This window comes from Micromys minutus (assembly GCF_963924665.1).
Source record: "Micromys minutus genome assembly, chromosome: 14".
NCBI lineage: Eukaryota > Metazoa > Chordata > Mammalia > Rodentia > Muridae > Micromys > Micromys minutus.
Genome location: NC_137983.1, coordinates 38,493,310 through 38,637,488, shown reverse-complemented (window position 1 = coordinate 38,637,488; position 144,179 = coordinate 38,493,310).

The following is a 144,179-nucleotide window of genomic DNA, read 5'->3' as shown; positions in this document are numbered from 1 at the left end:
CATATCAGAGCCAGAGGTGATGAATAACTACAAGATAGTTCTGAACACTGTAGGGAAGCTAAAGAAACAAACAACAGTTGTGACATCTCACTCAAAATCTATACAGGTTCTAGTCAGATTGTGTGTGTGTGTGTGTGTGTGTGTGTGTGTGAGAGAGTGTGTGTGTGTGTGTGAGTGCGTGTGTGTGTGTGTGTGTGTGTGTGTGTGTGTGTGTGTGTGAGTGTGTGTGTGTGTGTGTGTGTGTGTGTGTGTGTGCGCGCAACAGTAAAAAATGAGGCCATGAATTTTAAGGAGCTCAGGGAAGGGTACACTGGAGGTTTGAATGGGGGGAATAGAAGAAAAACTGCTGTAATTATGTAATTAAATTATAATTCAATGATTAAAAACTTAAAGATAATGAGCTTTTAAAAAATACACTGTTAAATTTTTGAACCTTAAATATTAGTGATAAAATATATAAAATAAAAATAATCATTTTTATGGGTTCAAGCAGAAAAATTCCACGCATATTTCCACTGTCTTACTTCTCTCTAATGAAGGATAACTTACTGGGAAAGGATGTCTATCAGCTGGGGACACGATGGATTTATTATTTTTCTTATTTGCTGTATACTGTATCAGACAGTCTGGCATCATAAAGAATATTAGATAAAATTGCACGTGGCAGCTGAAATTTTTAAGAGTCATTTGGCAACTTTTCTTACCTGCTTGTGGTTAGTGTAAACTTGGTTTGGTGAGTTGCAAAGTCATACCAAACAAATCCTATTCCTTGGAATTAGATGCCTTTAAATAAGCTAATGTAACCAATTATGTCTTTTGATTTTCCAGACAGCACTTACAGGGCTTAATTTTCTGCTCCTACACCTTCCAAATTATCTACAGGTGACATTTGGAATCTAATAGATCGCAAGTACATGAATCATATTCTACACAGAAAGTACATAATGAGAAAACAACTACTCAAGAAATAAAGAGGAGACAGGAGATGAAGCATTTTGAAAGACAGTCCCTAGATGACAGACAGACAGGCAGACAGGCATAGGAACATAGGATTTCAGTAGCATAAAGCAGGTATACCACCCGGTATGGTGGGCTTGAGTGATGCTTTCCCTTAAGAGCTAATAACAAGTGTCATAGTATTTAAACTGCTGCAGTTATCTGTCAGGTAATATGGGAAACAGGTAAAAAGCAACTGTCTGCATGCAAAAGAACCACCCAGACAAGGGACAAGGCCCACAAGTAATCTCCGTATATCTGGGAAATATGAACGTGTTGGTTAGTTTTCACTGCCAATTTAGCAGAAGCTAGAATTCCCTGGGAGAACCATTTTAATTAAAGAGTCATCTGGATTCAGTTTGGCATGTGACCGTGCCTGTGAAGGATTATCTTGACTTTTTATTCATGTAGGAGGGCTCAGAACAGTGCAGACAACCCCATTCCCTGGGGAGAGGGTCCTCAATTCTATGGAACAGGAGAGCTTGAGGAGAGCAGAAGCAGCGAGCTAGCAACGGAGGTGTCCTTGTCTCTCTCTGCTCTTGACTGTGAGCGAATATGATGTGACACACTGCTTAGGTTCCAGCCTTGAAGGTCCTGATAGCTAATCTTGGTTCTCAACCTTGGTTCCAAAGGCAGAACCTCAACTGAAGGATTGTTTCCATTAGATTGGCCTGTGAACATGTCTGTGGGGTATTTTCTTGATTACCAACTGATGTAGGGGGACCCAGCCCACTGTGAGTGATATGGTCCCTAGGTAGGTGGGTCTGGGCTGAAGAAGAAAGGTAGCAGACCATGCACTGAAAGCAAGCCAGCAAGTAGTGTTTCTCTGGGTTTCTGCTTCAGTCTGGTGCCTTGTTGTCCAGCAATGATAGGTTTCACCTGTAAGAGGAAATAAGCCCTTCCTTCTTCGAGGTGATTTTGGTTATATGTTAATCACAAGAACAGAAAGTGAACTAGAATAGCAGCCACCCATTTAGAAAATGGCCAACAAATCCTGTTACAATAACAACATCTTGAATGAGATGAAAATATTTTCAGTAAAGGCAAAGTATTCATCAGTAGTGTTCTAGGAACCACATACTTGGCCTTATATTTAGTTTGTATCCCCCCTTAACGTTTGCTAGAAAATGTACCTCTCTTAACAAAGTGCCCTTGACAGCCAACCAAGACCATCTCCAGAAGATCCCTCAAGTGCCAGTGCTTGAGTATCTTCTTAAATATAACTTAAGATGTCTTCTTAAATCTCCTAGCATCTTGTTCCCATCAAAAGGATGTCTCTGGCTCACAGTTAAATGTAATTTAGACGGCAATGGAAAATCAGGAGGTCCAGTCTTAGTTCTAGCATCATTTTGCCACTATTAGTCTTAGTCTTAACCATATGACTTTGAAAAGTGGCACTAACCATCTTGAAGATGTCATCACTAAGGGTCTTTCTAGCTCCCATTTTCAATTAATCAACAGGTTTAGAATTATTGGATGGCCATATTTCATTTCCCAAAATACTTAATGGTTTTGTATTCTTTCATATCGACTGTTAAGGGTTAGGTTAAGGAGAACCCACTCGATGTGTTAGGTTACCTTCTGAATACACAAGAGGAATGAAGTTTCTTAACTTGTGGAATACTGACAATCATAATAAAACAAGCCTGGGGCAAGTTATCAGAATTAGGAGGGAATTGTGGGTGCTGCTTAATATGATCTATTTTGCTTGCAAAGAGAAACAAACAGCCATTTCTAAAGATACTAGTAGTACATAAAACAAAAATTATGGTACTAAAAATGAGTTGTGCATGATAGCACACACCTGTAATACTAGCACTCAATGAGCCTGAAGAAGGAGGGTGTAAAGTTGAGACCATGCTGAGCTATACTTTGAGTTCTGGACCTGTCCTGGACTGCATATTGATACCTTGTCTCTTAAAACCAAAAGCTAAAAGAAAAACAGAAAGTTATCCTACAAAACATGATCATTGTTATGGTATATATCAATCATCTTTCTAAAGTAAATTAGGGCCTTGTCTTAGTTAGTGTTTCATTGCTGTAGGGAGACACCGTGACCAAAACAACTCTTATAAAGGAAAACATTTAATTAGGGGTGGCTAATAGATCAGAGGATTAGTCCATCATCATCATGAATGGAAGCATGGTGGCATGCTGGAGACAGAGCTGAGAGTTCTATGTTTGGATTCCTAGGCAGCAGGAAGAGAGTGAGACACTAGCCTAGTTTGAGCATCCAAGACCTCAAAGCCCACCCTCAGTGATACACTTCCTCCAAAGAGGCCACACCTATTCCACCAAGACCACAGCTCTTCATAGGGTTGCTCCCTATGGACCTATGGGACCATTCCTATTCAAACCACCACAAACCTATTCTATGGGTGTTCCTTTTTCACTTAATAACGTACTATCCAACAGCCTTGGAAAACTTCATGGAGAACATTATTCCTAACGACCACACAGAATTCTGAAGACAGATGCATCATAATTTATTTAACGGACTCCCTATGATCTGACATTTAGGGTGTTTTCATTGTTGATTTTTATAAGAATGCTGCGATAACAATCATCAAACATAAATCTTTAATCTCTGATTACTGCCTGAAGATAAATTCCCAGCCATGGGATTACTGAGTCAAAAAATATGACTGTATTTAAGGTTTTCCTAATATATTTGCCAATTTACTCTCCAAGAAGGTTCTGCAGTTTACAGGCCCATGATCCATAAAGAAAGATGACCAAGAATACTAAATGCTTGCTATAGCTATAAAATCTCCCAGGCCCTTACTAAAACAGAAATGCATTATTTTAAATAGCAGGCCACCCAGAAAGCTTATTGTTTTCTCCTGTAAGATTAATTCTACATGGTAGTGTAGAAGATAATATAGGACACTTGGATTCAGGTAAATTCTATTATTGTGTGTCATATTTTCAAACAATGATAATAGGAAGTAATCAAAACTATAGTTTTAGGCATGAAATTCTTAAAAGTTTATTCACTTAAGATTTAGGGTCCTGAGATTCTGCCACTGGAAATATATCTTGTTTGAATAAAAATATAAAAAATATTTATTATTTTAATTTGGTGAAAATTTCCATAGCTCAATTTATGGAACCAAATTTTGTTCAAGCAATGAGACACATCTGTCTTCATGTAAACAAGCAAAGCCAACCTCAAGGCAACACCATGAGATTCATTTCTTTTCTCAATTGCTGTAGATGACAGAGGCAAATGAAGGACCAATAATCACATTTTTCAAGTAGAGAAACTAAATCCCGAGAAGCAAACAAACTTAAGTAAATTCAGTGACTAGTATAACACTACAAAGCTACTGTTTGTTTAGTGTGTAAATATAAACAAAAATTTTAAATATACTTAGTGTATAAATGTGTAAAAATGTGTCATATATACAGGTAAATACATACATACATGGATAATAGAGAGCTGATAGATAGATAGATAGATAGATAGATAGATAGATAGATAGATAGATAGATAGATAGATGATAGATAGATAGATAGACAGATAGATAGAAGACAGACAGAAAGTCAGACAGACATAGATAGATATACACACATTATATGGCCTCAGTTGGCATCAATATTCTTAAGAAATAAAAAATTAATCTAGTACTTGTGTGACAGACATCTTCACAAGAAAAGTGTGTTTTCCAATGTAATAGGCATCTGGCAGGAGCAGGTGGCTGGGCAAATGTTCAGCTAGGAGCACAGCAGAACAGATGGGTTCCATGGTCTGAGTCACTTGTGTTCAGTCATCTACCAGCCTTGAGTCTTAAGAAGGCCATTTCCTTTGTCTAGCCCAGGACTGGAACTGCAGAGCCATGCAGACCCCATACACAGAAATCAGAGTTGTTCCTGGCCAGCATGGAATGTCTAATTGGAAATGGATTTGACTTTCAAGTAGGGTCCTAAAGAAGATAATTGAGTGCCAATGATGTTTTGTTGCACATCACTGTATATTAAAATCATGGCTATTTTTCAAAAGTTTACTTCAAATGTTGTTTTTCTCCCTCCCTCCCCCCTCCCTCTCTCTCCTTCCCCTTCCTACCCCTCCATTTTCTGTCCCTCCCTGTCCATTACTAAACTGTACCCCTCTGGTCTAGTATTCAGCACACACACACACACACACACACACACACACACACACACACACACACACACCATACTATGGCCTGTATGATATATATGGCAGTCACTGTTTCTTGCTCTCATGAATGCCCAGAGTATGTTGCACTATACATTTGAAACACATTCTGCTCAGTAAGTGTAACAGGATAACAGAAAATGAAGAGTTGTTATATGGATATTTGTTGTTGATCCTATTAAGTAACTCAGATTATAATCAACACCTCTCTTGATCTTTTAGAAATTGCTTCCATGAATTTGAGGTGAATGATTATCTTAGTGCAGATTTCTCTAAAACACAAAGCTTAATTAGTCCAGCTTTAAATATTTTGTTGCTATAAACTTAGAAAGGGGCACCAAAGGGAAAGATAAGAAATGATTGACAGCATATTGTGCTAACAAATTCACCTTCCTGGTAAGTCTATTCATCTGGTTTTAATACAGGCAGACTTTTAGTACTAAAATGTTCATTATTTTTAATATTAATTACCACATCCTTGTAGATGTTACAAGCACTAACCCTAAGGTACAGTCTTGATCCAAATGAAGATGCTTTTTTTGTGATGGCTAGTTGTCAACTTGGTGTGATTTCAAATCATCTTGAAACAAACAAAATACCTCTGTGAGGAAATTAAGAAAGAACCATCCTAAGTGGTTATAACAACACTAGGTCTCATCTTGAGGAGCAGCTCAGGAAGATGGAAAGTCAATGTATTTTACTCTCAGTAAATACAAGAACAGGAGTTTTAAGGCCGATCAGTGAGAGCCTCTGGCTGAAGATTCGTGTGAGCTCAGGGCCATTCTTGAATGCCACATGCTCTGTTGTGAATGTGGAGAATTGTCCTAGCCTATGGCAGAGGCTGTGTGCAAGAGTGTGCTTTCCACTTTGTAGTTGTGCTGTGTGCCTCATTCTAACTGCAAGAAGAAAGCCAGATCATACGCCTAGCACCTAGCAAAACAAGCCAGGGTCATTTTTCCTACTGTGCTAACACACTGGAATGACTCAAAGTTTAAAGGCCACTTCTTCACTATGACATCTGGAAAGTCATTGCTTGAACCTTCCTGAAGTGAGATCATCTCAGGAGACTCTTGGAGGAAAGTCTGACAAAGCCTTCATTTGAAGATGACAGTCGTGTCATAATGGAGGAGCAACCTCTTCTTCATCCAGTGCCCTTCCTATATTTCTGCTAAGATGACTTTCTAAAAAGTGCAGTTTGTTATGCTCTGGCCATTAAAGACTGAACTATAAATAAATTTCACAATCTAGCCTCCTTCCAAAAAAAAAAAAAAAAAAAAAAACTGGGTATCAGGCACCATGTGTGATCTCAAAGAATAAGAGTAACATCCAGGGAAAGTAAGCAGAAAGGGAACAGGTTGTCCAGCATGGCCAAAGACTGAATGGAGGCTCTCTGAGGGGAAAAGCTATACATGTATGTGGCCCCTCTATGTGTCAGTAATGAGCTGTGAACTAAGGAGACACCACCAACACATGAACGAATCAAATTCACCTTTCAGGGACAATAGTCAAGGATGAGTAGAAAAGATTTTGGAAAGATAGGGTGATGGTCATAAAACCAACTAAATATATTATCTCTTTTATGATCATTCAAAGAAAAAGCTGCCCTACGTCCACAGCTCCATGTGTGAAAGGAAAAGCAGTATCACTCAAAGACAGCAAAGAGTAACATTCAGGAGATATGGATCAACTCTCCATTAATAACTTACAGAAAAATGTCCTTATCTACGAATATGAGGCTCAGATAATAGGTGCATCATAGGAAAAACCCAGTTTCTTGCTTCAGTGCATGCCATCTGGTCCTCATATATACACTAGTAGTTATTAATAAATAATTAATATAATTAATACATATTAGATGTATATATATTTGAGAAATGACCTATAAATCCAGACAATATGAGTCTCAGATAACAGATGCATCATAGGAAAAGCATCCAGTATCTTGCTTAAGTACATACCATCTGGTCCTCATACACTATTATTTAATTACTTAATATTATTTAGTTAATTAATTGTATATAAATAATGCATATTAGATATATTTTTATATATAGGATATATATATATATATATATATATATATATATATATATATATATATATATATATGGGTAGATATCCTATAAATTCAGGTTTTCCCCAATTTCTTTACCAGAAAGTGGTAGAATTGTCTATAACTAACAGCTGCTCAGACACCTGTACCCAGAACAGTTTCCTTTCAACTAGTTTGATAACAAAAGGGCCCCTTTCATGCTTCCTCCCTAATAACAGAACTCTCGTTCCTGTTTTCAAACTCTGGCTCATGCAGCTCCATGGTTTGGGGAAAACGTGCCAAAACTTCAGACAGAATCTTCTATAAATTGCTGGAGGCTTTTTATAAAACAGACTAAGGTCAACTTTTAAACAGTTTCATAGAGTTGGAGGGGATAATGTTCACGTGAGATGGTATGTGATCACCCTTGTGATTTATCTTGTGAAGAAGCAGCATGAATTGGATCATTTTTATCCACGTCACTTGTCATGGGATATAAAGGGTACATGAGTGAAACCATCTGTGGCATCTGTCAATTTCTCATGTATTTACAATAATTTGAGCCACAAATATTGTGATGCTATAATAGTTGGTAGTAAAAAGGTTATGGTAATACGTCACTTTCAATGTAGTATCTGCCATTTGAGTAGCAAGCTTTTGTTTCAGGTGATGCTGTTTCATAACTCATTGTATGATAATATTTATAGTTAAGTCCCACAATCTGTAGCGCCGTCTTCTATCATTAATTATTCATCCACAAGTGTTAATATGATTGAAAAATATGTGCCTACTGACTTACATTAAATTTTTGGAGTAATTTTTCTTCAAATGTAACCCTATATGCTTTTTTTACTTTTGTTAAAGGAATTTGCTCTGTGTAGACCCCTACCCAGCTGTGACACCTGTGAGCCACAATGACAAGCATGGTGCAATACCAACATCTGTCTGCATCCCACCAACTAACCTCAGTCCCACCCAATATGAGAGAAAGCACTCCTGTATTAGAAACATAGCTATTACTAACAAGTAAGGTCATGGATCTCAGAAGAGGATCCACTATTGCCTCTTTGCTAGACCAACATACTTCCAACATAACATAGTCTCACTGTCATCCTTCCATCCACAGAGAAGCGTAGTCATCATTCCTCACTGAAGAAGCTTCTCTCTAAGGGAAATGGAGATCACCTCAGGAAAACACAACCACTGAGAGGGACAGTGGGGAGATCAATGGATTGTACGGAGCCCAGCCCCAGAAGATATATCCTTAACACAGCTCCAGTATCTATGGCTTAGGGAAAATCAAAGGAAGAAAGGAAGGGGAAACTGTAAGAGCCAGAAGGCCAGGAAATCTGCTATGAAACTACATTTCTTAGAAATTTCTGCACGAACAAGACTTAGACAATGACAGCATCAATAGGCAGACGGAAGGAAGGCTTTTGGAATCCTACCCCTTAACTTGGAATTACCCGAAACTAATGACAGCTGAGAGAAGGAGTATCAACCCCTCCCAGGAACAAGACCCCTGACTGGTTATCCAATACAAAACAGTCAACCTTGAAACCGTATACTCAAGAAACATAAACAGACTCAGTAGGTTGTTTATATTGTATTTCTATACAAATGCATATGTATCTGTGTTCTAACAATAATAATCAAAGAGGTTATCGATTTGAGAACATGAGTGAATAAATAGAACGGTTAAGGAACAGTGACATGGAAGGGACTGGAGAGAACAAAGAGAAAGGGAAAACGACATAATTATATTCTAATTATAGGTATTAAAAAATAAATTTTAAAAGTAGATTAAATTGTTTTATCTCATTTTACATTACTGCTTCTGTTTTTATATACATTAGTTGCTATCTTTTTTTGAGCTTTACATTTTATTTGGTGTTGATTTTATTTTGCAGTCTGACAACTTAGAGGAGTGACTGTCAGTCCTGAGTCTTTAAATTTCTATTCTTCTCCCTCTTTTTATAGTTGTTAACTTTGGGTGGTATCTTTCAACTTCCAGCCAATGAAAAACAGAAGTCACTCCTCTTGCCCAAGTTTCTGACCCAACCTTGACGTGCGCAGTAACCAGTTTTGAGCTTATATTTTACACTGCCAAACTTGTCAGGTATATATTCCCTGCAACTAACCCCCCCCCCCACTTTCCTTCACATACATATTTAAATAGATTCATTGCTTACTTTAGAACTTTTATATGGCTGCTTCCTGTCCCTGAATTCTCTGTTTCATTTCATTTAGCTGGTTGATAGATTTGATGATCAAAAAATTGCTTCAGAAGAATAAATAATGACTTCTCCCCTCTACGACATGGAAGATCACTAATGCCTTGTATGAGTTGGGGACATGACTCAGTGGACAAAGTGCTTGCTGCTACAGGTACATGGACCAGAGTGAGGATTCTTACTAACCAGGGGAAAGCCATGCAGGTGGGGTGGCCTGCCTGTAACCACAGCCTCAACAGACAGAGACATCTATTCATAGTTGATCCTCCTTTCATATTACCCGGCAACACCCGTGATGTCACAGAAACATAGTTGCCCCCGCAGCAGACTACCTGGCTATATGACTGGTGATCTCTGGAATCAGTGAAAAATCCTATGTCCATATGTAGGTTGGAAAACTGTCAAGGATGACAGCCAATGCTCCACACACATGCACACACATTTCTATGCACTCACAGAAACATATATGCCCAAGCATATGAAACTGTCCATACAGTTGTACAGGCACCACACACACATATGCACACGCATACTCACATGCACACTCGAGTGCACGCGTGCGCGTGCACACACACACACACACACACAGCATATCTATAGGAGACTGTTAATTGGTACAGGGGGTTTCAGCTCACATGGAAAGCACCACCACTAAGAATGTTGGTCTTGGCTGTATAAGATGGCGGAGCTGAGGGTGAGACTGAGACAAATCCAGAACAAAACGTTGCTCCATGGTTTCTGGATCCAAGTCCTGTGTTCTTCCTTTGACTTTCCTCAGTGATGGACTTGATCCAAAAGTGTCAGCCACGCAAATGTTTCCTTCCCATGGTGGCTTTTGGTCAGAATATTTTATCGCAGCCACAGAAAGCCAACTATGACACATACATTTCTTCTCTGATGAAAGATAAAACACGTATGGGATAAAAGATGTGTCCCTTTTCACTCCCGTGAAAGTCTCTAGACACTTTGCCACTTTATTTTAAAATCAAATAGTACAGTGAAATGAACCGAGTTCAGCCTCTCACTGTTCCTTCTCCATAGCATTGATTTCTCTTCCACTTGATATTTACTAAATTAATTAGACTTAATCTCAGGATTGATTTCTCTATATCACTTTTCCTTAATTAAAAGTTTAGGTATTAACACTAGAGAGATGGCCTAGGAGTTAAGAGTGTATATTTTATTGTAGAGGACTGGAATTTGGTTCTCAGCATCTCTATCAGAGTTGACAAGCACCTATAGCTCCATCTCCAGGGGATACCCTTATCCCTTAGATATTTCCTGTACTCATGTGTATACATCAACAGAGACACCTAAGTATACACAGAATTAAAATAAAATGTTTTAAAAATTGAGGTTTTTCAACAATAGATTTAATAAATATTTATTAGGGCATTTCTCCCCCTTAAAATTGTAATGAATAGATTTATCTCAACTTTATGTGTCTGTTTTTCTCTTCGAGTTCTTACTTTGGCTTCCTTTCCTCTTAGTTTGATGTGATTTCTCTCAAGCATCCTCTATCCTTCCTCAGCTCCATTATAGGAACATTACTCTATCTGCCAGTATCACAGCGTTTCATTCTGACAAAAACTCCATGGTTATCTTCAGGGTTGTCTGCACTTCAAACTCATGAATTATGTTTACTTGGTTCTACTTTATCTTTGAGCTTTTATTTCTTTTTACTGGAAGTTTTTTTATTTAGAGTATTCTTTTTATGTTTGCTCTACAATAGAGACATACTGCAGTATGGTATTAGAAAGCTACTGGGCTAAGAAAACTGCATTTTCTTGACTTTGTCACAGGAAGTAATAATCGTAACATCTGTGTATTTCTCCATCTAATTCACAAGTGCATAATAGATACCAGATGTGATAATTCTTATATTTAAAGCATTTTACCAAACTCCTTTATAAAGATAGCATTTTGTCCACAAATAGAACATTCTATATTTATTCATAACCATAATGAGAAGCATCAACACCAGCCACCATTGTGAATGTCACCATTACAGCTACAATCACTCCTGGCTATCATTTACAGACAACTCCTAATGTACCATGTTTCATGTTAATTGGATATGTTAGGTCATGTGATCTCACCGATAAAATGAAATTGTTATGAGAAAATACAGGATATAGATCACAAATGGGGTTACTGAGAAATGGGAAGTTCAAGTCATGTTCACAAATCACAGCATTTGCAAATAACGGAGCTGGGATTCAATGAGTACTTCTGATACAGAGCACACACTGTCTCTCTAAAGACGTGTAAGGTAAAGGAAAAATTATTTCAAATTGTTTGTTTATCTCAGATGTAGTCCCATCATCCACATATCCCAAGATTTCTAAAGTAGAACTTATTTTAAGGAACTTGTAGATTCACAACACAACTGAATGGAAGGTTCAGAGATGTCCTTTGCATTCTCTCCCCATAGCCACAAACACACATCCATATCCAATATCCAACATTCAAGTTTAATTTGTTAGCAATCATAGGTTTACATTGTAATGATATTAGCTCATTTCCTACATTGTCTACAATAGAGGTCACTTTTTTGGGGTTTTATATTCTAAGAATTTGAATGATATATAAGGACACAATTCTACTATTAATATTTTTTATAGAGCTGTTCCCTGTGCTCTAATTATTCAGCCCTCCTACCTAAAAAGCTCTGATCTTTGTATAGCTCCATAGTTTTACCTTTTACAGCATAAGATAACATTGTTCAGGTCATATATTGTAGCATTTTCTGATTAGCATCTTTCCCTTAGGAACATATATTTAAGGTCCTACTATGTATTTGGAAAGTTTAGTAATTCATTGTTTCAAAACTACATGTATCATCATTGTGCTAGTACCTCTTCTAAGGAGAGAGAATCATCCTTCCCCAGGTACAAACCCCATAGCTAAGTTATCCAACAGCAAGCCGTCAGCTTTAAACACATGTATATACAAACAACTCTAAAGCCCAGGATATATGTGTGTGTATTGTTTCCTCTTAAATTTATGACCTCATGTTTTTTAATTATTATCATATTTATTATAATAGTATGTTATATTATAACCATATTATATATGTTATATGTTATATGTTATGTTATATGATATATATGATATATGATATATGATATGTATTATATGATGTTATTCATTTTATATTTAATGTATGATATAGTATAATATATCATATATAGTATGATTATATAATATGGTACATTATAAATAATATATATGATATAATTAAAGATAAAAATATTAAAGATAATACTTAAAGAATATGAGGTCATAGATTTAAGAAGAAGTGGGAAGAGACAGAAAGAGTAGGAAGAGGGTAGAATAGAAATATGATATTCATAAATGACACTCTTCTTAAAAAATTAAATTAAAAACAAAGAAAATTCAATAAATACATAAACTATACTTTTTCCTTTTTTAAAGTAGGCTAGCACAATGACTGTGGGGGTAAAGGTATCTGCCGCCAATCCTAATAGCCAAAATTCAGTACCTGGGACAAACATGGTGAAAGGAAAAACCAAGTCTGTCCTCTGACCATCCACATGCTTACCTTGGCATATGTCCCACCCACCACCCCCATACACCCACACAAAGTAAATAAAATAAATAAATGTATTGTTTGTCTTTATGCATTCTCTTGCCTTTATTTAGCTTTAATGAACCAATTTATTGTTTTTTTTTTAGGAGACCACGTAATGTTTTTGTTATACCATAAAAGTTATTCACAAACACAAGATGATCTCTATTTTCTCTAATGTTTTCTTCTAGAAACTCTCATTTATTTTTATCTTTCTGTGGATAATTCCAACTATCTAACACAGATGTTTGGCCCTTACCCAGTATCAACCTTACATTTCATTAAACTTTTACTTTTAAAACCAAAAATATATATGTGCAATCAGTATAGGTGTGTATTTATGTATTGATATATACAAGACACATGTTGTCAGTGTTCCAAGATTTCAAAATGTTTTGAAATTTTCCTGTAAATAAATTGCATAAAATAGAAGCACTTTAGGAATAATCATGCGCTTGGATGCCATAGCAACACCAAATTACATAAAAAGTTTCGTAGACCATAATGTTTCCATAGGCATTCTCACTTTCCAACAGTTGCCACTTTGCAGATCAGCAATAAACATTCCACAGACCTTATCCAGTCTCTAAATAGTGGGTTGAATAACCCTACAAAGTGTATCAACAAAATCAAAGACTGTTCTCTTGGAGAAAATAAAAAAAACAGAACCCAGCTTCTTACAAAGATCAGAGAAAAGAGCGGAGGACGCAATGTAGTTTGTTGGGTGGAGTCTGTCCCATGAACTCTATGGACACAAAATGATAATAAATAGCTGTAGACCAATTGGATTTAAATGGACACAGTGCTAGAAAAGTGTAGCTCATCAAAACTGATGACAAATATGGAATATGATTGCACATTTTATTGTCCAGATTTTGATTCCACAATTTCAAAACACCCCTCTCTTTATCCAGAAAGAAAGGGGTAGAGGCTTTTTGCAGTGAGTGGTAGTAGCTGAAGAGACTCATTACTAGTCTAAGTGTGGATAATGTGCTAATGTGCACAGGCTTGGAGAATATGGGGTGGAAAGAATAGAATATTGGGGGATTGCATTGAAGGGATCCCTTATGGACGTGGCATGGCTGTTGTATGAATTCAGTACAGCACAAGCCCTGCCTAAGACAGTTCTATTCATAATTTATTATAGATGAGGGGGGTCATGTAGCCATATACCTCCCTCAGGAGCATTAGGTGGTAAGTGGTTACTTGAGTTGGTTCTTTTTCTGAGTGGGGAATCCATTAGTAAATTGTCTTGCTCCAGAAAACAATCTCTTACCACCCATTATTATGCAAACACACCTAATTAAATGGAATGAGTCACACACACACACACACACACACACACACACATGCACACACACACAAAGCATCAAAGTAGGATAGGATCTTTGGGGTAGGAGAAAGGGAAATAGGGGAGTATACTGGAGCAGAGACTGAAGGAAAACAACCAGAGACCTACCCAAGTTGTGATGGGTCCCATGCATAGGCACCAAACCACACACTATTACTGATGTCATGTTGTGCTTCCAGACAGGAGCCTAGCATGGCTGTCCTCTGAGAGGCTTCACCAACAGCTGACTGAGACAGAAACAGATACTTACAGCCAATCATTGGACTGAGATCACGGTCAACAGGAAGGACTGAAGGAGCTGAATGGGATTGCAACCCCAAAGAACAATAGTATTGACTAACCCAGGTAAGACACCAACCAAAAAACAAACATGGGTTGGTCCATGACTCCTGGCACATATGTAGCAGAGAATAGCCTGAGTGGAAAAAGATACACTTAACCCTGTGGAAATTTGATACCCCAGGAAAAGGGAATACTGGATGGGGAATGAGGTGGGAGGAGGTGGATGGGTGGGGGAGCACCCTCTCAAAAGCAAAGGAGAGGGGGGATGCGTGAAGAACTCATGGAGGGAGACTAGGAAAGGGGGAAACATTTGAAAATTTAAATAAATAAAATAATTAATAAAAATAGAGGGATATAACCAAAGTACATTATACATATGTATGAAATTATGAAGGAATACATTTTAAAACCTCCAAGTCAAACTTAGAGAAATTAATTCAAACAATTCTTAAACACAAGATAGATTTTTTGCTGATTGTGTATGACTAGCATACCTTAAGTTCTAAGAGAAAAATTGGTTCATAACCTCTGCTAGTTTCACTGCATTCTTGTTCAGTTTCTGTTTCCATGATCAGTCCGTTGATGAGAGTGGAGATTTGAGGTCTCCCACGATTATTGTGTGGTGTGCAATGTATTTTTTGAGCTTTAGTAGGGTTTCTTTTATGAATATGGGTGCTCTTGTGTTTGGAGCATATATGTTACGAATTGAGAGTTCCTCCTGACAAATTTTCCGGTAATGAATTAAAAGGGTGCTTCCTTATCTTTTTTGATAACTTCTGGTTAAAAATCTACTTTATTCGGTATTAGAATGGGCACTCCAGCTTGCTTCTTGGGGCCGTTTGCTTGGAAGGATTTTTCCCAACCTTTTACTCTAAGATAGTGTCTGTCTTTGTCTCTGTGATGAACTTCCTGTATGAAGCAAAATGCTGGATTCTGTTTGTGTATCCTGTCTGATAGCCTATGTCTTTTTATTGGGGAACTGAGTCCACTTATGTTAACAGATACTAAGGAATAGTGGTTGCTGTTTCCTGCTATTTTTGCTTTTAGAGGTAAAATGGTGCCTGTGTGTCTTTCTTCATTTTGTTTTCTTGCTTACGTATTTTCTTGTTTTTACCAGGATGTAGTTTCCCTCCTTGTATTGGGTTTTCCACCTGTAATTCGCTGTAGTGCTGGGTTTGTGGTCAGATATTGTGTAAATTTAGTTTTGTCCTGCAATATCTTGCTTTCTCCATCTATGGTGATTGAGAGTTTTGCTGGGTATAGCAGCTTGGGCTGACACTTGTGTTCTCTTAGGGTCTGCATGATGTCTGCCCAGGATCTTCTAGCTTTCATAGACTCTGTTGAGAAGTCGGGTGGGATTCTGATTGGTCTGCCTTTATATGTTACATGACCTTTTTTGCTTCCTGCTTTTAGTATTCTTTCACTTGGCATTTTGCCTATTATGTGTCGGGAAGAATTTCTTTTCTGGTCCACTCTATTTGGAGTTCTGAAGGCTTCTTTTATGCTCATAGTCATCTCATTCTTAAGGGTAGAGAAGTGTTCTTATACGATTTTGTGGACAATATTTACTGTGCCTCTTAGTTGATATTCTTCTCCCTCTTCTATTCCTATTATCCTTAGGTTGGTCTTCTCATTGTGTCCTAGATCTCCTGGATATTTTGGGTTAGGAGCTTTTTGGTTTTTGCATCCTCTCTGACTGTTTTGTCTATGTTTTCCATGCTGTCTTCGGCCCCTAAGATTCTCTCTTCCATCTCTTGTAGTCTGTTTGCATCTGTGACTCCTGATTTCTTTTTTATGTTTTCTACCTCCAGGGTTGTCTCTTTTAGTGCTTTCTTTATTGTTTCCATTTCCATTTTAAATTTCTTTTTCAATTCCTTCATCTCTTTGGTTCTGTTTTCCTCTAGTTCTTTGATTTCCTTGAGTGTTTTCCTTGTTTCCTCTTTAAGATCTTCTAATTCCTTATGCTTTTCCTCCCATTCTTGTTTAAGGATCTCTATCATCATCTTGAGGTAGGAATTCATGTCTGAGTCTTCTTTTTCTGGAGCGTTTGGCATTCTGCTCTTTGCAGTGATGGGAGAGCTGGGTTCTGGTGTTGCCAGGTTGTCTTGGTTTCCATTGGGTAAGTTCTTTTGTTTTCCTCTTGCCATCTTGTTGTCTGTGATTATACCTGGTCTTGTTGTCAGTGATTGGTTCCTGTCTCTCCCTTGTACCTTGCCTGTGTCCCTGGATCTCTGCTGTTCCAGGTGGCAGATGGCCTGAGCCTTTGGCCCACATGCACGTGCCCTCCAGGCAGAGTTCCTGCTCCCCTGAACAAATTGGGAGGGGGCGCGCTTTCTGCGTGCTCAGCCCAGACCTCTCTGTGCCCCGACTACTCGAAGCACAGTCTGCATTACTGGATCTCTGCTCTTCCCCTGTACCCTATTTTTTAATAGGATCATTTGATTCTCTGGAGGCTAACTTCTTGAGTTCTTTGTATATATTGGATATTAGAACTCTATCAGGTGTGGGATTGATAAAGATCCTTTACCAGTTTGTTTTCTTGAAAGTGTCCTTAGCCTTACAGAAACTTTGCAATCCCATGAAGTCCGATTTATCAATTCTTTATCTTAGAGCACAAGACATTGGTGTTCTTTTCAGGAATTTTTTCCCTGTGCCTATGTGTTCTAAGGTTTTCCCCACTTTTTCTTCTAATAGTTTCTATGTACCTGGTTTAATGTGGAGATCTTTGATCCACTTACACTTGAGCTTTGTACAAGGAGATAAGAAAGGGTCTATTTTCATTCTTCTGCATGCTGACTGCCAGTTGAACCAACATCATTTGCTGAAGAGGCTGTCCTTTTTCCATTGAATGTTTACAGCTCCTTTGTCAAAAATCAGGTGACCATATATGTGAGGGTTCATTTCTGGATCTCTATTTTGTTCCATTGACATACCTGCCTATCTCTACCAAAACCATGCAGTTTTTAACACAATTGCTTTGTAATATAGCTTGAGGTCAGGGATGGTGATTCTCGGAAAAGTTTTCTTGTTGTTGAGAATAGATTTCGCTATTCTAGGTTTTTTGTTTTTCTAGATGAATTTACAAATTTCTCTTTCTAACTCTATGAAGAATTGAGTTGGAATTTTGATGGGGATAGCATTGAATCTGTAGATTGCTTTTGGTAGGATGGCCATTTTTACAATGTTGATCCTGCCAATCCATGAGCATGGAAGATCTTTCCATCTTCTGAGATCTTCATTTTTTTCCTTTAGAGATTTGAAGTTCTTTTCATACAGAACTTTCACTTCCTTAGAGTCACACCAAGGTAATTCATATTGTTTGTGACTATTGTGAAGAATATCTTTACCCTAATTTCTTTCTCATTGTGTTTATTTTTTGAGTAGCGAAAGGCTACTGATTTATTTGAATTAATTTTATATTCAGCCACTTTGCTGAACTTGTTTATCAGCTGTAAAAGCTCTCTGGTAAAATTTTTGGGATTACATAAGTATACTATAATGCCATCAGCAGATAATGATATTATTACTTCTTCCTTTCTGATTTTTATCTCTTTTATGTCCTTTTGTTGTCTAATTACTCTGACCAAGAATTCCAATACCATATTGAATAGGTAGGAAGAGAGTTGGCAGCCTTGTCTAGACCCTGATTTTAGTGGGATTGCTTCAAATTTCTCACTATTTAGTTTTATGTTGGCTACTGGTTTGCTGTATATTGCTTTTACTATATTTAGGTATGACCCTTGGATTCCTGCTCTTTCACAGACTTTTAACATGAAGGGGTTTTGAATCTTGTCAAATGCTTTCTCAGCATGTAGTGAGATGATCATATGTTTTTTTTTCTTTCACATTGTTTATATTGTGGATTACATTGACAGATTCCATATATTGAACCATCCCTGCATCCTGAAGATAAAGCCTACTTGATCATAGTGAATGATCGTTTTGATGTGTTCTTGAATTCAGTTTGAAAAAATTTTATTGAGTATTTTTGCATCAATGATCATGAGGGAGATTGGTCTGAAGTTCTCTTTCTTTGTAGAGTCTTTGTTTGGTTTAGAAATGAGAGTTGTTGTGGCTTCAAAGAATGAGTTGGGTAGTCTTTCCTCTGTCTCTATTTTGTGGAATAGTTTGGAGAGTATTGGTTTTAGGTAGACTATGAATTTCTGATAAAATTCTGCACTGAACCCATCTGGTCCTGTTTTTTTTTTTCTTTTTTTTTTTTCTTTTTTTTTTTTGGGGGGGGGGGAGGCTTTAGATGACTGCTTCTATTTCTTTAGATGTTATGGGATTCTTTAGATGGTTTATCTAATCCTGATTTAACTTTGGTATCTGTCTAAAATTTGTCCATTTCCTCCAGATTTTCCAGTTTTGTTGAGTATAGGCTTTTGTAGTAGGATCTGATGATTTCTTCAATTTCCTCAGTTTCTGTTGTTATATCTCTCCTTTCCTTTCTGATTTTGTTGATTTAGATACTCTCTTTGTGCCCTCTAGTTAGTCTAAGGGTTTAACGATTTTGTTGATTTTCTCAAAGAACCAGCTCTTGGCTTTGTTGATTCTTTATATGGTTCTTTTAGTTTCTACTTGGTTGATTTCTGCTCTGAGTTTGATTATTTCTTGCCATCTACTCCTCTTGGGTGTATCTACTTCTTTTTGTTTTAGAGCTTTCAGCTGTGCTATCAAACTACTAGTGCATGCTTTCTCTACTTTTTTCCTCCCTGGGAGGCACTCAGAGCTATGTGTTTTCCTCTTAGTGCTCTTTTCATTGCATCCCATAGGCTTGGGTATGTTGTACTTTTATTTTCATTAAATTCTAAAATATCCTTAATATCTTTCTTCCTTGACCATGTGGGCCTATTGTTGTCTTTGTTATTATTAAAGGCCAGCTTTAGTCCATGGTGATCCGATAGGATGCATGGGAGTATTTCAGTCTTCTTATATCTGTTGAGGTTTGTTTTGTGACATACTATATGGTCAATTTTGGATAAGGTGCCATGAGGTGCTGAGAAGGTATATTATTTTGATTGAGGATGAAATGTTCTGTAGATGTCTGTTAATTCCAATCAGTTCATAACTTCTGCTAGTTTCACTGTGTCTCCATTCAGTTTCTGCTTCCATGATCTGTCCATTGATGAGAGTGGAATGTTAAAGTCTTCCACTATTATTGTATATGGTGTAATATATGTTTTGAGTTTTAGTAGGGTTTCTTTTATGAATGTGGGTGCTCTCGTATTTGGAGTATAGATGTTCAGAATTGAGAATTTATCTTGACAGATTTTTCCAGTAATGAGTAAAAAGTGTCCTTCCTTATCTTTTTTAATAACTTTTGGTTGAAAATCTATTTTATTCCATATTCAAATGGTTATTCCAGCTTGTTTCTTGGGACCATTTGCTTGGAAGGTTTTTTCCCAGCCTTTTACTCTGAGGTGGTGTTTGTCTTTGTCTCTGAGATGAGTTTTCTGTATGCAACAAAATGCTGGATCCTATTTACATATCCAGTCTGATAGTCTATGTCTCTTTATTAGGGAATTGAGTCAATTTATGTTAGCAGATATTAAGGAATAGTGATTGTAGTTTCCTGTTATTTTCGTTGTGAGAGGTAGAGTTATGTTTGTGTGCCTTTTTTGGTTTTCTTGCTTAGGTATTTTCTTGCTTGTTTCCCTCCTTGTATTGGGTTTTCCATCTATTATCCTTTGTAGTATTATTTGTGGTCAGATATTGTGTAAATTTGCTTTTGTCCTGGAATATCTTGGTCTCTCCATCTATGGTAATTGAGAGTTTTGCTGGATATAGTAACCTCGGCTGGCATTTGTGTTGTCTTAGAGTCTGTATGATATCTGTCCCGGATCTTCTAGCTTTCATATTCTCTGTTGAGAAGTCTGGTATAATTCTGATTGGTCTGCCTTTATATGTTATATGTCTTTTTTTTTTCCTTACTGCTTTTAGTACTCTTTCCTTGTCTTGAACATTTGGTGTTTTGACTATTATGTGTCGGGAAGAATTTCCTTCTGGTCCAATCTATTTGGAGATCTGTACACTTCTTTTATGTTTATGGTCATCTCGCTTTTTTTTTTTTTTTTTTTTTTTTTTTTTTTTTTTTTTTTAGGTTAGGAAAGTTTTCTTCTATAATTTTATTGGAGATATTTACTGTGCTTTTTAGTTGATATTCTTCACCCTCTTTTATACCTATTATCCTTAGGTTTGGTCTTCTCATTGTGTCCTAGATCTCCTGGATATTTTAGGTGAGGAGCCTTTTTAGGTGAGGAGCCTTTTGGTTTTTGCATCTTCTCTGACTCTTTTGTCTATGTTTTCTATGCTGTCTTCGGCCCCTGAGATCCTCTCTTCCATCTCTTGTAGTCTGTTGCTGATGTTTGCATATGTGATTTCTGATTTCTTTTTTAGATTTTCTATCTCCAGGGTTGTCTCTTTTTGTGTTTTTTTTTAATTGCTTCTATTTCTGTTTTCAATTCCATCATATGTTTGGCTGTGTTTTCCTGTAGTTCTTTGAGTGATTTCTCCTGGTTCTCCTATAATTGTTCACGCACTTCTTGAAGGTCTCCATCATCATCATGAAGTATGATTTCAAGTCTAAGACTTGATTTTTTTTTTTTTTTTTTTTTTTTTTTTTTTTTTTTGGTGTGTCTGGCAATCCACTACTTGCTGTGGTGTTGAGCTGGGTTTTAATGTTTCCAGGTTGTCTTGGTTTCCATTGCTTAAGTTCTTTCACTTTCCTCTTGACATCTTGTTATCTGTGATTATAGGTGATCTTGTTGTCACTTACTGGTGCCTGCCTCTCCTGTGGATCTCAGGGCCCGTGGGCTCAGTAAGAAAATTGCTTCTGGGTGTTTGGCTCTTTGTGGGCAAGCAGTGAGTTCAGATGGCAGTGACTCAGCTCTGTCTTTGTGGACTCAGGTGTGGGGGCTCTTGAAAGGCTGTTCTGGGAGTTCAGCCCTCTGCTCTCAGGTCCTGAGTACTACTGGCAGAGACCCTGCTCCTTCACTAGGCCAAAAGGGACTCTTTTCCAGAGAGCACCAAGTCCTACTGGCAGAGACCAGGCTCTAAATCTAGGCCAAAAAGGACCTTTTTCCAGAGAGCACCACGTTCTCTGCTCTCAGAGAACTGCTGGTGTGACCTCCCCAGGCTTGTGCCCCAGGCTCTCTGCTGGTCCTGGTGGAAAAGAGCCTGTGTAGCTGATCTGTGAGCACAGCCTTTCCCAGGCAGATCTATTTAAAAGCTCTTAACAAACTAAAAAATGGAAAGTTCTTTCTCCTCATCCTGACACAGACATTTGCAAAACTCTGGAAATTTTTAATTTGGTCATAAGTGCTAAAATCTTTCACATTTAGATATTGAGTAACACACAGATATCTGCCAAAATCCTTTACCTTCATTAATATGCTGGATGTTTTATTCAAGACAGCAAGGCAAGAAAATAATTAACATCCAAAAGTGTTAAAGAAATAGACTTATTATTGGCAGTCATGAGATTATACTATAGAAACATGCCCATACAGTCAGAATTCTTAAGAAAGTTGAACTGCCTTACTAGTCATACGCCAGTCATTAACCCAAACCAACTGTTTGCCCTGATACAAAACAAACTTTGAAACCAATAGCATTAAGCATTTATAATTTCATCCAAAATACTAACTGCCTTGAAATTTACATTTAATGAAAGATGCATAAATAGTCTACACTGAGAGGCAGAAAACAACTTTGGACAAATTAAAATATACTCAAAAAATCTTATAGCTTAAAATGTACAGGTACTACAGAGATGAGAATTTTCAAATCATTTATTGAAAGCAATCTCTAATTCTTAGGAGGAAATGACCTCCCACTCTGTGTGTGTGTGTGTGTGTGTGTGTGTCTTACTTACCATTCTGATGTTAAAATTAAATAGACATTCAGAGGACTGCAACCACCCAAGGCTATTTCAAAGGAGAAAGAAATGAACCGGAAAGCTTTTGAACTCTCTTTTGTATTGTTAGTGTAAGCATGAGACTTGGATGAATGGAGTGGGAGAGAGTTCAGACTCATACAAAGACAGGTCCATAGCTCATTCATAAAAGAGCGCTGATAAATGGGGGAAAGGAGTATCTCTTAAATCAATATGCTGAATATCCACATAAACAAGAGATTGATTTCTGCACCTCACGCAAAATGCACAGAAGCATGTCTGATGGGTTGTAACTGCATTGTGAGCCCAACAATACAATGACTGTATGAGAGACGATCCACATAAGCCATGATAATAAAGAACAGAAAATTGCATGCATAAAGGAAAACAGAAAGCTGGACTTCATTAAAATTGAAAACCTCCAAGTACTGTGAAATGCTTTCCTCTAGCCATGGCACGGATAGTGCACCTAAGAACTCAGATCAGCAGTGGCTATCTGTACAAGACTGGGCACTCAATACTTGCTTGTGTGTATAGGAAGATGTTCATAAGACTCCACCCCTTCTTAAGGACTTATTGACAGTTAATGGTTGCCAGAGCGTAGGAGAATCATAATTCATAATGGTATACCCACTGGTAAGTTGTTTATTTCCAAGGGAGGAGGGGAACATTCATGCTAAAGCAAGTCTTTATTAAATTCAGGAGAACACACAGACAAAGACATAAAAGTAGGAAGAGGGCTTGTGGGAAAGAAGAAGAGAGATTAGCAAGTATTCTGGGTAAATATGACCAAATTATATTGTGTGTGAATAGGGGCATATGAAACTGTGAAATAAAAAAAATGATAATTCTTTTAGAATTTCATATACTGTATTTTAATAATACTCACCCACTTCTTCCATCTCATCCCAGATCTATGTCCCATTTGCTACCAAAGCAGCTGGTTTCTCAGTTTTCAAGTCCAAGTGTAATTTGTGCTGTCCATCTATACTTAGCTGTGCAGTCCTCCCCTTCAGCATGTTAGACTACACCGTAAAGACCAGATCTCCCTTTCACAACAGCTATGAGTTACCAGTAACTACTCAGCTAGGGATAGAATTTTGTGCCTGTCCTCCTGTCTCGTGTTGGGATTTCCCCTGGCCTGAACCTACACTGGTCCTTAAGTATGCGGTAATAATCACTTTGAGTTAATTTGTACAACTGTCATGCTGTCTTCAGAAAATGCCATTTTTTACACTCATTTACCACTTCTGGAACTTACAATTTGTCTGCCCCTTCTTCCACAATGATCTCTGCCATTTGGAGGGTAGAGGTGTGTAGGAATCAGGATCCAGGAGTTGGAGAGAGAGGCAGAGTCATCAACCTGGGAAACAGACTCCAGAAAATAGCATTGAGGTGCAGACCTGCTTTACTGCACAACACAGAAGCATGAGATTTTTATGCAGCCTGTGGACCAATGGGAAATCAGCAGGAGCTCTGGAGTAGCCACTATGAGTATGGGGAGGTGCCAGGCCACCAACGCCAGAGGGGACTTCTGTAAAGAAGCATCCTCTGCCCTGTTTCTAATCTGAGTCTCCCTGGTTTGCTAGGATCCTTTATTGTGTCACGTAGTATGCCAGCAGACATGGGCACTCATACAGTTAGTGCAGTGTGGAAGTCTCTCTCTGTCACTATCTACCCGGCCCACCCAGACACCAAAGCACCCCATCAGGTGCAATGTGGATACATCATTCATGGCTGAGCACTCCGAAGTCCCCCTTTCTCTACAATCGGAATAGTTGTGGGTCTCTGTTAATCATCATCTATTGTAAAGACCTCTAAAGAGGTTTGAGAGATGCACCAATCTATGTACAGAAGGACAAATCATCAGGGGTTGGCTTAATACTATGACTTTTTTGCAGAGTAACTATAGTAACTTCTCCACTGGGAATTCTTACCTGTCTGACCATGGTTACAGGTTCATGGCCTTGATAAGAGTGCCAAATATGAGTTCCATCCTTCAGAGTGGGCATTAAATTAAATCAGAAAGTGACGGCTACTCCCATAACACTCTGGCGACCAGTGAGCACATCTTGCCAGTCTGGTCCTCATTGTCCTTTCTGTGGGTCGCAGATGTATCAGATTAAGCATTACTTTTTTCCTCCAATAGTGTGCTCTGCATCTTCCAACACTGTATGCGTATATTATATTTTAGGGGGCTTCTAGAGAAGCAGGTTTCCATATGACCTTCTCAGAAAGCCTTTAGTGTTGGTTATTTTTCCTCTATTCCTTCCTCCACCCTGCCCAACCATCCTCTACCCTATTTAGCCCTTCCTGACCCATTATTCCCCTTCTACCTTTACATGACTGTGCTCTCTCTCCCTCCCCCAGACCAAATAAATAAATAAATAAATAAATAAATAAATAAATAAATAAATAACTATTCTCTTTATTCATTTCCCTACCTCTGAAACACATACATCATCTAGAGATTGGTTTTATTTTATTTTTCATTGAATTGCAGCAATCATAATCCATTTGTGTGATCCACGTTCTTCCTTGCTTGGCCCCAGACTAAATCTTTCTCTTTCTCCCCAGTCACCATTATCTTGACATTTAATCCCTTAGACTAATTTTTTAAACTTCTTACAAATGTATAAATCAATTTTTAAAAACTGAAAACTCCCAATCATCAAAATACACGATTTGAAAATAATGTAAGAAAATACTGGTAACACAAACCAGTGAACAGGTCTGGATTCAGAAGAAAAAAGCAAAACCTTCAAATCAATTGGAGAACAATGGCCAGCCCGTTTTTTTTTTTTTTTTTTTTTTTTTTTTCTTTAAGTAGAACAAAAAATGTAGACAGTAGTTTGCAAAAGATCTGAAGATAGGAAGATAGTCACATGAATTGATATTTAATCTCATTAGTCACTGAAGATATTTAATTAAATCAGAAATGAGATAACATTATACTCTCACCCAAATGGCAACAATTTTAAAACACAATATCAAATGTTAACAAGGATGTGTAACATGAAGACTCTCAAACAAGACTTGTGGGAATGTAAAGAGACACAAATACCACCACTTCAGAAAGGTTTGAAAGGACTAAGGTAATACTATATAAATAAAGAACTATAAGTATTTTTTAAAAAACTCCATGGCCTAGTGTTTCCACTTGTAGGTGTTTCTTGGAAAGAGATGTGTGAATAAATTACACTATGATAACATTGTCAAGATCGTATTTTTCATGCTATGCTGGTTAGTTTTTACCAACTTGACCAAAACAGAATTTACTTGGGAAATGCATCAATTCCTCGGTTAACAAATTGCTTTCATCAGTCTGGTCTGTGGGCATGTTTGTGTGGTATTTTCTTGATTGATGATTGATTTGGAAGGACCCAGCTCACTGGGTACTACCATTCTAAAGCAGGTGGTCCTCAGTTATGTAAGAAAACAGGCTGAGCAAACCATGGGGAACAAACTAGTAAGCTACCTTCAGGTTCCTGCTTTGAATTCCATTTCCCTTATTGAAGGACCTAATTTTGAAGCCAGATAAAACCCTCCACACACAAATAACCTTTGGTCTTTGTTTGCCTCAGCAACAGAAAGTGAACCAGAACAGATGGTTATAAATTCAAATCAAAGTGGACTTGAATTAAAAGCATGATAGCTAAGTTATGTTTTGGATGAAATAATACATATACGTATACATTGTATACATTGTATACATCATATACATCATAGACGTAGATGTATACATATACACATACATCATGTACATATACATGTACATACACATACACATACATATACATATACATACACATACACATATACATACACATATGTGTGTATATGTGTATGTCTATGAAGATATGTATATACTATCACCATGCAGAACAATATAGCTGTTCATTGCCGACATTGATATTGACTGAAAACCAAAATAATAAATACATAATACATGCTTCATTTGTAAGAAGTTTTAAAAATGGAGAAAATTAATCTAAAGGATTAAATACCAAAATGGTTATTTGGTTATTTATGTTTTATGGTTATTTGAGGGTGAGGAGAAGAATCAGTCTTTACCTCACTGGCCTGCCAGGTGCATTTCTTCCTGCTTTGTTTGTTCTGCGTGTGCTGCTCCCACTCTTTCATAACACAATATCTCAGCAGACAGCCTCTGGAGCATCTGCATTTAAGGATACAGAAGCCAGGCCTCATGGCACAGGCGTAGGATCTCAGCTACTCAAGAGACTGAGGCAAAAACACATGTTCAAGGACACCATGGGCAACGTTGTGAGAACTTGTCTCCAGTGAAATAAAAAGGGAGCCTGCTTTATGGATGGAGGAACACTGCCATGTGCCAGTCCCTGCGTTCGATTCCCAATATCCATCACCAAATAGGAAAGTTTTAGTCTTCCCAAATGATGCATGGCACACGTGGCAGTAACTCCAATGATTAGTAAGCACACACCAGATGACATGTCTGGTTTTTCTAGGCACTAAGGAGACAGGAGTACAAGACACATGAGATTCCTGCTATCTCAAACTTACATTTTAGGAGATCCAGGCAATGAGTAACAACTAACATCCAAGCATCACACACAAACCAGCTTGCCTAGAGTGACACAGAAAGGAGCAGAGTACTGAGATACTGGAATAATAAGGAGAAAGTCAAGAAGATGGGAGAGAAATCCTTCGGCCAGACAGAATGCATTTATTGATCAGGAGAGTTTGGCCATACTCAGATCCAAAGAGACTATGCCAGCCAATTAAATGTAAAGCATTTGAAGGTGTTTCAGTCTAGCATTATACATGGTCTGGTTTTCATCTTTAAAAAGGGATTTCTAGTATCTCTGGAAAGAATAAATTGTAAGAGGAAGATGAGAAGCACACGGCAGATCCATTGTATGGATGGAAGAGACGGTGACCAAGGTGACATTGCCACCCATGATGCTTGATTAGAGTAAGGTATGTCTGCATTGTGGTGTGCCTTGAATCAACTGGGTCTTAGTTAGGGTTCTCTAGAGTCACAGACCTTAAGGCATGTTCATATATATATGAACAGAGAGAGAGAGAGAGAGAGAGAGAGAATTTATTATAATAACTTACAGTCTGCGGTTCAACTAACCCAACAGCAGGCAGCTGTAAGTGGGAAGTCCAAGAATCTAGTAGGTGTTCAGTTCCATGAGGCTAGTTATTTCAGCTGGTCTTCTGTGGAAGTAGGTTCCAACAGGCATGTTGGCAAGTAAGTGCAAGTGGTCTAAGAGGGAATTTCCTTTGTCCAAGGTCTGTATGTAGGCCTCCAGCAGAAGGTTTGGCCCAGATTAAAGGTGTGTGTACCACCAGGCCTGGATCAAAAACTTGCTTCATCTGCCCCCCGCCCCAGGCTGACCCATCTGCTTTCCTCAGTCTCCTGGAAATAAAGGTGTGTGCTAACTTGCCTGGGTTTTTCATGGCCACTATGCCTCAAGATCTCCCTGTCAAGATGTAGGTCAGAAACCTGTCTTCTAGCCTCAAGGTCTGAATCACACATGTGCCCTTCAATTTTGGATTGTAGTTCATTACACATATAATAAAGTTGACAATCAGAAATGGCCATCACAGTGGCCACGTAGATTTGTCTGTATGTGAGAAATGTATCAAATAAAGGAGAATGGAGAATTCTAGATTGAGTCCTGGTTCTCTGGCAGGATAACCAAGTAGGGCTGTCCTATAAGGTGGAGCTGGTGGGAAAAGAAACCCTTTGAGTAGAAAATTCTCTTAAACTGTTTTGTGCTCCTTATAGTTCCAATATGTATGGCCCAGTACAAGGTACAGACCCTTATGTTCAAGGTTCGTGAGAAAAATAGAATTTGAAAGTGTGAGCATATATATAATTATTCTTAAATCCCTGGGGTTTAATTCACTCAACTTCACGAGAAGTATAGATGACAAACGGAAGCTGAATAGTGACAAATTCCAACATTCACAAGCAAAGGGGAAAAAATCAACGACAAACACTAACAAGGAATCTTTCACAGTGAACAAACCAGACAACCAGTAGACAATTCGCAAAGACTGTTGAGACAAAAAAGACAGGTTTGGAACCTTCACCAAACTCTGAAACAAAAATGTTCTCGGTGATCTGGTATATCATGGGGTTAAATATCTAAAATAAGGTATCCTGTATGAAATGTTAACCAAAAGCCTGGGTGCCATTACTTTAAAAGACAGAAGCCAAAGTGTGCTATACAGTGATTCAGAAAGGCCACCAAAGTTTCTCAAAGCTAACTACCAAATAGAAAAGTGTGTGTGTGTGTGTGTGTGTGTGTGTAAAATGAATTAATTATCTAAGTTAGATGCTGCAATGGTTTAAATCTTAAATATGTCCCAAAGATCACATGCTAAAGACTTAGTCAACAGCTGCTAACCCTATTGGGAGATGATGGTGGAATCTTTAGGGAGTGGCTCTTGGGGAAAGGCATCTATACCACTGGAGGTATATGAAGGAGATGCTGACACTACACTCCTTTCTCTATAGTTGGTTTCCAGGCTGCATGTGTTAAGTAAATGTCCTTTGCCACACACCTCTGCTATGATGAGTATACCAGGAGCAGTCCAGAAACCAGGCACAGCAACCGTGAATAGAATCCTCTAAGACTGAAGAAAAAGAACCTTTCCATTTATGTAAGTTGATTGCCTCCACTAGGTTCTCACGACAATGAAACTCTGACTAACACAGATGTATGTTTAAAACATCTTTATCTCTAAAATTAACAGATCTGCTAACAAATGGATGTTTTCTGTGTAGTCTCTTGGCTTCTCTCAACATGCTCAAAGCATCCCATTGCTGACACTCAGTATGCTTTCCAAACATCCACAGGGGACACTTAGTCTGCCAACTGTATTGGGAATTCAACTGGAATCTTTCACTAAATTTCCTGTTGACAATATCAGAGTGAAGTTGAGGGCATGTAAACAGAAGTATTATGTTTATAAACAGCACCCTCCAGTATGAGAATTTCAAGAAAAATGTCATGTCATGTGAAGGCATTTAGAATATAAATATTCAGGCAATGTAAGCCAGAAAGGTATTTTCACAGATAAGCCTCCCAGCACTTCCTAGATGAGGGGACAGAATTGTCAGAAAAAGGCAGCTATTAATCTGGGGCTTTGGTAGCCACTGATTTAAAGTAAAGCCAGTGTTCTATTTTGTAATTCTTATAAAAAAATATTAAACTTCACTAACACACACGCACATACACACACACACACACACACACACATGTAAACAGAATGCAAAAAAAAATGGGTTTTAATAGTGCTCAGGAACAAAAGGCAAGAGATAAGTTGACCAAATGAAATCCATAACACAGTGGATGCCTGAAGAGAAATTCCACTAGTACTGGCCTGCAGGTGTTCATAAGATTTCTGGCATTTCTGGAACTCATAGTGACACCTGAGCCACAGCCATTCCACATATAGTGAAGACAGACCAGACTCGTTATCGAATCTGCCACCCACTTCTTGACCCCTGTCTCTACTATTCTTCCTAGCGACTGTCTTCTGTTCCTGCCACCTTCTTCCTGTCTCCTCTTCCTGACATCTTTTTCCATTCTCTTGATATCTTCTTCCTGCCTTTTGCCACCTTCTTCCTGTCTCCTAACATCTTCTTCCTAGCTCTTGTTCCTAATATCTTCTTCCTGTCTCCTGACATCATCTTCCTGACTCCTACCTGTCGCTCTTTGTTCTCAGATGTTCTCTTATTCCTGCTTTTCTGTCCCTTTTCCTCCCCCGCCCATACCCCTCCTTCCCTTCTTTCTGTTCTCCCCTATTTCTGTGAGCAAATTTATTCCCTCAAATACCTTTCCTATTCCAGTCCTTCCGTGTTCACCTCATCCTTCTGAACTGGGGCTTTGGGAGGATGATGAGAACAAGACCTTCATGTCGAACACTTTTATAAGTCTTACAGCCATCATTTTATAGCTTCTTGTTTATTTCTGAGCGATTTCTTGCCCATCTATCATGTGTTGGCCCTTTACAAAGGCCCTCAGACCTGTCCTATTGTGTGCACATCAAAACACCTCATCAGCAAGTTCAAAAGCACCTTTCATTATGATTTGTATTTATTTGGGAAGAATATCCATGTTAAATACCGCCCTCTATCTATCATCCACTTCTGTCCATACAGAGAATTGGCTATCTACCCTCAGCCTTAATTTAAACATTTCTAACCATTAGCCATTCAATTTCCAAAATGAGATTTGCATGATACACTTAATCCCTAAGTCTTAGATTCACTCCTGGGATTCAGAGAGACAAGCTCAGACACTACAGAACAATCATTAACTCCAATGCCAGAAGAAGGCTGACAGCTCCAGCCTTGAGCAGCACTTCACCGTTAGCAAAACACATCCACCCAGCGAGTGTCAATTCAGCCTTAGGAGCAACACCTCTGAGAGGGCTGTGGGTACTCTGCTGCTGTCTCACCTAGCAGGTAGCAGTATTTGGTTAACCCAGACTGGAGCCTCTGGTGTGGACTGTCCTTTAAGCATTGCTAATGATGCAATTGATCTCCCAAGTTAGCAGACACATCACTCCTGAGAGTCAAATTTTCCAAATGGAGATCTTAAAAGTAGTTGAAAAGCAAAGCAGAGCAGCGACTGAAAGCGACTTATACAAGGAGTTTTAATTCATTCCAGCGTCTGCCTGTTCTGTTGACAAATACACCACTTTATCTCTCCCTACCAGGCCTCTTATGCTGTGGTCAAGAGGCCACTTTATTAGACTTTCTTTTTTGCATCCATTGCTTGCAAGAAAGGTTATGGGTACAAATACCTCACAGCCCGTATTAAAAGGACATACTGCCAGGAAAAAAAAATTATATAGTCAGTCTTGCTAAATTAGTTTACCTAAAATTGTATGTGTGAGTGATTTTAATCAAAATCTAATTTCCCCTCTTTTTAGAGTAACTGAAATGAGATTTTTCTAATTTACTTTTCGCGGTTCAAGTCTCTCATAATTCTTCTATGGTCGTGACAGTACCGTGAACACGTCGGCTGCTACAAAGCATTAAAAAAAAATTAGATTTTCAAATTGATGTGCTAAATTAAAAATGTTTAATGTTTCTCATCAAAAGGCACGGGGTACGCAGGGGCCTCTGGTACAGTTAAAGGCGTCGTATTTTTCTCATCTGTTTCTTTAATTCACAACCCAGGGCAGCTGTACTGTGGAAATTAACAAGCTCTAAGTAAAGGAATCCTTGTAAGCAGCATCCTCTGAGAAGCTTCCTTTTAATTTCCTTCCATCCCTTGACACGGTGACCTTAAGGATGTCATAATAAAAATGGATGCCAGTGCCCCAGGGTTTGTGTTTTGTTTATCTACTTGCATTTGTGCATGATGTACAGTTTTCTTTCTCCTCTGCCCCAGTTGGAGCTCAGCAGATGTTATTAGGGCTTGTGAGCCTCTGAGTGATTGTAACACACGGGCTTGACTAGCTAATTCCAATGATTTAGAAAATCATATTACTTTTGTAAATTGGTTCCCGTTGTTCTATTAAAATCCAAGCCTCTCCCTTTACCAGGTGATTACTGCCTAGCTCCGGGCAGGGCTGGGCGTGTCCTAGGAGCCTCATACACAGACTTTACGTGGAAGATGACTCAGCGGGTGAAGGGCTTTGAGTAACAGCCCAGCATCAACTTCCTTGACTGTGCGGTTCCCTCTAAGGAGTATGTGAGAGTTCAGGTTGTGCTCTGTGAAATTCAACCTTATTTCTGAGATAATTATGGATGGAGAATCCAATTCTCAGACACTACATTTCTTTTCCTTTTATGAAATTTGAGCACAAAACCCAATAAGGGACAAGGCAGGTAATCACCCATGCCACGCCCATCTACGCTACTTCCTGTTAGAATTTTAAAGTGAAAGCAGGTTCACAGAAAGGAACTAAGATCGTGCCCTCCTGTCCTGTAAGCGTATTCTGGAGAGAGAACATCACAAATGTGAGTAGCCATGACCAGGCTTTGAAGTGGAATCACACCAGAGGCAGCCAGAGGTTGAAGGGTGGGAGAGCCGTTCAAATCCTAACTACTAGGAGAGTTAAGACTCTGCATTATAACCAGTGCAGCGGAGCCCTTAAAGGAAGAGACAGACTTTTCCGTTCCAGAAAACAGAGAGGGTTTCTGATTCTCACAGGTTCACAGATGCTGAGAGGAAAGCTCCATCCCACGTGATCTAAGCTGACGCAGCCTACCTGCTGAAAAAGAAAGCCCTGGTGAATATCGACTATAATCCACGGTTGTCCTTTGACTGGGGATCAGGGGTACTAGATTTTCTCACAGCTGCTGGTGGGAGGGCGAGGGCTGTGCAGCATTCTATCAACAGACTGAGAGAGCGTGGCTTGACATCTGAGAGAGAAGAGTGTCTGTAATCTAACAGTTCTCACTCATCATGGTTCTGATGGAGACAACCCAAGCAACACATACCCTGGCGTCTACCCATAAAACTCCATCTCTGTTCCACGGTACAGTCTCTCAGAGGCTAGTTTTATTCATCGAAAACTACCAGTGCCTCCAGCACAGGTGTCCATCCACGACTGAGTAACCTCTGCTGTCATTCTTGATTGAGAGAAACCAACGCAGAGAAACCATGAAAGCCATGGTCTCTTTAGACTTCAATGTATTTTTTTTTTCCTCCCTAAAGCTATAGATATTTTTAAACAGTCCATTGGTTTTCTTCCCTTTTTCTTCCCACTCCTACTTCTTTCCTTAAATGTTATCTATTTGATACTCTCTTTTTTTCCTGGCTTGCTCCTCTGTTCAATAAGGACTTATTGACTCCATGAAGAATTCAGAGGCTTTGATGGAAACCCTGGTTGTTGGTGCTACCAACTGTTCCCTAAACTGCAACTCTTTCCCCTGCAGGGACTGGCATTTCCTGAGAACAAAGGAGAAGCCTTGAGGTTGGAATGCCTGAGAGAATGCGACAGGAATGGCCTAGGGTCCTTCTAGACAACAGAAGTACAACCTGAAGGGTGATCAGCAGGGACAGGAGGGCTGCCCCATGACCCACTGTGTCCAAGAGATTCAGCTCCAAAGAATCCCTTTACCCTTCAACATGAGCTTGTGGGATAAAGAACTAAAACTTGTCTAAATGTGAACATGAAGCCTGTGGGGAGATTGGGATCTGGCTTAGTAATTGATATTTATTATAGGAAACTCAGGATTCAGCTCAGTAACAGAGGCTTAAGTAGGAAACAAGAACATTCATGGAAATCTTACACTACCCGTTCATTGTTGTTTAAAAATCTCATAAACCTTGTTTACCTTGGACTTTAACTCATAAGCAAATGGGTGAAACTTTACCTGGCCCTGACAAATTTCAAAGAGCAATTAGAGTGTCCCATAGAAACACAATAATAAATGGACGTAGAGAAGAGAATTCTCATAGGAATTGACTCACAGCAAGACCATGAATAAGATGGAGAGCCAAGAAAATGGGTGTTATAGTTCAATCTGGGCTCAAAGGGTTAAAAACCAAGATCATTGTATCAGAGGGCATTTGAAGCTCCACAGCCCTTTCAAACTCACTGAATGTGTCTTGCCAGCATCTCTCTGACCTGGGGAGGTCCTCTGTGAGTTAGATGATGCCAGCCCACATTACTGACGGCAGATCTGTCTTATTCTAGCAACTTACTCAAATACCCATTCCTTTTACAAACACCTTCCCCGCAGACATGTTTTATTAGATATCTAGACGTTCCGGGGCCCAGTCAAGTTGACATGCAAAATTAACCATCTTATAGGGCCTCATGGCAATGGAGGTATTCATGAAGCTATCTGAAGGAATAAATTATATTTAAGCACTTTAGAAACATACATTGATGTATGAACAATAAAAGTTAATCACATATCATTCTGATACATTCCCACAAAGATCTATATTTGGCAAAACATCCTGGTAACATTTTGTTAGCCTGGCATATTTACTATGCCCATTTGAAAGTAATAAAAAAAAAGGCATTTCTGAAAAAGTATACCATAATTCAATCTCTTCAGTACCCCCATTCTGTGAGCACAAACCAGGAAGATCTCACATAAATCCCAAGTAAATGTTCAACCTCATAAAGTGCTACTGACTGTTAGGTCACGTGGGTGGACAGAAAATTTGTTCTACCCAACGATACAATGAAAGCCACAAAGATCCATGAACCAGCATCAGTAGACTACTGGAAACACACACTCAAATTCTGACATCACAAAATCCAACTTCCCTTCTAAAAATGATGCAATAGCTTGAGGAGATTAACAGTGTGACCCAAAGCCAAACAGTAAGGCAGAGAGTAGAAACTTGGACCTGCATGCTTTCTACTGCCCAGGCTGACTATAGTCAGATCACTGCATTTTGTGGTACCTTTTAGATGTTATTTAAATTTTCTGTATACATTTGTATGTGTTTATAATGCACAGTAGTTTATTTTTGTATATGTATTTATTAGGTAGAGATCAAATCAGGGTAATAGACACCCATCATCTTAACCTTTATTATTTCTCTATGGTGAATATATCCTCTGTTTTTAGTTTTTAAGTACCTTCATCAGGCTTTCAGATAGAACACTAAAACTGTCCATCCATTGACCAATATTCCCTTATATCCTTCCCTGCTTCCTGACTCTTTCTAGACTCTGATTGCCATTATTCCATTCTCAACTACTGTGAGATTAATCTTTTTGGATTCCACATATAAGGGAAATTAGACAGTGTTTGCCTTTCCATCTCTGGCTTATTTTGCTTGGCATAACATCTTTGGATCTTTCCACATTGCCAATGACAGGATTCAATGCTTTTTCTTATTAAATCGTATTCTATTGTATACATGCACCCATTTTCTTTATCCATCTACCTGTTGATGGACATTTAGTTTGCTTTCATATCCTAACTGTCCTGAATCACACAGTAATAAGGATGAAGGTTCTGATGTCTGTTCAACATGTCAACTTTATTTCTTTGGGGAGATATTACTAGTATACGTTTTAGTGTACCAATGAATCACTGTGCTGTCTTCCATAATGGTTCTAATAGTCTACATTCCCACCACCAAGATATCCAAGCTGCCCTTTCTTTACATCTTCCCCCATGCTACTGCACTTCAATCTGTAACAAATAATTCTGGAATAACAGAGGAATCTGCTGTGTGGAGCAGAGCCTCCCATGGTCTTCAGTATTCTCGCCACACAATGATGTGGTCTACTCCCTTCGGTTCTTTCATAGAACAACTACACACACCATAATTTTCCCTTTCCAAAGTCTACCATGTGCATCTGTGCCCACTGTGGGCCTGTTTTGTACATAAGCCTAATCATACAGAGCAAACTTCCTTCCTTGCTTGATAGTAACACACAGAGAGAATGTATTTTCTTTCCCCAACTTAGCTCCAAAGCAATCAGTTGACAAGTCCAGTGCAGACCCCTGTGGTAAAGTGAAATACAAAGACTCTCTAGGTAGCAGGTGTTTCCCTTTTAATGACAGCTTAACTGGTGAAGTATTGAACAGGGCTCTGTCCTTTCTCCCCTGCTGTTTGCATTTGGGCTGGAAGCCAGCACAAATCTGCCTTGGTGACATTTCAGGTCACACTATTATATCAGGAGTTTCCCATACAACAAATGGATAGTGGGAAGGCTCCTGACTGCACTTACGTGACTGGATTCAAAAGGAAAGGGGGAGGACAATCCAGACGAATGAGGCCCCTCAGGGCTCTACAGTCTATGATGAAGCTTCAAGATGGTCAAAGAGAACAGCATCTGAACTTGTCTGAAGATATTGATCCATGTGTAGGTATGAAGTAAAAGGAAGAAAATCACAGAGTAAGGCCATGGCATGAATGGAGAACACAAAGAATTGTGGAATCATGTTTATGACTGCCAGAAACTTGTCTGTCATTTCTGCATTCCGTAGATCTGAGCCCTTCAGCTATTTAAGCAGCAATGAAGCAAGTCAGCTGTGACCGTACCTGAAGGTTAACACCCCTAGGTCCCACCTACAGTAAGTCTGATTGGGTAGGAATGATTTAAAAAAAACAAAACAAAAAAACCTTATGCACAATAAAGAGATAATTTTTCTAATTATGCTGCAGGAAAGACTCTCCTGATGTGGTTGGGGAGTGAGAAGAAATGAAACTGCTTCTCCCTATGATCAGCAGGGGGCAGGATTTCACACCTCCCTCCTTTCTCCATGCCTGGGCTTTGTGACATCACAGTAAGTCAGCCACACTCTGAGGCAGATCTCACACCAGGAAGGAGTTAGGAAACACAAACTAGACTCCATGGGGTCTAAAGCAAAGAAGAGTGAGGACATAAAGCTGGATAAGTCGAGAGGTGGGGTTCCTGGGGTGAATACGATCAGAATACACTGTACAAATTCTCAAAGGATTTCTTAAAAGAACATTTTGACTTTTCAAAGAAAACCAAAGCTAACGCAATAATGTTTTCAGTGTAGCAGCCTCCATGAGCCACAGATGAGGAACTAATCAATATCAGGGAGTACCGGGAGAAAAGAAAGGCCCTGCTAGAACTAGAACAAAGTTCTTTTCAGAGAAATCAGGAAAACCGGGCCATAAGGTCCAGCCTTGGCTAATTAAATAAACCATTCTAGACTTTGACAAGAAGTGTTTGCTTTTGCTGGAAGCTGAAAGGTAGGATCAGAAGTGTCATGGCATTGTGCTCAGAATAAGCAGAGAAACAGAAAGACAAGGATGAAATGGGAAGAAGAGAGCTGTGTGGGATGGTATAGGCTTGTAATTCTTCACTGGAGACTTGGGCAAAGGAATAGGAAGTTCAAGGCCAGCATGCATTGTACAGTGAGACCTTATCTCTCTGTGTGTGTGTGTGTCTGTGTGTCTGTGTGTGTATGGTGTAGATGTATACATATTAGATAGATAGATAGATAGATAGATAGATAGATAGATAGATAGATAGATAGATAGGGACTTAGGCAAAGGAATAGTATGTTCAAGGCCCAGACTGCATTGTACAGTGAGACCTTATCTCTTAATATATGTTTGTTTGTGTGTGTGTGTGTGTATGATGTAGATGTATATATATAATATAAATAGGTAGGTAGATAAATAGATAAGTAGATAGATAGATAGATGATAGATAGATAGATAGATAGATAGATAGATAGATAGATAGATAGGTAGGTAGATATATAGATATGTATAATTCTTTTCAATATAGGAGAGGATTTTAGGAATGAAAGAGGTAGAGATAATGTTGGGCTATTCTGTAATACAGGAAGAAGACTCTGAATGACAATATCTCTAAAATTTCCAGGCTTAACTATACAGCTACAAGTTAGGTGAGGTCCTAGCACTGATAGGATGAAGTGGGCAAGCTCCCTATCCTTAACTAAAATGTTATCTCTACTTGACAACCACTTACAAAAAAAAAAAAAAAGTTTTCTCCAGTGAAGTCCTACTGGATATATAAACCATGCTTAAGGGCAGGCCCCATGCCTAGCAGTGGATGGCCAACACAAATAAACTCAACAGTATCATTGTAGAGTTCTTTTTGTCTCATATTGCTTTGTTTGAACATTTTTATAAGACTGATCTTTTGTATATTATAATTGATGATTTTGTGGGGGGGTGGGTATTTTATTTATTTACATTTCAAATGTTATTCCCTTTCCTGGTTTCCCCTCTGGAAACCCCCTGCTTCTATGAGGGTGCTCCTCCACCCACATACCCACTCCTGCCTCTTCACCCTGGCATTCCCCTACACTCAGGTATCGAGCGTTCACAGGACCAAGGGCCTCTTCTCCCATTGATGCCAGACATATCTGTTACATATGCAGCGGGAGCCATGGATTCCTCCATGTGTGCTCTTTGATTAGTATTTTAGTCCCTGAGAGCTCTGGTTGATTTATATTGTTGTTCTTCCTATTGGGTTGCAAATCCTTCCAGCTCCTTCAGTCCTTTCTTTAATTCCTCCATTGGGGTCCCCTTGCTCAGTCCAATGGTTGAGTTTTGTACGTGTGTGTGTGTGTGTGTGTGTGTGTGTGTGTGTGTGCATATTCATGTGTATGTTCATGTGTGTGTATGCATTCCTTGTGCTTTTTGTTTTTTCTTATTCTGACTTGTTTGCTTTTTTCATTTGTCTGTTTTCTAAGAAAGGGAAAAAAAATGAAGACACAAAGTTGGATGGCTGGAGCCATAGGGAAGATCGGGGAGAGAAACTATAATCAAAATATATTGTATACATTTTCAATTAAAAAATGAAAATATTGCTGGAGAGATGGCTCAGCAGTTAAGAGCACTGAATGCTCTTCCAGAGGTCCTGAGTTCAAATCCCAGCAACCACATGGTGGCTCACAACCATCTGTAATAGGATACAATGCCCTCTTCTGGTGTGTCTGAAAACAGCTACAGATTATATATATATATATATATCTTTTAAAAAAGAAGAAAACTATAGATTATCCTAAAGCTGTTTGTATTTTAATGTTAATTCCACTTCCCCAAGAAGGACTGGCTAGTCACGTGACTCCAACTCAACCTTCCCATTTTAATAAGTAAAATAAAGGAAAGCCAGTGACTGGGCAGGACAAAGTAGGTGGAGAGAAGGGAAGTCTAAGAGGTTAGAGGAGGAGAGATCAGAGGATGGAGAGTAAAGGTCGTCGTGGCAACATGGAGTTTCCCAAGGACCAGCTAGACACAGGTGATATTAATTGGCATTAAATAGCTATGAACATTAAGGATTTTATAGGTCTAGCATCTTATATGAAGGGCAGTTTTTATCTTTGTCTATTTGATATAATCTTGTTGTATAGAGGGTTTGTGGATTGAGAGTTGAACATATAAACCTGTATGAAAAGCTATCAGGCTGTAGATTTGTGTTTGTGTGGGATTTGGGAGTACAGAAATACCCCGGGACATAGGCGGAAAACAGGTGGTAGTAAACCGCCACGGGAAAGGAGCTGCATGGACAAGTTTGGCCGTGGTGGCTCAGACCAGGATCCAGAGGCGCTCGAGGCTCCGTATCAGAGCTGGTAAAGAGATATACCAATTTTTATCTTTTAATATTTACTGCAACAGAAAACATTTTTGTTACAAAAAGTTAAACAACAAAAGGTTTAACAATTTCACTTCAAGCAAAATAGATGTGTACTTAGAAAAAATAAAATAATTTTATGAAAATAATCACAGGTGAGTATCTAATTCTCTAATTATTAGGACACTTATCTACATAATTTCTTACATTTAATTAGAAGTAGTAAAACAAATACAAAAGAATTACTAAACTAATAATTAAATTATAGAATATCTTAAATATCAGCCCTACCATTTTATTTTTTAAGAAGAAATTCAAATTTATGGTATTTTTTCGCATCATTGGAGTCATATAATATAACCATCAAACACTTAAGAAATGTTCCAATGGAGTAAGTGAAAAGGCATGTGCCAGACCCAGAGAAAAGATGCCAAAGAAAGCCAACACTCCACAGATATGTGTTAGTGTCTTTGGGCTATGACACCAAAATATACCAGAAGAGATGACTATAAAGAGCAGAAATGTATGACTCAGTTTCAAAGACTACCTCTAGAAATGAGGACTCCCTTCCTGCTTCATAGGTACCCATGCTCCTGCAACGTATCCACACAGCAAATAGGTGGAAGGTCTAGGAAAGATCTTTTCAAAAGGGAACCAGCAGCCTCCAAAGGCCCTACATCTTAACGGTATAGCTTTGGTAGCCAAAGACTTCAACTTGTGAGTTTGGGAATTCATAGTCAACCAATCCATTGCAACTGTCAATGTGTCAGGATGGTAGACTTGGGAGTTAAAATAGCAGAAGAGAGAAGAAGCAGGAGGAATAGAAAGATGTAAAAAAGGCTCACTGTACAAGAACTTGTTGCCTGACACAGTGGAATGGTCCTCTATAGCAAAGGAAGAAAGGACAGCAAATGTACTGAACTCTGTTATTGATCTCTTTAGCATCCAGCATGAAGAAAGAAAAGCTTTCTCCAGACAAACAATGGTGACAGGAAGTGAGCAGATATACAAAAGAGAGAGCAAGGCTTAAAAGATTCTCTTTCCAGTTTCTAGTTTGACTTGGTTTGGCTTGCAATAGGGTCTTGCTACATAACCATGGCTGGCCTGTCTTTTACTACTAGCCCAGGAAGTACTATGTAGATTACAGAGAGAAGAGAGAGAAATCAAGTCTTCCCAAGCTGTGACGCTTCAACACTATAATATGACTACCCCAGTAAGATGTTCTCAATGGGGTAATAATGGTATAGATGTTATGAGGGCTACCAACAGTTTTTCCTGTCAGATTTAAGATTCATTTCACAGAAAAAAACTCATAATATAAAACTGGTTAAGAGCTTGTGACAGGCAAGGTCATATGCCCTAGGAGATAGCCTCTGACTATTATTTTGCTAAATTAACATAATATGAAGCTGCCTAGTACAGCTCTCATTCCTTCTCTGAAAACTTCTAACTGCAGCTTGTTTACAGGACTTCAGTCAACACAGAGACTCGGACCAAGTCAAAGGGCAGAGAATACCTATCTGTGGAATGCTCAACCATAAACTGGACATCTGGATCATACACAGCCTCCCAAGGCTCGGGCAACATGTGAAAGAGGAGGTGCAAAGACAGTGAGATCCAGTGGTTTGGGGGGGCTGGGATGAAACACTGGCTTCTGGATATTTCAGGGCTGACACACTCATCAACACTCTGGAGTTGTAGCTGCCTATAGAAGACCTGAACAGAATCAGGCAGTACATAGTCTATCAAGAGCAAGGAAGGGGATCATGAGACCCCATCCTTGGCTGAGAAGACTGGGAAAGGGTTCCTTTCATCAGCTTCCCATGCTCCTCTTAGCATGTGGATGTCACCAGCTGGCCCTTAGCATGTAGATGTCACTAGCTGGCCCTTAGCATGTGGATATCACCAATTGGCCCTTAGCATGTGGATGTCACTAGCTGGCCCTTAGCATGTGGATATCACCAGCTGGCCCTTAGCATGTAGATGTCCCTAGCTGACCCTTAGCATGTGGATGTCACCAGCTGGCCCTTAGCATGTGGATGTCACCAGCTGGCCCTTAGCATGTGGATGTCCCTAGCTGGCCTGGGTTGATTATTAAGGGGGAAAACAGAAGACATGGAGCTGAGGAGGGTGCTAGGGAGATCTGAGAGAAGTCAGAGGGGGGGTGGGGTTGGTTTCGTCAAACCGCATGCTGTGCATGTATGAAATCCATAAAGACTAGAAAAATAAAGAGACGCACTTAGTTAGTGATCCCAGCAGAGAGAGTAGCTATGGTTCTCACAAATGGCTGGTAGAATTGTTCAATGATGCAACCACTTTGGAAAACATGCTGGTAGCTTTTGAAAAGTTAAACACACACTAACCAGCAATCTCATCCCTACATAATTGGCCCTTGAGAAATGAAAACATATGTCCACATTTTTTTAAAAAATGCTACTTTATTCATTATTACCCCAATCTGGAGGCAAGTCAAATGCCCTTCAGTTGGTAGATGAATAAACAAACTGTAGTAGATCCATATAATTGAAAACTGTTTGCTCAGCACTAAAAGGAAGCAAACTATTGACATACTCAGCAACACAAATGAATCTCAAATGCATTGTGCTGAGGAAAAGCAGCCAGACACTAACTGCTTTCTACTGCACAATTGCAGTGATGTGACTTCAGGGAAAGATACAACCATGAGAAAAGGCAATCAGCGTCGCCAATGCTAGGGCACAGCAGGTCCCCGTGTGCTGGCATGAAGAAACATGGGCCCTGTGAGCAACTGTTCTGTACCTTGATTATGGTGTTGGGATACTGTTGTGTGCATTTATGAAAATTTATAAGCCTATGCACCAAAAACTATTACAGTTTACCACAACTTAAAAATGTGTGACGCAGAAGAGGAGAGAAGGAATTCGCGGAAAGAAGAATTGAAAGGTAAGAAGTAAAGAAAAATACAGCAGGCAAAGAGGATAAGAGAAAACAGTGTCTGGTAAGACACTATACAAAAACAAAAACTTAGTATTTCTTATCTGAAAGTTCCACACAATCTCAAAACAAAATATCAGTAGCATTATTAATTTATAATCATAGATTTTACAGGGATTTTTAGGTTTAATGGTTGCTGGCATTTAGTCCAAGCTCCACCCCACAGTTACCTGGCAACAGCCAGGCATGCCTGACTCATTATAACAGGAGATGCTTGCCCCCTCCTCACTCTCCGGCCTTCTTCCTCTTGCTCCTTACCCTCTCTCTCCCTGTTCCCCTCCCCCTATCTCTCCATGTGCTCATGGCCAGCCTTTACTTCTCTATTCCTTCCCACCCCCCTCCATGCCCTGAATAAACTCTATTCTATACTATACTGTCCTGTGGCTGGTACCTAACAGGGTAGCAACGCCTCAGCATGGACACATAGAGGCACGCCATTCCACCACAGAATATGGAGCCTCCATCAAACATATAAAACACAACAATGGTTACTTACGTAATTCACGTTCTTTGTAGATGAAAAAGAAAAAGAAAAAAAAAAAAATAACAAGATCCGGATAAAAGGAAGACATACCCCAGTTCTACTGTCTGAACATAACCACAGGTGAGAGCTAATTAAAAGCTTGCCAAGTGTTTTGCACAGGGGGTGGGGTGGGGGATAAGCCACTTTAAACTTGAAAAAAAAAAAAATGGCATGGAAAATGGTTTCCTTCCTTACCTTTTGCTTCCCCCTTGGCAATCTGTCCTTTAAAACGATGGCTAGGCATCTTCACTCTTGACAGGTGCTAATTTATGCCACCAAGTCTCTGTTGCTGAACACTCAATTTGGTTCCAATTTTTTGGTAGGATGAGCCAGGCTGTGTTGAATGTCCTTGGTCCAGTTATCTTTGTGCATACAACATTATTTCTTGGGAGCAAAGGCCTAGGATGAGAATTACTGTATTGACAAAAAAAAAAAAATGTACATTAAAGGGTGTTTCACTCAGATTGCCAAATTGCTCTCCGGAAGATTACATAATTTACTTACAGCAGCTGTGAAGAGGGTTTCGGCTGTGTTGGGCTGGCCCTTCTCTTTCAAAAATCTAAGAAGCCATTCTCCTTAATAACGTTGTATATCATAGATTTTGTTTTTTTTAATTAAAAGATTAGTGCATCAACTTTAAACACTACAAAAAAAATGCGCTGAGTTTTTATTGGGGATGAAGAATTAAAAACCTAATTTGTATGAGAAGCTTTCTGAGCATTTAAAGTTACGTTTTCATTAACTGCCCTTGAGTTTCCCCTCCATTTTTGTCTGGCTACTTTTACCAGAGAGTTTGTGGAGAGGTAGCTTAATTTTGTATGGAAGGATATTCCCTAGAAAAACTGTAATGTTCAGGAAGAATGTCTCTGGAACATTCCATTGTGACACGTTGAGATCTTGGTTTGGAGCTCAGCATATTTAAAAGCACAGGCTGTCATTGCTAGTTCTTGTCAACTTGACATACACCTAATACTTGGGAGGCTCTCGGCGAGCAATCGCCTCCTTCCGATCGGCCTGTAGGCGAGTCTTTAGGGCACTGTCTCCTTCGCTAATTGATGTGAGAGGGCCCCAACCCACTGTGGGCCTTACCAACTCGGCTCAGGGAGGCGTAGGCAGTTTTAAAAGATCGCTGAGGATCTAGGGAAGCAAGCCAAGAAGCAGGGTTCCTCTACTGTCCCGCCTTATGATATAAATGGAAGATGGCATAAGCCCTTTCTTCCCCAAGTTGCTTTTGGTCACGGTGAACACAGCTCCAGCCAGACGGTGGCTCCAAGGGGAAGACGCATGAGCCTCATCCAAAGACTGAGCCCACAGACCCGAGTGAAATGACAGCTGTTCCCAGTAGCTTCAAAGTCGATGGCAGGTTTGGGATGATTCCTGAAGTCACAGAGAGGAAACCCCTCTTGTCACTGTCTCTCTGGGAGGTGGATGGGCACCATCTTGACAGAGCCTATTGTTTAAACTGAGCTACTACTGTAGGAGGCTGAGAACAGAGATGCCCGAGTCAGGAAGCCCGAAAGTGATTTGCTACAGCCCCCAGAATAAGAAACAACCCCGGCTGGTGGGAAAACGGAAGGGCTGAGGCTGAAAGCTGAAAAGTTCAGGGACAAGGGGCTCAACTCAGGTAGAAAATGGACATGAAAAAGTTGCTCCCTAGCAGATCTCAGCAACTGAGACGTTTGGTAGCCCTAATCCTCAGGTCAGAGACTAGAGCAATCCCAAAACCACCAATCAGCATTAAGCTACCGAAGGATTCTGGGAAGTTCCGAGGCTCCAGTGGCTCTGTAGGTAGATTCACAGCTGAATTGCCCTAGCAGGATAAATACCTAGCCCGGATAGGGGTCGGGAAGGAGGGAATTGCAAAGAGAGGCCCTTCTACACAGACCTCCTTGCCACGGTGCTTCCTCCCATGCGCAACACAGAGCAACTCTCCAGCTAGAACATTAGTCACCCCAGAGCATGCAATCAGAGGGTGGAGACCTCAGAAGGGTGGGAGAGAACGTCCGAGTCCTCAAGCTGCAGAGCAAGATGTGGCCAGCAGAGGGCGATACTACACAGAGAAGGAAGTCCCTGGCAGACATTGGAAAAGCCTCTTCTTCAGCTGCCCCTATCCCCACCCTGTGCTCTGACAAACATCTTCAAATGAAGAACCTTGGAAGAAGCTATCCAGCATTTAATCCTTTGCTCCTTTGCCTTTTTGTTTTTGTTTTACCCGCCGCCCCCCACTTTCTCTTGTGTTACTCTATAGTACATTTGTAATATTTCCACTTTACTATGTGAAATGTACTTACTACAAAAATATATTAAAAAAATACTAATTTAGGCTTTCATTTTTAGTTCCCTTTATATACTCATTTATTCTACATTTCCTAATTTCTGAGCAAACTTTCTGGTTTTGTTTATTGTCTTTTCTGATCCTTTATATTACACATTGGTAGAGTTTGATATTACTACGCTGGCTCTTTATGTTTGTTTTGGTGTTCTTGGGTTTGGGGGTTTTTGGGGGGGTTGCTTTGTTTTGTTTTGGTAAATTTACCTAGTTTTGGTTTGGATCTTTCTCACTATGAGGAAATCTTTCTGTCTCCCACTCTGTCTTATCCTATTTAATACTCTGTCTCTTTTCTTTTCCATGATATTCCACTACTCTTTCCATCTTCAGAGTAACCTCGCTTCTTTCCTACCACCCCCCCTTATGTGCCCTTTCCCTACTTGATTATTTACTAGTTCTCCATCCCCTCAATGGTTTTGCTTCACAACACACTCTACATCGTTAGCTTTGCCATTTTCTATTTGATGGTAATTAGGGACATATTAGTGAGTTTTAACTAATTGTACGTTATTTCTCTCTCTTGAGTGACTTGATGCATTTGCTGACACAGAAGTTTGTTTTCTCCCTCATGAGTGATCCAAGGGATTAAGGCCTCAAGATTTGTCTGCTCAAGAAGATTCTAGTATAAAACCAGAAGCGATGTGCCGACTATCAAATGCATACATTTCAATATAAAACATAAGAAACATGTAAGCAAAGCAAAATGGTTCCTCAAAACTATAAGTATACTGCAACGGCCACAATAAGTAACGCTGAAATAACATAAACACAGACTGGAGACTAAACTATTTCCTAGTCACTAGCAACGGTGGCTCACATGTCTCATGTCAGCATTAGGAAGATAGAGGAAAGATGGCAGCTCTTTTTTTCCGTTTTGCCCCCTGCGTCCTCTGCCTTCTCCAGGAATGGGTTTAAGATGTTTCCAGGAAAAGTCAAGCAGGTGCTTCTTCACCCAAACCTCTCCATGAGCACCGAGCACATGCCCACCAACTCCTGACCCCCCCCATCCCATGCTGTCCCTTTTCAGCAAGAAGTAGTCCAGCTTGGACCAGCCTCCATACACTCAAAGATGGCAGGATGTTCCCACCTTTCTGCATGGTCCATTCTTCCATCTCTCTCCAACCATGGAACTCAGAATGGGAGCAAGAAGCACAAAAGGCCCAGTTCTGCATTTCAGATGGCTGTCAAAACCACCTTCCTGGAAGCTGCCCATCTTCCAAACACCTGCCTAGGTAGCTATCCTCGGGCACAAGCCCATCTTGTAGGAGACACATCATTTTCCTTTGCCTACAATCTGGAAAATAAAACTTCCTTGCCCTAGCCTGGATGACTTCTTCTGTCTCATCCCCTGAGACTGTGTGCACATACATGCATATTTATGTTTGTCTCTGTACATATCATGAATTAAGAGCAAGGTCAATGAAATACTTCAAGCATCAAAAAAAAAAAAAAAAAAAAAAAAAAAAAAAAAAAAAAAAAAAAAAAAAACAGTTGTTGGAACAACATCCAAAAACTCTAAAATATGCTCACAAGACAAAAATTAAAAATAAAGAGAATAAAAAGAGGGAGAGAATATAAGAAGCTGAGACAAAAGCTAAAGTCACAGAGGATTGGATCAACAAAATTATAATTTATAATTTTACATAATATATTCATATATTATATGTTTATATTGTAGCGTATATAATTATAACAGAGGAGAGGACTGAACATGAAACACAAGGAGCTTTTAGACTCCTACGTAGATGTGACAGGAGAAGACCTTCTCTATAACGTATTTTCATCAAGGTGACAAGCACGCAAGACAATGTGAAACACTCTCACAACAGAGTACTGACTTGCCTCCGAGGACAAACACTCCATAGTAACATGAGGCCCCCTCAGCAAACCTAAAAGGAGAAACAGATTCCAAGCAACTGAAGTAGATCGCTATCAACCAAGATTGCTATGTCCAGCGTAGAGAGCTCTTAGAAGTGATGGAGAAATAAAGGCATTTCAAGACAAGCATGAAGCAGGGCAGTTCATGACAACTGGGCACTGCAGAAGATAAGGAAAGAATGCAGTGGACAGAAGAGGAATAAAGACAGTTTTGATCACAAGAGAACAAGAAAGAATGGATGTCATGAGAATGAATGAACAAAAAAAGAGGTGGGAAGGAACCCATCATATTTAGCAGGGAAAAAAAAGAGAGCAAATCCGTAACACTAATGGGAGATATTGAAATACACAAATAATCTAATAAACCATGAAATAGTCAACAGGATTACAGAAATTAGTAAGTAGCCCTCAATAATAACTTCAAAGGTGAATGACTCAATTCATGAACAAAGAGACACCAATGTTTAAATGTGGGGTGGCCTTTACTCTTCTCTCATACATTGCATCCTTTCCCTCTGCCAGTCTCTCCTCCCACCCCACCTCTCCTCCAGAAACACCGCCCCTCACCTAAATGTCAGCCAATTATATACCTTCAAAAGGATCATGCTTCATGAGCAGATACATCATCAACAGCCAATGGAGAATAGTTACTATTTAGCAAATGGAAGCCAAAAAGAGTTTGGTGTACCTAATTCTGATATCTGAAAAACTAGACTTCAAAAAAAATTAATTAGAAGAAAATAAAGAAGGCCCTTACATGTAAGTATAAGAAACAGTTCATTAAGAAGATGCAATGTCCGTCTGTACCCATATCTGACCCTGTGCCACAGCACCAGAGACCCCACTGGGAGAGACCTGTTCTCGCAGGAGGGCTGACATACCTGACAGCACAGAAAGGTCAGGCCACTGTCAGAGACAGCAAGACTGGCTAACACTGGAGATAACCAGATAGCAAGAGGCAAGTGCAAGAATTTCAGCACCGGCCACTTGGCATTGTCAGAACCCAGTTCTTCCACCACAGCAAGCCTTGGATACCACAACACACCGGAAAACCAAGATTCTTATTTAAAATTTCATCTCATCATTACGTTTGAGTACTATAAAAAGGACATAAATAACTCCCTTAAAGAAATACAGAATAACACAGGTAAACAGGTAGAAGCCCTTAAAGAGGAAACACAAAAATCCCTTAAGAATTACAGAAAGAAGATACAATGATTATAAATGTCTATTGCTGAATGTTGTGGTTACCGAATTCTTAAAACAAAACCTGATGGGAATATGCATCTTTAGTATCCCATTCTTGTCTTCAGATAGATCAACCAAATTAGTAATCAGCAAAGAAATTACAGAGTTAAACTATACTGTAGTTCAAATGAGTTTAGCAAATATATATGGAATGTCTCACCCAACAAATACAGAATATACCTTCTCAGGAACACATGGAACCTTCTCTAAAATAGGCCACACTTCTGTCCACAAAATAAGTCTTAACCAAAATAAAAAATCAAAATTATCTATAGGATCTTACAGGATCATGATGAGATAAAACTAGATATAAATGCAAAGAATCACTACAGAAATTACATAAATATATTATAAGAGATTTTTAAAATATAATCTTGAATGACCAGTATACCACAATAAATCAGGAAGGAATTTTTTTCTTTTTTTCCTAAGATAAAATAAAAAGTAGTTTATCAAAATATTAGGAACCAGCTAAGACAATAATAAAGAATATATATATACTGAAGTTTTAGAAATATTTATATATCTCTTAAAAATCATAGAGCACAATAAATAACCTAATGATGCACCTTAAGGTTCTACAAGAATGAAACAAACCCAAAACTGTCAGTGGCAAGAAATAATGAAGATAGATAACAGTTTTTGTCAATTTCACACAGACTACAACCATCAGTGAAAAGGAATTCTACACAGAAAAGATCACATCAACAATGGAAACAATTCTCAGCCTGAAGGATTACAAGTCAGGCTTTATTCTAAAGCCAAAATTATGAGTAGCCATCTCCCAGGGACATACATTTTATAAAGATTTTATAGAAAATGGATCAAAGATAGCTATAAATCAAGGCATCTAAAAAAACTACATTGATGGAAACATCAGAGAAGTAAGTTACAGCAAGATGGAGGAGACCCTCCAACAGTCTCAGGTGTGAACAAGACAGGAAGAAGTAATGTATTCCAATTTGCCAGTAACATGATCCAAGGAATGAAAGGCTCTAAAGAATCTGCTAGAAAAAAAAAATTATCTCACCCAACAAACACTTTCAGAAAAGTGGCAGTATGCAAAACTACAAGTTTTTTTTCTAATTAAATGAAGCTACTAGCAAATTAGTCAAGAAGTAAATCATGAACAGAAATCTCATTCACAATAGCCTCAAAAAGAAAAAAAAACCCATCTAGGAATAGCCATAACAAAATAAGCGAGAGATCTCTGTAATAAAACTTTGAAATGCTGAAGAAATGAAGAAAGGGCTAGAAGATGGGGATACCTCCCATGCTCCAGGATTGGAAAGATAACTGTCATAAAATGACATTATTGTTAAAGTAACCTAGAAACTCAATAGAAGCCCCATAGGAATCCCAACAAAATTCTTCCTAGGACCAGATGAAACAATTCCAAAGTTAATATGAAAGCATAAACGACTCTACATATTCAAAGAAAGAAAGACAGCAACGCAATACATGAACTCAAATATAGAATCATTGTACTGAATCCAGTGATGCTTGTGGGTGGCCAGGAGCAGGGAAGATGGGAAGACAATGAACCAGTGGAATAGGATAGAGGACTCAGAAATAAGCCTATGGAGCTTAATTAAGATATCCAATTACTCCAGCTGCACATATATCAGAGCATAGGCTTGTTGGGCATCAGTGGGAGGAGAATCCCTTGGTCCTGCCAAGGCTCAGTGCCCCAGTGTAGGGGAATGTCAGGGCAGGGAGGTGGGAGAAGGTGGGTGGGTGGGCGAACGCCCTCATATAAGCAGGGGGATGGGGAGGGGGTAGGGAATATGGAGGAAAATTGGAGAAAGGGCATAACATTTGAAATGTAAATAAAATATATCCAATAAAAGCAGTAAATACAAAAAGATATTCAGTTACATATAAAACCATTTAAAACATTCACTATAGAAAAACTCTCTTGAATAAAATGGTGCTGGGTAAATTGAATAGCCACAACTCAAGAAATGAACCTAGATCCAAATTACGCAGCCTTCACAAAAATCAATTTAAAACCGTCAAAGACCTTACTAAAAAAGCCAGAAACTTTAAAACTGCTAGAAGAAAACATAGGTAAAATATTTCAAGATGAAGTAATAAGCATAGATATTCTGTAAAAGACACTGTAGCAGAGGAAACCATACAAGATTTGACAGGTATAATTTTCTGAAATTAAACAGCATCTACACAACAAAAGGAAGCAAACTTTGTCATATATACATCAGTGTGGTAGTGGGTGTTTATTATCATTGTGGCTGAATTTAAACATCATGTGTGTGAGGACACTTCCAAAGAGGCTTAACTAAAGGTAAATGACCAGCCCTGACTATGGATGGTACTAAGCCATGGACTGAAGCTCCAGACTTAATAAAGAAGAGAAATGTAGGAGGCCAGCTGAGCACCACTATTCATGCCTTTCTACTTGGTTGTATATATCATAAATCAAGACACATGCTCTCATGACCTTTCCACAATACTAGATTAAAATCCTATGAACTGTGAAACAGAGTAAATTTCCTTCTTCCCTACCAAGGAGCTTGTCTTTAGATCTTTGTTTAAAGTGATAAGAAAAATAATGAATACAATTAGAGAACTAATACAGAATTTATGAAGGATTCCAAATGTGAACACACACACACACTATCAACTGTACTTACACAAGTTAGAGAGGAGGGTCTCACTTGAGAAAATTTTTTCGTAAGATCCACTTGTAAAGAATTTTCTCCATTCGTGAGCAATGGGGAAGAACCCAACTCATTGTAGGTGGTGTCATCCCCTAGCTGGTGGTCCTGGCTTCCATGGCCTCTGAATCAGTTCCTGCCTCTATGTTCCTTCTCGGGGTGAGTTCCTGTCCTCACTGCTTTTGATGATGGACTGTTATATCTGTGAGCAAAGTAAACTGTTTCCTTCCCAAGTTTTCCCTTCTGTTTTGTTGTGGTGTTTCACCAGAACAACAGTAACCTTAAGATATTGCCCCATCAATAAATGGGCTAATAAACTCAATAAAAACTTAAAATGAATAAAAATAACCAATAAGTATCTGAAATGGGTGTTTAAGATGTTGAAACATTAGGAAAATACAAATATTTAAAATTAAATCAAGCATCTCACCACAATCAGACTGGCTATCATCAAGAAGACAAATGACAGAAAATGCTGGAGAGTATGTAGATAGGAACATTTATTTACTACTGCAGGAAAAAAAACTAAAATGGTCATTATGAAAATCAGCATAGAGGCTTCTCAAAAAAATTCAAAATAAAAGCCCCTGCTGAATATCACTGAAGGGATCTGAATGTACCTAGCACAGAGATGCTACACATCTACTGTTACATTTCTTTTACTTAAGTTTCCAGATGTGATGAAAGGTCATGACCAAAGTAATTTATAAAAGACAGTGTTTAACTGGAACAACTGAGAGCTTCCATCTTGATCTTCAAGTACAAGTAGAGAGCAGAGGAATCGTGATAGTCTTTTGAAACCTCAAAACCTCCCCACTCCATTAAGACACCTCTTCCAACAATGCCACACCCCTAATCCTTCCTAAACAGTTCCGCCCACTGGAGACCAGGTATTTCAATATCTGTGAATCATTCTCATTCTAAACACTACTAGGTCTCACTGTTCACAAGAGGTAAAGAATAGAGCCAACCTAGAAAGTATTCATGAATAGATAATGAAAAAGGTGAAAATGGTTCTTAGAAGATATGAAGAAAAGCAAAATGATATTTGAAAAGAAAATGGGTGGAATGCTTTTAAATATAAGCATAAATATAAATATATATGCTTTATATTTATCATATGTGTATAATATTTATATATATATATTAGTTTTAGGGAAATTGAATATATAAATATATTTTTATTCTGCACAAAAGACTTACTGCTTTCTTCAAGTGTAGCATTTATATAGTATCATCCTATATCCCAGGCTGGTTTTGAACTCATTATGTAGCCCAGGTTGGTTTCAAATTCATGTTAATCCTCCTGCCTCAGTTTCCTGAGTTCTGAGATTGCAAGTTTAAACCACTAATCAAGCCTAGAAACACACACACACACACACACACACACACACACACACACACACATATACTTTTCATACTATAGTCAATAAATTCTATTATATATTTTCACGTCATCTCTAAATTTATTTAAAATAAGTCTTAGTCAAGGGATCGGAAGGTCGATATCATGTTCAACAACTCCAAATATAAAAACCAGTAAATAAAATAGAACATGTAGTTGTTCAGTAAGAAAGACTGGGTCATTCTAGGGACTCAACCTTTTTTAAAAGAATTACTCCAGTAACAAATTTCTGGGCAAAAGCTAGCCTATGGGTTTCTAAGAATATACGGCTTGGGAGACTTTGAATTGTTTTCTCTTAAAATCTGAACTTTCCAATTAATTAGATTCAAATTCATCTTATATTAATATAATTCAGAGGATTTATCTTATTTGTTAATTATCCCCACTGAGATGTAAACAGTAACAGCCTGGCAAGATTTCTTGTGAGCAAATCCATTAATTACATACCACAGTTATGATTTCTTTTCAATTAGTATGTTAGCATCCACCCATGTGTTGGGCCTTGTGTGAAGCCTTGGGAAATCATATTACATTCTTGTAAAGACTAGTTTGTTGTTGTGGAAAGTGGAGTGCCTTCCCTCCATGATACAAAGTGGGTTAACTCATACTTGTTCATGGTAAAGTGCCTGAACTGAAAAGAACAGGGCAAAACCTTCCTTGGCAACTTACTTACTACCCTGACTACTAAGACACATTAGTTTCTTGTCCAGTGGAGTGCTGGTTTGTATATGTTTGACCCAGGAAGTGGCACTTTTGGTAGGTATGACCTGTTGGGAGTAGGTGTGACCTTATAGGTGTGGGCTTTAATACCCTTTTCCAAGCTGGAAGCTAGTGTTCTGCTAGCAGCCTTCAGATGAAGAAGTATAACTCTCAGCTCTTCCTGCACCATGGCTGCCTGGATGCTGCCATGCTCCTGACTTGATGATACTGAACTGAACCTCTGAACCTGTAAGCCAGCCCCAATTAAATGTTGCCCTTTATAAGACTTGCCTTGGTCATGATGTCTGTTCACAGCAGTAAAACCCTAACTAAGACAAATAGGAAAGTAATGAGCTAAAATACCTGCACTTTAGCAAATGATGGCTTTGGCAGGTAAGTCAAACTGGAAAGGAGTGAATGAGCCAGGTCCTCTGAGCAGTTGGTTAAATAACAAGACAGAAAAAGAAAGCTTTCAATCTTTAAGAGCAACCATGGGTGTAAGGAAAAGATGACGGGGCACCAATGAAAGAAAAAGTCACTGAAAGGAAAAGTCATAGGGCACCAATGTTGTGAAAAGATGACATTCCGAGTCTCGGCACCAATGTTAGGGGAAGAATGAAAAGAGTGGGGGACATATGGCCCATGGAGGTGCAGCGAGGCCTGGGGGCAAGGGAGATGCCTCTGGGGGGTCCATGTTGGGAATCCCTTCCACCTGAGGGACCAGCCACACAATGGTATAGTACAGAATAGAGTTTATTCAGGTCATAGGAGAGTTAAGAGGGCAGTAGAGGAAGAGAGAGAGAGAGAGAGAGAGAGAAAGAGAGAGAGAGAGAGAGAGAGAGAGAGAGAGAGAGAGAAGTAGAGGAGTAGAGGCCGGCCATGAGCATGTGGGAGAGAGGGGGGAAGGGAAAGGGAAGTGGAGGGGTAGGAGTGGGAGAGCAAGGCTGCAAGAGCACAAGAGCAAGAGAGAGAGGAGGGGTCGAGCAGCTCCTTTTATAGTGTCAGGTCACTGGGGCAGAGCATACCTGGCTACTGCTGAGTAATTGAGGGGTGGGGTATACCCAGCTGTTGCTAGGTAACTGAGGGGTGGGGTTTACAGAATCTCAACAATGGGGATCTACCAAAGGCTAAAAGCAAAAGGAAAAACAAATGCTTGTTCACCCTGCTTCCTATCCCCTAGTGGCTCTCTATCAAGGTAGTCTTAAACAATTCTCCAGACTTGAAGAAGTAAAAGAGGAAAACCAGGAATGAGAAAATGCTGGCTGTGGGATAGCTTGAAGGGAAAAGGTCCTCCCCGTCTCTCTTTGTAATGGTCAGCTTCCTGTCACAATGACAAAATACAGAGAAAGGTTTATTTTGCCTCGTGGGTTCAGAGGTTGCTGCTCATGGTCACATGGCCATATTAGTGCTGGCTTGAGTTAGCTCAACACATCCCAGCATGGATGCATAGCAGCAGAAACTGTTCTAACCATTTCCTAGAGACGGGAAGAGATTGGAATCTCAGCATCTCCTCATCTCATTCACACCTAATAACCTCATTTTCTCCCTCTATGTTCTGCTTCTACAGATTCCACCATCTTCTAATCAAGGTTAGAGACAAAACATTTAACACTTGGACTTTCAGGAATGTTTAAGATCCAACCCATAACACAACTAAACTCAAGTCTCTGAAAGAGGCAGTGTTCGTGTATATATACTCATATTTTCTAGTATATGAAGGGGGGTGTAATCACAGCATACCATAACACTCAATAACTCTTGAAGCTCCCATAACTTAAGCCTCTCATTTTACAGAGTTCTGTGTAATTGTCCTCCCAACCAACTTTGATATCTTGACGGCTTTGGGAGCCCTGCTGTGGAGACAGGTCTTTCTGAACATTCCTTGGATCCCAACTGTCCAGGATGGATCTGTCTTCCAGGAAGCTAATGGTAAAAGTGTCCAATCACCATTTTGGGCTGTTCTAATGAAATCTGTGACGTGATTGAGCTTAGTTATCACCACAATAATTTTGTATATTATCCATTGAAATATGACCATGAACTTCTCCCTTACTATCCAGCGTATTATAAACCACATTGCTAAGTTCCTGTGTGCTGTTTGCTCTTGTTAAATGCTGTGCCAGAAAACAAGAGATCAGGCCCTTACTTCAAACTCCACCTTGTTTATCTTGTGTCCTTCAAACTCCTCTGTCCTGAAACAGATTGGCCCCTGGTCCCTGGCCCCTGGCTCCTGGCCCCTGGCCCCTGACCCCTGACCCCTGACCCCATGACAATAAGAAAAGACAGCAAATTATCTAAGTATACCAAAAACAGTACTCTTAGGAATAGATATATGTTAGATAGTTTTATTCAACGTGACACAAACTAAACTCATTTGAAATGAGGTAACCTTGACTGAGAAAATGCCTTCATAAGTTCTAGCTGTAGAACATTTTCTTAATTATTAATTAATTTAGGAAGACTCAGACCACTGTGAATGGTAAGATCTCTGGGCTGGTGGTTCTGAGTTCTGTAAGAAAGCAGACTGAGCAAGCCATGATGTCTTGCTACTTATCTGCTATTTGATATTTGTTCTTATACTTACAAGTCCCACCCAAGGGGAACAATCCGGTTCTCCCGAGATTCTCATCAGGAACTTTAACTGTCTGCCTCAATGGTGGTTCCCCAGGCAATTTCTGCTGGATGTTATAGGTACTGACTTGATGACATCGTTTTCACTTGCTCTATCAACTAAGTGACTCTGGTTGTCTCTGCTTGATGTGTAAATGCCAAGTTTTATCGTGGTTGCTGTCTGCTACTTGCTATTAATTATTTTACTTTTGAATTATCCATGTTTAATAAACTGGTTCATTTGATACCAAAAGAATGACTGTCATAGATCATTCTCCAGACAGAACAGATTGTGAACTCCATTCTGAAGAGAAACACATTGTTCCATCTTCCCCCATTTCATAGCAATTCTATTCCATCTCTTGCCTCGGGACATGTTTCCTTATCTGCCCAGCATGCTATGCTGCCAGTACATATGCAAAATGCATATATACATATATACACATACAAGCATACATGTACATATATCGTCATACACACACACACATGAACCATTCCTTTAGCTTTGTTTCCACAGTTTGTACTAATAGCATGCACTATTTGCTGTTTGCTACTGTTAAAGGCTGACTCTGAAAACAAGAGATGGAAATCTCATCCTATACTCCTGCATGTTCCTTCAAAACCCCCATACTGGAGCTGACGGGTCCATGACCCCATGACAGGAAGAAAAGATAGCAAACAGCAATGAGTATTAATATGAACTGTACACACTAATAAATGCAAGCATACATAGACACACATACATACACAAACACACTTATACATAAGTATACAAACACACACATCACAAAAATACGTAAGTATAGATATACACATGCATATACAAACTCACACATACACACATGTACATAAATATATACACATATATAAATATAGACACTCATAAAAACACACATACAAATATACATACATGCAAACATATATATACACACATAGACAAAAACATACCTCTAAGTCAACTTTAACTGAAATAAAGCTATTCAGAATATATATTCTTTGGACCATATTAATTTTGGTATTAATTAGTCCAGTACTAGGCATATTACAAACTAAAGCTTAAAATATTTCTGAATTTTTTCAGAAATAAGTAAGCTAGAGTGATGATCACAGACATTGATACATTCTTACATTAGTTCTGTAATAACTAGTTTCATACGATTTCTATTGCAAAATAATAGCAATATTCTACAGTTGTGTGTAATGTGAACTGTTAACAAAATTATACTGTAATTTATATGTGGAGTCAAGGCAATTGCATACTCCTCTCCTATATGTACCTTGATTTTGTATCTGATTTATGAACTGTAATATAAATTACACAGTAATTAAGAGTAGGTGTGTCCTGCTACAATTTAGCTATTAATCACTAGTTTACTTAACAAAGATCAGTGTGTTTCAATGATGATCAATATTGAAATCTCTAAGATGAGCAATTTTGACTCAGTTTTTGGTAACTTTAAAAGGGAGTGTCCTGAAGTTCTTTGACATTAACCACAGCAGTGTTTAAGTGTGGCTCTTATCAAAATTCCAGTATTTAGTGAAATGCAGGCACACACACACACACACACACACACACACACACACTTTCTACTTACTTCTGAAAATGACTGCTGGATCTCCATTTGTTCTTAGCAAGATAATAGTGTGGATGCCACTTACTACAAAACCAAAGAACCCAAATAACCCATCTAAGCACCGCCCTAAACATCTTCACACTACCCTTTGCAAGTTTTGTCTCACAGAGCTACCTGGGGAGTGTTCAAATACTTTCCAAGACTCTGGCTTCCTTTCTCTTGGTGGAAGTTAGAGAACACTGGAAACTTTAAAACAGTCTCCAAGGAGTCTCCACGGATAGCCGACAGAATCACACTCTGGCTTTCCAACCATGAGAAACAAGATCTAAATGTAACTGAGTATTTGAAATGTTGAAAGTGCTTAAGGTACCGTCAACTGGTATACTTAGGCAACACTGTCAAAGAACTTTAACACTGTTGGTAATAATGTTTATATGACCTGTTTCCCCAGGCTGACTGTGTCCCACCTTATATGTAAACATAATGTTTTGTTTTATTTTTAATTTTATCATGCACATACTTTTAAAATGTGAAATAGTGCTTTGGGGTCTATGGTACAAATCAATAGTTCCTTGTCCTGCTTTGGTCCACACCAATATTACAACCCTTGAGATAATCGATACTGGCTCTTCCAGCTGTTTCAAAGACTATGTCTCAACAGTCACCTTGGCTTTGAAATTTGATACCATGCCATCTGGCTTCCTACCCATCAAACCCAGTCTCCACACACATGCCTCCCTCTCACCCCTCCAATAGACAAACCACTTGATGATCCAAGCCAACAGTTATCGGTAACATGATTGTGAGGGTAAATACACCTGAAAGCTGAACTCGAGCTGTAATTCTGTTTGTAGTTCTCTCATAGCAAATATTTGTTCAATGTTGCATCTGTGAGCAATTCCTCTCCCAAACTATGCACTTGAAAACCAAGGAAACTTCAGAATGGAAGGCTAACATGAAATTCTGAGTGTTGCTCAGTAGACGAGCACTTGTCTGGAATGGACTAGACTCTGGGCTTCATATCCAATACTAAAAACATATTTGAAAGAAGGTAAAAAATGAAACAAAAAAAATGAGCCTCTATGCACTATAATTATTTAAGTACATACATGTATTATTGAAATAATTCTACCCTCATGCCAATCCTTCATGGGAGCCTTGTTGTTTCTCTTTAGGCTTGAGGGTGTGGGGTGGGGGAAGCTCAGCTGAGTAGTTAGATTGCATGGTTAGTGACTGAGACTGTGGTAGATGGAAACTCTGACACTGGGGCTTTTCTTAACTATCACCCAATGTAAACAAATGTGCTCTTGGCCCATAGAGCCCTCTTGTCCTATTCTTGTACCACCCAGGCCTGGTGCACTTGGTTTTACACAGTAGGTAGTCATCTATGTGAAACTACACTCTCTCCCACCTCGTGGGACTTCTTCTTGGCCCACTCAATCATGCCCCTTCTCGCCTGAATATCACATTCTCTCTGTTGTTGGATGTGAACTGAATCCCTTCCCTAGGATAGGAGTCGGGGGTAAGTCAAAAAGAACTAAGGGTGCCGTAACTGTCCTCAGCTTCCACAATGGACTAAGATTTGGTGGTTCGTTCTTCTCTTTTGCGATGTAATAAATTGCTAGGGAGCCCATAACTTGAAGATAACATTATCTAACACCACAAGAGACCAGGAATGTAAATAAGCAAACAGGGAAATTGGCTTGTAGATGACCCAAGGGAGGAGGGGGCGTCCATTTCCTTGTCCACTCCTTTTCTAGAAACCAGTCAGTTTCTATGGCCTCTGGCTTATGCCTTCCTCCTTCCTCTCTTCTCCATCCTCACACAGCCCTTCCAACTCACTCACTGTCTTTTCTCCTCCAAGCACGACTTATGCCTCATGTTTGTGGCTTTTCTCATTTATGTAGTGATCCTCGGGGTGGGGGTGGGGATATTTAGGATTGAGACACAAAAAGCTAGACAGAGAAGCTTTGCGTGGAGTTAGATTGGCAGTAAGCATATTCCATTACCATATGTCTCAGCCTGACCTTTTCAACACAGAGATATCCAAACATCAGCAAACATGAGGATCCTTCCTGTCATCTAACATCTATGAGGAGAACATCCATTATGTCCCCTCTAGAGTAGAGGCAGCAAGTCCCTGGCCACATGCACTGGCATGACCATGAGACAGAAATGGACACCAGGAGCTGGTACATCTGGCCATTTCGGTGCTTAGCCTTTTGCTTCATTGTCCTGTCTTGTTTAGGCAATTGTCTTGCTCACCGCCAAATCAGAAGCCAGGAAACCCCACCTGTCATGTATGTAAAGAAATCCATTTTCAGCCAGGATTCCAAGTCCTTCCCAGGCCTGCAATCTTGCTTCCAGCCTCACCCTTTGTCTCTGCCTTCAGAGATACCTAAGACCTGGATTTCCCAGGCCTTTTGTGGCTTTTACATCAAGAATCATTATGGCTCCAATTGTATATGAAGCAGAGGATGGCATTGTCTGACATCAATGGGAAAAAAAAATCCAGTGAAGGCATGTTTTCTAAGTGTAGACAAATGCCAAGGAACTGAGGTGGAGAAGGTGGTTGGAAGAGGGAGCACCTTCATGGAAGCAAGTGGAGGGGGAGGGGGATGGACATGGGGAGAAAGGGGATAACATCTGAAATGTAAATACAGAGAATGTCCAATAAAAAATTTAATTAAAAAGCAGAAGAATCAGCCTGCCCATTGTCTCCGCTTTCTTCATGGTCTTCATTTCCATTTCTCTGCTCTACAACTCAATGTTTAAATTCTGACGGTGTTGCCAGGTTAACTCTATTTCTTCTCCCACGTTAGTTTTATCCATATGGATTTAAATCATTCTCCCACAGAAGCAGGGTTGCCCAAGGTGGGAACAGATGTTCCATTTTGCTGTGTTTAACAAAAATTCCAATGTATCCATCCTGGTCTTGGTAGGAGGCATATAATAAATTCCAGTAGGGTAACTGAAGCAATTGTAACAAAGAGTCTGTTCAAAAAGCCATGTGTAAGGACAGACTAGCACTCGGGCTAATGGCAGTGTGGAGCCATTACTAAACCTAAGAGTAATGAACAATAAAGGACCCATAGAAAGAGCTTTTGGGCAGAACACATAACCATATATAAAAGCAGCAGTATTTCACTTCATGCCATATCTCTCCTCTCCACAATACGGTTTTATCATCTGTTTCACTGAAAGCTGGAATCTATGTTAGTCACTTCAACCATCTCAAGAATATGAAATAATTTTGTGTTGTAGACAATAGAAATGTAGTAGAGGTGAAGACGAAGCCTCCACACTCCTGAAAACTTTGAGTTCACCCTCCTGAACATTTCTCAGACTCCATGAGATTTACCCTGAGCTAGCAGCCTTGCTGGATAACAAAAGATACCCGCAGTGTTGTCCTAACCAGGCAACAGCAAGATTCTGAAGAGAAATCAACCTTAACTAGCCAACCACCCAGTCATCCTACAAACTTGCTGAAGCTTCAGACGTGACATCGAAACAGGACAGAGCAGAAAAGTGAATCAACTGAACACTACAAAGTTATGAGCTACAACAATTATCTTTTAGTGATTGCACTGACAAATGCTTCTTATGCAGCAACAGCTGACTAACACAAGCTTTTAATCAAGGAACACAGCAAAACGTAGTGATAAATGAAGAAAAGAATTAACCGAACTTTACTTTCCTCTCCCTTCTTGCCCTCTTAGGATGTTTCCTGTTCATCTAATTCAATCTTAAGCTGAGGCAAAAAAAGAATTCATTGAATGGTACCTATATCAGTGGTTTTTCCCCAACAATTAGCCAGTAGAGAAGTCTTGATAAGGAAAATTCAAATTGAAGCAATCCATCATGCATATGTGTCTACTTTCTAATTCTAAAGATTTCTGGAAAATTGGGCTGAATACCTGCAGTAACATTGAAAACATCAGAAAAGACAGAAAGTTGACAGAGGAATGAAATAAGGTTGGCCAACAACAGTGAAAAACTGATGAAAGACTTAGGAATTTGCTTTCTTCCTGCTGTGAGAAAACACCAAGCACTAAGAGCTTAGGGAAGAATTTTAGCTCATGGTTTCAGCTCATCGACCATCAGGACCAACCTGTTCTTTTTGTTCTGAGCCAATGAGAAGGCAAAAACCATAGTGGCCAGAGAATATAGAAGGGAAGATTGTTATCCTCACAGTGGTCAGGAATCCCCACTGGTCAGGAATAGGAAGAGGCTAGACCAAGACACATCTCCCAGGACATGTCTCCCAGGACATACTTTCCCCAACTCATCCCTTTCTTCCACAGTTTAAATCTTTCCAAACTTAGAATGTATGATAAATATCATGGATTAAAACAATTTTTGGTAGGCCAGAGCCTTTATTATCTAACCATCTCTGGAAGCACCCTCATAGACATACCCAGTGAAGTGTTTCATTGACCTAGAGACACCTCTCAATCTAGTCTAGATGATTAACATGACTAACCCACAGAAAGATGGGGTTCATTTCAATTTCAGTAATGACCCATGTGAGTTTCTCATACAGACTCAAGCCAACATGAACATTTTGCAATGTCTTCTTAACATACATGAATGATCAATACCAAATATATGCCCAAGTGCAAAGAAGGCAGGATTATTAAAATCTTACAAGTGCCAATGAAGTAGATGTGTAGTTAACCAGAACAAACTTCAAATAGAGCTGTATTATATTTGACATTTAAAGAAATTGTATGCTAATGTTAGTAAGTTTGGACTTTAAGTGGCTAAAAGCAATAGAAAGTAAAATAGAGGGAATTAAATCAAATTTTCTCTTACATACATACATGAAAGGTAGATGTGGGCAGATTCATAACTACAATTGCTGCACTCAAGGTTCATTATAATGTTTTATTTGCCACATGTTCTACAACACTGGCTCAGTAATGACTCAAAGGCCAGTCCTCATAGCTGCACACTCTCAAAAAAGATGCTTAAAAGAATGGGAGATCGTGTCTTCTCCCCTTAGCTCCAATGGGTCTCTTCTTGCCCTTTAATTCATCTGTACATCTTCTATGCATACACTACTGTTCAGAACTTAGCAATAGGATGGCTCCTAATGCAGTAATAAGAATGAACAGAAATGAACAGAAAAACTCCATTCCATTAGACCACATGCATAAGCAGTTTAAAACAAAGCCAGACAATAGAAAAACCCCCAATGAGTAGTCTACACCTCAGCTTGCATCAACTAATGTTAATTGCTTGGCTAAAACCCAGTGTCCAAAGGCAAGTTTATAATTAATACCTAGTCTACTTGGCAGCCTACCTATTCCATGTCACCACTAAAGTGTTGCCTGGTGAGCAGACTAATGTAATTGCAGAAGTAAGGATCTTCAAGTCTCAAGATTAATTTTTCATAATACCTTAAAAGCCAAAAAAAAAAGACTGGTTTTAATTTACTTAGTTTTGATAGAATAATTCAACAAGAAAGACCCCTCTATTTAGCAGTGGATAGTCAGGATGTGAAGGTAAGTTTATGAAGATACATGATCCCCCTGGCACCTTTGATCAGAAAATGTCCAAGAAATCCATGTTTCCAGAAGCACCTCCACTAAGTTGCCCTGGTGTTAATCTGCAGGACGAAGGTATCATGAATGCTGAGCTGCTAAGAAGGTGCCTGGAGAACTGGATTTATTAATCTATTTATCTCCAATTTTGTTCTTCTAGAAACCCAGAAAACTCTTTCACTACGGATTTATTTATGTCTCAGGAGAATTCTAGCATGCCCTTAAGAGAGCAAGAACAAACCCCGAGTTTCCCCTGGGTGCTATTTACCCTGTTAAAGCACTGGCCTGCAGACCACTTTAGAAACACCACTTTAAAAATAAAAGAACAGTTGTTTAACCACAGCTCATTGAAAGGTCTATTGAACAACCTCCCGTTCAGCTTCTATGCGGGCTTACTGGGTCCTGCATTTTACAGAGCATATGGTGGGGGCGGCAGAGCAGGCTGGAGGTGTAACGTGACAGGAAAGAGGAGGATAGAAGGTTGTAATATAAGATTATTTTGTGCTCAGAAAGGAAGAGTACTTAAGCTAATCACTTAGAAACCAGACCTCTGGTGTTCCTCTTCAATGCAATGACAGGTATCCTTACACCTCAGGAGCATCTGACAGACAAGCGACCGCGCCTTTTCCCTTTCCATTCCCACTGTCCCCATTCTCTGAAAAGAAAACTGTTGTCTAACCTGGTGACTAAATGGGGCATTTGGCAAGGAGTATTTTGCTTCATGTTGAGTGATTTCTTCCTAAGAAATTATCAGTGTTATAATAGCAAGGTAATTAAGGAAGCATCGAGAAGGATGTGATTTAAATTGCTTCTAATGTTTTATATCTAACGAGAAGCAAGCAGAATCTTCAAGAAGTTTAGATCTCTGATAGGTATGCAGACAGAGATGGTTCTCTTTAATAGCTCTCTCTCTCTCTCTCTCTCTCTCTCTCTCTCTCTCTCTCTCTCTCTCAAAAAAAAAAAAAAAACATAGCAACAGTTAAGCCAGCATTCCCCCATTCTAACAGATGTTAGATCTGTCCTAATCTAGCCACAACTGTGATGTCCCATTGGCCAAGGCAAGTCAGAATCAATGTGAGGAAGAATTCATAAGTGCTTTGATGATGGAATATGTGATTTACTGTTGATGGTTATGCTATCCGTAGATCACATGGCCTAATACTATTCATCTGGCCAAACTTGATGGATACTAACTATTCATATAGAGTAGGAAATCTCTGAATTCAGCCAATCAAATGTATATGGGAGGAGGGGACTGGAGTGAAAAGTCAGTCAGTAATGTGTTTTCTCCGAAAACACAAGGACCTGAGGTCAATACCTGATACCTATTTAAAAAATAAAGTAAAATAATTCCAGGTGTTATAGGATACATCTATAATGCCAGTTCTGGGGAGACAGAGACTAGAGGATCTCTGAGGCTCCATTTAGCCTAATTAGTAGAATTTTTTTCTATTGCCTAGACAATAAGATGAGCATCTTCTGAGAAATAGCACCCAAGGATAAGCACCATTGACTTATACACAGGAATGCATGTGTGGGTGTGTACATGAACACACACGCATGCACACATACACACATGCACATACACACACACACACGTGTCTATGTGCATGTATGCTATGCATACATGCTTGAGAACTTTTACTCTGTGTTCTATTGGGAATGCATTGCCTTATAAACACATTTTAACAAATGGAACATACTCCTTGTTTATTCAAAACTATTAGCAGTCTTCTTAACACAACACGTACTTCCTGTTGTGACTAAAGCTGAGAAGGGACACAGGAACATGAGTTGACACTGTAGCAGAACTCCTCTTGTATACTAGCATTTCCTGTGGCTCTGCCTTCCTGATGACCCTGTGCCCAGGGTCCCAACTCAGTACATTCACATTAGATTCTCTTGAGTCTTTCTCCAGTTTTCTTCAGGACTGAGTGTCCTCACTCTGGAGAGGAATGCACTGTTATTGAGAAAGAGAACCTCTAAGATTACAAAAATCTGGCTAATGAGGCTTCCTTTTACCAGGAAAAGAAATTTTGAGAAAATGAATTAAACAGTACAAGGAAGAGAGGGCATCATGGAGGAGCAGGTAGGCACCTTATTGGAAGATGTCTGCCTGAGTTAATCCTCAGGGGACCTACATAAATCACTCTGTACCACTCCAACCCTCTCAAAAAAAAAAAAAAAATCCCTGGGGAACAACAAAGCAGGTACCATTGTCTCCTAAGTTACTTGAATTTTATCCACAACACTAACTTTCTCAGCGGAGAAAGTTTATTTTTAAGCATGCATGAACTTTATTTATAAAAGGCTTTAATGCCTGTCTCAGGACAGATATTTTCCTTTGCTCCATTTTTGGAGATCATCTTATTACTAGACTTGGTGCCAAAGCCTTCTTTCCAAGCTCACTGAGAACCTTACAATGGCCGTTCCGTCAAACCAAAATATTTAGGCTCCAGAGAAGTACCACCATGGTGAGCTGTGAGGGTGCGCAGAGGGAGGGAGGTGGCCTCCTGGAAACTCAAGAGGGAGCAAAGCCGTCTGTCTTACCAAACCTTGTATTCAAGACAGAAGCAGTTAGTGCAAGAGACTTAGTTTTCAGGCCTATTTTCAGTTCCTGGGCAATCTAATGCAATCACCAGATTCTATCTACTGGTAACTGTTAAAAGGCAGTTAGATGCCTCTACCTTAGAGGCATCTATCTGCTAGAGGATAAGAACAAATCTTTACCAAGAAAAATCCCACACTGGAAATCCCCAGTTTTCTGGATCACCAATGATGGTTTTATTGGACTATATGATTTGGCATTAGAAGAATAGATATGAAGTTTCATGGCGAAATCTAGCCAGATATTTTAGTCCTGAATAGCAGTTTATGTCTTACAAAGCTAAACAAGTACTAAATGATATGATGAGTTAAAATTTAAACATACAGTAAAACCTTATACTAGATCTTACATTAGTGGCCCACACAAGCCAAAGTGTAGCTTCATATTAACTGAGGCTTGTTAACATGCAGAAATCAGGCCAGACCTTTGGTCTCCTCCATAACTTCCCACCTGCTTGCAAATGCATTGTAAGATGGCTTCTGTTCTGTCTGCTTCCCTACACAACTTTCTCAACTATTTCACTGTTATAAAACCCAAAGAATATATTTGGTTTTTGTCTGATTTGATTACTATCACCTTTCTCATTTGATTATATTTCCTTAAAATATAATTCAACATAGAAATATAATCTTGAAGAAAGATAATACTTCATGGTGAGATGGTTCAACAAGTAAAAGCACTTACTGTGTAAGCCAGACAATGGAGTACAATTCCTGGGACCTCAATAAAAAGCAGGACCAAGTGATGCACATCTCAATCCTGGCACCTTGATGGTAAGATGGGAGGTAGAGGTAAGAAATTGTTTGTGAGTTGGTAGATAGGAATACTCAGTGTGGCAGAAATAAGAGAGACTCTGCCTCAAAAACATGATAGAAATCTCTGACTCTTACACACACACACACACACACACACACACACACACACACATACACACACATGTACTGAATAAAAATGGATAAAATATATTTAAGATCATACTAAATGGTATATATTCACAGTCAAAAGAACGGAGACCTTTCCCTTATACAGATAAAAGTTAACTCAAATGAATAGAAGACCATGGTGGTTAACTTTCACTGTCAACTGAATGGGATCTGAAATAAACTAAGAGATATACCCCCGGGGAACTCCACTATGGCCTATCCAGCAAAAATCAACTAAAAAGAAAATACTCTCCTTCAGACTGAATGGTCCCTTCCAATAGAGTCTCCCAGATACAAAAGTGGTCCTAGGAAAAGGACTCATTTCTTACCTGTCTGCTTTCACTGGGCACAAGGGAGTACATCTATCCCTTTTGTTTTATTGTTATTGTTGATACTGATGCTGATGATGACTTTTTTCACCTACCATTAGGCTTCACCTTCTTTAGCCTTCCAACATGTAAAACCAGGAACCAGGTATCTCTGCACCACAAAGGGTCTGCTGACGCAGCCAACAAGGCACACTGAGCAATAATCAGGTTCTCAGCAGGTTCTCCCGAATGCAGCCGTCCATTGTAAGATTACTAGTATCTATCATGTGAACCATTCTAGAGAATGACCTTTTCTGGTATATAAAACCCAGTCTGATCCTCTAGACTATAGAGAACCCTGCCTGATATAGACTATAACACCAGGGATGATTCTAGAGCAGTGGTTTCCAACCTCTTTGTAGTGATCCCTTTGGCGTTGAAGGACCCTTCCACGGGTATCTCTTAAGACTATCAAAAACACAAAGATTAACATTATAGTTCATAATAGTAGCAAGATTATAGTTATGAAGTAGCAACGAAAATAAATTTGTCCTTGGTAACTGTTTAAAGGGTTGCGACACTAGGAAGGTTGAGAACCACTGTTCTAGGGAAACAGAATTATAAGGAGAAAAATCATCCAATGGGCCTCATGGTATATGGAGCTGGATCTCTAGTTTGACTACAACACCTAAGCTTGGTGTATTTGCTAAGGACTCTCCTGCTATTATGGAAAGTGGTCATAATCCATCATGTGAACTGTTTAAGAAACTATCCAAGCACATATGTTTGATACTTTGATTCACCTTTTATGAGAAAGAAAAAATTACTGACCATATTAAAAGCAAAATTTGGTGAGCATTTCCGTTAAAATATGACTATAATGATGCACGTTGGTTGCTTATAGCATCTATAAATGGAGTAACAAAGAGAATGGGGGCAGAGATGAAAAGTCCCACCTCCAGATGGGTGCCCTCTGAAGGATTTGAAGTGTTTTGTGAAAGAGAACATTCTCTTCAGCAGTCCTATGTTGAAATGATCATGAACCAAGCCCAAGTCTCCATCTGGTGATTTGCTGTGATGCAGCAGAAGTTTAAGCTCCTGGCCTGAAGGGGTTCCAGCTGCTGGATATGAAGGAACCGGTTGATAAAGGGTGTAATAATATATTCCTGATGAGCCCAAGAACAATGAGCTCCCAAACAGTGACTGGTTTCTTTTGACTGATACAGTAGCTTCTCCATCAGTGGCAGGCACATTCACCCTCTTACACCTCCATAGTTTTCTCCATCCTTTCTCTGAGGAGTTAACTGTGCACTATCTATGGAATTGACGATGGTCATCCCTGAAGATGTCAAGTAAAACAACCTTGATGGCCCCAAGAGACCAGCCCCTCCCCATCCATCTCCACCTCTTATGTCATAACTAGACTCCAGTCTTGACAGACTCCTAGAGACAAAATATAGTGCCATACATGAGGAAAGACACTACACCCCTAAAGAATGTCTTGAGTTTTCAATTCATACAGAGAAGTGGAACATATTGTGGAAAATGATTTTAAGAGTGTGGAACAATGGCAGAGGGAAAGCAAAGCTAAACTGGGCTGACTTTAACAAGATGGGTTCGTGGAGCAGAGAACCTGAGCTTGGATGTAGAAGCATCTCACAGTCGAAGCAGGTGCTAACAATTTATTTGATTGCTGAAGTCTGAAGTCAAAAGACAGTCTACTGTGAATGAGCTGGAGAGGACTGTGATGTTGACTTGACAGCGAATAAGGATTAAACGACTCAAGAAAATTGGGACACAGGAGCAGATTTTTCTTGTAAAGTGTGCTCTTCCACCGTGGTGAGGTCCAGACGGTGTGTGAGCCCCGCACTAACATCCTTGAGGAACTGGGTCATGGCCCTTCTGTGACCTTACAGTAGGAATCACAGCTGCTCGGTGAGATAACTTGGAATGGGTCTAATTGGAACTGGGAGTAGTGAGGGTTAGTAAAAGCCCCACAGTGACAACAGAGTATGGGCACTTTTTCTAATTGGCGGTAGTGACCCTTGTGGTGTGGCTCACTGAAGAACATCTGTGTTGGCTAACATGGCATTCCCAGGAGTGAAATAGGTTGGCAGTCTACTAATTCTGGTTCAGGATCGGTCAGCAAAAAATTCCAGAGCAAATAAATGAAAAGCTGCCTTGAATCATAACTTCAAACAATTTGTAGACCTGAGACAGCTTATAGACCCCAGAACCTCTCAAACAAAGGGAGGGCAGGAACTTTTGAAGAAGGACCTTGCTATAAAACCAAAAAGTTTTACAGCTAATCTTCCTCTCACTCACATTGATTCTAAAAGGGCTCTAACAGCATTTGTGTCCCTCCAGTCAAATAGAGGCTTGGAAGGTCAGGTAATCGATGGAGTGTTAGCTAACGTCTGACATATAGTGGGTCCACTGGGTCTCTGAACTCATCCGGTAGTATTATGCTGGTCCCAAAATGCATGATTGGGATATATATATATATATATAAACAAACTTGGGAGTTGGTGGGATTGATTCCTTGATTTGTGGAGTAAGAACTACTGTGGTTGGAAATGGCAGCCAAATCCATTAAAGCTGCTTCTATCAGAAGAAATAGTGAGCCCCAAATAATAATGCACCCGAGTGGGATTGCTGGGATCAGCGCCACGGTTGAGAATGTAAAAATAAGGTGTAGTGGTTCTCAGCAAATCTCTCTTTACCTTTAATATTTAGCCTATACAGAAGACAGATGAGTCTTAGAGAATGACTCTAAGATTATCTCAAGCTGAATCGAGTAGGAACTCCAACAGCAGCACCAGAGAAGTGTAGTTTCTCATCCTTGTCAGAAAAGCTTCCATTTGTGGAAGATTAATAACACTATAGAAATTCGCAACAGATGAAAACTGCAAGCTGACTGTGGAGTGCTCAAACTCAGTTGATGCATCTACAACAAAACCTCCACAAAGCTCAGGGCACATCATGGGAGAAGAGGCAGAAAACCTGCAGACCGGGGCATCTACTACAATAAAATGTTTTCTATAGGTGTCAGGGAAGTTGCACCCACAAAACCTCAGCAATATAGTTTGCCTACACAAGACCAGAATAATGACACCACCAAATAGCCTGCCAATATCGATAGAAGAAATGTCACAAGACCTCACCCCCAGACAAAGACCTACAAGCTATAGTCGCTGAGAGAGGGAGTATCAGCCATCTCCAGGGACAAGCTCCCTTATAGGTTATCTAATCCCAAGTAGTCGGTCCTAAACACCTATGCAGACAAGCAAGACTACGGAAATCATCTGACTGAATTTTTAAATTTATATGTGTACATGTATATAAAAATAAGAGGCCATAAAGAATGTGTCTTTAATGTTTAATATAACATCACCTGGAATGAAATCAGTATGTAGGTGTTGTTTAATTGACATTATAATATTTAATATATGGGATATTAAAAGAGCAAGCATTCTTCAAGGGACACTTTAGAGGTCAGCTCTGAAGTTTAGTGTGTAGTGTGTTGCAAGTTTTCAGAGCCCAGCATTTTCCTTGCTTCCTCAACTTTGCTCATTCTGACCATCCAGGCTCCCAACATTGTCCTTGTTCACAATCCAGTTTTGTGGGTCAGGATTTCCATACATAATAGTTCTTGAAATGTACCTTACAGAACTTTATCTGTTGTGGGTCTGTTAGCTGTGAAGGTTCTTGACATGTAGCAAACATTTGCTTACTTATGAGCAAATGCCTTTGTTCTTTCAATAAGTACAAGCCTATATTAATATTGTTCTCCTTAAATTTAATAAATATTATATTAATACACAGAGCTTCCCTTTTTTCCTATAGCTCATATTTTGGGCAACGAAATCTTTTACCTTTTTATCTTTCATCTTTTTTCATTTTGTTTTCCTTCTCTTTTCTTCTGCCTTATCTACATGTATCTTGAACCTTTTTGTCAATGATAGTCTCAATTATACATCCCTGTAACCATGTTAAACATTGTCCCTCCCATGGGGCATGGCATGTAACATGGTAGTTGACTGCTTTCAGAGCATGCCAGAAGCCCTGGGTTAATACCTGCCCAGGGCTGAAAAGAAAACTGTCCTTGCTAGACCTATGGCTCCATGCCTGCCATCCACACTCAGACACTGTGTCTTGGATGATGAATTTCCTCAAACACTTTGACTTTCTCTTCCTGGATCTTTAAGCAAATCTTGCTAGATGTTCCCACATTAACCTCCCCAGCTCTTAAACGCTTGTATATTTTCCATGTCAGCTTTTTTGTGTGGCAATCTGAAACAGTTTTAGCTCCAACCTTAAATTCTTCCTGTACTTGTCTCTGTGCTGTTATTTGAGCTAAGCCTTAAGTTTTGCTCCTAAAATTACATTTAGTTATTTTTCAAATTATTTGTGGTTTTTCACATGTTGTTATAGTTCATAACCTTTGAGATTCTAGTTTTAATTCTTGGAACATTTATAAGTAGTGTGACAAGCAAAAGAATGTACCTTCCCCAATGGCTCATTAATCTCTAGCAGGTGAGCTGGTTCATGTGGCAAAGGGGACTTTGTAGATACAATTAATGATATTAGGATATGAAGCACTCCCTGGGTCTGTTTTAAAATTGAGGCAAAGAAGCCAGAAGTGGAACCAGTGTGCTTTGAAGAACAAGGAAATGGCCATGATACAAGGGTTATAAGTATCTATGAAAGCTCAAAAGGCCCAAGAAATATATTTTCCTTCAATGCTTCCAAATTCAGTCAACATCTGAATATCCAGAATTATCAGAGGATAAATGTGTGCTGTTTTAGCCCATATTTGTTGGCAACAATACAAAAATCAAAGACACACAGATGTTGTCTGTACATACATACACACATACTTGTGTTCTACTCTGAGAAAACAGCTCAATCATCCAAAATCCCCAGAAACTCCTCTGTGGTTTCACTTTCTCTGGATAATTTTTAAGTTCATCATGGTTATTCAAGACTTTCCAAAGTAACAGAACCAAAAGAATGTGTGAGGATATGGACGAGAAGTGGTAGATACAGAACTTACTTGGTCAACTATGATGAAGAAGGTCAAACCAAGAAAGTAGAAAAACTAGAAGTGTAGTTTAGACTGCATTCAAGGCCCAGAATCTGGCTGAGGGTGTAAGTCCTGGTCTTTACCAAAAAAAACCCATGGACGGTGTCTTAGTTGGGGCTTTATTGTGTGAAGAGACACCATGACCATGGCAACTCTTATAAAGGAAAACATTTCATTAGGGCTACCTTACAGTTTCAGAGGCTTAGTTCATTGTCATTATGGCAGGAAACATGGCAGCCTGCAGGCAGATGTGGTGCTGAGGAAGGAGCTGAGAGTTAATCCACAAACTGCAGATAGATATAGATAGATAGATAGATAGATAGATAGATAGATAGATAGATAGATAGATAGATAGATAGATAAAATGAACAGAGACATACTTCCTCCAACAAATCTGCACCTCCCTCTGGATCTATGAAGGCCATTTTATTCAAATTGCCACGGTCAGGGAAAGATGAATATTGTGGCTCAAGCAGAGAGAACAGACTCATCCCCTTTCACTGGTGACATAGTACTTTTCGGAAAGTAGACAAGGCTCATTAAATCTATCGATTCAAATGTCAAGTCTCTGGGGTACATACAAAAAGAAGTTCACCAACTGTCTAGGATCTTTCAACCCAACCCAGCTTATGAATAGAATGAGGCATCTCACTGTCAGATTTCTACCTGAGTAACAGTGCTTTTGCTTAGGACTACCATTTGCTTTTGCTTCTGCTCAGGACAGGACTCTGGCTTTTCAAACATATTCACATTTGTCAGGCTGAGAAGTCCTAAAAGCTTTCAAGAATGACCAAAGAGACTCTCCCTTTATATTGTCTCAATGATCTCATGGTCTCTAGTTGGCCAGGCAGTTTCCCCATATAAAGATTAACAGCTAACATCACTCTTGGGGTAAGGTACAGTTAAAAAACAAAACAAAACACTTATAAATTGTTCAATAAAGATGGGCATGTGGTCTTTCAACAAACTCAGCATAGATTTAGTTTTGTGTAATATTGGAAAATATTTTATTTTTTGAAGAAGTTGGCCTGATTTAGGTGTTATATGAAACCTATGTTTTAGATATCAGGATTGCATTCAACATAGTGAAATAATTCACAGTAGAAGCTGTGTTAAAGGAATAAACAGCTGATTCATATCTCTGAGGCCTTGCTCAGTATAGGGCCTGGTTTCCTAAATGAAACACTGAGAAGAAACTTGTGCCAAGATCCTGTTTGTTCACAGGGAAAGAAACTTCTCTGTTTTGGCTTACTAATTATAATGAAATTTCCTAAGTAAAACATGGCCACCTCATCTGACCTACATGTATCTAATTACCTCCTAAAATTATGTCTCCTGCTCAGACATGAGGGCTGAGAGCCAGACCACGCCTCTTTGAATGGAATTTTCTATTGAATGCCCCTAAATCAAGCAAAAATAAGCTGAGAACATGGCTCAGTCACAGAATATTTGCTGTGTAACCTGTATAAAGGCTTAGTTGTGACCCCTCCCCCAACACTGTAAATAGATAAATAAGGACCCAATCTAAATACAAATGCCCCAAATCATGACCATAACCATCCCATGTAATATTCTTTACCTTTAGCACATTCAGTCAAGTCATTATCATCTACTCCCCAAAATTATATAAATCAATAACCACATCTAACTGGTCCACGGGCATCCATCATTGCCCTTTGTAATGATTATCCATGTTGATGCTGGAGAAACTCTAATACACTAAAAATGTGATTATGTGTCACACACATAATTCCTCCTCATGGTGTTCTAAGTGTTTATTTACCTGAGCCCTCCTACTGTCCAGCCCTCCCCATCCCACGACTCTACTCTGTTCACCTTTCTGCTTTCACACTGGCCTTCCTCCAGTGCCTTGCTGGCTGTTTCTGCACACCCCACAATTAGTATCTTGTTTTCTCTGAGATGGATATTTTTATTCGTTTTGTTATATCTTTTTGCTTTTATTATCATCCCAACTGTCATTCCTTCAAACATCCCTAGCTCGGACAGCCCTCTTCAGAGCCCATCCCTACACAAAGCTGGCACATCTCTTACCATTTTTCCAGAGAAGCAATGTCTGGGTGGCTTGGAAGAAGGAGTCTAATGATGGGAATAAAGAAGCATAGAAAGTAAGTATCTAGGAGCGGGTTACCAAGGCTCAGACTAAAGTCACTGGTGAGATCTCCTGAGGTCCAGAACAGGTGAGAAAATCAGATCTTCCTCAGAAACCCAAGATACCAAATAAGCTAAGCTGCCTCAGGGTAGACTACAAGGTGCTTGTGGAGAAGTACTGTCACCTCTTTGTATCCCACAGCCCACAGAGAAAGCAATCCTACAAACAATAAAGAGGAGCCTTAGAAATCATCTGTATCTGAACCGACAGGATAATAGAATAAGTCAACCCAATTCATCACAGATTCAAATGTTGACTTCAGTTGGGAAGTCGGATGCTTCCCCTTTTGCTCTCCCACGTGACATAAGTCCTATTTTTAAAGCATTTATTCATTTTTTCCTAAAAGTATGCATTCAGTGCCAATTGTATGGTCATCAAAATGCTGTCCTAGGCACTTGGTGTGCAATAGTGAAGAAAAGAAGTAAAACTGCCTCCTCACACATTAGCAAGCAGAGCTGAGCAGAAAATGATAATGGGTATATTGTGTATATACGTTATATATGGATGAGTATTATGTATAGTAATATTTCATATGATAAAGAGTACTAAGAACAAACAGGCATTGGAGAGAGAATATAGTACTGAAGCTGAGAGATGGACCATCCAGACTTTTTCGATCACTGCTTCTCCTAATTATGTGACAATTTCCTTTGACTCCAAGAAACATTATGGGATGGCTAAGATAATTACTAAATTATCTTGTAATTGAACTGGGTATGGGGGGCCTAAAATAGCTTGGTATGTACTTATATTTATAACATAAAAGGCTGTTGAGAAAGCCTCAAGGAAATGAGTTAGCGCTCTGCCTCCTGAGTCAACTGCGGGTCTTCAAACTAGTGCGCACCTATGTAGCCCTCAAGAACGAGCCACTGGCCCTGTGTAGAGCACAGCAATAGAAATGACCATTTAACGAGCCATCTGTGCACAAAGAGATGCTGTGCAGAGTTAAGGCAAGACTAAAGGATTGCAGAGCAAGTATCATAGATCATGATGAACAGCACGCAGAATGCAGAGACTGGAAGGGAAGAAGGAAAGCAGGGAGAGAGAGAGGGAGGGGGAGACGTTGATTTATGTGTTCAATGTAAACATTTATAAAATCTAAGCTCTTCCGATAGTTTCTCTCTTCTGGTCATGCCTGACACCCATTCAAATTGAACACTCCACTCTTGCAGTACCCAAGATATTGCAGGGGTTAAATTCTACTTTATAGACCCTTACATTAAAGCTTGATACTTTGAGAATTTGAGTAAAGATGTTTGACAGTATTTGATAACTTCATTCCCACCTGCATTCTCAAAGCCGACGAACCGGGAGCCGCTGGAAGCAGTGACCATTCCTATTGGTCACATATGTAGCACATGTATCTATGTAGATATGTTATTAAAACACAGGCTGGATGTTCCGTATGAAATGACACTGAACTGCTAGGAAGCTCTGTCTATGCTGGAGAGGGAGAAGTACACGTGGAAATGGATTTATCGGGGTGCTTGCTTCTCCATGCTCTCGCCACATTTTCCCACAGGGGCCATGGGGCTTTCCCTTTATCAGTTTTGAGACTGGAACTCTGAAATCCTTGGAAATGCTATATTGGCTGCACTCTGTTGGCCAGAGATAAAGTTGAGAGGCGCTACCATTGAAATTAGCTCTCGTATTACCATGGAGATCGAATTAAAGCCAGGTAGAAGGCAAATGTCACTATTACAGACAGGTGGGCACAACCACCAAAACAGGCTTCAGGCTGTGGTTTTAGTCAAATGGCTTTACAAGGGATCTCTGGCAGTGGATAATAGGAAAGAAAAAAGTGAACCCGTGTGATCCTGAGTGGGTACTGGTGCTTGCTGCAGGACCTGAGGACCTGAATCAATCCCCAGTACCAACATGGTAAAAGAAGGAAACCACCTCCACAGTTGTCCTCTGGTAGAATATGTACACATGTATGTATGCATTGCACACATACAAACTAAGTAACTTAAAAAAAAAAAAAAAAAAAAAAAAAAAAAAAAAAAAAAAAACTCTAGCATTCTAATTGTTTGGCTTAAGTATGGAACATCTCTAAACCAAGACGCCAGCAGCTTCGTTTGAGTCCTTCATTGAATTCCTAATTGTTCATTGATGCAGGCCCAAGAATAATGAAAGCCTACTGTATAACTGAGGCAGGCCCGTGCAATACACTGACATTTATGTGTTGTCCAAAATCTTCCTGGTCAGTCTGGAGGGACGGCTCAATGGTTAAGAGCACTGGCTGCTCCTCCAGAGTACTTGGCTCCCATTTCCTGAACCTATCTATATGATCACCCACAACTGTCTATAAATCCCATCCCGGGGGGTTCAATGGCCTCTTCTGGCCTTAGTGAGCACTGTATATACACAAAGCACAGAAACACGTGCAGGCAAAATACCCATACACATCAAATAAAAATAAGCTTTAATCCCTAGGCAAATGGGTGGATCTAAAGAATATCATCCTGAGTAAGGTAACCCAGTCACAAAGGAACAGATATAATATGCAGTCACTGATAAGTGGATACTAACCCCAGAAAGCTCTGAATACCCCTGAAACTCACAGACCATATGAAGCCAGAAAAAAGGGGGGGCCAAAAAGTGTAAGCCTCAGTCCTTCTTAGAAAAATAAAAAGTGCATAGCACCCTCTCAGAGTGGGGTATACGTAAACCTTAAATCATTAATAACTCAAGAGGTAAGAAGATAGCCTTGTGGCAATTCTTGGTATTTAAAAATCATTATGTTTAATCTTTACACACCAAGAAAACTTTAGCTATTTCCATGTTATGTTTTGTTTTACATGTACTTTATGCTCATTGTAACTAGTAAGATTTCAATGCATACTATCAAACCTTTAAAAAAAATCAAGTACTGACAAAAATATATTCTTATAGTTTTTATGCAAAAATGCTTTTAAATATCTGTACATGTATCTGATTTTTTTAAATAAAATTGAAAAAAAAGTTTAAAAAATCTTCATGGTCTGTCACAAAGGAACCCCTTGATACTTCTAGCACGGCTGGATGAAAGGGACAATAGCCTTTTTTAGGGTTGACTGAGTATACCAGCACTGGATTAATTTTTATCATCCAAGAAGATTCTAGAATCCCCCAGCCCCTTGGTCAATGTTGTTGTTTCTTGTGATGTTCCAGATTACCCCTAAACGCATGATCAATTCTCTAGATTGCTCAAATAGCTGTCTGGAGTAGGTATACTCCACGCACAGTGAATCTCCTGCACTGTCTCCCTAGCCCACTACCACTATGGTCGGTGCACAGGAAGAGCCTTGAGAGGCCACTGAGCCTCATGACCCTCTCACATAGTAAACCAGAGCCAAAGCCGCACGCAAAAGCTGAAGCAATTAGCGCCAGTGTGGAAACAGTGAGCTGTGGGAAGATGCTGACTCTCAGCATCTCATTCAACTCTGCTTTGGCTTGTGCAAAGAGCAGATGTATCCTGATGAAGGAGTGTAAATTATTACTAAGTTAATCAGAAAATTAATCTGTTGATCCAGAGGTGGTCTCTTTGCTGGAACAGACGGACACATGCTGAAATACCTGGCAAACGGCATTAATCTGCAGAATGCTTTGTTTTTATGCATTAAACAAAACTCGCCCAAAGTGAGTCCAGAAGTTCAGTTTTAGTGTCTTGCTTCAGCATTTCAGCCTTCTGAATCTGTGCTCTAATTTTAATGCTCAAGGTAAAAGACAAGGTCCTATAGCTTCTATCCCTGCCACACAAAGTGACCAATGTTTAGGGAAGTTTGTTTATCTGAGTATATTACTGTAACTCACTCAATAAACATGGACTATTTTGCCAAAATCCTACCTATGGCAAATTGGAATCCTGTGAGTCACAGTATTTCACAGAATGTTCAGCAATGAAAATTAATTAATTAATTAATTAGTATTAATTTCTCAGCAATGGCTTCTGAGAGGTATCAATACTATGGCAGTTACAGATATTTAATCATAATGCTAGCACTAAAATCCACCTCATTCCCACCAAACAATCCCTTTTTACATGGTTGATCACCATAAGGCATAATTTAATACCTTTCAGTTGTTTCTGAACCATCCATGACAAATCTCAGTCTTCACAAGTGCCACAATTCTCTCCCTGGGAATCTGCTAGTCACACTGAACAAGGAATGAGGAAGAAGATCTTCTCCTCCAATTTCAACTCCCCAATATTACTCCCAGCTTTGTAGCAGGCCACCTGCTGCAGCCTCTCCCTCCTGGACACTCCCCTGCCAAAGGAACTGAGCAGTTCCTCCACAGTCTTCTCTCCTTATGCCATCCCTTAGTTTCAATTTCAGCAGCCAACACCCAGGGCAGTCTCTCCTGGGGAACCTGATGACCGTGGCAGCCAAGGAATCAGTTAAGCAATCTTCCTTTTCCTTCCCAGCCTTCAGTTCCAATTCCCCAGTCTCATCCCCAGCCCTGAAGTAAAGTAACGTACAATGGTTATGAATATTAGAATGACACCTCACTTTTCAATGGAGACTCTAAAAGCAAGAAGGGGCTGGAAGATGTTTTATAGCCTGTAAGAGACTGAAAACATCAATCCAGGCTACTATAAAACTTTCAGTCAAAATGAATGGAGGGGGGAGAAAAGACATTCTGCAATGAAAACCAAATTCAAGCATTATCTGTCTTCAAATCTAGCTCTACAGAGAATCTAGAAAGGAAACTTCAATTTGAAGAGGCTAACCACATCCAAGAAAACAGAAGGAATAAATGATCACAATTTAAAGCGGGGGTGGGGGGAGCCCACACAACAACAAACTAGTGAGAATTAATATACACCACTCACTGGTCACTCTCAGCATCAATGGTTTCAATTCCCAATAAAACGACACACAACAGAATGGGTGTGAAAACAGCATCCATCCTTCTGCTGTATACAAGAAACACATCTTAACACCAAGAATAGACATCACTTCAAAGTAAAAGAATGGGAAAAGATACTCCAAGAAAACAGACCCAAAAAAATAAGCCAGAATATCCATTTTAATATCTGATAAAATAAACTTGATATTAAAACTAGTCCAAAGAGATAGGGAGAGAGGCACTATATATTCATCAAAGGAAAAAATTCACCAAGAAGATATTGCATTTCTAAACAGCTCATCTATATACCAAACAGAGTGACACCCAAATTCATAAAAGAAACACTATTATAGCAAAATCATATATTTAGACTCATGCACTGATAATCAAAGACTTTTATACCCATTCTCACCCAAAGACATGTCATCTAGACAAAAACTAAATAGAGAAATGCTGGAGCTAACTGACATCATAAACCAAATAGACCTAACATGTATCTACAGAACATTATGCTCAAATATAAAAGAATAGACCTTCTTCTCGGGGCCTTATGGAACTTTATCCAAAAATGATCACATACTTAACAGAAAGCAAGTCTCAATGGATAGAAAAAATTGAAGTAACACCTTGCATTTTATCTAACAGTCACAGATTAAGGCTGAACATCAACAGGAACAACAGAAAGCTTATAAACTCATGGAAATTGAACAACTCACAACTGAATAAAAATTGGCTCAAGTAACAAAGTTAAGAAAAAAATTTAAAGACTTCCCGGAGTTGAATGTAAATGAATATACACATACTCAATCTTATGAGACAAAATGAAGGCAGCTCTAAGAGGCAAGTTCATAGCACTAATTTCCTAGATTTATTTAAAAAAAAACTGAGGAGATCTCAAAGTAGTAACTTAAGAGCACAACTGAAAGCTCTAGAACAAAACTATAAATACACCCAAAAGGAGAAGATGGCAAAAAAAAAAATTATCAAACTCAGGACTGAAATCAGTAAAATATAAACAAACAATATGATTTTTTATAAAACTATGAAGCAAAGAGTTGGTTCTTTAAGAAAAAATCAATAAGATTAACAAACCCTTATCTAAACTAAAAGCCAGAGAAAGAATACGCAAATTAATAAAATTAGACTTATTAGGCTACATTTTAAAAACCTCTACTTCACCAAATTAGAAAATCTAAAAGAAATGGGTAATTTCCTTGATATACATTATCTATAAACATTAAAACAAGATCAGATGAACAATTTAAACAAATCTACAACCCCTAATGAAACAGCAGCAATTGAAAGTATCCCAATTTAAAAAAAAAAAAAAAATCTCAGAGGCAGGTAGTTTTAGTGCAAAATTTTATTCAACTTTCAAAGACTTAATCCCAATACTCTTCAAATTATCCCACAAAATAGAAAAGTAACATTGCCCAATTTGATTTATGAAGCCACTGTTATCCTTATACCAAACTACATAAAGAGCCAACTAAGAAAGAATTACACACCAATTTCCCTTATGAATATAGATGCAAAAATTCCTAAGAAAATACTTGCCAAGTAAAATCTCAGAACATATCAAAAAAGATTATCCACCATGATCAAGTAGATATCATATCAAACCTCTAGGGATGATACACACACACACACACACACACACACACACACACACACACACAAGTAACCCACTATATAAACAGACTGAAAAACAAATCCCACATGATCATCTCATTAGATGCAAAAAAATCTTAGATAAAATCCAATACCAATTTGTAATAAATGCGCTAGAGAGGCTAAATAATTAAGGACATAACTCAACATAATAAAGGCCATTTACACCCAGCACATAGCCAAAATCAACCTAAATGGAGAGAATCAAAGCATATCCACCAAAGTCAGGAACAAGACAAGGTTGTCCACTTTCTTCATACCTATTCAAGACAGTACTTGATGTCTTAGCTAGAGTAATAAGACAAACAATAAGATGATATGAATAGAAAAGAAATGGAAGTGTTTTTATTTGCAGATCATATGATTGTATACATAAGTGATCCTACAAATTTCGTCAGAAAACTCCTACAGCTGATAAACACTTTTTAGCAAAGTAGCTGGATACAAAATTAATACACATAACAAAATATATACAAATGGCAAATAGACTGAGAAAGAAATTAGGGAAATAATGCCAGCTGCAATCGCATCAAAAAAAATGAAATACCTCAGACTAACTCTAACCAAGCACATGAAAGACAAGGTATCAGAAGACTGAAAGATATATCAAGCTCATCTTTGGCCATCCTACCAAAAGCAATCTACAAATTAGATACAATCCTCATCAAAATTCCAACACAATTCTTCACAGAACTTGAAAAGATTCAGCTTCACATGGAAACACACACTCACAAACACGCTCGAACACACTCACACAAACCAACAAACAAAACAGAATAACTAAAACAATTTTGAATCATAAAAGAACTGCTGAATGTGATCCAATCCCCAACCTCAACTTGGATATAGGACTACAGCAATAACAATAGCATTGTGTTGGCATAACAACAGACACACTGACAAATAGTCAAATTGGGGACTCTTAACATAAATCCACACACCTAAAGATACCTACTTTATTTATAAAGAAGCCAGAAATACACAGTGGGGGAAAAAATTGGTTTTCTCAACAAATGATTCTAGTCAAACTGGACAGCTGCGTATAGAAAGATCCAAACACATGCATTCGTACCACCCTGAACAAAACATAGATCTGACAGAACAAAGCCCTCAAGGTAAGGCCAGACACACTGAATCCATTAGAACAGAAAGTGAGGGAAAGTCCTGGACTTGCTGGCACTGAAAAAGGATTTCTGAACAGAGCATTGATAACAACTGGCACTAAGAACCACAATGAAGAAATGGGACCTCATGACACTAAAAAGCTTCTATATGACTAAGGGCACCATCTTTTGGAGAAAGCAGCAAGCTACAAAATGGGGAAAGATCTAATAGAGGCATAATATCTGAAACACATAAATAACAACAAAAAAACTGGACACCAAGAAAACAACTCAATTAAAAATTGGGGTACAGATCTAAACAGAGTATTCTCAGAAGTGGAACCACAAATGGCTGAGATACACTTAAAGAAATGTTGAACATCCCTAGGCATCAGGGAAGTGTACATCAAAACTACTTTAATACTTCAATGTGTGTGTAATATTAAAAAACAATCCACGCTATCACCATCTACTCTCTGTCCCTGGTGGTCTTGATTCCTCCATGGCTAACCCAAGCAGCAGCCACCCAACTTTTGGTTCACCTGCTGTGGAACCTGCTCACATTCCCAGCCGTCCTCCCCCTATGGTTAACTGTCATAAATCCCCAGAGCTCAGTGGAATCAAAACTCTAGAGGATTGTAATTTATCAGTCAGGTTTATATCAGTAAATTCTCAACCCACAAAACACCCACACAATGAACTCAAAAACAACTGATATTGATACAAGCTGCCCACCTAGATTAGAAAATCTGTCTTATATTATTCTATCCCTTCTAAGATATCCATAGCTACATGTGGCTATCCAAAGCCATGTGGATTGGATTTGTCCCCTTCCTTGTCTATCTTCTCTCCTTCTTCCTCTCTGTCCCCTGTCCTCTGTTTCTAAAGCTCTCAGTCCTGCCTTCCTTTCTCATTGTCCAATTACAGACTCTAGTCTTATATTACACCTGCCCTCACCTGAATATTGAAAACAATCCACACTTTATTTTCCACCAATTAGAGTGTCTATGATCAATAGAATAAGTGATAGTTCATGCTGGCAAGGACTTAGAATTAGGGGGACTCATTGCTTATTGACTGAAAACTTGTACAGCCACTATGAAAGTCAGTGTGCCAGCTCCTCGGGAGACAGGACTATATCTTTCTCAAGATCCAGTTATACTACCCTTGACCATCTATCCAAGAGACTACATCCTACTAAAGAGATATTTGCTCATCCATGTTCTTGGTACTCTATTCATAATAGCTAGGAAATAGAAACAGACTATATGGAAGACTCAATGGAAGAATGGATAAAGAAAATGTGGTCCATTTACAAAAAGAAATATTACTCAACCATTTTAAAAATGAAATCATGAAATTTGAAGGTAAATGAATGGAGCTCGTCAAATACCACCCTGAGTTTGAAAATCCAGATCCAGAAAGACAAGTGAAGTATATATTTACTTATTTATAGATGCTTGCTCTTGTGTCTTTGATCAGCAGGCTACAATCCATATTATCTCAGAGGTTAATCATACTGTAATGAACCAGGGGTATGAATGGATCACCTTAGAAGAATGAAATAAGCAGGGTCCTGGAATGGTAGGGTCAAATGAGGAGGTGACGTGAAGATGTGGGTCAGGGAGAGACGGCTAATACTAAAGGCCATTTGAGAGTTTATATAAAAACCTAATACAACAGAAAATTTATACATATATGAAAGTGATCTAAGTGGAATCATCAAATGATGATGGATACAGATCCTCAACTGGACATCTGTCTTCACTAAATGAAGCCTCCCATCCAGGAACGGGTTACATCTAATTGAGCTATTGGCCAAAGGGACCCTGTAGAACCTCCAAACAATGCAGTCTATTACAAAGGCTACTGGTTGTCTTCTACAAACTGATGGTTAGGCTCTATTACTGTAGACAACACCCACACAACTCATTGAACATGGAGAGGTAGAGCTGTTGTTCACATAGAACCCTATAACTGGTATTCGTGGTAGTGGTCTACACAGTATCAAAGGAAACAGGTAAATGCAAACCCAGCTACAAACACTGACCTAAACAATAACCAGCCTGCAAGACATGCTAGTGCAATATTGACACAAAGTTTTGGGAGTAACCAACCAATGTCTTATCAGATTTAAGGTTGACTATGTGAGATAGTGTCGTGCGCCCCACGTCCCGCCGGCAGGAAAAGGCGTGCAACAACAGGATTCTTCTGCGAACAACCTTTATTGTACAACACTGTGAGCAGGGGAACCCACGTGGAAGAAAAATGCACTGCTTATATATGCCCAGGAGACTCGTGTCGCTACCTGATTGGTGCACCCTCCAGTAACTCATTAGCATGCCCCGAGAGCGGGCTGTGACGTATGTGGCACATGCGAACTAAGTCTCTTGGCTGGGCAACAGCTCTGTTTGCTGAGTCCTCGGCGGGAAGCCAGCGCCATGTTTGGGTGCGGCACAAACAGCTCTCTACAAGATAGAACTGCTCCTAACACTACTGGCCAAAAACCTGAAAGTGGATAAGACAGAGACCCAGGGTAAGACCAAATACTAGTGTTCTTCTGAAGGAACATAGCAATAACATGACTCCTAATGACATTCCACTATATCCAAAGAGCAGTGCTTTTCTCCTCATCAGGGAAGCTTCTCCCTGCAACAGACAGAATATAATACAAAAACACACAACTAGACAATATGCAGAGAGCGAGAGACCTTGAAACACTCGGTCCTATGCCTGCAGAAGAGAAAGAGAAAAGATTTAAAGACCCAGAAGACATGGTACACCAAGAAAACAAGGCCATCTAAAAATGGCAAGATGAACTTTCACCCAGACCCGGCCCAGTTTCACAGGTATTGGCAAGCCTGGCCACAGGTTGCTAGGCTCCTGGAAGAGCTCTGACTCCTGAGACCAGGGATGAGTCCACACTCCCTCTCCACTGACTATCCCAGGAGAGTCCACTCAGAACTCTCAGGGCCCAGGTAATGGTACTGCCTGGGAACAGACACTTCAGGCCCAAGGTCAGAGCTGTCCCAGTTGCATAAGGACTGGGTACTGCCATCGGAACTCACAGCCTACCCAGAGAGCTGAACACCCACGAGCAATCTCTCTCCAGAGACCACGGGCCCATAAACCGACAAGAGAGGCAAGTTCCAGTCAAAGACAGCAAGATCACCTAACATCTCTGATAACAAGATGGCAAGAGGCAAGCACAAGAATCTAAGAAACAGAAACCAAGACAACCTGGCAACATCATAGCCCAGTTCTCACAACACGGCAAATAGCGGATATCCCAACTCACCAGAAAAACAAGATTTAGTCTTAAACTCATACATCAAGATGATGATGGAGATCCCCAAGAAGCACATAAATAACACCCTTAAAGAGGTACAGAAAAGCCTGGAGAACACATGCAAACAGCTTGAAGCACTTAAGGAGGAAACACAAAAAACAAAAATCACTTAAAGAGCTACAGGAAAGCACAACCAACCGGGTGAAGGAATTGAAAACAGAAATAGAAACAGTGAAGAAATCACAAAAGGACAGCCTCTTCAACAAATGGCGCTGGTTCAAAGGGCAGTCAGCATACAAAAGAATGCAAATCAATCCTTTCCAATCTCCTAGTACAAAGCTCAAGTCCAAGTGGATCAAAGATCTCCACATAAAACCAAGCACTCTGAAACTGAATAGAAAGTGGGAAAGACCTTTAAACACATAGGCACAGGGGAAATTTTCCTGAACAGGACACCAATGGCTTATGCTCTAAGATCAAAAATCTACAAATGGGACCTCATGGAATTGTAAGGCTTCAGTAAGATGAAGGACACGGTCAAAAGGACAAAATAGCAACCAACAGATTGGTAAGAGATCTTTACTAATCCTACATCTGATAAAGGGCTAGTATCCAATATATACAAAGAACTCAAGAAGTTAGACTCTAGAGAATCAAAAACATCCTATTAAAAATGGGGTATAGAGCTAAAAAAAAAAAAAAAAAAGAATTCTAAACTGAGGGATATCGAATGGCTGAGAAGCACCTAAAGAAATGTTCAACATCCTTAGTCATCAGGGAAATGCAAATCAAAACAACCCTGAGATTCCACCTCACACCAGTCAGAATAGTTAAGATCAAAAACTCAGGTGACAGCAGATGCTGGCGAGGATGTGGAGAAAAAGGAACACTCCTCCACTTCTGGAGGGATTTGAAACTGTTACAACTACTCTGGAAATCAGTGTGACCGTTCCTCAGAAAACTGGACATAGGACTAACTGAGGACCCAACTATATCACTTCTGGGCATATACCCAAAAGAAGCTCCGACATCTAACATGGACACATGCTCCACCATGTTCGTAGCAACCTAGTTTATAATAGCCAGAAACTGGAAAAAATCCATATGCCCTTCAGCAGAGGAATGGATACAGAAATTGTGGTACATATACACAATGGAGTACTACTCAGCTATCAAAAACAATGACTTCATGAAATTCCGAGGCAAATGGATGAAACTTGAAGCTATCATCCTGAGTGAGGGAACCCAGTCACAAAAGAACACTCATGGTATGCACTCACTGATAAGCAGATACTAGCACCAAGAAACAATTCACAGAACTTATGAAACTCAAAGAGAAGACCAGAAGATGGATGCCTCAGTCCTTCTTAGAAGGGAGAAAAAAATATTCATAGGAGGAAATAAAGGGACAAATAGAGGAGCAGGGATGGGATCATCCAGAGACTCGCCTTACCTGGGGATCCACCTCATTTGCAGCCACTAAACCCAAGCACTATTGCTGCTGCCAAGTAGTACTTACTGGCAGGAACCTGATATGGATGCCTCCTCAGAGGCTCTGCCAGAGCCATATTGATACAGAGGAGGATGCTAGCAGCTAAGCATCAGACTGAACATGAGGACCCCAATGAAGGAGCTAGAGAAAGGACTGAAGGAGCTGAAAGGGTCTGCAACACCATGGGAAGAACAAAAATGATAAACTAACAAAACACCCCAGAGCTCCCAAGGACTAAAATACCAACCAATGAGTTTGCATGGAAAGACCCATGGCTCCAGGTGCATATGCAGCAAAGGATAACATTCTGTCATCAATGGAAGGAGAGGCCTTTGGTCCATCGAAGTCTCATTTTCCCAGTGTAGGGGAATGCCAAGATGCTGAGGTAGGAGAGGTGGGTTGGGAGAGGGAGCACCTTCATGGAAGCAATGAGAGTTGGAAAGGGGATGGGATTGGGTTGGGGGAAGGAGATAACATCTGAAATATAAATGCATAAAATATCCAAGAAAGGAAGGAAGGAAGCAAGCAAGGAAGGAAGGAAGAGAGAGAGAAAAACAAAACAAATGATTATGCAAAACTGCAAAGTATTTAAAAGGCAGTAGTTCTTGGACAGTCGGCCATCTAACCCTTCAGTCCCACCTGACCATAGAGAACACACTGCCTAAAGAACTGAAAGATCAGACCATAGCACACAGAATGCTGGGAAGAGGATATGAGTACACAAAGCAAATCACATTTAAATCATCAACTTTGGACATATTGTATAACGTCACTAGGCACACATGTTACAATAAGGTACTAATGTTTTCTTTTCTTTTTAAATTAAAATCGTATTCAATTACAAAACATGATTTAAAACAGAGGGAGAAAGGCATTGCAGACACACTAGAAACATCCGAGTTAACATTTTTGTAAGCTACTGATGTTTCTTTTTTTGGTAATTTTTAAAATTTATATTCCAGCCATTGTCCCCTCCCAACAGAAAAGAAAAGGAAAGGAAAGGAAAGGAAAGGAAAGGAAAGGAAAGGAAAGGAAAGGAAAGGAAAGGAAAAGGAAAGGAAAGGAAAAGGATCCAGCAAAATGGATGCACACATGAACTCACAAAGACTGTGAGCACACATGTGGTCTGCACAGGTCTCGGCCAGAGGGAGCCAGTGCTGATGGATGTGGACATATACCCCCATCTCTAACCCAGAAGCTGTTTCTAATGGAAAACTCCTCACAGATGAAAAGTTCATTTCTCCACTGTAGTCTCACTAGGTTTACCAGGTTTAAGACCAGGTCCTATGTCTATCAGTAAATGGCCAACACAAAACTCTATAGCATTTTGGACTCTCTGTCTGGTAATGCTTTGCCAGAGTTTTTCTCCATCAAAAGTGCTTTCCATATGTATTAGGGCTTTTGATTTTGTGTCTTTATGGGATTTCTGTGCATGCAAATGTGTGTGTTTCTGCATCTACATAGTTTTTTTAGCTTTTATCTTGTTTTTTTTTTTCCCCTTTGCTTGCTGGCTTGTTTGTTTTGTCCTATTCTTGTTGGTTTCTATTTTATGTACTACTTTATCTAACAATTTTCTATGATGTTTGTATCTAAATGAGAGGAGAAAATGTGGATTTGAATAAGAGAGGAAGTGGGGGAGTCTGGTTGAAGTTGAGGGAGAGAAAATCATAAGAACATATTGAATTTTAAAAATCTATCTTCAACTTTTGAAAAAGAAAATGCCCTAAGTTGAAGTGGTAGTCTAGTTCAATGTTTAGAATACTTCGTGTGTTAGCATTAAGACATAGAGAAGAATCAACAGAGGTGCCTTATAACACCACAACCACCTGTGACCTTCGAAATGCAGTTAGAAAAGCTTCTCTTCCATAGCATCTCCAGCTTTCTTTAGAAGACTTTTTCTCTCAAACAGTGGGAGATTCGCTAATGGTAACAGTGGGTGACTTCAAGGAGAGTTTGTTTTCTAGACACAACAGAACAGTTGTCTATATGAACTCACAGCAATTCTGACAACGCGGCAATGTAGACAGTCCTAAATAAAGCCAAAAATGGTTCCTGACTTTCTAATGGTCCATGTGCTTTGTGTGTAAAGCAACCGCATAAGGCGCATGGATTTTGAATAATTGCTCCCAAGAAGGTATTGCTGTTTCAGAAGGCTGCCAGATCTGTAAAAGGTAGGGGTTTACCAAAAGACGTGGGCTCACTAGGAACAGGCCTTGGCATTTTACAGCCCATCCCCCCACCTTCCCAAACTTTTCTGTTCTATGAAAGCAGTTTGACAAGTCAACCTCATGCTTCTACCAACATTCCTTCCCCACCACAGTAGAAAGAGCCCTTGAATGATAAACCAGGACAAACCTTCCTCCATCACGAGGAGCTAATACAATGGTCACTAGGGAGAAATGCAGCCAGAGAGGTAACACTTATGTTCTGTCTGCTGCCCTTACCACAGCTCTACAAAAGGGGGAGAAGCTGAGTGCTTTGTGACCACGTTTTAGCAGTCCCATTAAGATTACTCAGGGTTGGAAATGTCCCGTCTAACTTCAGAACCCAAGTGCAGTTCAAAACCCAGTTTCAAATAAAACTTGGGATCCTTAAGTAAAATCAGTTTTATTAAAACCACCAGAAACGAAAATGTTCTTGTGTCATTAGATGGTATGATTCCCATAATGATAATAACAGCAAATTACAAGAACAAGAGAAATTTGTTTGAATGCTGGTAGTGTCTTCAGTGAGATCGCTTGCCATTCTTCCTGTTCCATTCCTTACTGATCATTATGCAGCAGGAGAAGGCCAGTAAGCAGTGGAGGGTGTTAAAGGAATAAGAGGTACCCGAAGAATTGAAAGCAAGAAGAGGTCATCTTAAAAACGGTCTGAACTTTGAAAGGAAAACTCTGTGCTGCTAAAATATAAGTTTTGAAGACAAGTAGATGCTTTGCTGCCTCACTTCCACAGCCAAACACCAACCAACACAGGCTCTCTTGCTCCCAAAGTGTGAAGTGCTCCTCCCTTCCTCTCTTCCTTCTGTTTCAAAGGGAGCTTTGAAGACTGAGAATCCAGGTTCCCTTGGCCACCTTCTGGGCTTCTTCCCTAGTGCTGAAGCCATTTATTGGCTTTGCAAAAAACTGGAGCATTCCAAAGTCTGAAATTTTTCATTTTTCTTTTTTTTTCTCTTCCATTTTTAGCCAGGAGTATTGTTATGAATTTTTTTTTAGTCAAAGAGTGGATCCTGAACTGTTGTACATATTTCTAACTAGGCTGATGCACTGTGCAAATTTATTTTTAAATTTTTAAAAGTAAAAATACTAAAAGAGTGCCATCTTAACTTCATATCAGTATCCAGCTGTAGCATAAGGTGTCAAAATCAAGTACACAAAACACTGCTTTAAATGCCTATTTCCTTTTAATCAGAATTCTTGTATTTCTCCTTGTGTTTTGAGATAAACACTTTTAAATTTTAAAGTAGTACAGTTTTTTTTGTTTTCCATTATTTTATCTTGTTTGTAACTATGAAATATGTGTGTGTGTGTGTGTGTGTGTGTGTGTGTGTGTGTGTATTGCCATTTAACTGTTGTATGTTTCTGGAGCTGTACCTATAGAAGAAAAATGTTTGGTTTTGGTTCTCTGTGTGATACCAATTAGCAATTTAACACGAGCTTTACCTGTCAAATTCTGCTAGGTCTTCTCTGAAAACTTGTTTAAAACGATATTGCTTGTTAATAGTGCAATTTTTACCCTCCCCACCCCTAACCTCAAGTTTCTTTGTAACACCAGCCCTTCCCCAATGATTTTGTTTGTCCTATTTTGAACTACAATCACCGTCACATGGTGACTGTCAGTTTTTCATGGTGCCACACCTAGACCTGTGAGTGTGTTTTGACATCAATAAGGTAAGGTGGGGTAGGATGACCTAGCTCGCTTCTCCCCATAAGTATTCCTCAAAAGAGGTGTGGGATTGCTCCAACGGGACTTGGGTTAGGGAGCACATCCCTCATCAGCCACACCACCCACCCCCACCCACCCCCACCCACCCACATAAAAGCTCATCAAAGAAGAAATGCTCAGCACTAACACAGAAATTTAGAAGCAGTCCGTGGTGGTGACAATCAGAAGGCAAAGAAGTGGTTGTGATCTGTAGTAGTTAGCAAGGCATAAATTTACTACCATGCTCGTCTGTTTAGACTGACTTCACTCCGGGAGTTTGCTCCTGCCTGCTTGCTGGTGGAGTGAGGCTTTGAGTATACCATCTCAACTCACTTTTAAAATCAGTTGTAACTTCTATTGGCACTTCTTCCTCTTTTAAGTTATTGGACAAATTTTACCCCCTTAGTTCCTTCACGATGTGACTCAGTGCTAGACGCTGTTTGGCACACAGCACCAAGATACCTGTCAGAACTGTAGCTATTCCAGGTATCCTTTCTCTATCCTTCCCTAACGAAACTTAAGGAACACACACACACACACTCATTCACATACTTAATGTACTTAGGAATTTGCTTTGTTTTAATTAAAAGCTATTTTAAAAGAGGAATATGGGCCAAGATTTACACAATTGAAAGTAAAGTAACACAGGAGTCACGTGTTGAAACCAGATTTTACCAGCCATGGCAGGAAATTGCAGGAGACACGCAGTGAACCAAGCCAGGGAACTTGATGTTCATGGGTGTATAATTTTTTTAAAAAAATAATAAATTAAATTAAGACATTTTAAACATAAGTATAAAACTGAGTTGGTTGGTTGTTGGTGCTGAGATACTGCCCACTGTGAAACAGCTTTGACTAGGTTTTTTGGGTTTTTTTTTGTTTTGTTTTGTTTTGATTTGTTTGTTTACTTTCTTCAGGGTGTAGGGGGGCAAGTTTGGGTAGGAAAGAAAGCATAAATGACCCTGAGGTAACAAGGTATATGAACAGCCTTTGCAATGTCCAAAAACAAAAAAAAAAAAAGCATAAAAAACAAAAAAACAAAAGACAAAAAAAATAGAGCAAGTGAAACTGAAAATTATGTTCTTGGTGTTTTTCTATAATATGGTCTTTCTATAACATGGTATTAGCTTTTTTGTTTCTGTAACAGCGCTAATCTTCAACTCTACCAAAATACACGAAGACTAACCGAACTGCAGTGGATGCTCAAACTTTGAAAGAAATTTGCCACAACTTTGCTGTCATAGTTAAGTTGATTGTAGATGGTAACTGAATATACTCCTTTGAAAGTATCTCATCAAGTATGTTTCCTACTCATTGTATTACATTAAAAATAATAACAAAAATAACTTTTAAAAAAAGCAAGAAGAACTGAAATCTCACTGTGGCCACTAGCTCACATGGAGTAGTTTTTATTTCCTGGTTTGTTTCTGTGGTGCTGAGTCTTTATCCAGAGCTTTGCAGATACCAGGTGAGGGCTCCATCATTCAGCTGGACCTCCAGCCCTCTTCGTAACTGGCCAGTTTCAGGATCCACAGTCGTGCTTGCAAAGGACAGAGGGAAATACTAAGAATCATGTAGTTTCCATTAACTAGAAAGATTTTTCTTGGGCTGGAGCGATGGCTCAGAGGTAAAGAAAACTGACTGTTCTTCCAGAGGTCCTGAGTTCAAATCCCAGCAACCACATGGTGGCTCACAACCATCTGTGATGGGAGACAATGCCCTCTTCTGGTGTGTCTGAAGACAGAGATAGTGTACTCACATACATAAAATAAAGAAATAAATTGTTTTTTTTTTTAAAAAAAAAAAAGGAAGGAAGGAAGGAAGGAAGGAAGGAAGGAAGGAAGGAAAGAAGGAAGGAAGGAAAGAAGGAAGGAAAGAAGGAAGGAAGGAAGGAAGGAAGGACTAGAATCTTCCCCCTTTGGTATGTGGTATGCACAGCTGTCTGAGTTTGACACCCTGCTCAGCACTTTCCTGTGTCTTGGCTCTCAGCAAGTCTTTCACTTTAATAACTCAGAGTTTCCTCAACTGAAATTGACCATAATATCCCCACAACCAGCTCCACAAGGCCATTTTGAGGATTAAAGCATGCATACTTTTCCCTTGCTGTTACGTTGTAGATGCACCCGTCCTTCCTGTTGGACGTGTGGAGATGCATCTGCCAACTTTCATCTGGTCTTACTCTTCAGGAAACATTAAATGAATAAAGCCAGAGTCTTCGACTAGAAGGTGACCAATTTCCCTCTTGTACAACTTGCGGCATGTTTTCTTGTCCCAAGACTATGTCTGGCATCCCTGCAGAGAAAACAGCACTTGTCCTTCACTCACTGACCTCCACTTTGTCACCTCGACATTAAGAAAATCTGCCTGTGAGGATGGAAGATTACAGAGGGACGCAAGACCTGACCTCAACAGCCTTGAAACCTGGATCCGAATTCTGTTTTATCCGTCTTGACCAGTGGCCTTGAGCATGTATCCAGCTGAAGCACAGCCTCGCTGGATGCTGGGTCCAGCCCTCTGTGGCTGTATTCTCTGACTTTATTCTCTGCCTTCCACAAAGCCATGCCAGCAGCCCTGAATACTTGGTAGCAGTCTGGGACCAATTTGAACGCTCTGGACGAAGGTGTTCTTTACCCTTCCCTCCCCTTCCCTCTCTTACATGCAAATGTCTATTTCCCCCTTTCATCTGCCACTCCCATTACCAACCTGATTGACAGCCCAAGTTGGCTCTCCTTCCCCCACCCCAATTTTGCATATTCTAGACTTTTCAGTGACAACCAGAAGAATAAAAGTAACAGCAGACACTTATTTTGTCCTTACAGTCCCATTGGTGTTGAGTCAAAGGCTTTCCAAACATAATTTCATTTAATCCTAACTGAAGCCATAGGAAGAAGACATATTGGTGAAACTCTACTTTGTACACAGGAGAAAGCTGACATTTGGTGGGGGCGGTGGGGGGGAATACGATTTTTTTTTTTTTTTGGAATACTGAGTCAAGCAAAGGCAGTATTTTTGTTTAGCTTTATAGTCTGCTTGTTTGCCTCAAAACCCGAAATGAATCTCGCACTTGCCAAATGGTTGACACGTTGAATTTATAAATGTCTCCTCTTCCTCTTCTGTGCAATTTATCTGTTAAGGAAAGAAATAGGTCACTTGCACAATTTCAAATGATCTGTATTCCTCTGATCATTTCTCCATGGTGTGTTTAGCTATATTTTTCCTATATTACTGGGTGGATACGGAGCGTTTCTTTGCTTCAGATCTGATTGCTTTAGCTAGAATACTTCATGAACAGTGATGCACCCTCCAGTTAAGTACATCCCGGGACTTCTCTTCGTATAATGTCAACACTCACTAGTGTTCGATGCAGAGATACAGGAGATCAACAGGGGAGGTTGAATGGTGATGTCCTAATTAAGTCATTCCTTCATTTAGTCACAGAAATTCTTCACAAAGGTTAATGATCATCTGTCTAATGTTCAGTTTTCCAATGACATATTTCATGATAACAGCTGGATAGATGCCCCTTTCCCTTCATGCTTCAGTTTCAAAATTGGTGAGTGGGTCCCTCTTTTCCTTCTGTGGTAACCAGGTATGTCTGTTTCCACAGAAGGATCATAAACTCCTAAGTTCATGGATTTAATCATCTTTTCATTTAAATGTACTACACTTCTCTTAGTAAGTTCATTTCCCACACATCTCACCAAACCTAAGCTATCTCCTGAAATGTTTTGGCAAAACCTCAGTGGATTTGGGGAGCTTCCTTACTATCTTCTCAGACAAGACTTTCCAAGTTACCCCTCTGCTTTTCACTCATGCTTGGAATCTGCCATCTTGACTTGGATCACTTGTTACTTTCGTGGGAAATGGTATTTCAAGCCTCCATCTGCACAAGCCAGTGAATGGATTGTAGTGATTGCTGGCTATTTCTATTTCTACCCCTTTGTCTCACACAGAGGATTACAGCTTTCCCTAACAGTAGGATCAGATTATCACGTGAACACTTTTTCGATTGCTCTACTATATTTCTTGCATCCACCGCAAGCAAAAGTGGGGACTTGAGTTCAAATCCTAGAATCCATAAAAGGCCTGGTGTAATAGTACCTGTCTGCAATCCTACTGCTCCTACAGAGACAGGAAAGGCAAATATAGAAGAATCCTTACAAACCTGCAGGCCAGCTTGTCGTACATACACAGCAATGAAACCCAAATAGAGTGTGTCTCAAACAAGGTGAAAAGTAACACCGAAAACTGTCCTCTGGCCCCCACAAGTTCTGTGCATTTACACACACACACACACACACACACACACACACACACACACAATCAACTTAAGTTTTTACTTTGTTTTGGTTATTCTTTTTGTTAATACTGGGACATGGCACTAGAAATATAAAATCAAGCCACTGTGTTTCAAGGTCTCTGGGAAGAACTTCCAGCTCTGGTAGATGTAGAGAAAACAGCTTGTGTCTGTATGGATGTACCATGTCAATAATAAATTTGATGGCCTATAGTTTAAGTAAGAAATAGAAGGTACAACATCCAGGAGGCAGAAAGGATTCTGAGATAGTGCCAAGTATAGGAGATTCAACCAGAAAGATGGTACCTGGGCACAGGTAATCCAGTCTTGTGGCAAAACGTAGATTTTAATAAATGAGTTGTTTCAAGTTTTGATCTAGTCAGCGAAGAGGCTACCTATACGGCAAAGGCACCATATTGGGTGATTTTGGAAAGTAGTTATTTTTTTATATAAATGTAAGCAGTGATATAGTCTGGCGGCTGTATTTATTAACCAGCTAATTCCACAATAGCCACACAGAGAGACTATGATTTATGAAAATTGCCTTGAGCCAAATACTGAGCAATTATCACTCCATTCAAATCTCCAGGCTGGTCAGGCTTCCTCCCAGACAATCTACCCATCTTACTTGCATGTTTTCTTCCTTTATTGATTCAGCTCTCTTCTCCTGGCGTTCCCTCTGCCTCCCTTGTAGCTTCATCCTTACCTACCTCTCTTTATCTCACCCCATCCTAGAACCGGAAGTCCCGCCTATTCTCTCAGAGAAGCTCTGCATTGGCTCATTGGCTTTTATTGGCAAGGCACAGAATGAATGAGGAGCAAGGTTCCTACAAACTTGAGACAGGAACTTCTAAGAATAAACATAAGAAAGCCATGTCAACGTCCTGATTGAAACGAGATATGAGGGCAGAGAAAGTATCATTTTAACAATACAAGAGTAAACTTTACGCGGTTTTGTGAAACCATTATGCTTACAGGCAGGGTCTCTGAAAAGTCGACCCCTAACTTCACCATGAAGGCGGAGAATACTAGACAGGGCCGAGTTTGCTATAGACTAAAGAGTTTAGGTAAAGCTCCCATTAAAAGTGCGTGTCAGTGCTGCGGAAGAGGTTCATACATGAATTATTTCTTAGCACTAAGGGTGAAGTTTCATATTTTCCTAAGAAGCTAACTATCCATGAAAAATATCAAGTTTCAAAGGAGCGATTCCAAGTTCTCCAACAATGGATGAACTCAAACTTTCTGCTGTCTCCTCTAGGGACAATGTGATTTCCAAGAGGATCCAGTGATGATTCCCAGGACCAGACATTCACTATGGCATATTTTTCCATTACTAAAGTAAAGCAATATGATATGCCTAAATTTATTAAGTAGTGCAGCACTGGGTTTTTAACAGTATTTTTACTTTCCAATTGATGTAACTACATATTTTATTAGGTGCCATATACCATTGCATTACATATACATATACACATACACATATACATATACATTGTATGATGGTAACTGGTATACACACTACCTCGGATATTTATCATTTCATTAAAGCATGAAAATGTAAAGCTATCCATATGGGGATAGGGAGATGTCACAGAGGCTAAAAAGTATTTACTGTTCTTGCAGAGGACCACCTACATGGTGGCTCACAACCAACCATCTGTGATTCTAGATCCAGGGAAATCAATCTCTTTTTTAACCTCTGCAGACTCCTTAATGTATGTGGCACACATATTTACAATCAGGCATGTATACACACACACACACACACACACACACACACACACAATTGAATAGTTTTGAAAATTAAAACTATATTTACTATTTTGAAATACACAAGCAACTTTGTCAATAGTAGTTATCCTACTGTGCTATAATATATTATTTTGTATGTGTTATGTGATACTTCCTGAGACATAAATAAACATTAGGTCACACTGGATAGGGACCTGAAAGCAGACCCAAGGAAGAATAGCACCAAGTTCAACGTGGTAAACCAATGAGTTTACTTCCAAGAATATGGGTACGGGGTTACCTACAGGAGTATAGGTGAGGGGTTACTTACAGAAAAATGGCTGAGGGGTAACAGATGCAGAAATTCAAGCACAGCTGCATTACCAAAGCCCACCCCAGCATGGGTGACAGCTCACAAAAGCTGGAAACCTGACGCACACTGTAGAGCCTGCAGGCAACTCAACTGGTTAGAGAGTGCTCTTTGCAGGTAGCTTGGTTGTTCAGAACCTCTTCCAACCAGCTCAGCTTCATTCTTCTTCTTCCAGGCACTTTGGGTGATTTGCTTTATAGGGGGAAGCTTATCCTATCTTGAGAATGTCTCTTGGCAGGCCTTGCTATTTATATATGCTTGGGGAGGGAAGGACATAGTGTATCTGCTTGGTTCCAGGGACTTCCTGAGCCTTTAAGTTGTTTACTTCTTAAACTTAAGAAGTGTTTTGGTGGTGGTAGTGGTGGTGGTGGTGGTGGTGGTGGTGGTGGTGGTGGTGGTGGTTTGTGTTTGTGTTTTCAGAATGGAATGTTTCACCTCCCTTTAGAACATCCTGCCATTTTACATCCTGTTTAACACCCCATGTCTTAAAGACTCTCTGCATACAAAGCCATTCCCTTCCCTCTAAATGTCCTGTGTCTTTCCTCCAAAGTGGGATGCTTTATCTCGAAGGAAATTGCTATGCACTATGTCTGAATCCCTGTGTCGTTAGCCATCTTCCCTGGACCACTTCCTCTGTATCGTTCTCAGCCTCTGGTAGACACTCTTCTAGTCTCTGGTTCTGTAAGATCAGCAATTTGAGTTTACAAATAAACATGACAGTGCACAGGGTTTTTGTTTCGAACTAGATTATGATCTATCACAGACGGATGAGACCCTATTTTGTTTCTTCACATTCTCAAAAATATTAGGTGCAGCATCCCTTTCCTCTTTTGCCAATATGGAAAATATGAAATAGTTTCACTGCAATATTGATTTGCATCTCATAGACTGTAACAAGGTTGCACATCTTTTTTATGTTTATAGATATAGATTTTTTTAAATTTACATGCATGTCTTTTGTACATCTTTAAATTAGCTGACTTTTTCTTGGCTACTCGTAGAAGGTCTTTAAAACATTCATGCCATTAAATCTTTATCTATTACATATGTTCCAAGTATATTTGAGGGTTATTATTTCTTTATATGAGGTATTCAAAAATGGAGTTGTATTTTTTTAATTAAGCTGAATTTATCCATTTTCCTTTAGTTTTGTGCTTGTTCATTAATCTTGTGAAGGAACTTCTTAATAACCTAGTATCATAAGGATATTCCACTATGTTTTTCTTCTCAAACGTGTTTTAACCTTCTTAACTTTCATATTCCTGCTCATTAAATAAGAATACAGCATCGTGCGTGATTAGAATGGAGATGTAATTTTGTTTTTGCCTATGTGGATGACTGTTTGCTAGGAAACTCCATCCCTTCCTTTGTGACTGGCTGAGCAGCCTTTACATCAAGTTACAATGCAACAATGGGTCTTTTTTTTTTTTTAGCCTAATTGTTCTGTCCTGTTTCAACTTGACCATCTCTACACTAAGACCTCACTGTCTCACTTTCCAGCTCCTGATATCTGGAAGGCAAGGCACCCGTGTATCTACATACATGTTGCTCCAATCTTCAGGGGTGTTACCAATTTTTGCTTCTCATACACCACACAGATTTTGTGATCATACTTTAAAATTCCATGGGAAATTTTTGTCAAAATTTAACAAGTCTCTAATTCAAACCAGGAATAAATATACTATGATTAGACTAGTCTTTCAGCCAAGAACATTATTGTAAATGACCTAGAAGACACCAAGCAATGCCATCTTTGCTACTTATTCACAGGAAATACAGATAAAAAGTAAATGTATAAAGAACAGCAAAAGAAAGAGGGTGTGTGATGGGATGTCTAAAGGGAGAGTACATAGTGCTCTCTAGATTGAGTGTACTTCATAGTCAGGGATAGTGGAACAATTTGAACTATGTCACCAGGTATCTAGATGTGCCCTGGGGGTGTAGCCAATAAGTTTCCCTTCCCAGGTAGCTCTTCCTGCAAGCAGTATTTAATCTCTGGCTCACCCTGAGTAAGCCATATGCTTCTTTTTCTGCCATGAATAAACAGTTTGGACAAGCAAAGACTGTCTCTCTCATCCAAGTCCAACACAGGGAGAGACCTTCATAATGCAGAGCTGGAGGTTCACCCTCAGCTAAGCCGAATTCTCCCCTGAAGCTGGCTCATTGTCTATGAATCTGGGTGCCCAGGAGTTTGAGAATCACAGCCTCTGTCGCCGTCCACTCTGTCTCTCACCTGGAGAAACACAGTCTCATATCCTAAGTTGTGTTTAGCCTCCCCTGAATGGCATGTCAGAATCCCACGAGCCTGGAACCCCATCAGTGAGAAAGGAGCATAGCCTAGCACCTCTTTCTTTCACATCCACGAGCAGCTTTCTGACACCCCAACAGCAAAGCAAAACGCAGACCCACAGGGATAAGGATACATGGAGATCTGTGTCATGTCATTCTTTCCAATGACTTCGGTATACATTAATCGCATCATTTATTCGTGGTTTCAATTAGAGCCTTGTTCAACAAAATCCATCACTGAACTTTCAAATATGATGATGAATGAAATGAAATGGTAGGTTCATTTTACTATCCCCATTGCGTACATGGCGTGTTTCACAAGACAAACTTTAGGACACGGGATCAAAGATATTTGGTACATGGATTGATTTAGGTCATAGGCATTCAAATTTTTAAGGTTACATTCTCCTTAAAGTATTAAAGGGTTTCATAAACAGAGAACCAAGGAAAGTAATTGGTAGGAGAAACACGTAACTAAGCAACTAGCTCCAGTTCAGCGTTCAGAAAAGGTAGTCATGTATTATGTTAAGGTCCTTCACATAATATGAACATAAGTAGTAAATCATTAAGAAAACTTTTGTTTATAAAAAAATGGCATTTTTGAAATTCAGTTCAGTTTCCAAGGTTTTAGAATGTATTGTCTCTTTAAAAGTTTTAATTTGTTCACTTCTCAATATGTAATCTATTATGGTGCAAACTAAATTGGGTATGCATTCATTCATTCATTTGTAAAATATATGAACAATTCATTGTGTTATAGAGTATATTCATATATTATCAAATTGAAAAGCTAGAAGCAGGAAAGATAACAACTCCATACAGCAAGGGAGTTCAAAGCAGGCAGGACTGGGGTTAGTCTCAAATTACTACCTCCTGCTCTTTAAACCATGCAAGAAGTGTTTTAACCTCTTCCTCATGTTGCAGGTTTGTTAGGATAAAATTAGCCAATAACTGCACTGGTTATCAGTGGCTCCATTTTCTCCTGAAAGTGTGTTGTGTTGTTAAATCAGGGAGGGAGGAGCTCAGTGACAGAGCACTAGAGCTGGATTTATAATATGCTTGGAAAGGACAAAGACGCCACTCTCTATAAAGTTTTGCCCTGCCCCAAACCATATCCTGTATAATTTATACCCTCCTCAGAGAAGAAACCTGGAAAGAAGCTGGTGTTAACTGACTGGATGACCATGAAAGCCAGCTGCTTTGCTTTTTACGGACACCTACACATACTATAAATTCACTGAGGGGAATAAGAAGTAGAAGTTATCTGATACAATGTCACCATGCCTTACTGTACGCCACCTCTCTGGCCCCCTCTCTGAACTGAAGCTTGTTGTTTAGCTACACATTTTCTCCTACCAGTAACTCTTCCTGGTTCTCTGTTTATGAAGCCCTTTAATACTTTACGGAGAACGAAACATTTCAGCCGCCAGAGAAGCTTACAGCATTCGAAAATATACAGATATGGGGGGCAGAAAGAGCAGCCATGCTCTGCGCGGGCTTGCAGAGAGAATGCCGTCTCTTATTTCACATCCCAGAGCCAAAACCTTCCCTGGGACGCACTGAGCAGTCGTTGACATTTCCAAAATGGCAGCAGTAGTGGGGTGAACAGTGCTTCTCCTCGGACGGTGCCGCGATTTCTAAGCCTGGGAACAGATTGAAGGCTCTGTTCTTGGCCTGCTGAAGCTGTGTTTCCCCTTATTAATGCAAGAGTTGGTAATAATTAAATTCAGGACCACTAGCAATCTCTGCATCGAGAACTTTTGACTCCCAGATGTGTACAGAAGGAGACCCTGATTGCCTACTAAAAGGATTTACAGACAGATACATTGCCCTGGACTCTGGGCATGGTTTCAACCTTCCCCGAGTTTGTGAATCTATAATGAATGGTCTCAGATGTTGGCAGAGAAGATGCAAGGGCAAGATCAGATTAAAATTTATCCTGTCGCCTTGAGATAGTTCTTTCTTTAGGATGCTTCTATATCCGAGATAGAACTGTATTGTAGCCCATTATTTAATCCATATGATTTTTAGAAATTATTTTCCAAATTTTTGTGGGGAAAAAAAAATGAAGCTAAGCTTTTCATCAAACTCATGGCATGGTGAATTTTATGTGACACCTTGACTGGGTCATGTGATACCCAGATACTTGATTAAACATTTTGGGTGTGTCTCTGACAGTTTCGTCTAGATGGGGTAAATGGTTGAATAGTCAGACAGGGAAACTCGGATTGTCTTCACCATTATAAGTGAGAGTCCTGCAACCAGCTGAAGATCTGAACAGATCAAAGTGGAATAGGTGAAGAGCCCTCTCCTCTGGTTGCTTCCAAGCTGTTATGTGGTCCTCTCCTGGATTTGAATTTGGCTGGAACTTAATACATCAACGTTTCTGCCTCTCAGTCCTCCTGATCCTCCCTAAAACTTCACTGTCAGCACCATTGACGCCCAAACTCATATACTGGGGCTCTTGGTACTTCCCTTCCCCATACACCATGTTCCTCCTCCTCATCAGTCTCTTAGTTCTGTCTCTCCAGTGAGAAGAAACTAACACTTGGTTTGTGCAAGCAGTTTCTAAATGGAGTCTCTGCTTCTAGTAGTGTAGCTTCCCACAGGTCCGCAAATAACCACAGAACATATATTGATTTTGAACAAGTTCTGGGCTGGAGAATGGCTCAGCAATTAAGAGCATTTGTTGCTCTTCCAAAGGACCTAGGCCTGAATCCTAGCAACTTCATGACAGCTCACAACCATCTGTAACTCCAATTCCAGGAGATTCCATACCTTCTTCATCCTTTTGTAGGCACTGTGCACACAAACGATACACAGATATGCAGAGATAAAACAACAAAATATATAAAATAAGTTTCAAATATTGATTTTGCCTTTAACATTTTCCAATTGCAAACTTCTACCAAATATATATGTACTATATGTTTGTATATATGCATATATAAATGTAAATATAGATATAGATAGGTGTAGATGATATAGATATATAGATAGAGATTATAGATATAGTGTGTGTGTAAGTGTGTGTGTATTTTGAACAATCTGAAGTAATTTCATTTATGCATTACTACTACTACTGATACAAAATGGTTTTCAAATGTATTAAAGCAAACTTGATTTTTTTTTATTTGAATTCTAGCTAATTTGCACATTTTGACCTGGCCTGGTGTGAGCCACTTCTACAATCACAAAGCTGTTGAGTCTTTCAGTCTTCAGAGAACAAAGGTTACATAAGCCTTCCTGAGCTTGGTACAAGGACATCTTAGAGGTGCAGATTGGCATTCTTGGGAAAAGAACATCATGAAATTGATTTTCAGAAGGAAGAAACTTTAAATTCTAAACAGAGATGCCTTATTTAAATCATAGTTGATTTGACAGAGTAAGAGGTAAATATATAACATTTAAACACTTCCTCCTTCCTCAAATGAAAAACTAATATGTGCAAACAAAATCCTTGTATGAATCTAAAGTATATTTAACCACAGAAGCCTTTTGAAAACACAACCTTTCACACAACAGGTGGGAACTCATCTACCCAATAAAGAAGTGGAAGGTTCACTCACCAGGGGTGTTCTGCCTTCCTGGTGCCTCAGCTTCTTCCCAGTGTACCCTCCTGTGTATGTGGGGGCACACTATTTCTCTTAATCAAGTACCACCTTTCAAATACATCATGAAGAACACAAACAACAAAGAAAAATAAATTAGGTTTTATCAAAATTTAAAAATGTTATGACACCTCAAGAAAATGAAAACTTCAAATTCAGCATGAGAAAAGGTATTTTCAATTTTCAAATTGTAACAACTACATCTTTGCATCTTCACTATGAAAGTATCTCACAGAAAGAAAACCACCATCTAAAGAGCACACATGACAGACCCATGGTTCCAGCTGCACATATAGCAGAGGATGGCTTTGTTGGGCATCAGAGAGGACCTTGGTCCTGGGAATGTCAGGACAAGGAGGTGGCAAAGGGTGGGAGGGTGAGTGAGTGGATAGGTGGGAGAGCACCCTCATAGAAGTAGGAGGAGAGAGGATGGGTTAGGGGGGTTCTGGATAGGAAACCAGAAAGGGGATAACATTTGAAATGTAAATAAAAATATATCCAATTAGAAGAAATACATTACAAACAAACAAAAAACCCTTATAATTCAATAATTAAAATAAAAATACATAGTCTCACTTTAAAAATGAGGAAAGAGTCTTAAAAGACATGCTTCAAAAGGTGGTGTGCAAGGGCCAATAATCACATGCAAAGATGGAGTGTTGCTCCACTAGAAGAGGGTACCTCAGAGGCACAGAGATGTGACATGATCAGAAATAGAAAGCTTCAGTATGAGAGACCGACTCGCACAAGCATTGATAAGGGTGTGCAAACAGTGTCGCTCATGAGTTATCAGAATCAATGTACAACACTGCAGCCACTCTGAAAACCAGTTTGTCACTTCCTCAGAATACATAAAAAAAGTCTGGAGAGGTGGTGCCACAGGTTAAGAGCTGCTGAATAAATGTGAAGACCTGAGGTTAGTCCCCAGAACTCACATAACAGCCAGCATGATACTTGAGTCTATAAATCTCAGTAATTTTATATAACAAGAAGGAAGCAGAGACAGCAGAATCCATGGAAACTATCAAGCCAGCTGGCCTCATGTGCACCTCTGAAGAAGAGCTCCTATATAAACAAGGTGGAAGACAAGGACTGAGAGTGAAGGTTTTTGTCTTAGGGTTTTACTGCTGTGAACAGATACCATGACCAAGGCAACTCTTATAAGGATAACATTTAATTAGGGCTGGCTTACAGGTTCAGAGGTTCAGTCCGCTGCCATCATCAAGGAAGCAGCAGGGCAGTGTCTAGGCAGGCATGATACAGGCAAAGCTGAGAGTTCTACATCTTCATCTGAAAACCACTAGTGGAAAACTAACTTCCGAGCATCTAGAAATTGGGTCTGATAGCCCACACCCATAGTGACATACCTACTCCCACAAGGCCACACCTACTCCAACAGGGCCATACCTTCTAATAGTATCATTCTCTGGGAGGAGCATATGCAAACCATCACAGTTGTCATCTGACATTCACACTCATATACATGATGTGGGAGGAGTGTGACTACTCACACCTCACATACACATAAATTAGTACAAGTTTATGAAATATGACATAAGATTTCTTTATAAGACTAAAATTAGTGTTGCCATATAATCTAGGTATATCACTTCTGGGTCTAGATCCAAAAGAAATAAAACCAACATACCAGCTCACACGAGTATTGCAGTAGTATTCACCATACCTAAGAAGAGATCATGAAAACATTACACACACACACACACACACACACACACACAACTAGAATTTTTAACCATAGAAAAGAATGAAATCCTGTCATTTTCCACAAGATTCATGGAATGACTGGACTGGATGAAGTGAAGTAAGACAGACACAGAGAGAAGGGCACCACATGTCCTTCTCCTTTAGTAAGCTAAGAAAAATGTCTGCCCGAATGTAGGTTACTAGAAGCTGGAAAGTTGGGGAGGAAGGATGGATAAAGACAGATTGAACACAATCAGCCTTCGCTGTGTACAAGCATTCAAATACCACACTGAGCCCCATTAGCATGCCTTTACTTATTTAGTTTTTCCCTTTGTGGGAAATTAACCCAGAGCCTCACATGTGCTAAATACACACTACAGTATCACATCCACAATGTAATATGTATATTTGATTCATGTGCACTAAAAGAAATTTAAATAAAATGAATGAAGAAAGAAGCTTTTAAATGTTAAACATAGCGTTATTGCTCTAACCACTTGTCTTCTTGCTGTGGTAACGTGTCCTCACAAACACTTAAAGGAGGGGACAGTGGTTTCCAGCTTAGAGTGCAAACATGGACAGTCCATCATGGTGGGAACTTGAGACAGCTGTCACATTTAATTCAGCCAGGAAGCAGCAGGTGGTGAACCCTACTGCCAAACTAGCTTTCTCCTTTCTACCCAGGTCAGAACCTTGGGAATGGTAACAGTCACTTCTAGAATAAGTTTACTCACCTTAGTTAACCTAATCCATAGGACCCCACACAACCATGAGAAGAAGGTGTCTCCTGAGCAATTCTAGATCTGATCAGGCTGATGATTAATATTAACCATTACAGTTACCATATAGTCTAGCAATGCCACTCCTAGGCATATACCTAAAGGAAAGAGAAATATAGGCCCACATAAAAACTTTAATATAAATATTCATAATGGCATTATCAGAATAGCTAAAACATATAAACAACTCAAATGCCCACAAAATAAAGAATAGATACATGAACTATGCTATACTTCATAAACTTGAATATTTGGTAATAAAAAGAAAAAATATATGTATATGTATATATATATATATATATAATGTTGGCAGTTACCCCTCAGTTATGTGTATGTGTGTTAAAATATAGGCAAGCCTTGAAAGCAATATGCTAAACAAGCCAGGCAGAAAAGACTGCATGTTATATGAATCCACTGAACTGAAATTCCAGAATAAGCAAATCTACAGAGACAGAAAGTTGATTAACAGTTGCCAGGAACTGAGGGGTAACTGCTAACAGTGATGGGTGTGCTAAAAATATTCTAAACTGGATGTGTGTTGTTAGCTCAGCTATTCGAAGAGTACAAAGAAGCAATGAGCTGTACTTCAAGTTGTCCCACGGTGGGGTGTGTGGGTTCTATCTGCTTTCAGTGTGTACTACATGCTTGAGAGCAGAAGTGCTTCAGACCCTGAACTGTTTTAGACTTCAGAGTTGTGGTTGTTTGAATAGACTTGGCCCCCATAGATTCATTTGTGTGGATGCTTGGCTATAGAGGGGGGCACACTTAGGAGGTGTGACTTTATTACAGGAGGTGTGGAGGAACTGTGTCACTGTGTAGGTAGTATTGTTGGAGGAAGTATGTCACTGTGTAGGTAGTATTGTTGGAGGAACTATGTCACTGTGTAGGTAGTATTGTTGGAGGAAGTATGTCACTGTGTAGGCAAGTTTTGAGGTCCTACACTCAAGCTCCACACAATGTGAAATTAAAGTCTCTTCCTGGCTAAGGATCAAGATATAAAACTCTTGGTTCCTCCAGCACCATGTCTGCCTGCACACTGCCATGCTTCCTGCCATGAAGATAAGGGACTGAACCTCTGGCATTGTGAGCCAGCCCCAGTTAAATGTTTGCCTTTTTAAGAGTGGCCTTGGTCATGCTGTCCCTTCACAGAAGTGATACCCTAACTAAAACAAGCGTGTCTTCTGTGCTTTGACATCTTAGTGAAAGATTCCAAGTCAAGCTATAAAACCCGTTTGTGTTTAATAGACACACGATGTGAGGAAATTTTATGCAGTATTTTAGCACATCTGGGTTCTCACACTGTCAAACAAGGTTGTGTGTGATTTTCCACTTGTGTGCAACACCTGTGTTCAGGAAAAAGTCAACTGCAAGACAGAAACTCTATTAATACCTGTGGAAAATCATTTGAATTACATGTTTGAGAGAAGCTAGAAAAGGACAAAATGGTGACAGTCAACCTCCGTGGGGTTTGGAATGCTATGGCACACTTCTGATACACATTCCCTATGTCTTTCCAGCCACTCAAAAGACTTCAAAACCATCTTATAGCAGATACAAGGATCTGGCCAAAAGCAACTAAACACAACCAGGCATGGTGGTGGCACACACTGGTAGCCCCGACACCCAGGAACTTAGGACAGAAAGAATACTTGTTGGTACTAAGCCAGGACCGAACAAGACCCTATCTGTAAAATAAACAAATTAGTAAACAAACAAATACATGGAATCTGAAAGTGCCTTCCGTTGAGGCCTTGCCAGACAGATAAAGAAGCTTCTTTGCCCTACTGTGACTGGAAGCTTTCTGTGCTCCTGCTTGTAGCCACACATTTGCTTTAATGGAGTCACTCTCTGCTAGAAAATACATTCTCCATCGATTTGCTACTCTGAAATCTCACCTAAAAGTCAGAATGACAATTTCTCTCCATTCACTGAAGCAACCCCAGGAATAAGGTAACAATTTTAGGAGGTACATTAAACCCGGTGACTTTTTTGTGGTAACACCCTTGGAAGCTCTTACCACGACCCCCACAGACTCAATTTCCTTTTGGGTAGCCACAGTCCTGACTCCCTTGTATCTTAGAAAGACTCCTACCGTGAGAATAAATTGAATTATCATTTCACTTAGCATATTGAACACATTTGCAAGTGAATGAAATTATTACAAGACGGGGTCTCTGTAAAGTGTTTACATGGGGGTTAAGGATTTATGCTCTTATATAAATGGTAACACCTGCTTATACCTGAACTTGGAGTGTGTTTCAATGTTCTGTCTATATCTGTGTTCACTTTTAGGACACTGGTGACAAATGCCTTGGTCCTCTGCTTTCTCATTTGGGTGATGATTGCACTAAATAGTCTCAAAAACGCAAGTATGCCCATCCCCGGAGAACAAGAAATGTACTGGACTATAGCACAGACCAAGAAATAAGGCAGCTTTTATAAGAGAGATGGTGGGAACAGGGAAACGGATGTTGTTCCCTCTGAGGAATCCTGGTGAGGCCGAGAAGTTTGCTGGCAACAACAGGCTCAAGTGAGAGTCAATAAAGCACAGAATATACGTTTCCCATTTACATTCATTGCACATTAAGCCTCCTTGCATACAAAAGATAATAACGAATACAAAACAAATGTGGTACGTGCAGGCTTGTCACAGGAGAATGGGGTAAGGCACAAGCAAGCTCTCCAAGCTAAACCAAGGAGGATGCTCCAGGCAGGGCCAGTGGAACTGACCAAGGATGGGACACAGAGCCACAGGAATTACTTGTAAAGGACATTTTCTTAAAGTAGGATGTGAACCCCAGCATGGCAAACATGGCTGTAGCAGGGAATGAAGGTTGAGGTGGTCCACACAACTCAATTGACCATTTTATCTACAAACCACCTTCCGCCAAAAAAAAAAAAAAAAAAAAAAAAAAAAAAAAAAAAAAAATCAGCCCGAAACCAGAGTCTCTGATAGATGGAAATTTTCTTGAAACCCAGAAAGCAGTAGTTTTCAACCTGCCGGTGGCAAACCCTTTAAGGGGAAGCGTGTCACGTGACCCTTTCACGGGAGTTACATATCAGATATTTACATTATGATTCATCAGAGAAGCAAAACTATAGTTAGGAAGTAAGAATGAAGGTAACTGAATGGTTGGAGGTCATCAGAACATGAGGAGCTGTGTTAAAGGGTAGGAGTGTTAGGAAGGTTGAGAATACAGACACAAAGGTTTGGAGATCAGATAGTCAGAGCAAGAGCGCTCTACATTAACCTCTGAGGGGTTCCGAAGAAGTGTGCCCAGGAAACCTGTTGTTACATGTTGTTGTTGCTGCTGGGGATGAGGTGGGTCCTTTGATTATGTTTTGGGGAGGAGGCCGTGTATGCCTGTGTGCTTGCATCCATGAGTGGGTGCCTCTGTGTGTGTGTGCGCGCACACACGTGTGTTAACAGGCTCTATCTACGAGGCTCAGATTGACCTCAAACTCTGAATCTTCCTGCCTCCACCTTACACATTTGCAATAACGTGCCCATCTGTGGCGAGTTCTTCAAGTAGATTCTTTTTCCGACACTTCGTTTCCCACGCGGCTCTGGAGTAGATAGCTCATTGAGTACTTAGAAAGCTCTTTTGTAGGGAACTGTCTGGAGCACTCTCTCCAAACTCCCAACACTAGCTGCCTGCAGCACACTCACAGCAGAACAAACCTTGCAGGTGCCTGTGTCACAAGATGTAGGGGGCAGAGTAGATGCTACCGGGCCCTCTTTTTTCCAACTGTCCTGTCCTTTCAAAGCTACCCCAAGAGGCCACCTGCTGAAGCAGCTGCCACAAACATTCTCCAGCCAGACTCTGCAGGCAGACAGAAGGGTGAAAACTATGAAAGAGCCCAATATCTCAGCTTGCTCTGCAGCTGTCTGGGGAAATGACAAAGTCTCTGCAGGTATTATCATAAGTAGCCCTGTTAACTCATCCCTAATCACACCAAGCCTAGGATTCCACTTCCCTGCCCAACTGTCCCCTCCCAGGACAGTGCCAGTCTCAGAGACTTTTCTTGGATGTTTGCAAGTTCCTGCACAGTTGGGAACCCGAGCTACACCTCCACAGCTCAGCTGAAGAGAACAAAGGCTTCCAGAGCCTAGCATCTCTGTACCAGAGCCAACTCCCTTCCCTCCCTCGGACAAGTGAAAAACCACCTTAAAATGCACCCCCACACCACCTCAAGATCTTTAATTTATTTCCATACCCCCCAGGGGGTGAGGAGGAGTTGGGGGGTGGGAAATGACGTTTGTTTCCCTTGTTTTTCAGAAGCTAAAATATTCTGGCAGCTAGGAATGAAAGTGTTTGTCTTAATTCTGCCCTCTCGGCATGAGCCCCTGCAGAAAATGGCTTGTGTTTCCTCCGCCTGCCGCTGCTGCGGCTGCTGAGGCTGTAGTGGTGGCAAAGATAAACAGCCCATCAGCGCAGAGCTGAAAAGAAATATAGGGAAGGGAATGGGAGTAGTTTAATTACTTTGAATGGCTTTTTGTGTTCTGTGTGATTGCTTCCTATGATACACTAGTTTCTCATTCTCCATGCAAGCTCTGTGTTTCTATTCATAAGAATAAGATTGAAGCAGGAAATTGGCTTTCAAGAGCAGGAGAGAGAAAAGAGCGGACTGAGGTTGGCTGTTTCCTTTAGAAGAAAGGAAGAGCCATGGAGGATTCCTTGGCCCATGGCTGGACTAAGGAAAGGAGTGCCAGGCCAGCTCAAGAAGGCAAGGTTCCTTGCCCTGCCCTGAGGTGCAGGAATGATGCAGTGAACTTGGGGAAAGTGACCTCTGGGGCAAGGATCAGCTCTCACGGAGGAGCTTAGAATAGCAATCGGAACAAGTTTGAGAAAGATGGCCAAGGGAGGTCAGCATAGTACTGGGCAGCCCCCTTCCTACTTGAAAAGGTTGTGTGTGCATAAGAAAGAGAGGAAGAGAGAGGGGATGTGAGAGTGTGTGGCAGACACATGCAATTCCTTCAAGCTAATTGTCATAGGACAGATTACAAATTTGAGAATCTGGACAAAACCCTCAGGAAGCATTTTTCTCTCTCTCCAGAGTTTCTGACTTTACCTTTCGGTAAGTGTGAAGAGTAAAAGATTGTCAAAGGACACTGATTCCTTGCCCTAGGGATTTCCTCTGCCGCTCCCAGGAAATCCCACTTTCTTGAGATTTGAGTTCCCAAAATACCACAGAAGGTCCGGATGACCTCTGTGGAATGTTCCAACGCCCTAGGTGTGCCTGGGGGTGTACTGATAAAAAAAAATGTATGATTCTTCCCCTTTGAATTTCCTCATTCCCCCTGTCCTCCCCCTCCTTTGTGATTTTTGCCTTTATAAGCCTGTTACAAGTTCAGGCCGGGGTCGAACTCCTCTACCCCTGCGTGGTGTATGAGTCTCGACCCCAGCATGCTGGCCTGAGATCTCACTCTTTCACTTTCAATAAACTTCCTCATGCGATTGCAGCAAGTCTGGTCTCGGTGCCTCGCTGGGTGCGTGCCTCTCCTGAGATTTGAGTGAGGGTCTCCCTTCGGAGGTCTTTCAAGTGCAGATCTTGTGATTCATAGCACAGTACTATATGGCTTAACTATGGAGACACATTGAGTATGCCACTAGGCAATTATGCCACTGTGCAAACTTCAAAGAGTACAGTTAGTTATACACACACACACACACACACACACACACACACACACACACAAAATGCCTATGGTGTTATTAGACTCCCACCAACTACCATATATGTGGTCCACTGTTAACTAAAGCATCATTAGACACCTACTAGATGGCAAAATCAAGTCTGCACATGACATACAACGAAGTCAGAAGTCACTAAAACTTAAGTGATTTTCCTAAGCTATCAGTTTGACTCTGAGTGGAACCTATGTACATTTTCCATGTCAATTAAATTGGCATATGAAATAAGTATATTCTAAATCCACTGAGGAGATGGTTCTAAGTCTGGGATGATTCCTTCTGCTATACACATGGTAAATGATTCTGTAAACTCTAGTGGTGACTTTCCTTAAATTAGGATAAAGCTGTGCTGGGAACCTCTCAGATAAGGACTTAAATTTGCAAGCCCATTGTGAAAACTGAGTGTCTATTATATGCAGGGAACTCCTAGACATTTTGGATGTGGTAGAAGGAATTCATGCCATCTCTAGCCAGGGGTAAGGTTGTCCAATCTTAAGAGGTTTTTTTTTTTTTTTTTTTTTTTTTTTTTTTTTTTTTTTTTAAGATTTATTTATTTTATTTATATGAGTGTACTGTACTGTTTTCAGACACACCAGAAGAGAGCATCTGATCACATTACAGATGGTTGTGAGCTACCATGTGGTTGCTGGGATTTGAACTCAGAACCTCTGGAAGAGCAGTCAGTGCTCTTAACCACTGAGCCATCTCTCCAGCTCCTGGAAGCTTATCTGAAGGCAAGTCCTGTCAATATGTTCTGCAAACTGCAAAGTACCATACAGATGATAACTTGTGCCACTGTTACAATAAGATGTCCATGAATGTGGATCTAAGATGCTTGGGGGATTAATTCTTTCAGGCTCTAATCTCTGAAATGATGTCTCACATACTTTGCATGCAAAAGGTGTAAAGGTTCCTTTGATGGTGCTGATTTGGATGTGTTTGGCCCAGGAAGTGGTACTATTAGGAGGTGTAGCAGGGTTGGAGTGGGTGTGGCCTTGTCGTGGTAGTGTGTCACTATAGGGGTGGGCATGGAGAGCTTCCTCCTGGCTGCCTAGAGGCCAGGCTTCTCCTATTTGCCTTGGGAACAGGATATAGAACTCTTAGCTCCTCCAGGGCCACCCCTGCCTGGATGCTGCCATGTTTTCCATCATAATGATAACAGACTGAACCTCAGATCCAGTAAAGGGAGTCGGGGGGAGTAGCTCCCGCTCAGAAGAGAAGGGGATCAAGGATGGAGTAGGAAATGTGAGAGGGGAGCAGCATTTGGTATTAAAAATAAATAAAAGGGTCGCCTCTGACATAATCTCTCTTTACAGCAGTGGACGCCCCAACTAAGACAAAACTCAAGACCTCAAACAGCACAAGAAAAGGCGAAAGCCTGCAAAGCCAACTAAAACAGGCAGAGAGCTGAGAAAACTCACCAGGGGAAGTTTCTCTGGGGCAATGTAACATCCAAGAAGAAATGAGCCAACAAGGGCACGGCAAGAGGTACAAAGAGAGCAACAGAGAAAGGAGATTAAAAACTATAAAACAGGCAAAATGAAGAAACGTGAATCAGAAACTGCAGAAAATGGGAGGCAATGAAAAAAAAAAGGTTACAACACAGTAGCAGGAAAACCTTGCCTCCCCTGATCCCTTTCTGCCATGCGCAGTCTTGTTTGGGGAACTCTCATATAGGCACAGCCAGGCTGTTTCTGACTGGTCCCTATGTCTAGTCATATCATGATCATTTTACCCCTATACATCCCCCTCTAGGGTCTCAAAATGAGGGGGCTCTAGCTGTGCCACCATTTGATCAGAATAAGACAGGAAGGACCAGACGCAATGCAGGCAGCATTAACAAGCAGGTGACAGTTAGGAAGACCTCCCTGCAAAGTGAGAACTTGTGAAATCCCAAATATTCTCTCTTTACATAAGAATTTGGCATCCAGGGCTGGAGAGATGGCTCAGTTGTTAAGAGCACTGACTGCTTTTCCAGAAGTCCTGAGTTCAAATCCCAGCAACCACATGGTGACTTACAACCATCTCTAATGAGATCTGATGCTTTCTTCTGAAGACAGCTACAGTGTACTTATATATAATAAACTAATTAATTAATTTAATTATTTTTAAAAGTCCAGCCAGATAAATGCATTATCTTAAAAAAAAAAAAAAAAAAAAAAAAAAAAAAAAAAAAAAGAGAGAAAGAGGGGAAGAAGAGGAGGAGAAGGAGGAGGGGAAGAAGGAGGAGGAGGAGGAGGAAGAGGAAGAATTTGGCATCCTGAGTATCTATCTCCCTTAAGAGTAGAGTAACCAATCAAAGTGTTTTCCTTAAGGCTGGAAGACCTCAACACAGGGATCTCAGACGACAAAGTCCTAACGCAGGCTGTCTGATAGGTTGAGGCACCGAAGAGCCTCCGGGGAAATGTGAGAGTAACTGTTGGCATTTCGACTAGGCTCTGTAAGGAAAAGATGATGGGGCACCAATGAAAGGAAAAGTTACTGAAAGGAAAAGTCACAGGGCACCAATGTTGTGAAAGGATGCCGATCCGAGTCATGGCACTAATGTTAGGGGAAGGATGAAGAGAGTGGGGGGCATATGGCCCATGGAGGTACGGCGAGGCCTGGGGGCAAGGGAGATGCCTCTGGGGGGTCCATGCTGGGAATCCCTTCCCCCTGAGGGACCAGCCACACAATGGTATAGTACAGAATAGAGTTTATTCAGGTCATGGGAGCGTTAAGAGGGCGGTAGAGGCAGAGAGAGAGAGAGAGAGAGAGAGAGAGAGAGAGAGAGAGAGAGAGAGAGAGAGAGAGAGAGAGAGGTACAGGAGTAGAGGCCGGCCATGAGCACGTGGGAGAGAGGGGGGAAGGGAAGGGGAAGAGGAGGGGTAGGGGTGGGAGAGCAAGGCTGCAAGAGCACAAGAGCAAGAGAGAGAGGAGGGGTCAAGCAGCTCCTTTTATAGTGTCAGGTCACTGGGGAGGAGCATACCTGGCCACTGCTGGGTAATTGAAGGGTGGGGTATACCTGGCTGTTGCTAGGTAACTGAGGGGTGGGGTTTACAGAATCCCAACAGGCTCCATATCTCTCTCTCTCTCTCTCTCTCTCTCTCTCTCTCTCTCTCTCTCTCTCTCTCTCTCTCTCTCTGTCTCTCGTTTGCCCTACCCCCTCTCTCCATGTGCTCATGGTCTGCTACTTCTCTACACACTCTCTCTGTGTCTCTGGTCTCTGTCTCTCTATCCCCCCCCTTCTCTGTCTCTACTCCCTCAACTCCCCTCCCCGTGCCCCGAATAAACTCTATTCTATACTATACCATCATGTGGCTGGTCCCTTGGGGGAAGGGGTACCTCAGTATGGGCCAGCAGAGGCACCCCCTTCCCACACTCTATACTGCGCCTCCACCAAACATATTCCTGTCTCTCTTACTTTTTATAAAACACATCAGTAACAGCCCCTAGGGTCTCTTTAGTGATCGTGGTGAGTCTTGGAGCTACAGGACGCACTACTGAAGTGCCAGGAATCTGGCAGGTGTGAGCTGAAACAGCATCATCAGTATGGGAGATACAGCAAAGCAAGCAGGACAGGAAACACTGGTCTGCCTCATAATGGTACCCAGATGCCTGTGGCTACGAGAGCTTCTGACTATAGGGTGTGAGCAGAGACAAGAGAGTTTCCAAATGAGACTTCAGTAAGTCTGGGGAATGTGTTATCCAGAGAGTCCAGTCCAAATTTGCATCCCCTTTTTGTTCAGCTTGACCCTGAACGTCTCGCCTCGCTCCTTTGAGCCTCACTTTCTTCCTTCTACAGTAAGATTGACCTTCGAAGGGCTCCTATTCTATAACCACCCTCCCATTCCACTTAAGGTTATCCTGAGCTAGTTCAGCATAGTTCATTCAGATAAGGAAAGGATAAATAAACAGCCCATCTTGTTCTGCTGGTGTGACACCCTGGAGAGAATACTTCACAGGTCACCTAGATGTGTAAGGTCTGCAGGGATTGGATGTCTGAAATGTAAAGAGCAGACAGGGAGCATCGTGTCTATCTATAGAATCTCCAGCAATGGAGGGCAAAGACAGATTTATGCACCAAGTTTCAAGATACTGGTAGGCAGGGACATTGTAACTTTATGGAGGAAGTTGCTCACCCAAAGGATAATAAATGCTCCAGACACACCCTAGCAGTAGGTGGTGCCGAGGCTTCAGTGTGTAAAAGGCTTCAGACATGGGTTGTCATGAATTTCCATGTCACCAGAGCAGTAGCATATGACAGAGGATCCAAACTATTTAAGGTTGACATCCAGGGGAGCAAACAAGCTATCGCTCGTCTTCGGGGCTTGTGCCGAGTCAGGTTAGAGAAAAAAAAGATCGTTCAATACTCTTTGCCGGCACTGGAACGCATCTTCATTTAACCAGAAATAAAGGGATGTAATATTGAGGATGCTCTGTGTAGACTGCCAATGACAGAGTCATAACAATCCTGGCGAGAGGTAACTGGCACGGTGTAATTTTTTTTTCCGTCTTTGGAGAGGACGGACAAGTGGTAAAGTCCATCCAGTTGCCCCCAAGAAGGGAAGCGTCCATATTGGTACTGAGCCTTCATTTTAATGGTAGGGGGTGAAGTAGCCCAGTTCTCTGCCTCCTCTAGTTTATGAAGTGGCTCTCACAGCTTAGCTGCTTCTACAGCCACTGTGTTGCATGTGTACTTTACACATGGTCCTGCTAGGAGTCCTACATGGCTGGGAAGCAGAACACGACCCTGGGCTGGGCTTCTCAGATCAACGATGCGCTCTTAAGTTCATTGTCCATACACTTAGCCCAAGGCCTATGAATGGGCACTGTGCCCAGGTAAGGATTTTAGAGAGAGCCCTTTCAGCATCTCCTCTCTTCCCAGCCTGTCATTCGGTATCTGCATTTGAAAGACCTCCGAAGGGAGACCCTCACTCAAATCTCAGGAGAGGCGCGCACCCAGCGAGGCACCGAGACCAGACTTGCTGCAATCGCATGAGGAAGTTTATTGAAAGTGAAAGAGTGAGATCTCAGGCCAGCATGCTGGGGTCGAGACTCATACACCACACAGGGGTAGAGGAGTTCGACCCCAGCCTGAACTTGTAACAGGCTTATAAAGGCAAAAATCACAAAGGAGGGGGAGGACAGGGGGAATGAGGAAATTCATAAGGGGAAGAATCATACATTTTTTTTATCAGTACACCCCCAGGCACACCTAGGGCGTTGGGACATTCCACAGAGGTCATCCGGACCTTCTGTGGTATTTTGGGAACTCAAATCTCAAGAAAGTGGGATTTCCTGGGTGGGATTTCCTGGGAGCGGCAGAGGAAATCCCTAGGGCAAGGAATCAGTGTCCTTTGACAACCTTTTACTCTTCATTCCCCCGTTTTTCTTTTTGTAAAAAGCTCTAATCTTAGAGCGATCCCTCAGCTTCTTGTAATATCTGGTATTGTTGTCTTAGGACCATTACCTGTACAGCACTCACCCTTTCTTTTATAAAAGTCACCAGTCTATTGAGGATGCATGGCCCAAAGGTTAGGATTAGCATTAAAATGAGTAAAGGCCGGACCAAAGCAGAGACTAGGGTAGAGAACCAGGGTGACCGGTTAAACCAATTTTCATACCATCCTTGGTATGTTTCTCTTTCTTTTTTTCTGTTTTCTAGTCTTTCTCTAAGCTTTGCCATAGAATCTCTTATGACACCAGAATGATCTATGTAAAAGCAACATTCTTCTTTTAGGGCAGCACAGAGCCCTCCTTCCTTTAGAAAAAGCAGATCTAATCCCCTCCTGTTCTGTAGCACTACCTCTGATAATGAAGTCAATGACTCTTCTAGTTTGGTTATGGACTGTTCTAATGCTCCCAGGTCCGCGTCCATAGCTGCTCTGAGTTCATTATAGTAGTAAGGTTGTTGGATGAGGGCAGCTGCCCCTGTTCCAATTCCTGCTGCCACTCCAAGTCCTAACAAGACAGCTAAGGTCAAAATAGCGGCGGTTTAAAACAACAAATGCACTATCAAGCAGATTGAATAGGCAGTCCTCAGTTCTCATAGGGAGATAGGAGGGTGTGGTCAAAAGGGGATACGAGTCCTCCTTTGGTGACAGAGTGAGACAAGGAGGACTCTCAGGCCTGGGTGCAGGGTTATCAAGCACCGAATTGGGGCCTACGGGTCATGTGGGTGGACTCTATCTTTATCTTAATAACAAAAACGAATCCAGGGTCCCCTCTGCCAGTATAGACTCTCCATCCCCAACGGTTTCCTCTTACCCACTGACGATCTTGTTTTCCCTATGGGGTGAAGCTGATATTTAGAGGGTTACAATAACTGTCTTTGCACGGTCCCTGAGGGCTAGCGGAGCTTTCAGAGGCACACCCAGTCCTATAAGCCAGGTATTTGGATGGATCTCTTTCCCCTTTCTCTGGCTCCCCTGGCCTACGACCCTTTTTAACTATAATTAGATCCCAAGCGGAGGAAGGGTTCCAGTAGGCTTTTCCCATGGTCTCACATCCCCATTTACTACAAAAATAGTCTGAGGCCCCTCTCTTCATTTCCCTGGTGTGTCCCTGTCCGGGGCAGACATAGAAGTCTGCTGCCTGAAGGTTGGCTCGGTAAAACTGTCCTGAACACCCCAATGTGATCCCTATGCCATGAGGGACACACTGTTCTTCTGGGGGTGGCTTTTCTAAATTGGTATAACTGGAAAGATCCTAGGCCATAGAGCCGGCTGCTAACTTACAGACATCGGGTGCAAGATCAGGCCACCAAGTCCAAGGGGTAGTTGACCACACGATGTCGCCCACTTCATTAAGCACTTCCCAGGTTAATTTTTGAGGGGCATGGGGGTTATTACCCAAGGTTGGGGCTACGACGAAGGTGCAGCTTAAGAGAATTGTCACCAGCTGCCACTGTACCCAAGCAGCAATCTCGTTGACCTTGACTGCCGAGGGGGTAGTCAACAGCACCAGGTAGTGTCCCTTCCACCGGGGCTCAAGCATGCCAGCGCGATGTCGTCTGACCAAGACTGAGTCTCCGACCTGGAACCTGTGGGGCACCGCGGTGGTTCCTGGAGTGTAGGCTTCTTTGATTCGACTCCAGATCTGTGTTTTAATAACTTCTAAGGCCTTTAAGTGGGCAAATAGAGCAGAGGAGGAGGGGGAGTTAGTGCCAGGATCCAATATCCCGCACGACTCCGTTAAGGGGGGCAGTCCCCCATGTAGGATTTCATAAGGGGTAAGGCCGAAACGCCCCGGCGAGTTTCGGACTCTAAGAAGCGCAAAGGGGAGGAGGGTCACCCAGTCTTTACCGCCGGTCTCAATAGCTAATTTAGTAAGGGTCTCTTTTAGAGTTCTATTCATTCTTTCTACCTGTCCTGAGCTCTGGGGTCTGTAAGCACAATGTAATTTCCAATTAGTCCCCAATAAACAAGCTAATATCTAACTTACCTGGGCAACACAGATGGCCCATTGTCTGATCCAATTACCTTAGGGGTGCCAAACCTAGGGAAGATCTCTTCCGGAATCTTCTTAGCTATGACCGCTGCTGCCATTTCTCTCTTTGTGGGGAGGCTTTTACCCACCCAGAAAATGTATCTATAAAGACTAATAGATACTTATATATCTATATCTTCTTGGCTCAGTTCTGTAAAATCCACTTCTCAGTAAACCTCAGGTCTATCTTCTCTCCTCCCAGCCTTCTACATACATTTGCTTTCTAACATGGCACACAGTTATCTAGTCAAATCTGGCACAAAAGAATTTGACCTCAAGACAGTCTTTACAAGTTTGTCTACCTCTAGATGAGTCCATTGATGCATTTTCTTCAAGTCCAGTGCTGTACACCAGGTCCTGGATAGGGCAATGAGCTCAACAGGTTATAGGGGTTAAGTACTGTGAGGTGGAGTTCTGCCACCAATTTGTTTACCTCCCAGAGATCTTGAACTGTCCAGCAGTCGTTAGTTCCATGTTTCCACACCAGTAGGAGAGGCACACCTCAGGATGATGGACACATACGAAGTTGTTGGAGTAACCGAATGATGAGTGTCTTGATCCCGTCTCATGCCTCTTTTGATATGGGGTACTAACGCACCACTAGCCTGGACTTTCAGCTCCATATGGGCAGGGGCTGGTTCTTAGCCTCTCTCATTCCTGCAGTCTCCGCCCAGGCCTGTGGATATGCCTGCAGCCACCAGTCCGTCTGATCTGAGGCAGGCTGTTTAGAGTTGGTACTTGTCCTCCAACTGAATGGTTAGAACCTGCACAGGCTCCCCTTCTGGACCTCTAACCTGTGGTCCATCAGAGTGGAACTGAATCTGTGCCCCATCTTAGTCAGGAGGTCTCTCCCCAACAGGGTGCAGGGACAGTCTGGCATTACAATGAATAAGTGGGATACCCGGCCCACTCCGAGATCCACAGATCTTCAGGTAGTCCATAAATATTTAAAACTTTGGAGCCACATGTCCGGGGCTTCTGTTGCTGGTGTCCCCTTTTTTTCTTGTTGGGGCAATTTTTTGTCTCAGTGGCCTTCTTCTTTATAGTAAGCACATTGACCTTTGCCAAGAGGCTCCCTCCTAGTGCCAGACTTGATTCCTAACTCCCTGGCCCTTCACTACTGTGGCCAAAATCCTACAAATTCCTTTTTTGTCTACTACCCTCCGGTCCTCTCTTTCCTCTGCCTTCTGCTTCTCTCTTTCTCGCTTCTCTTCCTCAGTCTCCTCCTTATGAAACACTTTCTCTGATTCCTTCACCAAATCCTGCAAGGTATAGTTTTGGAACCCCTTTAGCCATTGTAACTTTCTCTTAATATCTGATGCTGACTGCTGTATAAAGGCCATAACCACCTCTGCCTGCTGACCCTCAGAGGTTGGGTCAAGGTATAACCCCTGTAAGCTTCCATTAAACATTCAAGAAACACAGACAGCGGTTCAACAGGTCCCTGAAGAACCTCTCTTACCTTAGCCAAATTCGTGGGTCGCCTTGCGGCTCCCTTGAGACCTGCCACTAGAGCCCGGCGGTAGACCTTGAGACGCTCCTTACCTTCTGCAGAGTTGTAATCCTAGTCAGGGCGGATCAAGGGAAAAGCTGCATCTATAAGATTAGGGAGATTGGTGGGGGTCCCATCTGGTCCTGGAACATTCTTTCAGCTTCCAGGAGGATCCTCTCCCTCTCTTCCGTAGTAAAGAGGACCTGCAAAAGCTGCTGGCAGTTGTCCCAAGTGGGCTGATGAGAAAACATCAGGGACTCAAGGAGTCCCGTCAGGCCCGAGGGGTCCTCTGAAAAAGAGGGGTGGTTAGTTTTCCAGTTATACATATCGGCTGATGAAAACAGCCAATACTGTAGCGGGACTAGTTCTCCCGGAGCTGGGGCGGGTCCATAAGCCTGTAATGGTAGGGCAATAGCAGAGCCAAGCCCCGCACCATTTCCCCCTGGGCTTCGAACCCGGGGGCTTCGGGTCCCGGCCGCTGGTCCTGTTTCAGAGGCCGTCTGGGAGTCAGTGGGAGTCGGCGCCTGTGGGGGACTTGCATGAGAAGCCAGTTGAGGGTATGGGGGTGGAGGGTTGTCGAGGAGAAGAAAACCATCATCAATTTCAGGATAGATCTGCGTGGGGGCCGATGGCGCAGGTGCCAGCTTGTTCGAGGCCACGGCCACCGTTGCAGTTTCTGCCCCCGCTGTCCAGGGTCTCACCCAGGATGTCGTGTTTTGGACCAGGTCCTCCCACACGATGATGTATGGAACCTGATCGGGGTGTCCCCCTGAAGCCTGAAAAACAATTCGCTTAACAGCGGAGATAAGAGATAGATTAAAAGTTCCCTCCGATGGCCATCCTACGCCAAAACTCGGCCATTCGGAGGAGCAGAAAGTTTGCCACGGTCCTTTCCTGACTTCAACAGAAAGATTATGGGCCCTTGTCTTAACATCCGTCCAATGGTTCAAAGTCAGTGTTAGTGGGGTTGTCACAGTCTGGCCCATTTCTAGTTCTGACACACACACACAAAACACTCACAGATACTACAAAACAGAGAGACAAAGTCAGTCGCCGACCTCGAGTCGACCCGAAATCCCGAAAAGAGCCAGATGGCCCACAATTGGCCCTCTGACACAGATCGTCAAGGAGAAAAACTGATCTCCCGACTTTTCCCGTGGGGGTCCACCAGGCGTCCCTGGTCCTCCCCCTGTCCTCCTGGGACGTCTCCCAGGGCGAGCAAACGGTGGACCCTGGACACGTCTATCCCCGTCCACTCCACTCCTCCCTTGGAAGAGCAGACTCGGTTAGAGCGTTTGCGAATACCGAACTGCGATCGCACCAGACCTCTGAACAAATCACAAACACAGAATCACAATCTGGACAATCCACAAACACAGAATCACAATCTGGACAATCCACAAACACAGAGTCACAACAGGACAACAAGGAAAGAAAGGAAAGAAAATCCTTACCTCCAAGTAGGTCTAGGGCCCCTGGGTGGTCGCGCAAATCCCGGACGAGCCCCCAAATGAAAGACCTCCGAAGGGAGACCCTCACTCAAATCTCAGGAGAGGCGCGCACCCAGCGAGGCACCGAGACCAGACTTGCTGCAATCGCATGAGGAAGTTTATTGAAAGTGAAAGAGTGAGATCTCAGGCCAGCATGCTGGGGTCGAGACTCATACACCACACAGGGGTAGAGGAGTTCGACCCCAGCCTGAACTTGTAACAGGCTTATAAAGGCAAAAATCACAAAGGAGGGGGAGGACAGGGGGAATGAGGAAATTCATAAGGGGAAGAATCATACATTTTTTTTATCAGTACACCCCCAGGCACACCTAGGGCGTTGGGACATTCCACAGAGGTCATCCGGACCTTCTGTGGTATTTTGGGAACTCAAATCTCAAGAAAGTGGGATTTCCTGGGTGGGATTTCCTGGGAGCGGCAGAGGAAATCCCTAGGGCAAGGAATCAGTGTCCTTTGACAACCTTTTACTCTTCACATTCGCTATTAGTTGTTTGGGATCATTAGGCAAAACAGAGCGCTCGCCCTGCACGGTTCCCTGTGTTTACTCTAATAAGCCTTCGTAAATAAAACCTGAAGAGATGAAAAAGGCCGGTGTCTGATTACATGCAACCAATTTGGTCTCATTAGGTTCTTATAAGGAGAAAAAGTAAATATAATCTTTATAAATCATATGGCTATAACAGAGATGCCTGGCAAATTTATTAGTTAAGATAATAAGAGTGAGGACCATTTAAACATGCAGAATACTTGGTTTATGAAGCTAGTAAGTACTATTTCATCCACTATAAACTTTTCCAAAACTCAAAGATGTGATCAGGCAAAGTAGATCACATATTCTTAATGGATTCCCTAAGGTTTGGGCTTAATAATTTACCACTAAAGCATCGCTGACACTTAAAATATTAATTTATTTTCCCTAGATGTCCAAAGCCTAGAAAACGTTTGGTCAGCCTATTTTACAGAGAACACCACTGAGGCACAGGGAAAGAAAGCAATAAGCCAAAGAAACTAGAGCAAAACTAGCAAGGACAACAGACATCCTGCCCTAAAGGTATTGCTTTTTGAGTTGATGTAAAGTCAGATTTTTCATTTAAGAAGATAAAGCCGTGGAAAGTGTTGGAGAAAGCTGGTGTGCATTTCTTATTACTTTGCCCTAAGCATAAAATCTAGTTTGATTCTTAGGTGTCGAGTAGGGCAAATGTTGCTCTGTCAGACTTGAATATTACTTCCTAACGGAAGTGTGCATTCAAGATTGAAAAAAGAACTCGTGGCACCAGCTTTGGCTCTCTCTTAAGGATGCTCTGAGTGTCTTTCTAACAACAATGCTGTGGGGAGATTAAATTATTAAGGGGGAGGGGAGAAGAGGTAGTTTGCCCATCAAATGTCTGAGAAAAACACCTTACAGGGGAGCTCATTTGGGTTCTCTGTTTCCCAGGGTTTCATTCATGGTTGCCAAGTCCCGTGTGCTTGAACAGAACATCCTGTAGAAATGGGGGTTTTCCCTCATAGGAAGCAGGAAGCAGGGAACTAGAAGGAACCAAGGACCAAGTATAACCTCCAAAGAATCCTACTTCCTCCAAGTGCACCCCATTCCCTACATTCCTACCACCTGCTAAAATAATACCCCTAGCCAGGAACAACACACTCAAAAGATGACCCTGTAACGGACATTTCATGCTCAAAACATAACAAGATGGATGTTTTGAAAAGTGGTCTCTAAATATTACCTTTCTTGTTGTTGCTCATTATGTACTGTGATGTTTTGAGAATTTGCTCTTACCTCCTGAACCTTCTACCGCATTCCAAAGCTCCTAACCTCTGGAAGTTTTCCCCAGTAGGTCAGCAGAATCTCCCATCTCAGCACTAGGGAGACTGAGGCAGCCCTGATAACTTTAGCCTCATATCCTGAACCAGTGGTCAGAAGGCATTTCTTATCTTGGTTCAGAGCTGTGGTGAAAACGTGGACTCTAGAGCACCAGCAAGGATAGAGCAAGAAAGGTAGCAATTAGCTTCCTTCCCGAAGTCCCACTCGGGACTGTCTGCCACCGCCCATCACAGGGACTGCCTTTAGCCCTGATTTTCATTACCAATCTTCTGTCTTCTGGGGACAAGACACAGACTAGACATCCCTTCTTCCAGAATCGCCCACATCAACCCGTGAGTGGCAACAGCCACGCGGAAAGGAAAAGCAGGAAGGGCTGAAGGAGGCAAAGCAATCTCTCAAGCAGTGGAGCTTTCAACTGAATAAGCAGAGTCCACGAAGCACTGATTTTAAATATTTAATAAACCATATAGACTTAAGTCATGAAGTCTGTACGACGGCGCGGAAGGATGCTCTCGGGTAGCGTGAACAGCGGGGCTAGGACGTTCTTGGTTTTGTGTTTTGTTTGGTTTCTTTGCTCTCCTTTTCACCATTTTCCATCTCCCTTATTTAGCAGCCAGCCAAAGCACGGGCTTCTTAGCATAGGTACAACACTGCCACCTAGAGGCCTAGGAGGAATTGTCCTTCAGCCCGCCAGTGCTGATTCCCACGCACAGCTTTAATGAATCTTCCTGTGGGGAGCTCCACGCCTGTTTCACCCTGCATGGGGCAGAAAAGGCTTGAAGCAAGTGCTTGAAAGTCCAAGAATGTATGGCAGTCTTTACTAGCTTAACTACCCATCCGCAGCAACTCTCAAGCCTAGCTCCAAAACAGAAAAGAACGAATCCTCGCTGGTAAACCCCCCCCCCCCCCGAACTCCCCCCCTTCCTCCTCATCTAAACGCAAATTTCCTTGAGTTTTTCTTTCCTGTATGCTATTCTTTTCGTGTTAGGATAATTCATGTAAATCTTATGCATTTTGCTTAGAGGCACCTAATTAGACAGATTAGCTCACAGACTCAATAACCTTCCCTTTTATTCTTATGAAAAGAAGTCTATGTCAGGACTTCTCACCCTTAATAGGCATCAGGCACAGAACACACTTGTGCTCGCATATTGCTGGGTGTTTGTATTCGAGAATTCGCATGTCTTTTGAAGTCCAACACTGGGGCTGGGCACCAGTTCCAAGTGTACTTTACAAATGACCAACGAATATGAGCATTTGATTGGCATAAGAGACGAACAAAGAAAGTAAAAGAGAAAGAGAGGTTGAAAACACATATTCCACCCACCCCCCCCCACCCACCCCCGCCTTTGTTCTGGAAATGGATTTGGGCTAGAGTTAGCATGCGGCTACTGTGCACTGTAGGAAAAGAAAAAAGAAAAAAGAAAACTTGCTTATAGGGAAAAGATAAACCAAAGATGTGATGCTAACAAGCTCTCAAATTGAGAGGTTGCCATGGCAAGAGATCTTTTCAAAGTGTGCGGGTCCTTATTCCCAGCTTCTGAAAATCCCTCAGGTGGGCCAACCTAAGATGGAATTAGGCAAACAGGAGTCCTCGGAGCAGCAGCTAGATGACTCGCTGACTCTTTCCTTCCCTTTGAGAGTTCACTGATTCCCAGGAGCCTTCCAGGTGTGCATTTAGTCAAACTCTGGATAAAGCTCCCCGGAGCAGATGCCATTTTCTTCCAGGACGTAGCAGCCAGTAAAGTGTGGAGGTCACAAGGCACAAACTCAGATGTCTGCCTGTGAGTGACTGAAGCCAGTGAGACAGGACAGTGACAGTCTCCAAAGAGAAGCCATTACTCAGTACTGCCCATTTACTGCCCTCAGGAAATGTGGGTTCAGTGTTGTGATATTTCTTTTGAAAGCAGCCAGAAATCTGGTATGGATGCGAAATCTCCAGATTCCTATGTTGGCAGCAACTCAGAAAAAGAAGAGAAAAGCTTGTACTGGGCCAAATGAAACTTGGCCAAAAGCTTGCTTTGACCTGGGAAAGGCAAGAGCAACTTCTCTGTTTCAGGCTTTGAAAACAAAAATCTATATTCAAACTACGCCCGAGTCCAGCCCCCTACTGTCCGTTTAGGGCAAAAAGCTTCATATTTTTATGCTCCAGTTTATCCGGTTTCACCTGTCTGAGTTGCTCTTTCCTCCGGCCTTTGCCTGTCAAAATCCAATATCGAGGGCCAACTCAAATGTCAATTTATTTGCAAGGTCTGCTGGAATCAGCGCCACCAACATTAATCATTGCAAGAGTGCATTTCTTACCTCTGTTGTCACACTCAGAAGTAAGCACTGTGTATGTGTCCCAGCTATGAGCCCTGGCAACAGTAAGGGGTCAACACTCATCTTGTCTCTCAGGCCCGTGCCAAGGACGGAGCTGGTATTGAGAGTTGGTTTAAACTCATATTGAGAAGTCACAGTGTTAGAAGCAACTCATGAAGTTTGTTGGTTAAACAACTCAGGGCACCTCAAACACAATTAATTTAATCTGAATCTTGCACCAAACAGGCAGCTGACCAAACAATCATGCCCAGCTACATCCGAAATGGCTGTACATAATAGAAATGAAACCAGCATGTATTTTGCTTAGAAGAATCTCTGTCGGACCCCAGGGTTACCGCAACTAGATAGAAAGCTGGATTGTGATGGTGCAGGGCTGTTATCACTTGACTCCCTGAAAAAAAGGCCCCTCCCACTCGCCCTCACCCTCCTGACTGATTAAGGCTTCATCCTATGTGTATGCTGCATATTTGAACAGAGGATTTGGACCCTCCCTCTCTCCCTCTCCCTCCCCCTCTTTTCCTCCCCCTCCTTCCCTCTCCCTCCTCCTCCCTCCCTCCTTCTCCCTTCCCCCTCCCTTTCCCTCCCCCTCCCTCCCTCCCCTTCCTCCTCCCTCCCCCTCCCTCCCCCTTCCTTCCTCTCCTTCCCTCCCTCTCTTTCCCTCTCCCTCCCCTTCTGTCCCTCTCCCTCCCTCTCCCTCCTTTCCTCCCCCTCCTTCCCTCTCCCTCCTCCTCCCTCTGTTCCTCTCCCTTCCCCTCCCTTTCCCTCTCCCTCCCTCTCCCTTCCCCTCCCTTTCCCTCTCCCTCCCTCCCTCTCCTTCCCCGTCTTTCCCTCGCCCTCCCCCTCCCTCCCTCTCCTGATTAAGGATTCATCTTATAAGAAAGAGCATCCCATCTCATGCCATGGAGATGCCCTGACTCTGGCCAGTCATAGAAAACACAGGTGCTACAAGAAAAGACAGGCATGAGACCATATTGTGTTCTATTTTATCATTATAACTCTTCTTCTGCTCTGGTTCTACCAAACCACTACTCCATACAGAAACTCTAAGAGTTCACATGAATCACCCCAGTCTACCTACAAACTTCACAGCCCTGATGTAAAGCTTTATTTGTTGTGAGTCAGGAGAAGGTATTGGCCATAACTACTGTTCATTTTTTCCTATGACCACACTTGAATTTGGTGAGATGGTGAAGGAACAAAGGGAAGGATAGCACTGGATGTAAAATGAGCTGACATGAGAGAATCAACGTGGCCTCTTCTATCCCATCCATGTGCACTGAGCACAGCTCGTGTAGAGGAAGCTTAGGGAATATCTTTTGATGAAAGAAGAAAAGTAGGATTTTGAAAAACCTAAAATAGGGTGGGAAGTTAGGATCAAGAGTTGCCGGGAGTCAGCATCAATAAAGGAGGGGGAAGAATGGATAAAAGAATTCGAACGAATAACCCCCCCTCCTGCTGCTCAGCTGCATTCTCTGCCCATCACTTACTCTTTAAGAAATGTCAGAAAGATCAGAAATGGAAGAGAAAATAATCAACCCCAAAGTATAAGTGTCAACCTGAACAGATTTCAGAGTGAAACAAAGAATTTATATGATTAGCTGAAATTCCATAGAGAGACGTAGAACTATCTCGGCAAATTGAGAACAAGCAGGGACCTAGCTCCTCATGATGCTTTCCGTGTTGCTTGGTCTTTTGATATCTATTTTACATTCTGCAGCAAAAAAAAAAAAAAAAAAATTGTCATATCTGATGTGTTTTGCCAAGTCTTTTATTTGGGATGCTTCCTGATTTCAATATTTTTAGCTGCCATAGTTTTTAATCATGAGGGTATTGTTTTGAAAGCAATTATTTGATGTGCATTCGAAAGCAAAATTTGAGACCAATCCAGATTCCTGTGAGATCATCCTCTAAGTGAGGGTGCTGTGGGAAGAGGCAGAATGCTGACCTTAAAGACCCATCTACGAAGGAATCAGATTTCCATTACAGAAGCATGGGTAATCGGTGGCCTTTGCTGACGTCACTCAGTGTTGTTGATTGAAGAAGGCAAATTACAACTTCATCTGTGTTCATCAGGAAATAAGGCCCATGTACTTGCCCTACCCAGAAATCTAATCTCTTTGCAATCAGCCAGCTTTCTCAGTAGCCAACGATTTGAAAGGGGGAACAGGAAAGGGTAACTTTGGGGGAAGAAATATGTCTCCTCCTGCTACTGACTCACCAAGGACATGGTGTTACCCCTAGTTTGGGGTGTAGTACCTTAGAGTTAGCACCTGAAAGGAGAAATAATTGAAGACCTACCAGCATCTTTCCTCAACACCTTCCTCAGAGATGGGAAGGTGCATCTGGAGGTAAAGGCTGATGCTTCTTGGGTTGTTCCCAAGCCCCCACAAAGCTTTGTCTCTCAAACATTGTGATGAAAGACAGACTCAAGCTCCTTATGACTGACAGACACAAACACAACTGTCAAGACAGAGGGAATAAGTCCCTCGAGACTTGATTCTAGGAACACCTTGGTCTGGCAAAGCAACCTGTGCACTGGCTTGCTCCTTTGCCCAAGCACTTCATTCCTCATATACTTAACCTGATCCAATTGTTCAGGGGGGAGCTGCGTAGTACAACCAATACAGTCATTTTCACACCAAAGCAATTATGGGCCCAAGGAACAAGGCAAAGTCTCTTCTCCAATTGTTTGTGGGAGTATGTTCGTCCCGAGCCATTACCACGTGTGTCTGTCAGAGGGAGTTTCTGCAGCAGGGTGTAATGAGGCATATTAACTTTCTCTTTGCAACCAAGCATCTCTGGCCTGGCTCCAGGACAGAGCTAAGACTGTGGCTCCAGAAGTAGTTTCGAAATTATCTTTCTTTCTTTCTGAATGGTCCAGGAAAGGAGGTAGAGGAAGGTATGGATAGGGAATGCAGCCACGAGACAAAGGTCTGAGATCACTGATGGCTGTTGCAAGGAAAGCACGAAGGGGGTATAAGTCAGAGATGTCTGCTGTCCAGCCCAGTACTTCACTCTTTCTACATGACAGTCTAGCACCAATGCTGACACTATTCTTTCAATCTGGTGTCCTTCTGCACAAGTTCTCCTTGTAGCTCCCATCACTATTACAACAATGTCCAAAAGTAGCCACCGGCACGCATGTCATGTGAGATGACAATGATGTGAGGTGATGTCCTCAGCCCACACTAGATGCCCTCTATCTGACCCTTCAGAGTCATACTCGCCAGTTTTCTCATTCTGTGAGCCAACTCCTGAGATGACTACCACTTTTCGAGGATCCTGACTTGGGTTTTAGTAATAAGAAAAGAGGCAGAGCTAGGCAGGTAATCACAGGGATGGTGAAGAACTTTACCATCTGCTGTCTTGGTTCCTACTCTCTCAGGTTCCTTTAGGGTAGCCATCACTTAAAATGCCCTGATCTGTAGAGTGCAGCTTTACCTACACTGAGATCACTTGTTATAAATGGACACACAGTTCTACACAGTCCTGTATAGACTACCCTCTATATTGGGTTACTGTGCTCTAATCAACAAGCATCCTTCTCTTATCCGAAAGGGCAGCAGTACTGTTGACTGTTAAGGCCACAATTGGGATGGCTTGTACCCTATTCTCTATCCCTTACAGATTCAAAAACTCAAAAAGCTCAAGAGGTTAAACTCCTGATTATCCAAACATGTGCAAGGTAGCAAGTAACAGACCCAGGATTAGAACCCGAGAACTCCCACTCCAGACAGTCCTCTAGTAGCTACCTTGTTGTCTCACCATGCAGTGATAGTTATACATCTCTACTCTCATCAAAACCCAAGCCATGCCTTGTAGTCAGAGTTAAACCACACCCATTCTCCATGAGCTCCAGGAGAACAGAAAGTGTGACCCACACATTTCCATTGTCCTTAGCCTGTAGTAGATATGGTGTCCTATATTGGTGACTGAACAAATGACTGAGAGGAACTTTTGGATTCTCTCTAAAGACACATTTTCCTGCATTATAAAATGAGCAATGAAGTTGGGTGGTAGAGGGTGACAAACTCTCAATAAGTTAATTCACCTTGGGGTGAGGGGAGAGTCACATTTTCATTCTTAGCAAAGCTCATTCAAGGTTACTGTAGAAGCTTAATGGTATGTTAAAAAGTCAGTAGTTCAACAGCTACAGATGAATTTTCTGAAACTATATTGCTTAGGTTCAAATCATAGGTCTACCCATTATTCTTGGAAAACTTTTTCATAAATCTCAGTTCTGCTGTCTATGAGATGAAAATAATGGTTGTACTTACTCTGTGTTGTGAATATTAATTAAATCAGTTTATATAAGATCCTAGAGCCAAGACAGTTAGAGAGAGAATCATAGGTGTCTTAGGGTTTCCATTGCTATGAATAGACACCATGACCAAAGCAACTCTTATAAAGGACAATATTTAATTGGAGCTGGTGTTGGGACAGTTTCAGTGGTTCAGTTCATTATCATCATGGCAGGAAGTATGGCAGCACATGCAAGCAGACATAGCACTAGAGGAAACAAGTGTTTGACATCTTGATCAAATACAGCAGGAGAAGACTGTCTTCCTGCGGGCAGAGGAGACTTGGAACTGGGTGGAGCTTGAGCATAGGACTTCAAAGCCCACCCACACAGTGACACACTTCCTCCAACAAGGCTACACCTCCTAATAGTGTCTTTCCCTGTGGGCCACCCATTCAAACAGATGAGTCTGTGGGTATCCAAAGTTATTCAAATCACCATAATAGGTATTTAATAAATATTAGTGATTATTGCTGAATTAGTAACAATCACACAGAAATAAGCCTCTGTTAAGACTTATCAAGAAACCCAGAATTTTCCAGAAAAATACAAATTATGTTCTTTCTGATGCTCATTTATGAGCACAATATCTTAGGAAATAGAAAGTTCCACAGAATTAACCCTATTCTGCGAAATGGTTCAATGGTGAGGAATTTTCCAACACAAGGACCTAAACAAAGACCCAAGAAGTCATTTGTAGTATGTCGGTAGTGAATCATCAGTGGCAGGGAAGAGAGATAAGTGAACCTTCACCTGGCACCCAGTGTGCACCGCTGTGGAATGATCAGTGTGCACTGAAACGTACCACCTCTCTAAGAGGACCCAGCACATCACCCAGAGCCCCAACAGCGATGACATTCCCTGTCCCAGATGCAGCCCTGCTCTCTGAGAACTGGATAAAAAAATCTCCTGAGAGGAAGTAAGTGAGTTTCCATGATGATTATGATGCCTACAACACTGGGGACATGGCAAATTCATTTCCGAAACCCCCCTGCCTCTCCTTCAGTCTTGCGTTAGAGCCTGCCACTCACCGCCTACGTGTTGAAATGCTGGAGAGGCCACAAGAGCACCACATCAGCGGAACAAATAAAGAGCCTTCATTCCTTGATGGGCCCCTTTCTTCTTCATAATCTTGCCTTTTTATTACCTATATTAAGCATGGTGTACGCTGAGGGCCTAAGGAAGGAAAGAAGAAACGATTTGAGCGTCAAGTTCGCAGCCGCTTCGCCCCTAGAGAACTGAGCCTACACACCACGTAGTTTATTACCTTTCAGCCCTTCTGAACACAGCTTAAAGCCATATAATATCTTTTGGTAGGTTAAATGAGTAACAGCTCTCGCTAGTCTGTCAGTCAATTCTATTCCCCTTGTGAATGAAGGAAGTTAGCATCCTACCTACCCAATGGCTAAGGAAAGTGAGTGTTTCTTCTGCTCTCTGCCAGGAAATTTTTTTGGCAGTGGAGGGTGAGCGGATCCTGTAGTCCTCATGGCACATGGCACGTGAGATACTGACATGGGAAAGCTATCTATGCATTGCTGATACGGAATGAGCTAAGTTAAGACTACTAATAGCGAAATCACGGTGACTTTAGTGTGTTATCCACAGCTGAATCTCAACCAAGGCAAAACCAGCACATTCCATTACAACGATCAAGAGAGAAGCCAAAGATTATGAAACAACAGTGAAAGAAAATAGAGCCATGGCAAGATGCTGTGGTCAGTTTCTTATTGTTGCATGAAAGGTCTGAGGTGGGTTAACGTTACAACAAACAAACAAATCTGTAACTCAGAGTTCTAGTGGACAATGCCCATATCAGCTTGCGTCTCATGGGTATTCATGGCAGTAATAGGGTCATGCTCAAAGAAGAGCCAAACAGGAATGCACAAAAGCTCAGCTCCCATGGTTCCTTCTGTGGGCACAAGCTCACTTAATGTAAGGATGTCCCCATCACCTTTCATAGAATCACATGGGGACCAAGGCTCTGACAATGAAAACTCTGGGCAACAAACTAAATGAAATCACAGCACACACAGAATATTCACCTCCTTCTTGAGGATAAAAGCCACTCTGCCCTGTTCTGAAAACATATATAGTCAGTCATCTTCAAGTGAGGGGGTTTGGTTTGGGTTGGGTTGAGTTGGGTTGGGTTGGATTGGGTTGGGTTGGGTTGGGTTGGATTGGGTTAGTATGGTTTGGTTTTTCAAGACAGTGTTGCTGCATTCCCTTGGCTGTCTAGAAGGCACTCTGTAAACCAAGCTGGCCTTGAACTCACAGAGACCCACCTGCCTCTGCCTCCTAAGTGCTTGGGATTAAAGACATGTGCCATCACTGCCTGGCCTTCAAGAGAGTTTTTATCTAGAAATATTTAGTATACTGTCATTTTTTAAAAAGACTTATTTACTTTATGTATGTGAATACACTGTAGCTGTCCTCAGACACACCAGAAGAGGGCATTGGATCTCATTACAGATGGTTGTGAGCCACCATGTGGTTGCTGGGAATTGAACTCAGGACCTCTGGAATAACAGTCAGTGTTCTTAACCGCTGAGCCATTGCTCCAGCCCCTATTATACTATCATTAACCATATACACTTAGCTAGGTTCTTGAGAGAAGGAACAAAAAGATAAGGCTGCCTACTATCATAGTGACACTTGGGCACCAAGGCCTTCCGTGGAGTCCACGCAGAGCACCTTGTTGATACTGAACTTCCCATGAAGCCCCCTGCCTCCCTCTCTCCTGTACCTTGCTCTATCTTTTTTTCAGTGATTGCTCCTTCTCTAACAAACCATATTTCCATGCTCACTGGGCTCATTAGAGTCTGCCTGCATGCATGCTCTCAGCCTCAGTGTGCCAGTCACTTTCCTAGCCCTGTGCCAAAGGACTTGAGGAAAGTAGAGTTCCAGCTCATTTCAGTCCACTGCCATGAGTCTTGGTTGCTTTCGGTCCCATAGCGTGTCTTCTTCATGACAGAAGGGCATATCAAGGGAATGCTACCCAATTCTTGGCTGCTGAGAAGCATAAAAAGAATTCAATAGCAAGAGGCAAGATGGGAAGCGCTCCTCTCTAAAGTTCATTCTATAAAGATATATCAACAAATTAAGATACTAATGAAAACAGTGCCCAAATGCTGCCTTCAGCTCCCAGTAGTACCACCAGCTGGGCCCAACCCTTTTACTCCATGAGCCTTTTGAGGGGTAATGTACCATATTCAGACCTTAACATCCAGTATAGAACACTGAATTCTATTGCCTGATGCATTTCAAGTGTCCAGAACATCATCTGCACTCAAAATATAGTCACTAGATATAGGCTGATTGGTAAAAGTGTAGGTGACAATAGTGTAAGGATCTGAGTTCAAATCCCCTGAACCCATATAAAAAGATGGGCACTGTAGCACAGTAGTCCATGCTAGTAACTGGAGACAGGTCACAGAAACTCATTAGCTGTCTAGCCTACCCGAATCAATAAGCATGACGTTCATCGACAGACCCTGTCTGAGAAAATGAAAATGAATGTGACAGGAGACTAAGACCTTGCTGCTAAACCATCATACGCACAGACATGAAGAGATGAGCTTGTATTGGTCTGGAACTGTCCTCTCTTTTGGCTAATAATGTCCATGGTACCAGAAGGTGCTATACATGCTACTGTGGAAGAAAAGTCATTGACAGTTTTTCCCAGAACTCTCTGAGCTACAGTAATGACAGCACTGGCAAGAGATGCCCACTGGTGTTATAGTGACATGAGTGTTATGGGAATAACCAACTGCTTTCTGCTCTGCACCACAGGTGACCTTGGGATTGGAATATCCACTGTGGTGACAAATTCTTTACTACCCACTCAAAAAGTTGAAACAGATTATTAGCTATGTATAGTTTTGATAAATAATATGAAGTCCTTGATACGAAGCCTCAATCAATGTTTAAAATAAACAGCCTCCACAGTCTGCTGCGTCAGTCTTTGCTGACTAATTGCTGTATTCCTTTGGACTTCTTTTTCCTTTGATATTGGACTACTCCTAAGAAAATGCTCCAAAATACCTGGAACCCCGACAACAGATGTCCTTACTCTGTACCATCTCAATATATCAAGCCAACCATCTCCACCCCTAAATTATTAGCCAAATATAAAAATAAAGCACAACTGTCCCTGAAACCCCAGGTGTTCACACGACAACTAGCAGGCAGCATAATAAACCCCCATAACCCCAGCGCCCCAGTTGGCAGCCAGCTAACAGCAGAAGTCAAGGCACTGACTTCAGGAACATAATAAATCCGCCTGACCTCATGCCAGAATGGTGAAATATGCTAATATGACCCACCATGCTCTTGCGTCCTGACACCATGAGGCACATGTTCTCTACACATACATCTTTCTATGTGCAAAAGAGAAATCATATAGAAATATTAGTCATATGAGAAATTTAATTTTCTTTATTAAAATAGTTACACTAAAGGCCAACTGTACCTACTCCGTGGCCCATCACTATCAATAGTCTCAAACCCCTTGGGTTTGACCTTACTTGTTGGAAAAAGTGTAAAATATAATGGTATCTGCCAAAGCAAACTCAACCCCCTTCTTTCATTGTTCACCTTTTGACTTATTATATGTGTTTGTATATGCATATGATGTGTGCATATCTGTATGACATATATGTATGTATAGGTGCATATGTATATATGAGTATATGTGATGTATATGTCTCAGATTTTCCCATAAAATAAAGCAAACTGCTCTTAAAACAACAGCCAGCCATTCAGGTTACTAATCTGAAAGTTAACAGCTTGAGCTTGTTCTATTTGGCTATTCCGGCATGAGCCAGCTCAGCTGATCTCAGATGGACTTATTTTGTAGCTGAAGTTAGTGCCTTGGCTTCTGCTGCCAGCTGGCTGCATCTGGGGCACTGGGGGCTTGGGGTTTTTATTATACTCCCAGCTAGCTGTGACTTGGTCACGTGAGCATCCAGGGTTTCAGGACCAGTCATGTTTCATTGTTAAGCCTTTTTCAAGATGGAACAATTTCATGAAGTACTCATGAGACAAAGAAAGCCACAAATGCAGGTCCATTGTAGAGAAACACTCACAAAACAAAACAAAACAAAGCCTGCCTATTTTAAGGGCATGAGTTCAAAGAGGGAAAGAATTTTATTTTATTTTTTTAAGTTTCCATTAGGAAGGGATTGTGAGGTGTGCATGGGCTGACACAGAGCCAGTTACCAGTCACGAAATCATCTAGTCCCATCCGGTCACTTTAAGAGAATAATTCTTTATGGGGCCTGATACACTCATTTATTTTTCAACATGTCTTCTGACCACCCACTGTGCACTCGACGTGATACAAGGTACCTGTGATGAAATGAGCTATGTCCTGGCTCCTGCCAATCTTCCAATCCAGTGCAGTGCAGTAAACGTGCACCAGAGCAGACTCATAAGGGCCACAAAGAAAATTAGATGCACAAGTGCTGAGAGTAACAAGAGTGAGGCTTTACCCTGTTTAAGGTGGCCCGGGAGGGCTGATACCCTGACGGAGTACTCTAAGGTAGTGAAGGGAGAACCCGTAAGGATGGGTAGTCAGAGCAGGGTTAAATACAAAGCTTTCAGTGACTCATGGTAGCCTCCGTTATAAGAAGACAGACCAATGCCACTAGCAGGTGGAGGAGGGAGGGAGAGTGGGAGGGAGGAGGGAGGGAAGCATGATCAAGCAGTGAGAGAAAAGGGAACAAACTGTATTGGCAATGATAAACTGTGGTAAGAAGCCTGGATGTTTGTTGTGAGAATGAAATGCTTTGCCTGGTTGGGGACCAAGATGCGGAGCAGCCTGACCTGCATCTACAGAGCATCATTCCACTAGTGTTAGGCACAAGCTGCTCTAGGAGAACAGGGGGAGAAGTGGGATCCACATGGGAGGCTCCTGTCATCCTGTTCTCATCCGCTCCCAGCCTCGGCATCTCAGCCTACTGTTTGGTTTTAGTTTGGGGACCATAGGGGGGATTACAACTGAGTTTTGCAAGAGGGCATATGAGGTGAGTGCTTAAGGCCTTTTCTTATCAAGGGGTGCATGTGCATCTTTACAGAACCTGTAGAACTCAAGGAGAACACAGAGAGAAAGAAAAAATGAGGAGTGAAGCTCTCTAGAATAGTGGTTTTCAACCAGTATGTAGGTCACGACTCACTTAGGAGTTAAAATGTCTCTTTCATAAAAGTCACCTAAGACCATCAGCAAACACAGATATTTATATTATGATTCATAACGGTAGCAAAGTTGCAATTATGAAGTAAACATGAACTAAACCCAAGCACTATTGCCGATGCCAACTAGTGCTTACTGGCAGGAACCTGATATGAATGCCTCCTCAGAGGCTCTGCCAGAGACATATTGATACAGAGGAGGATGCTAGCAGCGAACCATCAGACTGAACATGGGGACCCCAATGAAGGAGCTAGAGAAAGGACTAAAGGAGCTGAAAGGGTCTGCAACCCCACAGGATGATCAACTAACCAAACCTACCACAGCTCCCAGGGACTAAAACACCAACCAATGAGTTTACATGGAGACACACATGGCTCTAGTTGCATATGTAGCAGAGGATAACAGTCTCTGGTATCAAAGGGAGGAGAGACCTTTGGTCCAGCAAAGGTTCGTTTTCCCAGTGTAGGGGAACGCCAAGGCACTAAGGTGGGAGAGAGTGGTTGGGAGAGAGAGCACCTTCATGGAGGCAGTGGGAGGGAAGGGAGGATGGGACTGGCAGAAGGGGATAGCATCTGAAATGTAAATGCAGAAAATATCCAAAAAACCAGGGTGGGGGTAGAAAAATAAAAAATGAAGTAGGCATGAAAATAATTTTATGGTTGGGGGTCACCACAACATGAGGAACTGAATTAAAGGGTCACCTCATTTGGAAGGTTAGAAACCTCTGCTCTAGATCCTACAGTAGAATCATCAGCTTCCTTCCTCCACTGAGGACTCCTTGGGAACCACGGCACAGGAAGAATTCCCAGGAGAAAACTGGGATTGCAAAGGGCTTGGCATCCTGTGAGCAGAAGACAGAGCAAGGTGGAGCAGATGGGCTGGCATGAAGCTCAGAGTGAGCCAGGTCTAAAGTTCCCAAAATCAGGAATCCAAGTGGATTAAGGGAAGGACTAACTGGGAGTGGGGCTAACTTTCGCTGTGGACGGGAGTTTGTACTTGTGGCCTGCTCCCTGCCTGGGATCTGCAATGGCACCAAAATGCTGTGTCGGCAGCACCAACTGTACTGCTCCAAAGTTCAAACCTTTCTTCTGTCTCCTTCTTTAGCAGAGGCTGAGCCCAAGCAGAACCCAGTGGCAAGAGAAACAGTGAGAAGCTGCAAATTCTGAGCACACCTTTCCAGCCCTCCCTTCAGCAGTGCTGGGGCTACAACTGAGATGAGTTACCCCAAAAAGGCCAGTGTGCTAAAACAGCTTGACCACCAACAATGAGAGATCATTGAGCATCATTGAGAGATGGGGAACTTTTAAGAAACCTAGGAGTGGGCTAAAGAGACAGCTCAGTAGTTAAGAGCACTTCCAGAAGCCCCGAGTTCAATTCCCAGCAACCACGGTGGCTCACAACCATCTGTAATGGGATTTGATACCCTTTTCTGGTGTGTCTGAAGACAGCAACAGTGTACTCACATTAAAAAAAAAATGTAATGACAGGTCACAGTGAAAGAACAGAGATGTCCTGGGTTTCGGCAACTAATTTGATCCCCGGTTTTGGCACCAATGTTAGTTAGAAGATGAAGAGGGGGGACAGAGGTGCATCGAGGCATAGGGGTAAGGGGGATGCCTCTGGGAGACTCATGTTGGAAATCCCTTCCCCCTGAGGGATCAGCCACAGGAAGGTATAGTATAGAATAGAGTTTATTCAGGGCATGGGGAGGGGAGATAAGAGGGTAGTAGGGGCAGAGAGAGGAGAGAGAAGAGGAGAGAAGAAGCAGAGGCCAGCCATGAACACATGGCGGGGGAATAAGGAGAAAAGGGACAAAAGAGGTAAGGGCAAGAGAAGAGAGCAAGAGAGATAGAAGGGCGGCAAGCAGCCCCCTTTTATAGTGCCAGGTAAAAGTGGGGCGGAGCATACCTGGCTGTTTCCAGGTAACTGTGGGGTGGGGTTTACAGAATCCCAACACACAGGAGATTCCTTCTATTTGCCTGAATGTCAGGAGATAGGTAACAGTTCTGCTGGGAATCTCTACCATGGTATGCCCTGCAGCCTGAGGACCAAAGCAACAGGGCACAGCCAGACATTTACTGAAGCTTCTGAAACTCTGAGTCAAGATAAACCCGTCTTTTTCAGTTGTTTTATCTCAGGTGTTATCTGCTCCAACCAAAGGCTGGATAAGAAGCATCGTTGTCCCTGAGCAGAAGTGACACATATATCAAACACCTTAGGTGATCAAGTTTCCTGTTTTAATGGCATAGAATTTGGATGTAGCATCCGCACATCCTCTGGCATATTCTACATTAGCCTAGATTACTTCTGGTATCAAATGTAAATGTGGGTGAACTTTGTTACAGTGTATCCCTTTGTCCTATTGTATCCTTTAAGAAATGACTACAAGAAAGGCTCTGCTGATGTTCAGTAGAGATGGCAGGGATGTTTCCTGAAGATTTATATTCTACTGTCAAATTCCCAGGTTAATCCATGGAGGCCAAACCCATGGCTATAGAGGGCCTCCCCTCTACTAGTTAGTAAAATGAGCCTGGGAGTCTTGATCCCTGCCAAACTGTTTTCAGCAGCGAAACCTTGAAAAGATTATTCACCAGCCTTCAGCTGCGGCGTCACTGTCCTAAAATGATAATTGTAACATTTGTCTCGAAGAGTGTTTGTGTGGATGAAATGAGAAATTACATACAAAGTGCTTTTGGCATAGTGTTTGACATAAGAAATGGGAAATAATATTATTACAATTAACATTATTTCATTAAGGAGGGAGGCTGGCACCCAGCTGCGTCTGTACAGAAGGCCAGGCAGTGAGTAGTTACACGGCCTGAGAACACTGAGAGGCAGGTGCAAAGCCAGAGTGGGCCAGTTGGCAGAGGGTCAGGGAGGGATGCTGGCCTCCTTGCAACATTCATTTGAAAATAATGGGAAAGCGCATTTGGTGGTGTGGTAGCAAATACAGTTCCCATAACCAGAAACTTCCCTTGGTCTCTCCACTGACACCCACTCACCAGGAATGAGGACCAGAAGGAAAGGCTCTAGAAACTTCTACAAGAATTTCATTGCAGCAACCAAAGCCTTGTTCTCCTCCCACTTCCACTACCCGCCCCCACAGATGGGTGGAAATGCCACCATTCATTAAAGCAAATGTCAAAGATCCCTTTAAACAGGGCTTCTGTACAAATGGTCCTCCAAGATTTGACTCTAATGGTCAAATTAGAGAGTTTGAAGCTTAACGTAAAATTCTGAAAGGTCAGGTAACATAAAGACGTCCTGATGCTGAGGTTGGAGTCACTTGTACCCTTGGGACGTCTATCTTTGACGATCATGCACTCTGTTGGAGGGGGGGCTCTATAAACAGATATCAGAGTGGATCCACAGTCCACACTGACATCAGTGTCCTGGAAAGATTTGGGTCTCAAGCTTTCTCAACTTCAAACGTGAGGACAGTATGCTACAGGCACAGCTCGATGGTAGGGCACTTGGCGGGAATAAGCAGGGTATCTGAGGGAAAACTTCAGAACCACATGGAAGAAAGAAACAAAGAAAGAAAGAAAGAAAGAAAGAAAGAGGGAGGGAGGGAAGGAGGGAAGAAGGGAGAGAGAGAAAAAAGAAAGAAAGAAAGAAAGAAAAAGGGAGGGAGGGAGGGAGGGAAGGAGGGAGGGAGGGAGGAAGACAAGACATCTCTTGGTCAATATTTCTTAAATTGTACTTCTTGGCACCCACTCCAGACCTCTGGAACCCAGACGGCGATGGACACACATGAGTAGACTCTGTTTGTGAGGGTCTTTTTACAGGAACGTTGGAGAACCAGTTGCCTAAAAGATTTTACTGAGGCACAAACCTGCTGCTATAGAGCGCTGCTGCCCATGAGGAGGAAGTTGTTGCAGATTTGTCCCTTCCTTTGGGGGCCTTCGCAGTCTAAAAGAGGTTTCTCCCAGTCAGCAATCGTAGCAATAATAATAAAGCTAATTGGACCAGGGTGTCCTTGACCAACAATAGTTTATTTTCTCTTCAGCCAGCACTTCCCTGGGCTACAGGGGTAGCCCGCAAATGATGGCCAGCTTTGGCGGCCACTATTACCACACAACTCAAGTCCTGTTCTTAGTAAACAAGAAGTGGGGAGAACAAATATCCCCCGTAAGAGTACACTCTCTTCTGATGGTTTGAAGAAAAAATGATCCCCAGAGACCCACGTATTTGAATGTCTGGTCCTCCTGAGGATTGAAAGGTGTAGCCTTGTTGGAAGAGGAGTGTCACTGGGGCTGTGATTTGAAGTTTCAGAATCCCACACCACCGGCAGTGAGCTTTCTCTGCCTCCTCTCTGGGGTTAAGGTTGTGAGCTCTCAGCTGCCGCTCCAGCACCACTGCGGCCATCATGGTGGTCATGGACTCTAACCCTCCGTAACCATGAGCCCCAAATAAAACGTTTTCCTTTAAAGGTTGCCTTGATCATGGTGTTTCGTCACAACAATAGAAAAGCAATAAGACACCCCATCAACCTACCTGGGCTTTACCACCTAGAGGCAGCCCCATCTCCCAGCAGCATGTGGTCCTTGAGGGACATCAGATCTGAACCAGTTAATAAGTGGTGAAATCTTGAGCCCAGGTAATAAGATGCCAGGGTGAGATTTTGTGTTCCAAACTTGGCTTGGTGTCCTGGGGTTTGGGGAAAAACATTTAAAGAGTCCCCAGTCCCTATATGCTATTTGTATTATACTACAAGTCGAACGCTCATGAGCCTCTGTAACTGTTCCTTGTCTTAAAAGTCAACTAAATGAAACAAAGCCGAGTGACTTCCATAGCCCAGGCTAGTGAAGGATCATCGAGGGAAGCAATCCCCAAAGATACGAATGGCTTCTGGTTGCTCGGTTGACTGAGAACCAAAGGCATGTAGAAGGTCTGAGCTCTCAAGACAGACCCATAGCAAGGCTGTCTGTAAAACACAACAAGTTCACTGACGGGAGAGACTCCTGCAGACTAGTTCTAACAGTGCTGTCCCAAGAGAGTGAGGAAGACAGGACATTCCGAGCCTCTTGGGCGCCGTTCAAAGTCAGCCCCTACCACCTGCCTATCCATCCCCCTTTAAGACATTCTGTTTATGCAACTCCAGGCAACTTTACATCTATCGATTGGCATGTGGATGCCACTTCGTTAACCACCTGAATTCTCCTGGATTTGGTTTTGCCAGTTACATAGAGGGTTCAGTACAAAGCAGGCCACGTCTGCGGTTGTATAAATCTGGCCCATGTGGGTAACTGGAGCATGAACAATGGCAACAGGATAAACAAAGCTGGATGAAAGTACCTCCCTTCTACGAGTCTGTATCCAGTAATGGCCGTGTTAGTCATGACATCGTTATAGCCATCCTCCTCAGCCCCATCATCATCAATTTGGAAAATGTTTCTCTTGGTGATGGCTCCTTATTACAGCATGGCATTAACTGGATCCACACTGACTTTGGGGCAGTAAATATCCATAAGCAATACATTGACTCAGGAGGGGACAGGACTTGGGAAACTGATCCTGACATGAACCAAGGGCAGCTGCAAGAATGGACTCTCCAGCATTGGTACTGACTGACTTTCGAGTGGTGTCCAGTTTTAGAGTTCTTCAGATCTTATTCAAATACAGGGCCTCAGGGATGTAGTTTGGGGATAGAATGGATGCCTAAAAGGAACAAGGCCTGAGTTTCTCCAGCACCGAAAGAAAGTAAAATCAAGTACAATGGGCCAATAAAAATATTAACAGCTAGAGTTTGGCTTTTTGTGAGCTTTAATCTAGGTCACAGATATTCATCCTGAAGAATCTTTGTCTGATTCATTGTTTAAAAACAAAAAGAATGCAACTACCACCAAGAGAATAACCACATGGACTCCCTCAACGTCTGATTAAAACTCTAACTACCCCAAATTCCTATTGTGGTTATTGGAGAACAAAGCTGTCTCAGCATTCTGGGGGTTCCTTAAAGTACATTTCAAAGCACTTTAGTTTGTGACTTCTGCAAATTAGCACTCTCACACTTTTCTCCCTAGACAGGGCAAGGCAATTACAAGTTCCACAGCCTCCGCTATTTCTGTCCCTCCCTTAGAGTCACCAACTGGCAGGCGAAAGTGCCAGATGACCTGTTGGTTTGTATATCTTGTCGCGTTTTTATCAGTACCCCTGCCTCTGGGCATAAACAAGCTGTTTGTTTGAGTTGGCTTTGGTTTAAGGATCTATCAGAGTTAGCCTTCAAGACTCTCAGCTCCTCTTCTGCTGTTTGCTTGTCTGGTGCTCTGACTGGGAGCCTGGCCTAAGTAGGCACCCCAGGACCTACATGGCAGAAGGAGAGATTCTACTCCCCAAGTTTCCCTCTGACCTTCACACATGTGCATGCGAGCACACACACACACACACACACACACACACACACACACACACACTAAAAGAATAGGTTATTACCTTTTCCACTGTTCCCTGTTTCCCAACCTTGGGTGCAGATGAGAGAGTGAGAGAGAGAGGAATTAGCAGCTGTGTGATGAGCTTTCACAGGTAGGTCAAAGAGATCTACAAGACAAAAGAAGAATTGTGGAAGCCCCCTATTGTAGACCGGGAACCACAGCTTTAGGAAATAATCCTAGGTAGTTAGTAAAATAGGCTCCCAGATTCCCTTGCATTGATACAGCTCACTTCAAGGGATTTATTGGGTATGTGGCATGCTCCTTTGAAATGAAACATTTCCTCTGAATTGAATCATTTGCTTGGGAAGGAATGGGTGGCTCAGGAGCTTCAAGATGACAACAGAAGATCACATTTCTGAGAGCACAGAAACTTAGAAGATTCTTGACAGCACACCCAGCAGTATAAAGGAGTTGCTGAGGGCTCCACTCTGAGCAGCCAAACGGCAGAAAGATGTTAGACTTCTGTGGAGCTGTCTGACGTACAGAGCGGTACAGAGCTTCAGGATTCATGGCATGAGGTCTCAGGTGATGCAACTGCTTTTCTGAATAACCCCTCACCCATATTTCCATTAGCAACCTGAGTTTTTAAAAAAAGATATTGTTTCACCAAATGCAACCATTACTTTGGTCTGAGGCAGGCTCTTGTATTCCGGTGAATAGAAGTGTAAGTGTTGTGTCTTCTCTAATAAACATTGTAGCCGATCTAAATAACAACAATATAAGATGTGTCAAGTGATTGGTACTATAATTCTATAGTTAAATACTGTTTTAGTAAGGCTAGAGAGGTGTCTCAGAGGTTAAGAATACTAGCTGCTCTTAGAAGACTCTGCAGTCAGCAACATACTGGTGTCAGCCCAGCATCCGCCATCCATCCTGCGGCACACCGGTGGAGCCCGTTCCCCTCCACAGCAGCAGCAGATACTAATGGCTAGTAATGCTCTTCCTGGTACGGCTACGAGGGACCAGTTGAGAGAGTTAAGTTCAGGGGCTTATCTCAAAATCAATTACTCCAGAGTGTGTTTAGATAGCTCCTTAATATTTCCCAAAGCCAGTGGTGAGGAAAATCAAGCTGTGATTAATTAAACAACGTGTTGCAGACTAGAGAAGCCACCTTAACAAATATGGTTTTAAGGACTAATTGAATCCTGAGGGCATGTGAGTCATCTCCCATGCACTGCAAATCTTCCTTCCAGGTTGTAGTTCACGGCACATGTGCATACATTTGTCCATAAACACCAAACCCTAGGCTAATGGGCATATCTTACTAATGTTCATCAAAACATATTTTTAATGGAGAGGGAAATCACAGATTATTAAAATTAAAATTTAACTCTAATAAGACCGGGAGGGAAATCAAATCTGGACTGTAAAGATAAATAAATAAATACAATTCCAAAAAAAGAATCTCTCAGCTTTTTATGCACAAAAATATGGAGAATTTTTTTTTTTAATTAGGGGTTGCTTTTCTCCCCTGGCTTGCCTGTAGTGAAGCAATCAGACTCACTTCCTAGTCCAAGTTCAGAACCAGCCCTTTGTAGCCTTGAGGTCTCTCTGTCTTACTAAGCAGGAAAAAGACTGATTGCTCCATATGCAACTGGAGTTGCTGTCTACCCAAAGCATATGTGTTTAATCAGCTTTAATACCCCTGTAGGGCAGAGGAAGTGAAACACTCAGGGCTGGGAATAATTATCATGGAAATTGCATTAGTGAGGTTTCCTGGAGTGCCAG